The following is a 137,471-nucleotide window of genomic DNA, read 5'->3' on the forward strand; positions in this document are numbered from 1 at the left end:
CAAAAACAGATTCTTCAGTCTGTGATGTTTAAGTTGTTCATCTCCCATTAATCATATCAAAGATTTTTGAGACAAAATTTGTACTAGATTTAAATGGCATTTAATCCATTTATAACCTCAAGTAGGCGGCCTAGATTGTTAAGGTAAAGTCTATATATATCAGAAGGATAACTGATAACACTAAACTTAAGCTTGCCTTAAAAACGAACACCACCGATAAGACTTCAGATATACTCTAATGATGTTTTTCTTTCCCTAAAATAATTTGTCACACGCCTCTCATTTTCTTATTTTTCTAATTCTATATTTTATTTTATATAAATTCTTCTTGATCTCATACTCCAAATGGGCGAATGACGCTATTTCTTTCCCTAAAATAGCTTGTCACATGCCTCTCATTTTTTAAATTTTAAATTTTTTTCTATTTTATATGAATTTCTTCTTGGTCTCATTTCCCCCATCATTTTCTTTAACTACAATTTGAGCCATTTGACCCCACACGCTTGCAAATTCAATGCCTCGTGCCACCCACGTCTACCCATCGTCAACCTCACATGTCCTCACTCACCTCACACCATCTCACTCACTCACTCACCGTCAAAAAATCAACGGTGCAGATCAAACCACAAAGGCCATATTAATCCGGGACCACAAAATCCGCTGCCGTCACACCACGTCATCCTCACCCCTTGCGCCGTCGATTCTCAGGAACCCGCGCTCTGAGCCGTTCCTTTTTCTTTCCGCGTTTATTTTTGTCCTTCCAGCCGTTAGATCACCGCTTTGACTTGTTCCAAAACTTTGACATCACAATCGGGCCATGTCAACGGTGCGTGTACCATACGCGCTGACGCGAAATGAACAGCCTAATCGCCGCGGCCGCCCGACACGTGGGAGGCTGTGGAATCGGAAGTCCAAAGCACGTGCCGGTCACGAGGGATTCTGGCGCCGCGTGCTGGTGGTGGCTTTTGCTTTTTTATGAATAAAGTGGGGGAAGGTGGAGACAGGGACTAGAAGAAGGGAGACGTAGGGAATAGAAACCCCAAAAGAGGGAACAGATGCCTTTCTCCTTTATCAATGGGAATTTAAATTTGCCAATGCACAAAAACAGATGAATTGTTTCCTTAAGAGTGTTTTAAGTGAGTGATTATGAAAGCCTAATTCATTCTCAAAAAAAAAAAAAAAAAAAAAAAATGAAAGCCTAATTGTGTGTTTTGCTTAACTGGGGTTCGTTTGTGTGTTTAAAACTAGGTTCTTCCTTAAGTAGAAATAGACAAAGAACCGCCATTAGTTAAGGAAAAAACTTCCATTATCAAATTTCCATATTTAGAGGTGTATACCCCTTGATGGAATCTGACATGCAAGTGATCAAGTAGAGTGATTTTTTTTATTTCTTTCTAATTTTTAACATAATTTAAAGGGAAGAAAATATGAGTAAGATATTCAACTTTGTGAATCACAAGCTAAGGCAATATGATATCAATGCATTATTTAGTCACAAAATTGTATCATAAAAATAGTCACTCGTTTAGTAAGAGCATCTTTAATAGCTTCCTTATATCTCGTTTTTTCTCTATTTTAAGAAAAAATAGGCATTTTGTTTAATTTGCTCAAACAACTTTCCTTTACCTATCTCCATTTTAGAGAAAGTGAAGAGAGAGAAAATAAAAATTTCTATATTTACAGAATTACAGTAAACTCTCAAAATTTTAGGGGATAATTTTTTTACTATTTTCTCTCCTCTATGTTCAAATTATCTTTATTTACATAATTAATTACATGATTACATTCATGAGATTTAAAAAATATTACTATATTTAATCATGCATAGTAAATTACAGAGAATATAATGAGAAGCTGTTGGAATTGCTGAAAGAAATATATAGAGATTTTAACTTTTAAATCCACATAATAGAGATTTTATAAGGAAGTTGTTGGAGATACTCTAACATTTCGATTCTCATGACAAGTGATTATATTTGTTTTATATAATGATATAACTAAACGATTTTCAATTTACATTAAATGTTATCTTTATAAAATAAAAGCGTATTGAAATTGTTGATTATGCAATTATTGTATAATGTGAATAGAGAAGAATAATGAAAAATTGAAAGAATAACTCAAGCGAGAGAGAAGTTACTAATATATTTTCGACAATTACCTCGGGCCTTTAGAGACACTCCACGACTTGATCCTATATCAGGATTGAGCAGTTTTGAATCAAAGTACAAAACTTATGAATCTTCATTGATTTGTAAACTTTGCTCCAATTAATCCAACTTGCAATTGGAATTCAATCTAATTTTCCTTGACTTGATGGTATTGAATGATCCATATTTTAGAAACTTCAACCCAACAATATTGTGAATTTGTGATCTAACTCAAATTCAAACACAAATTGTAATGGAGTCAAGTATAACAGCAAGTATTGAAGAGTAAGAGAAAGTGCATTGGTTGTAAAGTCATGCATCAAATCATAACTCTGCCCAGGTTAATACCCATCAATTTTCTCAAAAAAAAAAAAAAAAAAAAGAAGAAGAAGAAGGAGAAGAAAACATAGATATTTGACTTGGAATTCTACTTGGATTGATTCAACTTGGAATTCTACTTGGATTGATTCAAGTATGTCATATGGTGATCCCTTGGTGGCTAGCTGGTTTGGTCCACTCAGTTTAAGAAGTCCAAAGTTTGTCTAAAATACATAAGTATTCAAAGTTTTCTTTTTATTTTTTATAATTTATAGCCAATTAAGAAAATAAAATCTGTCAATGATTGCTCATTCATAAATAAATTGATAGTCGTTTATTACAACAAAAAACAATCGTGCAAACCAAAAAATATTACGGTACACAAAACATTGAAACGCTGTCCGAAATCCCTCATTATCCATCAAAAAACAATAATAAAATGGATCAAAACTCATTAATTTAATTATTTATAATTCATTAAATCATCATCTCCCAAAAGGATTAAGTCCATCCTAATCCAAAAAAATCACCAAAAAGGTCATCAAAATCGGCCACAAATTCATCCCTTAAAAGTTTCTAATTGTCATTTGCCAACCTAACAAGAACGAGAATTAGGCACTAAAACTTTGTTACCTACCCACTAAAAAAATCTCCAGCAAAAAAGCATATTTTGACAGCAACCCCCCCCCTCATTTACTGGCTTCCACTTTTTCTCCAATTTCTTTTTCAAAAAAAAAAAAAAACAAACAAAAACCCCCTATTATCTCTACTTCTTTTTTTGTCGGTATAACTCACGAGCACCACTCCCTATAACACCGTGTGGAAGAACCACTTTTCGTTTAATTAATCAAAGCCCTCCTTTGACATTTCCCCAATAGTCAACCCCAAAACCAGAAACCACTCTAGTAAAGCATAGAGATGCCAAGCCCCTCTGTCTTTAACTCTTTATATAAATTCCTCCCCTCTCCTCATTACACCCCTATCACTCACCTCTCTCTCTCTCTCTCTCTCGATCTTTAACAAGTGAAAAAGTCAGCGCCTTCTTTTGTCTCTCTTTCTTTCTTTGTGTACAGTGATAGGCAAAAGAAGGAGCACAGAGAGCAGAGACAGTACAGATTCACAAGCCTTGTCTCTTCTTTATCAAATGGAAGACGATTGGGATCTCACCGCCGTGGTCAGAGGCTGCTCCACCGTCCCAACCACCACCACCACCACCACCACCAACAAGCCAACCAACGCTTTCATCACAGACCACTTCCACACAAGCCCTCTCCTGTCTTCATTTGGTCAACAGGGTTTTGTCTCCAACAACAACACTCAAACCTTCTCTGTTCTTCCTCTCCCTCCAGATCCCATTAAACCCACAAGTGCAATTGAGGAACTGCATGATCTTTACAAGCCATTCTTCCCCAAATCTCACCAAACCCCTTCTCTTCTTTCTCCACCCCCACAAATCACACCACAGCCCACTTTCTCTTCCCCTCAACCTCTCCACAGACACCAACAACATCAGCCTAAGCTTTCTGCTACTAATCCCCAGCGCTCCAAAAAGAGGTACATGATTGCAACTTTGCTCTTAGATCACTACTTTTGTTTGCATGAAGTAGATCACTACTTTTGTTTGCTTGCTTGATGAAGTTGGTTTATTTATGGTTTCTGAATCTTTTCCATTTCTTTTGCAGAAAGAACCAGCTTAAGAAGGTGTGCCAAGTACCAGCGGAGTCTTTGTCTTCTGATGTGTGGGCATGGCGTAAATACGGACAGAAACCCATCAAGGGCTCACCATATCCGAGGTGGGTTTTCATTTTCATTTACTAATTTTAAATCTTTCATGAAAAAAAAAAAGTTAAAAAAATTTCGGAGAATTTTGTAGTGGGTTTTTGGCTTTAATGGTTTTATGGCTTTTGAATCCTACAGAGGTTACTACAGATGCAGCAGCTCAAAGGGTTGTATGGCCCGGAAGCAAGTGGAGCGGAACAGATCCGACCCGGGAATGTTCATAGTCACCTACACGGCGGAGCACAACCACCCTGCACCGACTCACCGCAACTCGCTTGCTGGGTCCACGCGTCACAAGCCTGTCTCTTCTCCCCAGTCGGGTTCCGTCACGGGCGGTGACAATACCAAACCCAAGGGCTGCTCTCCGTCGCCGGCCACGTCGGCGGAGGAGGAGCTTGGTCGGAGCACAACAAGGATGGAAGCGAAAGAAGAAAAACAGAGTCCACTGGCGGATGAAGACGAAACAGAGTACTTTGGGGTGTGTGATACGATTGTGAGCGATGATTTCTTTGTGGGTTTGGAAGGTCTCGCCGGAGATTACTTTTCCGATCACTTTACGGTCAGCTTCGGCGGCCCATGGAGTTCTGGTAATGCTGCCACCGCCGCCAGTAGTATCTGATGCTCATAGAAAAGTCAGCTATTTGGACAAATTTTTTTTTTTTTTTTTTTTTTGGGTGTCTTTTTTGGGTTAGAGAGAGAAAGGGGTGTAACTATGGGTGGAATCTTTTGATTTAACAGTGGTTAATTATGAGGGTTATTAGTAGGGTAAAAAGGGGCTTCTAATTTTAGATGAAACATCTTTTCTTTAATTATTGGTTTATTTTTGGTTTGAGACTTTTGGAGTAAAGTTAATGGTAATGATTAACTACTACAAAGAATAGTGGAACTTTGTTCATCGCTCTTGCTGTTCATTTGTTCTCATGTGTATCTATTTTGTGATTAGCAAATTTTGTAATTGGTTGGTTAATATGATCCCAGTCCTTTTCTTTGACAAATATAATTAGATTTGAGCTATATTTAAACGAACTATCAACATCATCTTACTGTCCGTAGCTAGTTGGTGTCATTAGGGGGAAAGGACTTAGAGTTCCTTTGTGATTAATACACATAAATCAACTTAGAGTTAAGGGTGAATAGTTTTAACTCCAAGGTATGATTGTTATTACTCAAGTTACATTAAACTGCAATAGTAAAGTTTTGGATTCAACCAACATGTTGCAGCTTCTCATTTGAAACGGCTTCTTTAATCAATTGCCTATCCAATGAATGCATGGTAAAATAGTTGATGAGATAAATGTGCCGATTCTGTATTGTAATCAGTGTCGCAACCCTGCTTTTCAATGATCACTTACCCATGTTGCACAAAATGATATGATGATATGCAGAAGGGAATCTTGCTCCTTTACGGTGTTGCTAGGTAAAATCGGTGATGAAAAAGTTATCATGTTAGTTAGGAATATGATGACATGAGGGTTTCTAGAACTCAAACTTCTATCAACTTATAACAAAAGCACTGTTGAGCAAAAACGCCTCACATAAAAGCACTCTCAAAACAGTCACTGATTATGACACAAGATTTAAGAATATATAGATTTCACAAAACTACAAGATTTTAAAAAAGCTACCAGCAATGGAACATCGAAAAGTAGATTCAAACAAGGAAATAAACAAACTCATTCTCTGCATTTTGCTGTTCTGTTTCGTTGTAAAAAAAAAAAAAACAGATTTCCTACCGCAGTTTAGCATACGTGACGAGTACCTAATCTCCAAACCGGAAGGATGGAAGCAATCAACTAAGGACATGAAAATTGTTAGCATAGACTCGGATAAAGCACACTCATGTGAAGTCAGGGTTCTCCAATCACATACTCCAAACAAGCTAACATAATGGAAACCAAACATAACCGCAAGGCTTGAAGATTAGAATCATATATGCCTTTTTCTAACCATGAACAACTTAAATAATGTTAGCATTGCCTTCTGTCAGCACTGCGGAGTTGCCTTCTGTTGGCACTGCGGCTTTGCCTTCTGTCGGCGCTGTGGCGTTGCCTTCTGTTGGCGCAGCGGCGTTGCCTTCTGTCGCTTTGAAACCAGCGGCTTTGCCCTCTGTCACTTTGAAACCAGCGGCTTTCCCTTCTGAAACCAGCGGCTTTGCCTCTGTCGCTTTGAAACCAGTGGCTTTTCCCTCTGTTGCTTTGAAACCAGCCGTTTTGCCCTGTGTCTTTGAAACCGGATATCCTTGAACAAACTTTCTCAACCTCCGTATTTCACCAACACAAGAAAGCCATTCGGTAAGAATTTCCATCGTTATATAATCAGGATTACAGGCCTGTTCAACCATTCGATCCATAAATTGAAATGCCTTCTCTAATAAATTGTTCTGTCTAAGGCCTTTGAACAAGGCATTGAACGTTTGGGTATTAGGCCTCACCCCCTTATTCTTCATATCATCCATCAAATAAAGAGCTTGTTCCACATCATTCTTCTTACAGAGAGAATTTATTAAATCATTGTATATTACAGTATTCGGAGGTATCTTTGACTTAGAACCCATGTCTCTGAAGATTCTCATGGCTTTGTCAATATCGCCATCCAAGCAATGTGCATGAATCAATGTACCAAAAGTGACCACAGTGGGAACAATACCCTCATCCCTCATCCTGTCAAGTACTTTATGTGCACTTTGGAAGTCCCCAGCTTTGCTTAAGTAGGCAAGCAAGGTGTTGTATGTCACACTATCAGGCTTCACTCCAGACGCTTCCATTTCCTCAATCATCTCATGAATCTTATCAGGCTTATTTTTACTGGAGAACCCATTAATCATTACATTGTAGGAAACATTATCCATGGAGAACCCAGCCTCCTTCAACTTTGAGACAACAAAGCTGGCATCCTCCATCCTTCCGGCTAGGCTTAAACCAGAGATCAAGCAGTGATAAACTTTTGCATCTGTGGGACATTCAGCACTCAACATCTGATCAAACAACTCCATTGCCTTGCTAATATTGTTCACATTACAAAAGGAAGTGATTAAGATAGTGTAAGTAATGGCATTGCCTTTCAGACCATCCCTCTGCATCTCCTTGAAGAACTCAAGTGCAGTGTTGAGTCTCCCATGCCTGCACAAACCATCAAGCAAAGTATTGAGGGTGACCACATTTAGCGGTATCCCTTCCTCCTTCATTTTGTCAAAAAGCTCACGACCCCTCTCAATGTCCCCAACTTTGTTGAAACCATCAATCAAACAATTGTACGTAACAGTATTTGGAGCACAGCCATCTTGCGATTTCATCTTTCCCATCAAACGCAATCCCTCTTCTGGCCTTCCTGCTTTACAAAGTCCATCAATCAAAGTGTTATAGATAATCACATCCGGTTTAGCCGAAACCCCCTTTACTCCTCCACTCATCTTCTCAAACACCTCCAAGGCAGCATCTATTCTCCCAGACTTACATAAACGATTTATAAGAATACCAAAAGTTATAAGATTGGGCTTAATGCCTATCTCTTCCATCTTCACCATAAGCTCACTCATCCTCTTAAAATCATTACCTCTTCCCAAAGCTGTCAAAAGCGCATTGCAAGAAGCAGCTTCTACAGCACCACCCATCTTCATGACACCATCTAAAACCTCCCAAGCAAGACTAACCTTCCCATTCCTACACAAAACAGTCACCAATTTCGTAAGTATCGGGCTATTAGGAAACACACCATGCTTACCAAATTTCGACACCAAGTCCACAATTTCCTCCTCACTGACTCTCCTCCCTTTCTGCTCTTTCCTCAACAATGAGCCAATCACAATATCCCCGGTAAAGTCGTCAACCCGGAACTTTGCTTCTGGTTCAAGCATTTCGTCGAGCACCTTCAGTGCATCATCAACTCGCCCCATGTTCAGCAACGACCTAATCACCACATTGCGAATATGAGTGTTCTTCAACCCCGAATCGAGTTCATTAAACACCATGACAGCCTCGTCCTCCATGCCAGCAGTTCCCAGGGACCGAACAAGCAGAGCTGCGGCGTTTACATCAAGCGCCACATTCCGCTTCTTCGCCATCTCGTAAAGCTCAATGAGCTTCTTTTCCGATGTGGGTTGTTGCGATGTGAGCTCCAGAACGGCCTGGAATGCGGAGGAGAGCAAACCATTGGAGCCTGGAGGGGTGGTTGGTCCAACATTTTCGGAGATGTAATCAAAGAATTTGATGGCTTTGGACGGAGCGCCGAGGCGGCGAGTGATGTGGAAGACGGAGTGAGATGAAGGAGAGGTTGAGTTGGAGAAGAGGAGGGTGTGGAGTTGGTCGAAGTTCCAGTCTTTCTCATTGGGTTGGAGGAGTTGGAGCACTTGGGTTATGAAGGTGACGTCGTCTTGGGGTGGTTGGTTCGGATTGGGGCTGAGATTGGTGCAGAGGTGGTGGCGGAGGATTAAGACTGGGATTTTGGATTTTGGGGTTTGAGGTTTAAGAAGGTGGAGGAGGGGTTTTGAGTGTGATAGATTGTAGTTCATTTTGATTTGGGAGGGTTTGGTCGTTTTGTTTCTTTGCTCTATTTAGTCGCTCTCTAATTTCCATTAAAGGATAGTTGAGGCATCTTCCAAATGTGTTTCTCTTATTTCAGAAACTCGAATGTTTTTTTTGTTTTTTTTGAAAGGGGTTTGGAACCCGACCAAGCTGGCAGGCTCATCCTCATGCCTGACTTATTATATTAGAATTATTAGAATGCGTCGAGGGGGACGTAACACCTTGACCTCGAGCATCAATACAAAAGTCTTCGTAGAGTACATCCTGAATGTTTCTAGTTTGATACGTTTGTGTTGAACTGCCTCGTTTGTGGTACACAATTGCATGAAAAAGCTCATTTGTTCATGCGTGTTAACAAAACACTTGCAATCTCTTACCTGATAGATGTAATTTGTGAGTGATTGTAAGTTTATCTCGAGATTTTGTAGTCCAAAAAGAAACTTGGCAAAACCAGCCGTAAATGAGTTGTGAAAGTTTTCCTAGCCGAAGAAATGATATTGAAATGATTTTTGTCATATTTGAAGTGGAATGAGCTAGGATATGGTGAAACTAACCGGTTCTTGTCCTTGATTTGGAGTAGATTGAGCTTTGGATTCGCTGAACATGTTCAATTGTTTAGACAGCATATACATCTCCTCTTGGCAATGCAGCCTTTCTTGTCCAAAGAAGTGGGGAATCTGAAAAAGGAAATCCTGCACTCCGTACTCAGAGAGTAATCACATAGAGCTTGAAGAACAAATATTACAGAAGGGCGACTTGTATGGGCAAATCAGGAATGATTCTATGAGTGACTTCATATCTTAATAGCTGAAGAGCCTGAAGTTGCTTTCGAATTCTAAAAACAACTTTAAACAAGAACAACCTTTCTTTTACAACTCAAAAAGGAACCGAACTTCATTCATTGGATACCTAAACTGTTACAGAGAAATGTCAAAGGGAAAGGAATCTGGCATTCTGCTCCTTCAAACTATTCTAAGATAACCCTGATTATTGTGAAGACAAGGCAAGAGTCATTGGCATTTGACATTTTTGCATTGCGATCCTTTACTTCAAAATCCAACTTTTGACCAAATGGTTTTTTAATTTTTACCTACATAAGCCTTGCCTAAAAGATAAATAAGGCTGGATCATTGCCAGTTACTTTGATTTGTTTGAATTTATCTTCTCAGCTGCTTCAGCTGCCGCAGATGCAGCCTTGTCCAAACCCATTTTTTGTAACTCGCTTAAAAAGCCATCAACATCAGCAGGGTTAATCTTGTATGGGCTGTGGGCAGCGCCTGGGAATGTCCTACTAGTCACTTCTTCCTTGTAGTCTACAAGAGCTTTGTTGATGACATCTCCAACCTGTGCAAACTGCTTACAGAATTTAGGGGTAACCTGCGAAAGAGAAGATATTTCTTTGTTTAAACAAAATTCATGAGAGGAAATAGATTAATAAGGAGATTTGACTGTTGAATTAACCTTGGCATGATGTGGGTGCTGCATCATTCCAAGAAGATCATGGTAAACTAGCACCTGCATGATAAAAGGACATAAATTATGTAACTATGTATTGCCTATAAAAAAAAAAAAAAGAGAGAACTACGTCAATGAAGAACTGGCATGCCAAACAAAAAAGGAAAAAAAAAAAAAAAAGCAAAAATTCTAGACCAAACCCACAGGTTATCAAGGAGAAAAAATAAGTTGGAGCTTGATGCCTACAACCATTTGAATAAATTGTGACGAGTTTTTGGTTCGAGGCTTGTTACAAGCTTGAGGCTGAGGTCAGATTAGTAGCTTTGAGCCTACCTACCTGTCTACCTGAATCTCTACTATTTGCAGCCAGTTGCATCAGAATCAATATATGCCGACTAATGCATCAGAATCGATATGTGCCGACTAATGCATCAGAATCGATATGTGCCGACTAATGCATCAGAATCAATATGCGCTGACAGTGCAGTCTTAAAGAAGAATACAGTTCCTAAAGCCTATAAATGCCAAAAAGTTCTTTACCAAGCAAAAGCTGAAGTTGCAGTACGACATAGACATCAAACAAATTACTAACATATCTTATGAGACAAACTTTATCAAAAGGGATTACACACAAGAATATACAAAGCACATGCATCAACCATGATCAACATGGCTACATAAAGAACTGACCTGTCCACTGCAAAAAGGCCCTGCTCCAATGCCAATTGTAGGAATCTGAAGAGCAGACGTTGCTGCAGCCGCCACAAGTGGCGGTACACATTCCAAAACAACAGAAAAGCACCCAGCTTCTTGCAAAGCCAATGCTGTCTCCACAACCTGCACCGAAAATCCAATACAATCACAACAATGCAAAACACAAATAGACAAACAACTAACCAATATTCAAATTCCACAGACCTTTACAGCACTAGCAACATTCCTTCCTTGAGGCCTAAACCCCCCGAGAACACTAATCGCCTGTGGGGTAAGTCCCACATGCCCCATCACAGCAATTCCAGCCTCAACAATAGATTTTGCCGCAGTAATCCTCGAAGGTGCCCCTCCTTCCAATTTTATTGCATCCATTCCTCCTTCCTTCAAAATCCTCACCGCTGTATCGATAGCCTGCTCATAATCGAAACTGCAACATCACCAACCCATTGCTCACTTATACAAACCCAAACCCAAACCCAATCCACAACCACATTCTCATTACACCAATCCATAAAAGGGTTGCTATAAAAGTTCATAGCTTTGAAATAAAAGGAAACTCTCAAGCCCAAATTATAAACCTTTCACTACCAATAACAAGAATCAAAAACAGATTCTTTAAGAATCAAACAAAGAAAACAAAGAAAACCCAAATCCAATTATACCTGAATGGAGCTGGACTCGTAGAACCCAAAAGGCAAGTCCCCAACCAAAAGCGGGCGCTTGGCCCCACGCGCCACAGCGCGGCAGTGGACGAGCATCTCGTCAAGCGTTATAGGGAGGGTGGTGTCATAACCGTGCACGACCATCGCAGCCGAGTCGCCGACCAAGGCAATGTCAATTCCGGCGGAGTCGAGGTGGACCGCGGAGGGGTAGTCGTAGGCGGTGACCATGGTGATGGGGTCGCCCTTGTTGTGCTTCTGCTTGATTTGGGTGACGGTGACGCGGCGGTCCGGGCTCTGGGACTTTGGGCCGCCGTAGACGGTGTTCTCGGGGATGTTGCTCATGGAGCGGATGATTCCGGCACGGGAAAAGAGCGCGGCGCGTGAAACGGCGGCCATGAATGCCATGAGAGAGAGAGAGAGAGAGAGAGATTCAAGTTTGTTTGTGGGTTTGTTTATAATGATAATAAAGAAGGAGGCGGCGGGTGAGTTATGGCTGCGCCACCTAAAAGGAAGGAAACGCAAGTGGAATGAATGAGAGTGAGAGTGATGACTGATGACTGATCACTGATCAGAGAAGGTGGCTCTTGGTGTTATCTGCGCGCCACATACTGCCGCTGCGGTCTTTTGAGTTTTGACTCTCGTTTTTAAAATGGCAAATGCTAGCCTCCGTGTGTATGTTGGGACCAAGCCCACACCGAGCCCAATTACTACACAAAGCCCACTATTATCATCACCCCCAGACAACCAGCTGCATCAACTAGTACGGCAGTACATCGTCCCAGTTCATCCGGCCTGAGCTGCAACTGCAGCATTGCTCTTTGTCTTTTGCCAGAATGTAGCTGCATCCTTATCCCTTACATGTAGTGGCGGTCCTGTGCCACGTGTTTCCATTCTGTTGTAAGGGACACACCCATATATGTATGCTACAGCCTCACTTTGAGGCATCGATGAAATGAAATCAGTTTAATTCCCTTGTTTTCCCTTTTTATAATTATTGAGCTCACCATCTGGTATCAAAGCCACCGATGCGTGGCACACAAACCCAACAACCCTCTCCGGCCACAACCGGCGGAGCAATCCCACCACTACCCCAACCACCACCCTCTTCCACCATCTCCACAGACCACATAGCCACTTTCCAAGCTTCCGTGGACTTGCAACAATCCCAAAATGAAACTATCCAATCCCAACAGGAAGACCTTCACACCACCATCGAGCGAATTGCCCGAAGCCAAACTTTGATGCAACACCAATTTGCTGCTCTCCAAAACACTCTGCTCACCTCTTTGGCTCAGGGCCAATCCACAACCACGACTACAGCTGCCAGCACTACAGCTCCTGCACACCCCACCACATCCTTGGGCTACTTGACACCACCCTCACCCCCTCCACCGAACATCTCAGAACCTGCGTTCCCATCAACACCCTACACGGCTCACCTCTCTTTCGGGTCCTTCCCTCCCCTTCCACACTCTTCCCACCTCACTCCGTCCCAACCAACCTCAACCCCCTTCACACCCCATCCCCATATGAGCTCCGCACCCAACCCCCCCCAACTATACTCCACTATCACCTCTCCACTCCACCATACACTTGCTTCACAACCCCCTCCCAATTTCCACCATACACCACCAAACAACACCCGTTTCCACCAAACATTACCCAACGACCACAACTACTACCGGCCTCCGAAATTTGACTTACCTCGCTTCAATGGTGAAGACATAGTCCGTTGGCTCGCGATGGCTGAAAGATACATCCAGGCCAATGAAGTCCCTCTCCACAAGCGGGTCCAAACAGCAGCCATGCACCTCGGCCCCGACGCCTCTGTATGGATGAATGCATATGAACTCCGCCACCCCAACATCACTTGGGACGAGTTTATCTCTGCTCTGCTCACCCGTTTTGGCGCCGGCAGCAATTCGGATTTCAAGGGCATGTTGGCACACCTCCAACAATCCACCACAGTGGATGACTTCATCTTAGCCTTCACTAAACTCTCTTGCAGGGCTCCCGATTGGCCTGAAAGTGAGCTCATCCCGATTTTCATCGCCGGGCTAAAGCCGGAACTGAAGCATGATGTCAAGGCCATGAAACCCACCACCCTTGTTGAAGCTCAGAGCCTTGCTCAATGCTATGAGACCCGCAACAATGAGCTCAGGTACTCCCACCCATATCGTTCTCGGCCACACCACTTTACACCAACACCTAAACCCCATGCCAATTACCCCACCACCAGACCACTTGCTCTTCCGCCCAACCGCCAATTCCAACAACCGGCCCTCCTCGCCCCACCACAACGGCACACACCATTCCGCCATCTCTTCGTCCCTGAGCAACGGAGACGTGCCAAAGGCTTGTGTTTCAACTGTGATGAACAGTACTCCAAAACTCATGTGTGCAAGAAACCGTTTTTAGCCATCCTTGATTTCCATCAGCACCTTGAGGAGAACCCAGAGGACGAGCCTCCTACCTCTGACAATGAAGACACCTCCCCAGAGGAACAACCCATCTACCCACTTCACAAAATCACCCACACCAAGCTCAGCGAGATGATGCGTCTCAAAGGCACCATCGAAGATCTACCAATTGATATTTTCATTGACTGCGGGGCCACCATGAATTTCCTTAATCCCGCAGTCATCACCCAACTCGGCCTACCCATCGCCCAACCGGAGGCTCTTCAGTTCACGACAGCCTCGGGTCACACACTCCAACCATCCGGCATAGCCCACAATATCACGGTGTGTGTCCAAGATTATAGCTTCACAGACTCTTTCCTTCTCCTTCCAGTCGCCGGCTACGATCTCGTACTCGGTGCTCAATGGCTCGACACCTTGGGGTTCATCGGATGGCATTTCCTTGACAAAATCATGATCTTTGTGGTGAATGGCAAACGCCATGTTTTGCGGGTATAAACTCCAAACCCAGCAGCGCCGTTGAAGAAACTGACATCTTAGACCTCATCCCCTCGGAGCAGTTCGACGCTCCCACTCCTCTCTCTTCTTTGCTTCCTGATACACCACACCCAACCCATAAACCCCAAATTACCCTCCTTCTCCAACAATTTGGGCCTTTATTTGAACCCCCCTACGCTCTTCCACCCTCACGAGCCATTGACCACAAAATCCCCCTACAGCCCAATACCGGCCCCATTAACGTGAGACCATACCGTTATGCCCATTCCCAGAAAACCGAGCTTGAGGCCCAAGTGGCTGACATGTTGAAGCAAGGCTTCATTCGGGCCAGTTCCAGCCCCTTCTCCTCCCCGGTTTTACTCGTGCGTAAAAAAGAAGGTACTTGGCGATTTTGCGTCGATTATAGGGAATTGAATTCGGTAACCATCAAAGACCGTTTTCCAATTCCCGTAGTCGATGAACTTTTTGATGAGCTCCATGGATCATCCATATACTCCAAGTTGGACCTCCGCTCTGGCTACCATCAAATTCGCATGCACGAAGCCGACATACACAAAACGGCTTTCCGCACCCATGAAGGTCACTATGAATTTGTGGTAATGCCTTTCGGTCTCTCTAACGCACCATCTACATTCCAAGCACTTATGAATCATATTTTTCGTGATTTACTTCACAAATATGTTCTAGTGTTTTTTGACGATATCTTGGTGTATAGTAAGGACTTAGACTCTCATTTCTTACATCTCCGAGAAGTTCTACACATTTTACATGCCCACAGACTACATGTCAAGCTCTCAAAGTGCACCTTTGCACAATCAAGCATCATCTATTTGGGCCACATCATCTCAGCCCAAGGTGTATCCATGGACCCTGCCAAAGTCCAATGCATTGTGCAATGGCCCAAACCAAAGACCATCAAAGCCTTGCGCGGGTTTCTTGGCCTAGAGGGCTACTACAGATGCTTTGTGAAACATTATGGTCTACTTGCGAAGCCCCTCAATGACATGCTCAAACAAGGCAATTTCATTTGGACACCCATGGCCGAAACAACTTTCACAGACCTCAAGAACACAATCACCACTGCTCCTGTTCTTGCATTACCCAATTTCACGGACGAATTCTACATTGAGACAGATGCTAGTGGCCAAGGCATAGGAGCAGTACTCACACAAAACCGACACCCAATTGAATTCCTCAGCAAAACCCTGTCCCCACAGAACCAGTCCTTGTCGACGTATGAAAAAGAGATGCTTGCGGTGCTGCAAGCGGTCGAGAAGTGGAGACCATACCTCTTGGGTCATCACTTTACCATTCTCACTGATCACCAACCTCTACAGCACATGCTCAATCAACGGGTCAACACACCTGCACAACACAAATGGGTCTCAAAACTCTTGGGCTACGACTACACAGTACGATACCGGGTTGGCCACTCAAATACTGTACCTGATACCCTCTCTCGCCACCACGAATTCTGCAGCATACAAGGCTTTTCTTCCCCAGTTTTCGACAGCATCACCGCCATCCAATGTGCTTGTCGCTCGGACGTCGAAGCCAACAATATCATCGCCGCATTAGAGGCAGGTCAAGAGGTTAAGAAAGGCTTCAGTCTTCAGGATGGCAAACTGCTGTACAAAAACCGCATCTTCGTTCCACAACACTCCGAGTGGCGCTGCAAGCTTCTACATGAATTTCATTCCACCCTCACTACCGGCCATTCGGGTTTCCTCCGAACATTCAAACGCATCTCTCGTAGCTTTGCGTGGCCAGGAATGCGACGTGATGTCAAAACCTATGTAGCCTCTTGTGACCAGTGCCAACGCAACAACTACGAAGCCATCAACCCCCCGGGTTTGCTCCAACCGCTTCCGGTACCGGAGAACATATGGGTCGATATTGCCATGGATTTCATTGATGGTCTTCCACCATCCGAGGGCAAGACCTCCATTTTGGTCGTCGGGCAAGACCTCCATTTTGGTCGTCGTCGACCGACTCTCGAAATATGGTCACTTTATTGCGGTTACCCACCCCTACTCAGCGGCTCAAATTGCAGATGTGTTCACTAAGGAGGTTTTCCGACCTCACGGAATGCCGAAGTCGATTGTCAGTGACCGTGATCGAATCTTCATCTCCCACTTTTGGGAACACTTCTTCAAACTCCAAGGCACGAAGCTCTGCCGTAGCTCCGCATATCACCCCCAAACTGATGGGAAGTTCGAGGTACTCAACCGCACACTGGAACACTACCTTCGCTGTGAGTTTGGATTGGACTTGTTCGAATCACGCTATCATTCACTGTATAACTTAAGTTCTCCATATCTTACTTAGTCATATGAGTGTCAAATGTTTATTAACCTTGGAATTATCTATGTGATTAAGTGTTTAACGTGAAAGCCATGAGTTTGATATCTCTGAGACAACAGTTCGGAGCAGTAAAGTCATTTACTTGCTTTTTGTCAAGTCTTTGTTCAGTCTTGTTAGTTTTGATTTTGCTAAGGGACTAGCAAAAGCTAAGTGTGAGGCAATTTAATAGGAGCATAAAATGCGACGAATTTATAGTTTAATCCTTTACACTTTTGCTTAGTTATTTTGTTAAAAAGATCAAACTAACTTTGTTATTTTCTTAGGAGGTTTGTGGATCAACCATGGAAAAATAGGAGCTCAATTGTGGCAAGTTAAGGCTCAGATATATTATAGTGATGCAAAAGATGAAGAAAAACCATTTATGTGGTCAGAAACAATAAGGGAAGCTTGTGGAAAAATTTGTGCAAAACAGTTGCTGAGAAGCAGAAAATGAAAACTGGAATCTGCCTTATTTTCTTCTGTATTTGGACCCCATTTTGAAGATATTTTGAGGGCACCATGGCAGCAATTCTTGACTACATTTGAAAACCAGATATTTCACTATAATAAAGCCAAATCAAGTGGTCATAATAGTCAAGGATGAAGTCAGAAACGTTGCACAAAGCAGGCCTCCTGATCAGCTTTCCACCTTCAGTCTTATCTATGAAGCATATTGGAGCTGTCTTTTGGAGACTTTCTTGGAAAGTCTTTTGGAAGGTTATTGTTTGGACGTCAATAAATGATGCCATAGGGCATTATAGGCCTAAGAAACTTTCAGAAAGATAGCTACAAGGTCTGTGTACAAGCCCATAAATTTGACCAGAAGATAAGGAAAATCTGGAAATTTCTGACAGACCTTATCTTGAAGGCTTTTCAAGGCTGCTTTTGGGCAGCAAGTTAAGGGGATTTTTAGAAGAATTTTGCACACTCTTAAAGGTCAACATCAAGGCTGTTATCTTGCTGAAAATCACATTCAAAACTGAAATGAAACCTAGTTAAAAGAAGGGCTAAAAAGGCAATCCTAAGTGAGGCAGATAAGTGAGTCACCTTCCTTATCTCTTGACAGATTGTTTAGAGGCTTCATGGGGATCCTTTGCTGAGTTGTATACGTTTTATATGAGCTGTTAGCATGCTTTATATCAGCTGTAAAGGATCTACAAGTCAAAGAATTCAGCCTAAGAAGAGAAATTCAAATGGAACAAGTAAACAAACTTGATCTAATTGCAAGAGTACCCTTGAACTTGCAACTCCTATATAAAAGGGCCTCCTTCTACATTTTAAAGGGTGACCAACCACATACAGACCATATCACATAAAAAGAACCAGAGACACACCAAAGAAGAAGAAGAAGAAGAAGAAGAAGCAAGACTGCAAAATCACACCAGAAACGATCGATCACTGCTTCTCAAAGATCGATCGTTGATCGTATTTTTCTCAATTTTTGATTTTTGTTGTCTTCCTTTTTCATGAACTCCTTTGTGTTTTTGATTCCGATTATGTGTAACTAAATTTCCAGTAGCTAGGGAGCTGTTGAAGCCCCTACACATGATCCATAACATGCTTTGATTTTCGGTTTGTTTTCAATTAATAAAGTTGAGGTTTTGTTTACCAAAAAATATATATATATTTAGCTCAACAGCTCACTTAGGGTTAATTGAATTAGACTTAATCCTAGCATGCTTTATTAACCAAGTTACAATCCTATATCAAATTTTCATACAAGTATCACAATGTCGATTAACCACAGAATTCAATTAAGTCCTATTTCATATGTGAAAACCTTCAGCCATGAATTCAGAGACATGTTCATCCTCGACGTTAGGAGCATCCTAAGACTCAAAGAAAAATATGACTCGAAACATAATTTTTTTTTTTTAAATTTATTTATTTTTTTTTTTATTTGACTACAAAAACTAACTACTAAAAACACAATAAAGCAATAATCCTTCCCCCCCATACTTAATTCATGCATTGTCCTCAATGTATAAACAAATATAAAGCATGCAAAGCATAAATCAAGCATAGAAAAGAAAGTTAACGCAACGAAACCTTAAAACAACTTAAAATTCATGAAAATAAAAGAGAAGGAAGAGTTCAAGAAAGCAAACCTGCTTTTGATGGCTCCTCCACAGCTACGGTTTAAATGGGTTGCCTCCCATGCAGCGCTTAATGTTTAAAGTCTTTCAGCCTAGACTTGTACCAAGAATTTTACTTAATGGGAGGGGGTTCATGGAGGGGTACATCCTCCATTTCTTGCTCCACAAAGGACTCATAGTAAAGTTTGAGTCGATGACCATTGACTTTGAATTTCATTCCGGTCTTTTCACTTTGAATTTCCACTGCACCATGATGGAATACATTAGTAACAAAAAATGGACCAATCCAACGTGAACAAAGCTTACCAGGAAATAATTTAAGGCGGGAATGGAAAAGAAGGACTTTTTGTCCAACAACAAAAGTCTTCCTCATTATCATCTTGTCATGAAATGCCTTGGTCTTCTCCTTGTATATCTTAGCACTCTCATAAGCTTCATTGCGGATTTCCTCAAGCTCATTCAATTGAAGTTTTCTATGCAAGCCGGCAACGTCCAAGTCCATGTTAAATTTCTTTACTGCCCACCATGCTCGATGTTCCAACTCCACAGGTAAGTGGCATGGCTTGCCATAGACAATTCGGAAGGGTGACATGCCAATGGGAGTTTTGAAGGCAGTCCTATAAGCCCATAAGGCGTCATCTAATCTCAAGCTCCAATCCTTCCTATTTGGTGCCACAGTCTTCTCCAAGATTTGCTTGATTTCACGATTGGACACTTCCGCTTGCCCACTTGTTTGAGGATGATATGGTGTAGACACTTTGTGGGTAATATTGTACTTCCGAAGAAGAGCTTCAAAGGTCCTGTTGCAAAAATGCGATCCTCCATCCCTGATTATGGCTCGTGGGGTCCCAAACCTAGAAAAGATGTTAGCTTTAAGGAAATCTGAAACCACTTTAGCATCGTTAGTCCGAGTGGCTTTTGCCTCCACCCATTTAGACACATAATCAACTGCAAGTAGAAATGTAAAGAAAACCATATGAAGAAGGGAATGGACCCATGAAATCAATGCCCCAAATATCGAATATTTCAACACTTATAATTGGAGTTTGAGGCATTTGATCCCTTGGACCCAAGTTACCTGTACGTTGACATTTATCACATGTCTTGCAAAAGAGATAAGCATACTTGAATAGTGTAGGCCAATAGAATCCACATTCAAGGACTTTCAAAGCAGTTCTTTTCGCTCCAAAGTGTCCTCCACAAGCATAAGTATGACAAAAGGTTAGTATAGAATGAAATTCAGATTCATGGACACACCTTCTTACCAATTGATCGGCACAAAACTTCCATAAATATGGCTCATCCCAAACGTATTGCCTTGCGGTTTTGATCAACTTATCCTTTTGAGCTCGAGTGAATTTGTCTGGAATTAGCTTGGTGGCCTTGTAATTTACGATGTCTACGAACCATGGCTCCAAAGAAGAAGAAGAAAAATTCGGGTGCCCAGCGAGATCGTTCGTTTTTCCTTCTGATCCCAATTCTTGTACTTCAAACAATTGCTCATCCGGGAAGGTTTCCTTCAAAGGTAGTGCATCTTCTTCCTCCTTTGAACTATGCACAAGTCTACTCAAATGATCAGCCACCACATTCTCACATCCTTTCTTGTCTTTGATCTCCAAATCGAACTCTTGAAGGAGGAGAATCCATCTAATTAATCGAGGCTTTGCTTCCTTCTTTGTAAGTAGGTACCTAAGGGCTGCATGATCAGAGAAAACAATAACTTTAGTGCCCAAAAGATATGAACGAAATTTTTCTAAAGCAAAAACAACAGCTAATAATTCTTTTTCTGTGGTGGAGTAGTTGAGTTAGGCATCGTTGAGTGTCCTTGACGCATAGTAAATAACATGAGGGATCTTTTCAACCCTTTGCCCCAAAACTGCTCTTACGGCATAATCAGATGCATCACACATGAGCTCAAAAGGAAGATTCCAATCTGGTGGCATGATAATAGGGGCCTCGGTCAACATCTTCTTTAGTTTTTCAAATGCCTCCATGCACTCCTTATCGAAGACAAAAGGTACATCTTTTTGAAGTAGTCGACATAAAGGTCTTGTGATCTTTGAATGATCCTTGATGAAGCGTCGATAGAAACCTGCATGGCCAAGAAAAGACCGCACCTCCTTCACAGATGTGGGAGGTGGTAAAGAACGTACAAGATCTATCTTTGCTTTGTCTACTTCTATCCCTTTAGCAGATATAATATGACCCAAAACTATACCTTGTTGTACCATAAAATGACATTTTCCCCAGTTTAAAACAAGGTTAGTTTTTTGACATCTTTTAAGAACTAAAGATAGATTAAATATACAAGAATCAAAATAGTCACCGTAGAGAGAAAAATCGTCCATGAAGACCTCGATGATCTTTTCAACCATATCAGAAAATATGCTCATCATGCACCTTTGGAATGTTGCAGGGGCATTGCATAGGCCAAAATGCATCCTCCGGTAAGCGAATGTCCTAAAAGGACATGTGAAAGTTGTCTTTTCCTGATCTTTCGGATGAATGGCAATTTGATTGTAACCGGAGTATCCGTCCAAGAAACAATAATATGCATGACCTGCAAGTCTTTCCAACATTTGATCAATAAAAGGTAAAGGAAAATGGTCCTTACGTGTAGTAGTGTTGAGTTTGTGGTAATCAATGCAAACTCTCCAACCGGTTTGAACTCGGGTAGGAATCAACTCATTGTCTTCGTTCTTCACAACTGTGATGCCAGAACGTTTAGGTACAACTTGGACTGGACTCACCCATTGGCTATCAGAGATGGGATAAATGATGCCCACATCAAGGAGTTTAAGGACCTCCTTCTTTACTACCTCCATCATAGGTGGGTTGAGACGTCTTTGAGCCTCTCTTGATGGTTTGGTGCCTTCTTCTAAGAGAATTCGGTGCATACACGTGGAAGGGCTTATTCCTTTTATATCCACTATACTCCATGCAATTGCTGACTTGTGTTCCCTTAGAACTCTCACCAATTTCTCTTTCTCTTACCGGTGATCACACTCCTAGTCCTAGTCTTCTCAGAAGCCGACTTTCAGTGCCACCAAACCCTCTGTCAACATACTTCGGTCCAAGTCTCCTCGGGAGCCGATTGTAGTACCACGACCACAACGGTTATGGAACCAGCCAAGAAAGGGTAACGCCCTTGCAAACCAGCCAAGCTAAAGTCACGCTTTAGCAAGTTCTCTCTACTTCCCAGTGGTTCTCGCTCTGCTCGATCTACAACATCGAGTATCGATTGTGATTTTCAAGAAGATTAGCAAAAGTCCTCACCACGATGCATAAAGAATCCCACGACGAGGTTGGTGCTCTCCTCGTCTACAATTGCTTGAAAGAAGTCAGGTCAAGGGACACCCCCGACGATCGCACCCGAACGGTGCTGGCACGCCCGCGCAGAAAAGAGACTGTTGACCAGCTGCAACAAAATTGGAGCCAAACAGGTATTACGAATGAAGTTGGATTAAATTGGAAAAGAAATTGGAAGTTTGATTTAGGAGGATAAGATATTAGAATCGTATTTAATTGCCGAATCGTTATTCACGAATTATATTTATGTACAGGGCGACGTACTGAGCTATTGCTCGACGAAGGAACTCGTACGCGTGATCGCCTAAATAGTACAGTGAGTGGACTTTTGTTTTTAAGAATTGATGCATGCGTTGTTTCTTAAATTAATGCTTTATTTAATTATCATATTATTCTTTGAGCATATTATTTAGTTTCGGATATTATTTGGTTTTGAATATTTATTGGAATTTTGATTGGATTTTCAATCATGATTTTCGAACGTGAGTTTCTATGCTCGGATTTGAATTTATGATTGATATGGATATTCGACGAATTATTTCTGAGGTGGTTTTCGGAATTAAATATATTTCTATTCGTCGATTTGAGATTTCTGAAGGATTTTCAAAATGGAATTTCATTGGAGTTATATTTCTTATTTATTTATCGACTTTCAGTTTTGGCATTGGGAATGCCTGAATGATGATTTTGAGATTTTCTGGAATATTATCGGAAATGGGATTTCCTGAGGAAATTATAATTATTTATTATTTCTTGCCCATTTGTTTATGACTTCGAGACTATTTTGGCGTGCGGGGCCACGTCATTGGAAGATATCTTTTTCTCGTGAGATATTGGGGAAGCTTTATGGATTTACTGGTTTTCGATTGTTTTCCTCACCATACTCGGGTCGTTCGGATTGTGTCTCCTCCTCACTTACTTTGTGTTTGTGAGTGGCAGTCGAGGTGATTTATTCTCCTCCTCACGTGAGTGGTAGTCGAGGTTATTAGTTCTCCTCCTCACACAATCTATGTGTGAGTGGCAGTCAAGGGTAGGTAGAGCCTAAGGGGCTCCTTTACCCATATGGTGATTTCTTCTCCCCCATATCCTATTATTACTTGACTAGCGGGGCTAGTCCGATTTCTCTTAACCAGCGGGGCTGGTATGTTTTCACGAGATTTTTGAATTTAAAGAAATACGTTTTATAAACGTTGCATACATCAAGGCTTTTTAAATTTAACTATTTGGGAAAGTAATAAAGCTTTGCTTCATTTAAATTATTGTGATTAATTATTTTTGTCCACTCACACTAACGTATTTTTCAATTACTTTCCTCTGGGCCCTTCGGTTTCAAATGCCCAGTTTGCAGGCTAGATTAGTTGAGGTCGGGCGTACATGGCGCTAAGGCATAATTGTCACTGCTTCCGCATTGTAGGAGTTATTGATCCTTTACCCTCTTTACTTTTTATTCTGTGATACCTTTCATTTTGCTCTGATAATCGTGGAATTACGTTATTAAGTTGGGAATTGTGTAATGTGAATTGGAGAATGTTGTGTTATGGGGAGCAGGGTGGCTCCAGGAGAATAAGGATGGATGGTTTAGAAGTGTAAATGTTTTTCTACAGGTTTTGGGTAGTCCATTTTTAGGGGAAGTTCCGCCAAATTTTTGGTATAATTTCTTCTAAGGTGGGCCCCGCAGGGCCACTTCGGATTTCGGGGTGAAATCCGGGGCGGGTCCTGTCAGTGTGATAATTGAGAGAATCCAAGCTTCAACTGAAGGAAGGAAAAGGATGATCTACTTGTGATGGAGTTGGTGATTATTGCCCTAGCTTGAAGCTGAGGGAAGGAGATTTTGTGATGCCAAGGAAGAATTTCCCGCTTTTCGATGAGATTTGCCAGAACCCTCTGGCTCTTAAGGCTGAGATTCATGAGTGGACTGATGGGGAAGAGTTTGAGCACATTTTGTTGAACTTGATCAACACAATCGCCATTGAAGAGAATGATGCTGCTCGGTTCATTACAATGACTAACTGCAAGTTACAGACCATCTCTGTTTCTGGTCATGAGGCCTTCCCTAAAGCTCTCCCAGTTTAGAAGTAGTGGATTTGAATGGTCATTGTATTGTGTAATTTTGCTGGCAAAATGTTGTAGTAAGCTAAATGTTGCATATTCAGAGAAATATCCCTTGTTTTCTTGGTGAAGAAATTTTTGTGATTTCTAATTCATCAAGAAAATGTTGCAAAACCTAAGTCTTGATAAAAAAAAAAAAACAAAAAAACAATCCCCTCTTATTCTTTACAATCTATCTATCGTGAAACAAATGGTGTTACACATAGGTTGGCACACCTTGGTAGTGTTGATTATTTAGATGAGTATTGGTTAGATGAGATACCTGTGATTATCCAGGATGTGCTCTATAAGGATTCTTGTACTAGTACTGGAGGTTTAGGTATTATGTCCCCCTCACTGTATAATCATCCATTAAATAATAATAACGGGCATGGGACTGAGCCTCCCAGTTAGGCTGGGTTCCAAACCCCTTTTCAAAAAAAAAAAAAAAAACTAAGGAACTCAATTATAGCTAAGGTTACAGTTTCCTGAATTCCTACTTCTCTGAATAAACGCCAATCAGGGTTATCAGACATTCAGGCCAATATTAATATTAACAAAACCAAACTCACGAATCCAAATGCACCTATATCTCATTGTTTTTTTTCCTCTTTCTAATATATATATATATATATATATATATATATATATATATATATATATATATATATATATATATATATATATCTGGTGTTGTAAGATTTGTCCTGTAGCCTAGCATGGATGGAACCCCTATGTCTAGCCTCTAGCATTTGAGTCCAACCCTCACTAGTTTGTGGCCAGCAAGTTTAAGGAGCATTTGAGTTCGTGTGAATGTGTTACTAACTCACTAAAGTAACATCCCTCAGTGTGATTAATAACTTGTGTTTTACTGATTCACTAAAATAATTGATATGACTTGCTACCTCACCACAATTATTAAAAAGAAGAATATTTTCATGTTTGCCTTTTCTTTTTTATTATTTTTGTTGCACAATTATAAAATGAGCCGCCCGCAATTATAAAGCCACGTGTTTACGTAACAGAAAATCCCGCAACTCGCTCCTCAAAATGTTGGCAACTCACGCGCAACCCGCTTTGTTAAACTCGCTCCTCCTCCGCATTCCCTCTCTCTCTTTTCGCACACTTCCACTCATTCAAGTAACCAATCTTCGCTACTTCAGCCATCCACGGACCTCGGCGCGTAGATTCACAGCCATGTCCGTACATACCGCCACCTCCGGCGATTCGCCGAAAGACCACGTCGCCGGGGACTGGTTTTCCGTACCGGAACTCCGACTTCGCGACCACCGCTTCTTCGTGCCTCTAGACTACTCCGCCGCCGATCCTAAGGCTTCGTCTAAGATTTCAATCTTCGCTCGCGAAGTTGTTTCAGGTAAATCTAACTTCAATCGGGATCATCAGTGAAAACTAATCAGTGTAATTGTACTGTTTGATTGGTTTTGTAAGTGAACTGTGCAGTGCATTGAGCTTAATCGATGATATTAGCGTTTGAATTTCCATTGTTCTCTGCTTCTGTTTGGTTTAGAAATGTAGGAAAGGTAAAGAATCAAACTTTGAGTCAGAAGAGTTGCTGTAATCTTAGTACTGAAAATATGGAATTAACTTTTCTCAGTAACTTAAAAGTTAGTAAATTTTGGAGGAAAAAGTACAACTGTGAAGTAAATTTCTGCTGATGTATGTCAAGTGGATCTTATAGTTATGACTTGTGATCAACGAGGAGGAAGTAGCAATGTAATGGCAAGCAAGCTGCTTAGACCTTTGGATTGCCTATTTGCCTTGTATAGCAATATCGGTGGCTCTATAACTCCCCTAATGAACTGCAATTTGTGTTGTAGTTGGCAAAGAAGAGCAACCACTACCATACCTATTATTTCTACAAGGTGGACCTGGATTCGAAAGCCCGCGACCAACTGAAGCCAGTGGTTGGGTGCGTAAAGCCTGTGAAGAATATCGTGTCATATTGCTGGATCAGGTATGGTTGTTTAGGCATAACTTAAACTAACTGGCTTTCTTGAGGGGATGTGCAATGCCTTAATAGGCTTATTTGCTATTGCAGCGAGGAACGGGTTTGTCTACTCCTTTGACACCTTCATCAATGTTGCAACTGAAGTCTGATGTGAAGTTGGCTGATTACTTACAACATTTTCGAGCCAATAATATAGTAAATGATGCTGAGTTTATTCGAGTACGTTTAGTTCCTGATGCAGGACGTTGGACAATTTTGGGTCAGGTATAATTACTATTTCCTTTTGGTAATTTATGTGTGCTTGTAATCTGTCAACTACTGTGTGATGGTCCTTCCCCTTTGCAGTTACTTGTTATATGCACAAATACCTACTTTATCTATATATCATTGGAGAACATTCTTAAGATAGAATAATTCCTTAATGCTTTCAATATTATTCTCCTTGTACGTATTTGAAGCCGTTGCTCTCATGTTATGCTTTTTTGCTTCAAGAGAGTGCTTATGTGTTAAGTCATTCCTTATAGTTTGCTTGTGGTGGGCTGTAGCCTTCGGGACTTAACTAGGATTACAGTTAGTTCCTTTTCCTTTTGCAGAGTTATGGTGGTTTTTGTGGGGTAACCTACTTGAGTTTTGCACCGCAAGGACTAAAACAAGTCCTTTTAACTGGAGGTATCCCTCCAATAGGAAATGGATGCACTGCAGATATCGTGTACAGAGCATGCTTTGAACAGATTATACGTCAGAATGAGAAGTACTACAAAAGGTATCCTCAAGATACTGAGATTGTTCGTGAAGTTGTTAACTTTTTGTCAGAATCTGAGGGAGGTGGGGTGAGGATCCAGAACACATGATCTTGGTGCTGTTCATAATGCTGAGAGTTAACAAATAAAACTAATAGTTTAAATCAACAATCACCCACCTTTCTATTTTTGCAGGTGCCTCTTCCATCCGGGGGCATCCTAACCCCAAAGGGATTGCAAACACTTGGTCTTTCTGGCTTAGGATCCAGTACTGGTTTTGAGCGCTTACACTACATGTAAGGCTTTTTGGTCAAGAACCTAGATTTTTAAATGCTATAGTGATTTCATTGTTTAATTCAGTTATTTCTTTACTTCAACCCAGGTTTGAGAGGGTCTGGGATCCTGTACTAGTTCCAGGATCACTGAAGCAAATCAGTTATTACTTCTTGAATGCTGTAAGAAAATCTCTGCTTTTCATTCATTTTAAATCCAAGATTTCAAATATTTGTGGCATCAAACTCAAACCATTTCACCTATGCAGTTTGAGAAATGGTCATCTTTTGATACAAATCCACTTTATGCTCTAATGCACGAGTCCATATACTGTCAGGTAATTGCTTTATTGTCTTTCAATTACAGTACTAAATGTTCTTAATATGCCTTAAACTTCATTATCTTCCTTGGCCTTTAAAAAAAGAAAAAAATTAATTTGTATAGTTCTTCATATTTTGAAGGGTGCTCCATCACGGTGGTCTGCTCATAGAGTAAGGGCTGAAGATGAGGGCAAATTTGATGCAGTCCAGGCTGCAAAAGAAGGCCGTCCTGTATATTTCACAGGGGAGGTAGTCATAGGCTCGAATATTCTCTTTTCAAAATGACAGCAAGCGATAGTTTACATCCAGTTATATGAGTTTATCAAATGGATCTCTGCTGATCATAAATATAATTATGATTCTAGTTTTTCATGAAAGTAAATATACTTGCATGATGGCATAAATAGATACTTGGACCAATCTATGTGGTTGATGATGAATATTGTGTAACACGGTTGACCTATAGCTGTCTGGCAAATAGGACAAGTGTCTCATTGCAGATGATCTAGAGCCTAGCTTCCTGCATGTTGTTGCTTCTTGCTTTTGAATACGACCTTCTAAACACAATTTGCACTGTTGCTACGGCAGATGATCTTCCCATGGATGTTTGATGAGATTCATGCTCTAAGACAATTCAAAGGTGCTGCTAATGTGTTGGCTGAGAAAGAGGACTGGCCTCCATTATACGACATCACTGCACTAAATAATAACAAGGTGTGTTACCTTTATACAAAGCTAATCTTCTTGAATGACAACTGGCAATAACATTTGCAGATGGAGATCTAAACTCTCTTGCTTTCCGTTTTTATCCGGAAACAATGTGAATAATCAACAATTTCTTCCGTTAGTGAGTAAATTCTGTTTGTCAACATTGTCAGGTGCCTGTTGTGGCTGCTGTTTATTATGAAGATATGTATGTTAACTTCAAGCTGGTGATGGAGACAGCTTCACAGATAGCAGGGATTCGGTTGTGGATAACTAACGAATATATGCATTCTGGTCTACGAGATTCAGGGACCCAGGTTTTTGATCATTTGATGGGAATGCTAGATGGAAAGAGGCCTTTGTTCTGATTTCCATTGCAGTTGGTGCATTAGTTCGTTCTGGATTCGATTTTACATTCATTTTCTTTATACTTTAGTTTGGCGGGCTTGTGACTGGGCAGTCTGTTTCTTACAGTTCAAGTTGAGGCTTGTATATTGCGTTAAAAACTTTTTTCTAAACTAGTCATTCATTTAAGTAAATTCACTGTTGTATCAAATAAAGCTGCCCTTAATTATAGGTGCAAAGTATGAGGTTGTTTGAAACTTACGGTCGCCCTATCTTGAAATATAACATTCACATTTCACAATAGCGATCCCTGTTACAAATGGATTATTGATCATTCCACAAATGTGTTGGATCGGATGAAGAATGCATATGAATAGTCCTGTGTTAATGCCATGTAGTTTGCAGCAGTACTTGAGATTCAGTAAAAGAATTTTCTTTGGCAGCATGCACATATAATCTGTGCAGAAAAGGGAATGTGGACAAGAATTTAGTGGTTCTATTTCTGCCATTTTCATTTGCCACCTAACCTCAAAGATAAGAAGAAACAGAAGTGAACATAAGAAATAGATTTCTTCAAACGGTTTAGTGCAAACTTTTATATATACAACTGTCTTTGAATGCCACAGAAAGCCGGATTACAACTCATCCCTTAGAACTTACAAATGGAATTTCAATTGCCCTAATATAACCAAACTAGGACTAGATCAGTACCTAACAACATTTGCCACAAAGGGATGAGATAGAAGCTCTTCAGCTGTCCACCTTTCCGGAGTTTCCTTGGCTAGGCAAAACCCTAGAAACTCCCTAGCAAGACTCGAGATCGTATCAGGAATTTTAGGCTCCATTCCATCAACAACGTAGAGAGTATCACTCTCATGACCGTAGAAATGATTCCCGGGGCGCTCTCCAGCAAGCATTTCAAGAACAATACACCCCACAGCCCAAATATCACTGGCTTGTTCTTGCTCATTGTACAAGACAGTCTCCGGAGACAAGTACATGGGAGTGCCTCTCCACCTTTCTTGAACCTCCTCCTTCTTGGCCAACCCCAAGTCACCCACTTTGGCTACAAAGGTATAGGCACTATCATCATTTTCCACAAGCAAGATATTATCTGGTTTCAAATCACAGTGAACATACCCACTCTTGTGTATGTGTCGAACCCCTTCAAGAATGTCACCGGTGTACCGCCTCACATCGGATTCTGGCAACCCATGACCGATAATCTTTATCAACCTCGCAAGGCTTCCCCATGCAACTTCCAAGGCCAAGTTATAGACCTCTTCCCCGTCATCAATCCATGTCACCTCTTCACCATAGTGCTCAATGATGAAGAGGCAAGAACCACCCTTGTTATTCAACTCCCTAAACACCTTGAGCTCGTATCGAATGGAATCTGAATCCTTGATCATTGCGGATTTCATGGCCATGGCCACGGGCATGTGGTCGATCTTGATATAGGGTCTCTTGGAAAATGCAACGAACACGGAGCCGAAGCCTCCTTCTCCGATCTTCTTTTCTCTTATCCACTTGTAACGTACCTGAACCAAAACTCACTTCCGCGTTCCGCCTTCCTCTTCATATCGCCATTTGCAGGAAAGGGCGGATGACTCATTTATGGATTGTCGGACTAAGATTCTATATAATAGCCAGGAATAGGGAAGTCGGTGGTGTTTGGAAGTCCTTATTCCTATAGGAAATGGATATAGGAGAAATGAGGAAACTTCGTTATCAACAAATAAGTTCTAGCTGGAAAATGGCTGTTGGATGTGCGTGGATGCCATGCTATCCCAATCAGAAAGGAAAAATAGAAATTGACAAAATATATGAATGAAAACGTGTATTATTCGGTTACTCGGACATGTTTATCCTAGCATAGTCTAATACTCTAACCCTACTAATCATATCAATGCACCCTAGTTACTGCTGATGACTGATGACCAATCAAATAAAATTACAAAATCTTCATTGGTTAATATTTGTAAAACAGTTGATAACAATGAAAAATAAAATGAGATGGGAATGGAAAAATATATCAAAAAGAAAATAATATTTGAAATGATGCGCCAAGATCAGAGCATAGATCTCTCTAATCGTGCCTAATGTATCAATGCTCATACAATTATAGTACCAAGTGATGTGATGCACTAACAAATTGCCCTAATAATTCTTGTCAATCTAAGGAAATGGCAATGACCGTTTTCAAAAAGAAAATGGCAATGACATGCATAATAATCACGTGGTTTCAAATTAATATGAACAATTATGTACGACGAACAATCAAACTCGTATTCTATTATGGGTTTCTAAGGTTTTATCGAGTTAAAGTATTAACTTTCCGGTGAAATGATTGACTTCCAAGTTAAAAGGTTGACTATTAAATTTTCACCACCAAGATCTAAATAATGAGTTCCTGAGAATTTTACATTATGTACCGCTAGGGTGTAATTTATGATAAAAAAAGAAGAGATGAGCACGACAACTCACAAACATCACAATAGAGTGATACTAGACCTACTAAGTACGATTCATCACAAGATGATCAGCCAAAAGATCTACAATTACGAAAATGAAAAAAAAAAAAAAAAAAAAGGATAATTGAGTTGGACATCTAAAAACGACAAAAGACTATTGAGGTTTGCATGGTTTTACACGCTGGGAGCTACATAGGGGCACCTATGGAATGCAATGGCATGTCAAAACATGTTTAACTTTATTGACACTATTTTTTTATTGAATCTTGTACCATAAGCTCATCAGCATAAGTAGATTTTAGAACTTTTTCAATAGGTGGATCACGGAAACCTCGAACAATTTTTTTTGTTTTAATATGAATCTTATTGTTTTTTAACTTTGAGAATTGGAAAAAAAAAATCGTCATGATTTGTGAGTTTCATTAGTTTGACTGTTTGAGAGGTGCTTAAAAATCATTATTTAATGGTGCAAAAATTTTAGTGAGAATAAATACATGTAATTTTGGCAAAAAAATCGTGTGCTATATAGTCCACAATTTTTTGTATAAATCATTGTCTTGGAGAACTTTTTATTTTTTATTCTTGAGAAAGTTAGAGGATCTAGTTTTCACAAGGTTGGGGCATGAAGTTTAGTTAGTTTGTAGTTTTAAACTTTTTTTTCACCTTAATAATAAATAAACAAATTAGTTTGTAATATTGTAAATTACTAATTGGAGCCTCGATCAGTAACAAGTTAAAAAAATTAGAGCATTAGGATGACAAAGCTAGTATGATCTCATGTAAATGATGTACCATGGAGCTGTTTGTACCCACATTTGCATGTCCACTCAGACATAGCTAATGTGCAAATAGTCATTGAGTGACTTCAAATTTTAATAAGCCGCTCAAGAAACGAATGGCCCGATGACTAAACATGTCGGCCGATGAGTAATTGGATAATACATTTGGTCCAAGTCGAGTTAGACAAAGCTAGGCCTTTAATTAGTTATCGGCCGGCCCGTACGTAGTCATCAATTCAAAAAGAGATTTATTGTCTAAAAGTCCATCGGTCGATTGCTCAAATCACTTAAGTCAGTTTCCAACTTGGACTCAGCAACTAGGAAAGAAAGCAGCCGATTGATAGAGAAGGCCGATAAATGATAAAGATGAAATTTGATCAAGTTCATGTTTCAGTCGAATTGAAGTTCGTTAGCCGATAAGGAGAGTTCAATCCAAGATAGTCTACTTCAAGGTTAATTACAGCCATTGATGACGACCATCAGAGCCGATCAGGATAGAGTCCAGCGTCAAGTCAGCCGACGATAAGTATTGGAGCCAAATCAAGATAGAGTCAATGGGCCAAGAGGAGGCCGAATTGCACTCAACTTCAAAGAGTCAAGAGATCAGTTCAAGTCACAGAGCAGCCAATATAAATAGAAGCATCGACAGAAGACATCACACACACAACTCCAGAAACTCAAGCCATCAAGCTTTTCTCTTTCGTTTTACCTTTTGCTTAGGTAGAATTTCCGTATGTTCCTTAGTTAGTTTGCTCTGCTAGTTACAAGTTCAGTTACTTTACTTTCTTTGTAGCCTAGTATCGATTTTGAATTATTTCTTTTGTTTCTTTCAAACAATAGTTTATAATTTTCAGCCGTTCCAGATTTTAGTTTTGTTGTTATTATATTTTATTTGCTCCTTATTGTCTTTATGCTTTATTTGTTTGATCATGTTATTTACTGTTCGTAGTCGCATAGTAGCTATCAATCTTGAAGATTTCATTCGTTATGAGTTCACTTTTACTGTTACTTGTTATTACTTGGATCCAATTGACTTAAGCCATGTGACCAGACAATTCATATTCACTCACACTCTCACAACCACACCCAATTCACCCTACCTTCAGCCATCAAGTCCTTGATCCAAAGGCAGCGAACTATCGGCCGAGAATCAGTTCCTTCCTCGGCCAACAATTGCTTGATAAGTCAATACTACATCTACAATTGCACACTTGGCCTTCTGGCCGTGTGCTGGCACGCCCCGCAAACTATTCATCGAGAAGGACATTTGTTCCTTGATCTCTCGGCTATCTTGGCCGAGGTGATTTTTAGAGGCAACAGGAGCATCAATAAATCTGGTGCACTGTAGAATTTTCGGTGATTAACAGCAAAAATTGATTTTTGTTTTGTATTTTGTTTCTGTTTGCTTGTTTGTGAGGATAATCTTGAAGATGAAGCTAATATACAAGACATGCTACGTACTGTACTCTTCGGTATGCTATACTCCACATTTTTCATTATTAATTAAATTTAGTGAATCTAACTATAGAAAATTTAAGTATATTACATTCCGAAATACCATATATTTTACCATTAAAATTATATTGCATTGACAAGAATGGTATTGAAATCAGTTGAGAATAATACCAATTCTTTTCATTAATTAGGATCGGTTGTGGCCGTTGTGCTAAAATGAAGTGATCGACTTACAAATCTAAGACGTTTCCCTCCCTGAGCGGGTCTCTTTAGGTCGGTAAACGATATCTAATCAAACTAAAGTTTGTAACCAGTAATTGGGAACATGTGTTATAATTAAACTAAATTCCCAACATATAAAATTGCATAAACACCTGTCCCAACCTATATATATATATATATATATAGAGAGAGAGAGAGAGAGAGAGAGAGAGAGAGAGAGATTAATTGTAGTTTTGGGGGTTGGAAGGTGGCTAATAATCTTGAAGACTTGAATATGGCTGATGTTTGTTTCTATGTATGATCGATTTTAGCAATACTAGATCCCTATCTTGTATTCTTGTAGTGCCCTAGGGTAAAGGCCAAAGCCAACTACATCTCAACTACTTCTGTTCAACTGCCCTTTCAGTTCAGAAAAGGAGAATAGAAGACGTGCCTTACCATACATATCGTTATCATCTATGCATGCAAATGCATGCTGTCTGTCTCTCTATCTCTCTCTGATCTCTCTCTCTCTCTCTCTCTCTCTGAAAGTGGGTAAGTCCAACTTCTTCTCACCTTCCACCACCTTAATCTACTTGTTAATTGAAAGCTTTATATATAATCCATTATCCAACATTCTCACTTCTCGATATGCTCTTCTCTCATCATTCTTACTACATTTAAGCATACCTTCCAATTATGGAAGGAGGTCAAGAACATATGAATCCACCTCCAACCTCATCATCAACACCGCCGCTATCATTACCGTTAATCTTGCCGCCGCAAAACCCTTCCTACCAGCTCTTCACACCCTCAGGATTGAACCCTCCTCCTCTTCCTCTTCTACAGCCTCATGATCATCAATCCCTTAACCCTCTAGACATTGACTGGATCAGCCTTCTCTCTGGTCAAGTAGGTCATCATGGGCTAGTCAGTCATGATCAGATTAGTAACTATAGGGCTGTGACGGGTATGGTGGATCTCAGTACAGCCTCTGGCTCCGCTGGTGAGAATACTATTGAAGGTGATGATGATTCGGAACAAAAGGGTTGTAAGAAGAGGAAAGTTGGTGGTTATAAGATGAGGAAAGCGACTCGGCCTAGGTTTGCATTTCAGACTCGGAGCGCTGATGATATTCTTGATGATGGCTACCGTTGGAGAAAATATGGACAGAAAGCCGTCAAGAACAGCTTATATCCCAGGTAATTAATTCTTTAAGTTTTTCTATCAAATACTTATGGCTATAGTTTTCTCTTGAAAAGAAATAAAAGAGAAACAAAAGTACATGAAAATATCATCTAGACTCTAGACTTTGAATAGTTGAATTAGGTAACTAAGCTAGCTAAATTTTAGTAAGTAAAACTGTTAGAGACAGGAAAGATATTGCATAATAATATATATTGTTGCTCAACTCTTTTACATTCTGAAAGAAATGGAATCCAGTTAGATACTTTACTTATTGTTCACAAAACAAAAAAGTTAGAAACATTACTTTAATGAAATATGATAGTTTTCTTCTAGCAAAACATAATTGATCTTCTACTTGTTCAAACAAGCAAGTTGAATACATAATATGTACGTATAGGGAATCTGAAATCCGAAATGGTTAAATATTTACAAGACGAAACAACCATTAAATTAGGCCTAGTAAATCTTATGAAATAGTATATCCAAAAACTCACATCAACTCATAGGGTATATATTGTGACAATTTGAAGCCAAATGTTTAAAACTTTAGTAAGTTGTGTGATCGATCTGTCTTTTTTCGTTGCGTTGAGCATAAAACATATATCATATATAGTCGATCTGATTCTTTCTTTGACATCAAACACGGTCTTATGTAGGAGTTACTATCGCTGCACGCATCACACATGTAATGTGAAAAAGCAGATTCAGAGGCTATCAAAAGACACAAGCATCGTGGTGACAACATATGAAGGAACTCACAATCATCCCTGTGAGAAACTGATGGAAACCCTAACTCCTCTCTTGAGGCAAATGCAATTCCTCTCTAGGTTCTAGTTAAATGTGTATATAGCTCCCTAAGGTTTGCTATATGAACATAATACGTACTGTGATTATGACTTTCTCTTTAACTGTTATAACACGTTGTAACCCCCTCACCAACCAAGATCAAATTTCCAACCTCCTTTCATCTCATTTGTGGCACCAACAAAAGTATACGGCTCTTTACTTTTAAGTTTTATGATATTCAAATGTATGATAGTTCTAAAACTCTCTAATTAACTCACGTCTCTTTTATTTGATGTTGCACTAAAACGGAAAAGAAGATCCCTATGAATTTGTAATTTATAGTGTTCTCTAACCCAAATTCAAAACGCAAGTTTACCTACACATGCATGTTAAAATAATAATTACTATACCAAATTATGAGTGTTCGTAACGATGGCATAAACATTCTTCTCATCGTCTCTATATGGGTGATTCGATTCAGACTTTCAGATTTGCTATATGGACCTCCACTAATTTTTGTAAAAATTTAATTCCTAATTTACCCCTATTGAAAACTAAATAACAAAAAAAATATAGAAAAACACAACCAATTCTGTCTCCATCTTCTTTTCCCTCACACTTTCTCTCACCTGGGTTTCTTATTAGCTATCAAATTATTGGTATGTCTATTGTTATATATTCATAAGCAACACCCAATTGTTAGAATTTAATTATTGATTAGTAATTTGATATATATGTGACTGATAACTCTTCCCCTGCGTTTGCACCGTTCTTGAAAGTTTCAGTCCTAAGAACCAAGCTTCTTATTGAGGTCTATGATCTAGTCCAAGTTTTTCTCTTTATCTCTGCCACCATTCAAATTCGAGGAATTCCCTTCATTTAGACAATTAGTCATTAATCCATTGCAATTGAGTTTTGAAAAAAAATCATATTCCCATTGAACTTCATACCCAAAGCATGAATTAAATATCTAAACTTGGATTCTTGGAATATATTACTATATGTCCTTCCTCCAAACGATTAAACAATAGGCTATAAGGATGTAGCTAAGGCAGCAGATGTAATCGCAGGATATAGCCAGAACCAGAGAAGTGGTGTGGAGGTCGACAAGAATAAAATATATAAAAAAAGTGACCAAACTGGAAGATTAAGGGAGAAATATTGAAGAAGATGTCCAAATAGTAAATGGAGAGGTCTAACTAGAATCACCCTCTCTATATATATTATAAAATAAAATAAAAAAATTGTTTTTGCACCCACAAAAATAGCCATATTCATCACACAAGTATGAAACATAAGATAAATGATCAACAAATGTGTCGAACAAGTTCTTTGAAATATATATATATATATATATAATTTTGTTCTTTAATAAATGAGACGCAAGGCCAATGAGGGTTGGCAAGATTGGAAGGCTTGAGTTTGAGTGGAACCCCACCCAAACTCAAGCCCCAACGATTTAAAAAGTACGTCTTTATTGGTAGGCAAGTGAGTTAACACTTCTGCAGCCACCATCGGAGAACTCGGTGGGGCTCATGGGTCCATCAATTTGCTGACCAACATAAGGGAGAAACATCAGTCTAGAAGGGGCCATCCACAAATGGTTGCGGGTTCTTCAAGTGGGGAAACCTTGGGACCAGCAGGATCTGTTCAATCTCATAATCTGCCTGCGGTCAACTGCTGTATTTGAAGTTAGGCTCTTACATCGCTGACTTTGGTGGTGGTTCAACAAAGCCTTAGTTGGGGAGCAGCCTCTCCCTAAATTTTTTGCCACAAAAATAGTAGTAATAATAATAATAATAGGAAGAAGAGGATAGACTTTGCCAACTATAACACTCAAATCCTTAGTTGGGGAGCAGTCTAGAATTGGAGATGCAGGATGAGGGCTCATCATTTACTTCCATTATTGCTTACATTTTGTTAGGTCGCAAAGATCACTTTCTCTGAGGATTCATTTTACTATTTGCTTCGGAGGATGGTTGATCTTTGTTTGAAATAAAGGTGTGTTATTTTCCTTAAAAGGTGGGTGTACTCGGGGTCACCGGCGGATCTAAGTAGTAGCTTGGGTGGGCTGGAGCCCGTCCGAGATTTTCAGGCTTAAAAAAAAAAATTAGATGTATACTTTAATTTATGTTTAATTGATGTGGGTTTAAATGTTTAATTGATGTGGGTAAGTGGGTTTAATTGATTTCAAAACTTATTAAGGTCGATCAGTGGGTCTTCTTTCTGTTGTGCAATTGTTGTGGGTTTAATTGATTTCAATACTGATCATTTTATCAATTGTTGTGCTATCTCAGTATCTCGGCCAGGAGCTTGGCCTCATTCGAATGCCGAGTAATCAGTTCAAGTTTATAGAGTTAACTTTGCAGATTGGGCTTGAGTTTATTTGCTAGCTATTTCGTCCTATCCATGGCTTTATATTCAAAACAAACTTTTGGGTTGAAATTTTTTTTATGATGTATATTTTTTGTTTATATGTATGTTTGTTCAACGAAGCCCACACGAACTCTCAAATTATCGAAGTCAAACTCCTCTCTGGCTCTCCCATTCTCTCTGTCCATCACAAATTCTCATTCTTCTTGTTCTTCTTCTTCACAAAAATGCCTAAATTACGGACTACATTCAATCTTTGAACACTTGAACTCTCAGGTTCTCATCTCCCCACTCTTGCATTCGCGCACCTGTGCATAATTGTACTAAAAAAAATATGTAGCCCTCCCTATTTTTGAATCCTAGATCCGCCACTGCTCGGGGTGGCCTGGGGCTTGTTCTTGTTATAGAATAGGTGTTTAGGGTTCTCTAAGGAACGATTCTTTCTATCGACCTCATAGAGGTGTTTCGTTTTGTACTGCTTGCTGAATATATATAATGGGCTGACCTCTTTTCATCAAAAAAAAAAAAAAAAAAACTATAACACTCAAATGATTTTCCGTATTAAACTTCATATGAAGATTGGTTAGTAAATAAAACAAAGGATCACAAAATACCACCTTCGATTCACAAACGTGAAAGACCATCTGTCAAATAATTTTGCATTGAATACCAAACGTTAACCATCATTACTAGGTGTGTCAACTTTAGTTTCGTATATTCTTTTTATGACGTTTATCTATAGGGATTTTTTTTTTTTTAGTAAATAATTAGCTAGCCATTAGTAGACATTCGAATCTTACATTTCCTTAAAATTAAACAAAACCATAATGCCAACCGCCAACGGTGTTTGCAAATGTACTCCTATGTTTACGAGATAAGTTAAAAATAATAATGTCAAAATGTCAATTAAATAATAAAATCGTAAATTTTTTTTTTGAAAAGGAATAAAATTGTAATATTAAAAAAAAATCGTAATATTAAAAAAGAGGAAATTGGTTGGTGGAGCGTACGTACATGGAAAGGCTTCATTTGACCTAAAATACAGCCATATCACTCATCATCACTCTCCACCCTTGAGATATGGAAAGAGATCCCATCTCAACCCTAAATAGACAATTCAAAAGCGTCAAAATGATTCCTTAAAAGCCATATATACACACAATCCCGGCCAAAATTTAACAACTAGCTAATTCTCATCGCTAGAGAGCTCTCTATCTCTTGGTTATTTGGTTTGTGCTTTGAAAATGTTGAAGTCGACGGAGGATGTGGAGAAGGAGGTTAATAAGGAGGAGGACAAAACGGAGAGGTCGCTGATGAAAATGGTTAAGTCGACGGAGGAGGTTAAGGAGGAGGCGGATGAGGGTAAGAGGGACAGGTCTTTGATGGGAATGTTTAAATCGAAGGAGGAGGCCAAGAAGGAGGTTGAGGAGGAGGCGAAGGAGGTTAAAACGGAGGAGTCGTTGATAGACAAGGCGAAGAACTATGTGGCAGAGAAGATAGCAAATGTGCCAACGCCAGAGGCAAGTCTGGTCGATGTTGATTTCAAGAAGGTGAGCTTTGATTCTGCCGATTACCTTGCCAAGGTTAACATCAAAAATCCCTATTCACATTCCATCCCCATCTGTGAGATCGATTACACCCTCAAAAGCATTGGCAGGTAATTCATTACTTCATTCAACTCCCTAATGTAATTATTTCCCACATCGATCTGGTTTTGGTTTTGAAGATATATGTAGCATGTGCTGCCATGCTATCATGGTTAGATCTAAAAGGGTTGGTACATCTCTTGCCTTTGATTAGCATATCATTAGCGATACTAGAGAGAAAATGTAAACTTCAAATTTCGGGTATGAGGAGAAATGTTCATCTCCCGCTAGAGCTATATATATGCCCTACGATCCAGTCTTTGTTATTTTGCATAATCCCCATGTCATTTTTCTAGTGTAGACATTTTTTTGAAATGGACATAGCTTGCGTGCCAAACCGAAGTCTAGGCTTTCATGTTTAGGTTGCGGATGAGCGTGTCTTGGATTCTCTACAATACTTGTCCATGTATTTATCTAGATTGTTTTATAATGTAATTATTTCATTCTTAAAAAAAAAAGGGAGAGACCAAAAAACCAAAGTCTAGGGTTTGATTTTTAAGTCAAGGCTTTCAAGAGAAAAACATAGGTCATGTGATTTGGTGAGTCAAATGTGTTGTGTTATATAACACGGCAACTTGTCCAAGAGTTGTTTTTTTTTATTTTTTGAAGGGTGTACAAGAGTTGTTTAGACTTCACGGTCTCCGTTCTAATTGTATAGATGCCCCACTTTATCGATTTGTAGTCGGGCAGTCGGCTTCATTTGTTTGCTGATTAGTTGGTAATGTTTCTTTATATTAATAAATGTGTTCATTATAAATTTGAACTATGTTATCAGAATTAGTTACAGTGATATCTTTTTGGTATCTTCATATATATGTTCATTTTCACATTAGACTTTCAAAGTCTTAAACTGTATATAAAAACCCTCAAATTGGCATGAAATTTCATTCTGTACATTCAAAATCAAATCCTTCAAGCCACGTACAAACATAATGAAGAGATTTTTATCATTTTTTCTTATCTTGGAGGAGAATTAGGGATGCGAACTTGGAACTTCATTCAACGTTGAAGATGACGCCAATAGTTAGTCGATACTGAAAAATGATTTCTAGAATCTAGAATTTCCATCCTAAAATTCGTTGATGTTGTTTCTGATCAATTGCTGTGCAGTGTGATCGCTTCCGGGAGAATTCCAGACCCTGGATCGATAAAGGCAAGCGGTGATACTCAGGTGGATGTACCAGTGAAGGTGCCACACAGTATAATAATGACTTTGGTTAAGGACATCGCTACAGATTGGGACATTGACTATGAGTTGGAACTGGGTCTCATCATTGACCTTCCTGTAATTGGGAACATTACCATACCACTATCCAGGAAAGGTGAGATCAAGCTTCCCACCTTAAAGGAGTTAGTATTTGGAGCAAAGGAGGAGGAGAAGGATTCAAAAGAAAAAGACAACGATTCAAAAGAAAAAGATAAGGATTCAGATAAATAGACTGGTGAGGACTGATCGGTAAAGGAAGTGCTAAAGTCGAACTCTTCGATCTTATGAATGAATCAATGATCGAGTAACTTAAAAATTTTTTATTGTAGGCCAAGAAACCTGATTTCTGGTTTTATAATAATTTCGAAGAAATTGTTATATGTGAACTGTTCATTTTCTTTGACATTCAAGAAAGCAATTTATATGTAGGTTGTACTTTTCCGCCTTATCATTTTTCTCCAGAATTACTTTCTTATTGAATCTTAATTCGTACTTGGTAAAGTAATTAACTAGTCTCTATTAGCCATGTAATCACTCCATAATTTGATTTGTCAATTTCTCTAATTAACTTATAAATTTGGTGCTAATCAGTCTAAACATGTGCCTTATGTGTAACTTTTGTACCATCCTTATTGCTAACATCTTAGTCCATCCTAGTATAGGGTCAAAGAACTCTTAATCCGTTTTTTCCTTTGCCTCCGAGGCTCGGAAAGTGTCCAAAAATGTGTCAATGACTCCATGTTATAACATTTCTGGTCGAAAATTGGCGTGCTTTGAAAATCAAAACTAATTTTGGGCAATTTTCATCACCCAATGTGGGGACTAGATAGTTTCATTAAGGAGCCCAAGATCCAGAATTAACAGTGTCTTTGCATTTTCAATTTCTTTATTTTCCTCAACTTAAAAAAAAGAAATAAGAAAAGAAAGGGAAACAACTCTCCCTACAACCAGGTTGTTTTTCCCAATATATTTAATTGGGCTAAATACTGTTTAGTCCCTGAACTTTTGCTGAAAAAACACTTCAGTCCCTCTCCTTTTAATTTGACACGTTTACTCCTTATTCTTTCAGTTTTACACCCAATAGATCCATTCCGTTACACTCCATTAAATTGTGCCGTTAACTTCCTATTTTAAGGATAAAATTACTATCATAGCCCTGACTTTCTCTTTCTTTAATTTTTTTAATTGTTTTTATTCTTCTCTTTAATTTTTTTAATTATTTTTATTCTTCTCTTTTATTTTTTCTTTCTTTAATTTTTTAATTGTTTTATTCTTCTCTTTTATTTTTTTCTTCGGATTCATACCAATAAAATTACTATTTTTTTTAATTGTTTTTATTCTTCTCTTTAATTTTTTAATTATTTTTATTCTTCTCTTTTGAGGATAAAAATTAGTATTATAGTCCCTCCCATGTTTCTTCTGTTATGACTAATTTTATTGGGTGTTTGGGTGAGCCGGAGAAGAGATTAATTTGTTGCTTGACGCCAATAAAATTAGTCATAACTTTAATACGACTTTTATTAATTTTTTAAATTATTTTTAATCTTCTCTTTTATTTTTTCTTCTGATTCGCATCAATAAAATTACTAATTTTTTTTAGTTGTTTTTATTCTTCTCTTTTATTGGTGCCAATCAAAAGAAAAAATTAAAGAGAAGAATAAAAACAATTAAAAAATTTGTAATTTATTGGTGCTCAGAAGAAAAAATAAAAGAGAAGAATATAAAAAATTAAAAAAATTAATAAAAGTCATATTAAAAGTTATGACTAATTTTATTGGCCTCAAGCAGCAAATTAATTTCTTCTGCGGCTCACCCAAACACCCCATAAAATTAGTCATAATAGAAGAAACAAGGAGTAAACGTGTCAAATTAAAGAGAATAATAAAAACAATTAAAAAAATTAAAGAGAAGAATAAAAACAATTACAAAAATTTAAAGAGAAGAATAAAAACAATTAAAAAAAATTAAAGAAAAGATAAAATAGTAATTTTATTGGTATGAATTAGAAGGAAAAAAAAAAGAATAAAAACAATTAAAAAATTAAAGAAAGAAAAAATAAAAGAGAATAATAAAAACAATTAAAAAAATTAAAGAAAGAGAAAGTCAGGGCTATGATAGTAATTTTATCCTTAAAATAGGAAGTTAACGGCACAATTTAACGGAATGTAACGGAATGGACCTATTGGGTGTAAAACTGAAAAAACAAGGAGTAAACTTTTTTTTTTTTTTGATCAAATAAGAACTTCATTAATAATGAACTGCTTACAACGAGTTTTAGGCAACATCTCTAACCCAGAAATGGCCTCTAGACTTCACACTGGAACTCTATAGTGACTGACTCTAAACTGCCACTACAACTGTATGACAAAGACAAAAGCGCAGGAGCAGTGAATCCTTAACATCTCGTCCAGCCAGTAATAACTCTAAAGCTAGACAACTCACTTGTGTCGACACTAAACTCACCAACCAGAGTCCTCCTGACCAGCATTTGATCGACCAAGCCAACACTCGTTGTGACCTGAACTCAACCAAAGGGATTACCGGACATTCAGACCTGGGACTAAAAAACCAACACCATCACCTCCCTATTGTCAACACCATCCATCCACCACTGCTCCAAAACGCCATCGCCTCCGACCCGATCCCAGACAGGAAGAACCCACTAGAAGGCCAAGGATGATTGTCTATGCCAGACTTTTTCGCCACCTCTACTGACCCAACTCCAGAACAGGAACGACCCCCAAGACTGCGAAAGAGAAGAAAGTCTCTGCCACACTTGTAGTAGTGTCTTCTTATTACCAACAATAAAATAAAACCAAACCCTAAAACCAAACTCTAAAACTCTAGGAACACCGGCCCACCAACAAGGGCCCAACAACAAAACCCAGCCCAACTGCATCTCCGTCTCCCCTACTCCGATCACCGGCCATTTCGCCTGCTCTCCATCTTCCCTGTTTGCGCCAACAAGCACCACCCACCATCAGGTCGCCATTCCTGATCGAACACCAGGACAGATCAAACAGAACCAATCCGGATCTGACTGAACCGAGCAGATCGGAATCGTGCTGCCATTACCACAACACCACCCACCATCATGTCGCTATCCCTGCCACGCCCTGGAGATGCGCTGCCCCTGCACCACAACTCTGTCCCCAGATCAGATCGAATAGACCCCATCCAGATCAGATAGAATTGAACAGATCCAGACCACACCGCCACGAGCACGGTACCACCCAGCAATCTCCAACCTTGCGCCACCAAGCCAATCCGCCGACCAAGTCAGCAAAGGACAAACCACACTCCGGCTGCCGCCTCGATCTCCCCTTCCTCACCTCACGAAACGTCACCGCAATCTCCCCTATTCGAACAAGATGCCGACCGAGGAAACCGGCTCTTACTCCAGACCCACACGGGCCGACAAAGACCCGTCCGACGTCGGCAAAAGGCTCGCCGCCGGACAGGAAGGAATTACGCAGAGTTGCTCACAGAGAGAATTAGGGTTTTCCTCTTTCGCTCCAACAAGGAGAAAACTTGTCAAATTAAAAGGCGAGGGACTGAAGTGTTTTTTCAGCAAAAGTTCAGGGATTAAACAGTATTTAGCCCTATTTAATTCTTTTCCATTTTTTTCTTTTAATGAAATAGAGTTTACTTGTGGCCTTGTGGGTGGTGCTCGTTGGAAAACCTGTTATCGGTTTTTTTTTTTTTTTTTTTTTTTTTTTTTTTTTTTTTTTTCAGACTATAAAATCTTTTTTAAACGTGGTGATAGAAACTCATAAAATTTCAACATTGTGTAATAGTAGTAAGGGTTTTCTTATAGAAAACTTTTGTCCTTCAAAACCGGCTTTGTTTTTTATCTTTTATGCCCAATGTGGGGGAGAATTTAGAGTACCGGCGTGCACTTGCACAAACACAAATGGATGGTTAGAGTACATAAAATACACTTTATGGTTGTTAAAAAAAAACGTTGATTATAAATATCAAGGGTTGAGATCATCTTATAAGTGTTGGGTCACTTGCACCGTCGATGCATAAATGGTGTTAGAGTTGATTTAGGAACTCAAGTAGATATACCAATAATCGGGAATAAATGAAATTGTCGTTGAGTTTTCACTTTCTCTATTTTTTCTAAATATACAAAATTAAGAAAATAAAAAGAAAACAAGAAGTGAACGATTCCTAGGGGTGTAAATGAGCCGAGCCGGAGCGAATACTAGGGTGATCATGTTCGGCTCATTTGTTTTTTATCGAGCTCGAGCCGGGCTAAAGCTTGAATTTTTTTTTCCATGCTTAAGCTCGGCTTGGCTTGAATATTTTTCTTAAGCTCGAGCTAGGCTCGGCTCGGCTTGATTTATTGGACAAGATCAAGCTTAAATAAGGCTCGGCTGGGTTCATTTGACTTTAAATTTAAAAATTAAAAAAGGAAGAAAGAAAATTTAAAATAATAATCCAAAATTTGACGTCTAACCATCACATAAATCCCTTTTGACTTTATTTTAATATATTTTACTTAAAATCTCATATTCTCTTCCAATTGAAAAGGAATGTAATAAAAAGAAATAAAGATTTGAGATCAGAAAAATTATATTTTTATTATGCTATAAATTTTCATGAGTCGAGTTTTAACAAACGTCGAGCTTTAACAAACTCGAGCTACTCATGAGCTAGACGAGCCGAATATATCCTTGTTCAAGCTCGGCTCGTTTTTTTGTCGAGCCTAATATTGAGCTCATACTCGGCTCATTTATCTTACGAACACGAGCCGAACGAGCTAAAATCGAGCCGAATAAGAGCTATATCGAGCCTATTTACAGCCCTAACGATTCCAAACAACCTGGTTATGGGAAGAAGTTGTTCGAGTATTTTTCTTTTCTCTTTTAAAGAAATAAAAAAGTACTAATTTTGTTTTGAGAAGTTTTAAATACACACCCCTAATCACTTAATACACACTCCTTACTCAATACACCTACCATTTAATTTCTCATTCTAACATTTTACTAAATACACAACCCAAATTACCTAAAATATCCTTAAACTTAAAAACCATAAAATACACTATTATTTAACATTTGATTAGTATATATAATTGACCATATTAATTACTTGTGTTAGTTATTGGGAAATCCATAAGGATTCATTATTGTTTCCTTCAAAGTTCAAATAGATGCTTAGAAACAGGTTTTGTATTATTTGAGTTCTCATCCACCAAACACCCTATTGATCAAGTATAAAATTTTGAGTCGAACATTCAACCAAAACTGTATCAGTAGTTTCTCCACAATGGTGGAACTACGAAGTTGTCATTGGATGGTCAAACACATTAAAAATTACAAAGTTTTATATATGTGATGTTTTATATTAGATAATGTTGTAGGGAATCAGAAATGGAGAGGAATTTGCTGTGTATTCTCATTGATAATAGGGGCCTCTTTATATAGAGGATTACAATGCATAGAATCTCAATCATACAAGGAAAGTAATCTTACATCGAATAGGAATCTAGATCCTTCTAATTTAACCCTATTACCACTAGGTCAAGTAACCTAGAGTTTGGGCCAAACACAAATTAGGGTTTACTTGAACACTCCCCCCTTGTGTTGCCCAAACGCGGTGCTTCTCTAGTTGCCTCGTTAAAAACTTTGCCGAGTAACAAAAACCCAGTGGGACAAAAATAACCTCGGTCGAGGGGGAAAAAGAGCACAACACACCCTTCACGTTTCGAGACCATACATGTAGACATCTCCCCCTGATGTCTGCATCTCCCCCTGATGACTGCATCTCCCCCTGATGACTACGGTCATGGGAGTTCGGATAACTTCCGCAAACATCGTTTCTCGAAAGTGGAATTTAGGCAATGACTTAGTGAGCAAGTCTGCCATACTAACCTCAGATTGAACCTAGTTCACTTTGATCTTGAGGAGAGTCTGTTGTTGCTGATTATCCTTGGTGTTGTCGCTTTTGATGTAGCCTTTGCTTCAAACCAAGCAGCATTATCTTATATGCTCGTAGGCTCATCTGTGGTAGACTTCAAACCACAATTGTTCGAACATGCGTAACTATGGATCCAATCCATATACATTCACGAATCACTTCGTGAAGAGTAATAATCTCTACATTGTTCGAAGATATAGCGACTAGGGTCTGCTATGTAGACCTCCAAGATATCACGGTCTTTACCCATGGTGAACACTTAACCAGTTTGGGAATGACCTTTGTGTGGGTCAGAGACATACCCAACATCAGCAAAACCTTCCAAAACACATGTCGTTGTGGGATGGGGATAGAGGACGCAGGCCAGTGTTGGCGATGTTCCTGGTGTGTGATGGGTCTGAATCCATCATCTCTCTGTAGGGATAAAGCATGCCCATATCAGTCGTACATCTAGTATCGAAAGATATCTTTTACACCAATCCAATGGCGTCGCATTGGCGCAGAGCTATACCTTAGCTAACAAGTTCATGGCAAATGAGATGTCCGGTCTTGTGCATTGAACTAAGTACAATAATGCGCCTATTGTACTAAGTAAGGCACTCCTGCCTCTAGCACATCTTCGTCATCATCCTTTGGACGAAGAGGATCCTTTTCAGAATCAAGACTACGGACGATCATGGGGGTGCTTGAAGGTTTGACCTTGTCAAAATGCCTAAGCATCTATCAACACAATGCTCAAGTTCCAAACCGAGACATAATCGTGTTCTCCCAAAATCCTTCATCTCAAACTCGGATTTCTAGTGTTCAGCGATTTCCCTTAACTCTTTAAGGGCTTCTAATGAAGATCATGTCCAACATGAACCGCGATAGAATCCGAAACTTGTTATGGAAAACGCGTGGGCATATCCCTTCCCAATCAAGTAGTCATCTTAGTGAGCGTTTTAACCTCTTTGTAAAACGCGCCCCGTGGTCTAGAGCCACTTGACTTGGGTAAATGAAGTTCACCATGAACCTTCATGTACATTCCGTATCTAGATCCCCATAGAGATACGTAGTGACCACATTTGTAAGCTGCATGTTCAGTTATTCGGAAACTACCAAACTGACAAGGTAGTGGAGTGTAGTGACATCCATTACGAGAGAGTATGTCTCATCGTAGTCGATTCCAGGGCGTTTTGTGAGAACCCTTGCGCCATAAGGCGAGATTGCCATCTCTTTTTCTCATCACGCTTTCTAACGAAGACCCATTAGTCAATAGGTTTTATGTCAGGAGGTGTTGGCATTACTGGCTCGAAAACCTTCCTCTTCGTTGGAGAATCCATCTTAACCTGGATCGCATCTTTCCATTTAGGCCAAATCTCTCTACGTTGGCATTTACTCATCAACGGAGCGTGGTTCGATATCATCTGACTCAACAAACTCATGCGCATGTGCAACTACATCATCATTATGGTGGAGTTTCTATCCCACGTCTCATGTACACTAGTGTAAGTTTCATAGAGCTCTATATTCTCAGGAATAGGTTCTAACGTTGAGGCGTCCCCCAAAGATAACCATAACCCGGAAGATACTCATGAGACAGATTTTGAGTGTCGATGATCAAAGGATTGGAGTGTGCCAAAGTATCCTTCGAAACCCACGGGCCTCCCATGCATCCTAGCTGGGGCCATGGCCTGTAACGCCAGAGTGCCACTTTCTATGGCGTTGGCGCCATGCCTACCTCTGTGTAGGGTGGCGCTACGTCCTCTCGTAAGGACGTCCATCCTTGCAGGCATGTTTGCAGCATATTTGTGTAATCTCGTCACTTTAACAGGGATCGAGATGAGACATAGTGGGGACAGACTACGACAATTCCTATCGTTCCTGTTGAACATTCGTGTTCTTATCTCCCCCTAACGACGGGAAGACTGTCTCATCAAAGTGACATCCGCAAATCTAGCGGTAAGGAGATCACCTAGCAAGGGCATTAAGTGGAGGACGATTGTTGGAGTCTCAAATCCAACTGAGTTGCCCATTTGTCTGTAAGGACCCATCATAGAGCGTTGTGGCTGCGCAATTGGCACATAAATGGCTCACTCAAATACGCGTAAGTACGATACTTGTACCCAGTCACTAGCTGTAACGCAGAGGTACATTGAGTGGCGGTGGGTCGTAGATGAATTAGCATTGCTGCATGCGATATTGCATCACCCCAAGCGGATAAGGAGATTGGGGCGCATTTCCAATGTCCTGACTACCATCGTAGTCGTTTCTGCGAGACCATTTGGGTGTATACATGAGAATATGATGTCCAACATCAGTCCCATTGCAATATCCATCGAAAGTCTTCGATGTAAACTCTCTAGCATCGTCAAGTCCAAGTGACGGAATAGGATGATCCGGGGAGTGAGCCCATTGTCATATGATATTTGCTAGGAGTGTAGCATAAGCAGCATTACAGTTGGACAATGGCACAACACGGGACCAGCGTGTTTGCATATCAACCAACATCATGAGATATTTAAACGTTCATATCCTATCCTTTGCATAGGACTGTCTCAGTCCTAATTTTCCTAAGGAAATGGCTTTGTAAAATGAGCGAGAGGCCTTAGAAGCAACCAATGAGGGTTTTGGTTGGGCCTGAGCGTTAGAAACGCATTTTGAAGCAAAGTTTGTGACTACATCACCCATCATGGTGTCAAGACCATGGGAAGTGGCATCCATTGCATTATAACCATGGGGATTGACATCCATGGCGTCATAGCCATGGGTGACGCCTTCTATGGCGTTGTCAAGGGGGACAGTGGCGGCCCTAGGCTGGCTGTAGACGGTGGCGGTGCCAAAAACAATGGCGGCGGCGGTCACACTTAGTCCGAGAATCAACTTTTGATTCATGCTTCGTTTCGCTCGAGAGAAAGGATGTCCATGTGAAGTCTTTAGTAGACGGATCATCATATCATGACTAGGATGACCTATCCTGTCGTGACAAAGCCAATATGTGTCTAAATCCAAGAGATCATCTCTCATGACTTTATTGGATTAATAGCTCGAATAGTGACATAGAGTCTACTAAAGAGACACATAAAGATCTCTAAGATGCGCCTTTATACGCAATCATTAGAGGTATTGCAAAGGAACTCATTTTTGTTCTCCTCTTGCATTTCTGCATGGAATCCGTTGGCTATTCATAGGGTGTGATTTGCCCTAGGAGCGTAGAGAGTTTTGTGAGAATAATCAAGGTGCCATCTGGCAAGGGGAACTTGGGCTATTCCATGTCCTTGAATTAATACTGATGGCCCAGCCATCGTAGTCACAAAGTAACATGCTCATGAATCAAAATGGAGTCGTAATGAAGAGAACTCGAAATTTTATTCATAAGCCAATGGAGTACATCATTGTCTCTTAACCATTAGGAGAATCTAATCCAAATGCTAGCTAATGCAAAACAATGGTAGTCGTCTAACTTCTTTCGGTAATTCCAACGCAAATGTGACAAGATGAGTAGAGAGATGTCGGTGGAGCAAAGCTCGCTTAATTACCACTTATCTCAAAACCTTCTTAGACATCACATTTACATTGAGTACGCCTACTTTGAAGAAAGACTAAACCATAGGCATCTACTATAAAAATAATATGGCAATTGCCTATTACATCTCTTGGAAAAATAAAGACTTAAACAGAATCGGCGATCTATTGATCCCAGCCAGATTTGTAGTCTTCAACCCTTCACTCTAGATCATCGATCATCTTGATCTTCTTGTTCCACATAGTGAGCTTCTCTTACTTCACAATATGCTTTGTAGGACGTGACAAGTTCTTCACGAGCTCTACAAATGTGTGCCCAATGATCAGACACTCCACATCGAGAACATACATCTCTTTGCTCGAACTCCATTGATTGAGGCGCTTTAAAAGCGTCATTTAGATGGCTCTTAGTGTTGGTGGCGCCACCAACATGGCCAGAGGCGTTGCCTCCCTCTCTCTTTCCACGTTTACCTCTTCGGTTCCGTGTTCGCCTATTTTGGCGGTTACCTTCCCAAGTAGAGTGATTATATGGATCAGAATGTCCAGAAGTATACCTAAGATTAGGGTTTCGCTCTTAGCGCCCTCTCTTAGAGGTGCGACTATAATTGGATTCCGGAATATGCTTTGTTTCCACGGATCTCGAATTATAGTTCTTCACAAGGATATTGTCATGCTTTTCAGCGACATTCATAGCTCTAATGAGCTCATGAAACCTTGTGATCCGTCCTGCAGCAACATCGATTCAATAGTTCTTAGCAACCATCAATGCAGAGACGGGGAAGGTAGAAAGAGTCTTCTCAATCAACATCGCATCTGTGATCTCTTTACCACAGAATTCCATTAAGGATTTAATGCGAAGTGCTTCCGAGTTGCAGTCAAGAACTGACTTGAAATCACAGAAGCGGAGGCTATGCCATCTCACTCCTAGGTCAGGAAGCAATGAGTCACGGACGTTGCCAAATCTTTCTTCGAGTGAGACCCACAGTCTTCTGGGGTCTTCTTCATTCATACACTCGTACTGGAGCGAATCATCCATATGACGAGTCATTAGGATGATGGCTTTCTCCTTATTTGCCTCTAAGGCTGCTCTATTTGCTTCCAAAGCTTGAGCTTGCTCAACAGTTAGCACGTCCTGGTTAGGCTCGAGAATCATATCCAGGATTCCATCAGCCTTGAGATGCTGGCGGACATCACGAACCCACCTGTGATATCCAGAGCCAGTTGTTCCCAATGGAGCAAAGTCCAATTTGTTCAGGTTACTCATCCTGAAAGAGAACAAGAAATTAGGGTTAGTTTCGGAGCGGAAAAAGCTACCACGAAAACATATAAAATTCCTGAGCGTAATCGCTTCCAAGAAATTAGGAATTTCCGAGCATAGTCGCTTCCAAGAAATTCGATTCCAAGAGGGGTTGAATTAGATCGAAACAATGATGTTTGCGGTCGATTTTTTATCTCAACAAACTCTAAGTTTGGAGAACTCTACAAGCTCTAAGCTTGGAGTGAGCACGAACCCCCACAGTTCGGCTTAATTTGGTCTCCCCTATAATGAAGAAAGGGGGGTAGAAGAAGGGATGTTGCAAGTCCCCGAGAAAAGAAGAGAAAAAGGAGAAAAACTCAAAAACAGGAACTTTAATCTCAAAGACTTACTTGTTGATTCAGGGCTTGAGAACACGCGCATGTTGGAAAACAGGCTGCGGGGATAGGCTGCTGGTGCTGCAGGGCCGCGGGGGCAGCAGATACAGTGCGCGCAGGTGGGAGCAGCAAACGCAGGGGCTTGTAGGAGCTGCTGGGGCAGCGGGTGAGCGTAGGGCTGCGGGGGCAGCAAGCGAGCTTAGGGTTGCTGTGGTCGCGCGGTCGCGGGCGAGTCACGGGAATGCGGAGTCGCGGGGGTCGTTGCAGATATGCTGCGGGGATGCCGCGAGGCCGCTGCGGAGATGTCGCGGGGCAGCGAGGATGCTGCGGGGCTGTCGCGGGGCCGCGAGGAAACTACAGAGATGCAACGGGGCTGCGAGGACGCTGCGGAGATGCCGCGAGGACGCTGCGGAGATGCCGCGAGGATGCTGCGGAGATGCCGCGAGGTCGCTGGTGAGTCGCGGTCGCAAGGGCAGGCGAGTGCGCGCGAAGGTGGAAGGCAAGCAGGGCTTGCGGGTGCTACAGGGGCAGCGAGGCTAACCTGGTAGGGTTAGCGTTGAGTTACGACGCGGGGGCTGCGGGGGCAGTAGTAGCGCAGGCAAGGCTAATCCGTTGGAGCTTGATCAATTTCTGGGGTTTTGGTTTCTAAAGCTAGGGTTAGGGCTCGTGCTGATAACGTGTTGTAGGGAATCAGAAATTGAGAGGAATTTGCTGTGTATTCTCATTGATAATAGGGGCCTCTTTATATAGAGGATTACAATGCATAGAATCTCAATCATACAAGGAAAGTAATCTTACATTAAATAGGAATCTAGATCCTTCTAATTTAACCCTATTACCACTAGGTCAAGTAACCTAGAGTTTGGGCCAAACACAAATTAGGGTTTACTTGAACAGATAATAAATTGTCTAATCATCACTTTTAGATATAAAAAAAAATGAACTAAAAAATGGGAGTAAAGCGATATGTTTTAAAAACATTTAATGCTATTGATTTCAAAAATTTAGAATCTCACCCCATTTAATTACAATTCATTTAAGAAAAAATTAAATTAGATGGTTTCTAACTTTGTTCTTGTTTTAAATGAGGATGCCATGTATAGAAATTCATTGTGTTTATAATTATAGAATAATATAAGGAACATATGATTATTATTATTATTTTTCTTTTAATACATAAATGTCTATTTTGGTCATTTAACCTACCTATAAAATCTTATTTGAAATATAAAATAATAGGGATGTGTATTAAGTAGTTTGGGGTGTGTATTTAAAATTTTTCTTTTGTTTTCTATCAAAATAACTTTATTCCGTTAAACTGCAATTACAACATGACCGTAATCACAGCACCTAACAAGGGTCAAGGGATTACAACCATAAGGACGACCAACAATAAGACTAAAACTAATTATCCTCACTCGAAAGAGGGAAGACTGACATGTCAAAGGATTTAACGATACAACCAAAATAAGGCAACTGACCGAGCCATATTGACCAAAAACAACAATAACTGGGATATGCCACAATAGTGAATTATTGGGTGGGCCATCCCTTACATCAATACAAGCTACTACTAAGATGCATGGTTTTAAAACCACGTGGTGTGGTGTGTTGGTCGAATGGCCTAGTCTGGAACCCCCAGGTCTAGCGTTCGAATCCCAGCTCCATCCCGTGGCCAGCAGATTTGAGGGACCCTTTGGGTTCGTGCGTCTGCGGTGCAGTGGATTAGTCTGGCTTTGCCAGGCTTTCGCCGCAATGTCGGTGCAGGTGTCCTGGCGCTGGGATACCACTGCATGGGTGTGTGAGTAACTAACAACTAACCCGATCAAAAAAAAAAAAAAAAAAAAAAAGATGCATGGTTTTAAAACGGCAATGAACTGGGTCCTGTTGACAACATACCAAGTACCTACATTCAGACACCTGTTGAACTTCAAGACAACAACCTTGACTCGAAAGAACATGGACTTATTTGAAATCTGCGCACGTATCCAAAAATTAAGCATAACTGCAAAAAGACCAACAAACAAAAACTAAAAACAACACAGCAAAATTAGAGAAAATAGCCCAAGCATAGGGCTTTGGAGCAGTAGACCACAACCTAACACTTCTTGCAGTTGGGAGAATAGTGGGCCCCACAACTGCGGCCGCATTGGCGCCGATTCACCAACTTCACGAGACCAAACCTTTTTTTTTTATCAGGTAGTTAGCTGTTAGTAACTCACACACCTATGTAGTCGTATCCCAGCGCCAGGACACCTTCACCGACATTGCGGCGAAAGCCAGGCAAAGCCAGACTAATCCACTGCACCGCAGACGCACGAATCCAAAGGATCCCTCAAATCTGCTGGCCACGGGATGGAGCTGGGATTCAAACGCTAGACCTGGGGGTTCCAGACTAGGCCGTTCGACCAACACACTACACCACGTGGTTCACGAGACCAAACCTTGATCAACCCAGTCACCACTTTGAGTAGTCGCCCTCACCTCGCATCGCCAACAACACTTTCCTAGAAGGTTTGACAAGTCGCCCAGTACCCTGTGACCACGATCCGATCAGAACACTGTCTCCCACCACTAACTCTCTATCCGCAACCACCATCACATCATGTTCAGCAAGAAATTCATGCAACCATAGAATGACACCAATGGTAATCGCACCTCTCCACCGCCGATCAATCCTCCAATCATCCTCAGTCGCCTATCCTGCATGCCTCCACCCAATCTGTTGATGAAAGCAAAAAAAAACTCAATACGAATTGGATCCCTGCACCATCAACCTGAAACCTATGGCCCAAGCATAACTTTGTCAACATAAATTGCTTATAGAGTAAGCTCGTCCGACAATGACCCCATTACTATCTTTTGTTGGTAGAAAAATATAAGATTAATTTTATTTTAAATATAAGATCTTTTTTGGCACCGGGTCAAAGTGGTTAGAGAAAATTTTCAACTAATGTCACTTGTCTCATAAATTGGAGTTTCAATACTGACTTTCTTTCGATAATTCAACATTTAACATCTAACGTGGTGACTATAGTCCATTCAGAAATCAATATGTAAAAACAATGTACAGTAAAAAAATGTCAATGTTTTTGCATTCTGAATTCCCCTATGTTTCCCAATAATAAAAATAAGAGAGAATTCTGTTAGCCGGAAAACTTATTCAGCAATGTAACTTTCCGGTGCTCCATTTTCGGAGTAGTTGGTTTCCTTAGGTCTATAAGATCTTTCTTAGCCAAAGGCATTAATATCCTCCACACGCCACCGCACCCCAGAAGAATAGTGGATAGTGGATACCCATCGGATGGGGAGCCTGTGTCGACATGAGGGCAAGGACCCAGTCTGGGGTCTCCCATAGATGCTAGACCATGACTCATGTAACGTTAACGATAAGAAGGAAAAAGGCATTTCCAAATCTTAGCCCCGACTTCTAACACCTCTCTATCTTCTTTAATTTTTGGTCGGCCGGATTTACAGATCTCTAAACACGGAGCCACCACGAGCGGACACGTACACTGTCACGCGTCTTCGCCGCAACCTCATCGACACGTGTCAGAAACCCACATCTTCCACTACTGCCCTCTCCACCTGTGTGTATATATATTCCCCGATCACAACTCAAATCCCCAAACCACTCCATCTATCCTGCTTAAATCTATCTCCTCTTCCATCTCTCACTTTTGTAACTTCAGTGCTTAAGAAAATGGCTCAGTTCTTTGACAAGGCCAAGAACTTCGTGACAGACAAAATGGCCAACGTAGAAAAGCCGGAGGCAGATCTCACAGATGTTGACTTCAGGAAGGCGAGCTTCGATTCCGTGGAGTACATCGGTAAGGTCCATGTCAAAAACCCCTATGATCACTCCATCCCCATCTGCCAGATCTCCTACACCCTCAAATGTGTTGGCAGGTACTAATTTTGTCACTTTTTCTTTCCTAATGTTCATGTTCAAAATCGGGTTTGATTGCTTGGCGTGGAAGAAAACCTGGGTTTGATTGGATATGATTGTTTTTGATTCAGGGAGATTATATCTGGGACAGTTCCGGACCCCGGATCACTTAAGGCAAGTGATGTTACCCTTCTGGAGGTACCAGTTAAGGTGCCACATAGTGTGTTGATGACATTGGTGAAGGATGTTGGGGCAGATTGGGACATTGATTATGAGTTGATATTGGGTCTCACCATTGACCTTCCTGTGATTGGGAACTTCACCATACCTTTGTCAAAGAAGGGAGAGATCAAGCTTCCCAGCCTCACCAGCCTCTTTGCTTGAGCTCACAAGTTTCGAGCTTTTTCTATCTTTGTATGTTGAGCTTCATATCAAGATTATGTTTTAGTCGAAAAGATATGCTTGGCTGTAATACCCCTACTGGTTCTGACTCGTGACTCTGTTCAGCTGATCACAGTTAACACTTTGTGGGTTAATATATTGAAGTTATAACTACAAAGATGAAATCTTGAAAATAAATTTACCAAGTTATAGAGATGAAGAATATGGTTTACGAATTTGTGTGTTTATCACCATGACTAACTTGTGGGGTGCATCGTCCCATTCGTGATTAGTACAATTTTTTTTATTTTTTTTCACCATTACAATAATCACCTTGTTGTATCTAACAGTACTACTATGAAGAACATTATAATGAGGCAAATGGTAGATTATGAACTTTGAAGTACGAAAACTTTTGTTGTAATAAGTCTTAAAGTACGAAACTTTAGTTGTGAGAAGTCTAAAGTATGAAACTTCTCTTGCAATGAGTCTGGTACTTTTTATTCTTCAAGAGGGTTAATACTTGATAGTCAGAGCAGAGCAAAACGACGGACATGTACCAAAACAGGAACCAATAGGATATTAGACGGGAAGGCAATGAGGAATATAATTGCCCTATTAAACAAGGAAACTTCCACAAATTGCTTCCATCGGAATGTTTAAATCAGGGACTGTAAAAAGGAGAGTTGCAAGGAAAGCATCATTTCTAACCCAATTAGTGCTTCCTAACATATATATCACCTAAACTCTTTATCCATAGGAGCATAACAACCAAACTCAAAATCAATTTCAACAAATGTCTCTGTTTTTGTCTTCAACAGCGAGCATTTTAAGCTCTCTGTATTTGAAAGTGTCGGAGTTATTGGGCAATGCCAAGAACTATATTGTGAACAAGGCCAGGGGTTATGTTTTGGCGAGGTTGGTTGAGATGCAGAGGAGGTCTGCGCTTATTGTAGACCTTCAACTTGAGGATATAAGCTTCGACTCCATAGATCTCCTTTTCAAGATCTCTGTGTACAACTCATTTCAGTTTTCTCTGCCTGTCAGTCAAGCCTCCTTCAAAATGAAAATCGGTGGCAGGTTTGATCAATGTCTTGTTTTTGAAACAAATTCTTGCATACCATCATATGATCAGATTGTTTGACCTTTTTTTCTTCGATCTTGCACTTGTAAGACATTCAGATGTTGTATACATGTTGTAGTAAGAATTTAGAGAAATTCTATTGCTTCGGATTTTCCATCCTCATCTACTTTTTTTTTTTTTCCTACTTTAAGAAAAACATGGAAACATCTGATGCTTCGGAGGATGGTAGAAGCTTTGCGAATTCCATTATTTCTGGACACTCATGTAGAGTGACTGCAAATGTCCTCTCCCTCCACATTTTAATATTGAATTGCTAGACCGTCTTTATTTTCTATATCTTTTATTTGTTCTCTTTTGAAAATAATCGGTAGCGCATATTGAATAGGTTATCAGAGTGGAAATTTGTACCATGAATTACGTTGATTTTGGCCAAAATTTTTGGTCCAGACATCAAATTCCCAAACCTTAAAGTAACAATTTAGCTTTAAGAGCAATGGTTAGCTTCACAGTTTAGTAAAGTAAAATTCTATTCTAACATGGATTGTTTCTCCGTTATGTGCAGTGAACCTTTATTAGGGAAATTGAAGGAGCCTGTGTACATAAAGGCAGGAGCAGATTCTATATTGCTTTTGTCAGCGAAGGTGCCATTTAGTACGCTTATAAATTTGGCAAATGACATTTCTGTAGATGCAGACATTGACTACCGCATCGATTTCCAACTCACAATTCACCTTCCTATCATCGGCAACATCTCTTTACCACTTCCTTGCCAACAAGGCGAGACCAAGATCTCCGATTTGTTTAGCAATTTGATGGATCAAATCATGATGAGTTGGTGATGCCTTGGAGCAGAAACAATAAAATACTACAATAAGATGCGAATGAAGCTAGGTGCTTAATCGGATGAACTGATAAAGCTGTATTTTGACGTATATTTATGGTTCGTGGACATAGCTCCTGAACTCTGGGATGTCCAATTCATCTTTATGTGAAAATTCAAACTCTTACTGATGTTTTCCTAATGAGTATATAATGAAATTCTGATCACTTATAAATTTAAGAGTGAGAATACTTATAAATTTAAGAGTGAGAACTCGACCTCAAAAGTATTACTTTCCACGTACAATTGGATTAGTGGTGCATATCTAGTTCTCTTTTGGATTCACCGTTGATGAGTCGTTTCACTTTTCCTTTTCAGTAAAAGGAAATGCAAGTTGTGGTCACAAAATTGAAATACAAACTTGAAGGTGACAGAGTTTGTAAGATTGATGGGATGAGTACCCCCATCGATTGCCAATATGTACAAGGACTACAATATTTTCATTCTTCTGACTCCTTTTGGATTGTTCCCAATCTAGGGGAAGCATCTGTATGGTATAGACGAAATATGGCTGGCTTCTAGTACAGATCTACCTGTTTTATAAAAAATGTTTAGCCTCATCAGATCATATGGGGATGTAGCTCAGATGGTAGAGCGCTCGCTTAGCATGCGAGAGGTACGGGGATCGATACCCCGCATCTCCAATCTCTTTTTTTTTTTTTTTCCCTTCGTTTTGGACAATGTCAAACTCTGCTTCTCTGTTTTAACTTTTATAGCTCTCTCCAGGCCACCTGCTCCTCATTCTGCCTTGAAAAATGATAAACGTCATAATCTGCACCAGTTAATTTCCTTGTGGTGGTTGTTAAGCCATTAAGAAGAATTTTCCAATGACTAACATGACAATCTTTGAAATATATTTCGAATGCATGGTTGAATAAACTAAGCCAGATGAGTTAATACCCTGTAAGACTTCTAATGGCTACTGTCAAAGTCAATACCCAGCAAACAAATCCATCATTCTTGTTATTCAACGAAGTACCAAACCCGGAGCAAGACATATAAACCTGTATGTTTTCATAACAGAACTTTCAAAGTCATGTACACGTTGTTCACTAAATTCTTTTCAAGCCCTTTTACTTTTGGCTCCAAAAAATTAGAGCAACAGAGAATATAGCACCCTCTTCCTCCATCTTCAGCCTCTCAAGAACTTAAACATGGCGGAGAAGAAAGATCATCATCAACATTTAAATCAACTGAATGGCTCCAGGAGAGAACTAGAAGCAGAAGAAGAAGAATTCCAGATTCTTTCTCCAAAGGCTATTACTAGAGGGAGAAGAAGGCTCAAGTACTGTGGGATTGGAATTGCAGTTGTTCTGCTCCAAGTTGTTGTTCTAGGTGTGCTTTGCCTCACTCTCTTTCGCTTTAAGGATCCGAACATCAAGTTGGATTCAGCCACTGTGGAGAATCTGAGCGTGGGCTTGACGTCTACACCCTCCACCATCAACATGACTGTGAATCAAGTAATTCTGGTGAAGAATCAGAACTGGGGAGGGTTGAAGTATGATGAGAGTGCTGTTGTTTTTTCCTATGGGGATGTTACAGTTGGTCAAGGCACAATTTCTAAAGGTTCTATTAAGATGAGGAAGAGCAAGAAGGTGACAGTTGTGGCGGAGGTAAAGATTGATGGGATAGGCAGTGAGATTAACTCAGGGGTTTTGGGATTGAAGAGCTATACAAAGATTAGTGGGAAGGTCAATATGGTGGGGGTGGTGAAGAAAAGAAGAAGTGGGGAGATGGATTGCAGCTTGAGTATTAGCCAAACCACCCAGAGAATTCAGGACTTCAATTGCCACTGAATGATATTCTGAGTTCAAATTGAAGCCTCACCAGCTTGTTGCTTTCTTCTTTTTGGTCTGAATTTTTTCTACCCTTTAATTTAGTGCTGTTTTATTTGTATGCCTTATATTTTTTGTAAATATGTTTCTGATTGTCTTATAGTTACTTAGTGATCTTAAAAATAGATGAATGAAATTTAGCATCTGATTAGCTTCTTCATCCTAAACCCTGTTCCTTTTTGCTTAATTTTCCCATGTAGAGGATTATCTCTGCAAAAAAAAATTTCAACTTTCTGTTCTCCTCCAATAAAGTCAAGGAGGGCGTTCCTGGGTTTAGTCAAGGATGAAAAATTCAAAGAACATATAGTAGGTCAAGTAGAAGCTTCTTTGAAAACATTGGGATAACTAGGATAATATATATAAACTGATGCTTGCTGGTTTACATTTCTAGTTTCCCCAACTGGGTCAAACCACTCAAACATTTCAAATTGGATCTGAAATCTGTATAACTTAACAAACAAAATCTTGCATAAACAATATTTCTGCAAGCTAATATTAGTTATTAATGTTCATTTCTGTTTGTTATTCTTGGAAAGTCAATGGAAAGTTGGTAACCTACATATTAAGTTGAGCAAAACATAATAAAGTATCAATTTCCAAGCAGAATTAGCAGTTTAGCACCACTCAACAAACTTGATATACCCATTTGTCTCAGACTTACCAGTCTCTCCCTTTACTGGGTTTTGGTGAAAAACTGAAAACTGAAAACTGAAAACTGAAAACTGAAAACTGAAAACTGAAAACTAATTGCATAGGTTACAGCTCTAAACAGGCCTAAAATGGTTATAATGAGGCAGATTTGGTTTTGATATGGTATTGGCAAATGATGACAAGCCCAAGAGGTAGGAACATGGGTAGGGCTCGATAAGATTGCTACGCACTTACGTATTGTTTAGCACACACGCATTCTTTTTTCTAAAAACATTTTCAGCGAGATATTACACCTCTGTCAAGACAGCTGTTAAGCTTGTGTTAAAAAACTAAAAAGGGATACACTGGTTCCGACAAAAATTTGTCGCAAAAGCCTCCAACATCACACATGCAATGCTCACAAATTTGAAATTTGACAAGTTTTTACCAGCAATGTATTCGTCGCCAAAATTGCGTCCATTTTTATTTTTTTTATTTTTTGTGTGGAAGGATCTGCGCCGGCCCTGAGGGCTGGCCAGTGAGGCGGCCGTCTCTGGCCACTGATTACCGGAGGCCTCTAATTTAAATAATTGCCTCAACTATATATATAATATTTGTGATAATACAGCGTATATTCGCAACTGGCATAGCGGAAAAGTGGCCTTGACATATGGAAATGCGCTTAACCTTCCTATGTTTGAAGCTTCAAAGCGCAATTCCTAGCCCGTTTGTTTTTCTTTCTTTTATCTTTCTCCTTGTCTTTCTTTTCTTATTTTATTTTCTGCTTTTTTTCTTCCTCTCCTTTCTTCACTTTCTTTAATTCTTCTTTCTAGATACCAGGTTTTATATTTTTTTCTTTTGAGAATATACCAGGTTTTATAGTTAAACATATACATATATAAGAATAATAAAGCACTAAAAAAAAATGCCCAAAAGCACTCAAAAGAATAAAAAATTGTTTAATTGCTAAAATGTGAAATTCAGATGAGGCCACATTTTTTTTTTTTTTTGCCTCAAGCCTCTACAATCTCAGGACCAGCCCTGGGAAGGATCTTATATTCTTATAGATGAATCATTCTTTGACAAATGTTCATAAAATGAAAATAATTTCTTAAATTTTTCCTGGATGCAATTTCCGACATAAACATCATAAAAGCATAATTCCAAAGAGTTAAATCCATCTTCCATTTCTACCTTCTAACACCGTAAAGTGATGACAAGTGACGGAAATACATTAACCATTTTAAAGATCATAATCATGCATAGTAGCAGTGGCAGATTCAGAAATTTTTATAGATTAGAAAAGACTAAAACTACGAAACTTACTCAAACAAGTGAAAGAAAAATTTAAACAAATTTTTTCTTTTCTGATATATTTTCATCATAAGCTAATCAAGTAATATAAGATTATAACATTTATGGGTCATTAAAGGTATCATTTATTTATTCAAAAAAAAAAAAAAAAGGTATCATTTATTAACTTTTTTTCTTTTTCATGAGTCATAATTGAATGTTGTCCTTTTTAAATATTCATTAGTATAGAAAATTAACATTGATTGCAGCAAATTTCGTAAACTGCTTCTCCTTCATCAGATTAGCCCTTTTTTTTTTTGGGTTTTTTGCACCAACAGTGTCTGGAGACTTGGGTGACTGACAATATGATACCCGAACTTACAAAGTTATCAAAGTAGTACCTGGACTCGTTTTTTCTTATCAACGTTGTACTTATGTCAGTTTTCCGTCACGGCGCCGTCAATCCTGACTATGTGTGCCGCACGTGAGTTGCAAATTGAGGGCAAAAAGTCTTTTTCACTTCATCAAACCTTAAATGAATAAATTCAAAATTAAAAATAAAAATTATATAAATTATTATATTGAAAATAAATCTATTAACCAAAAATCCCAATTCAATACATTCTCTATTCTCAACAAAAAAAAAAATCCAATTCATTCTAAGAAAAACTATACATTTTATCCATGAACCACTAAACCTCCAGCAAAACCCTTCTTCCTCTTTGGAACACGGACAATGCTCTCAGTGCCCACAAATGGCGATTTCAGCTAATACCTCTCAAATTCCTCACAACCAACACCTTCCAAATCCTCAATTCCCCAAAACCCACAAGCTCGAAACCTTAAGCTTCTCCACCTTAAGTTCCAAAGTCCCCATATTTCTTCCAGAAAAACCCAAGAAATAACTGTCTGCAGCTCCTCCGTCACCGCCACCAACACCCAGAACCCCAACTCCGACCTAACCGAGCTTTGCCGTCATGGGAACCTCGAGAAAGCTTTGAAGCTCGTGGACTCCATGCAGGAGGTTCAAATTAAGGTGGAAGAAGATGCTTATGTTGCTTTGGTTGGGCTATGCAAGTGGAAGTGAACACATGAGGATGGAGCTCGTGCGTACAGGTATATATTGAATTTGATGACCCTTTTGAGCGTTAGGCTTGGTAATGCGTTGTTGAGCATGCTTGTGAGGTTTGGCAATTTGGTTTATGCTTGGTGATGGGATTTGTGATGGCTATTGGATCGGACACCACTATCGGATTCTTTCCCAGATCAAAATCAATTCCAACCCAGATCGCGCCACCACTAACACTCCAGATCGGACACCACCGAGATCGGGTCAACCCCTGCTGCCGGTTCGAATCTAACCACGCCGCTACGCCACGCCACCACCACCGAGAGGCGGAAGGCTATATAAGTATCAAGAGGATGATGAATAAGAGAGAGAAAATTTAAGGAATTGAGGGCAAATCAGACTTTTTTGACTCATTTAATGAGTCACTTGTGTCGCACATGGTTAAATTGACGGCACCGTGATGGAAAATGACAGTAGGTATGACGTTGATAAGAAAAAACGAGTTCAGATACTACTTTGATAACTTTGTAAGTTCGGGTATCATATTGTCAGTCACCCAAATCTCCAGACACTGTTGGTGCAAAAAACCCTTTTTTTTTCTTGGAAGTTTTCTGCATGCAACTACCTTCTCGAACATAATCATATACCCTATAGTTTCAGATATCGAGATTTGGCATCTGCCAAAGCTCAAGCCTCCTAAATCCACCCCTGATCATACATACACTTAATATAGAAGATTGTAACTTGTATCTTGGGTAGACTTCATAACTAAATAAATACTATTCATCCCAAACAAACAAAAACTAACTCCGTATTTAAAAAAAAAAATTAATTAATTAACACTCTATTTACCTAAACACGCGATCGTGATACACAATCACTACATCTTAGCGAACAGGCAACTTAGAATTAATATACCCAACGTGTCTCTTAAATTGTTAAAATATGATGGGTTTTTGTCCATTTACCCCATTTCTAGGGATTTTTTTCCCACTTACCCCATTAAGTTTTTTTAATTCTCTCTTACCCAATACACTCTAAGGGAGTCTTCCCTAATACCCCATTAAGATTTTTTTTTTGTTTTAAATTTTTTTTTTAATACCATTTTACCCCTCACCCTTTTGTTACTTAGAGAGAGAGAGAGAAAATGGAAGAGAGAGAAACCATAGGCGACTTCGCCGGAGCCCGTCACCGGCCGCCGGAATCCGGTCACCGGCCGGCCGCCGGATTCCGGTCATAGGTTGCCGGACATGTTTATTACCCCAATAAACGTCTATTGCTCCCCAATGGAGGGGCAATAGAGGTTTATTGCCCCCAATAGATGTATATTGGCCCCCAATAGATGTCTATTGCCTCCAATAGTCTATTGCCCCCAATAGATGCCTATTGCCCCTCAATAGACGTCTACTGCCCCCCAATAGACGTGACGTCTATTGTCCCCCAATACACCTGTATTGCCCTCCAATAGACGTCTATTGCCCCCCAATACAACTTTCGATCGCCGGAATGAAAACTAATTTTTCTACATTAAACAAATAAAACTTCCATTAAAGAAAAAAAACGAAGAGATTACATCAATTCAAAACGTCTATTGCCCTCTAATAGACGTTTACTGCCCCCCAATAGACCTTTTACGAGCCTCTATTGCCCCAATAGAACTTTTTTTTTTCTTTCATTTTGGGCTTTTGACCCATTTTACCGCAAAAAAAGTGCTATGGCTCCATCTTCCATAGTATTCCCAGAAAGCCACATATCCATCTTCCTTGCTTTTCAACTTATTATAAACAACAATATCAATACAGCGAGAAAAACACAAAGTTGTTGTTATTTGTATAAGCAACAATTGCTTGATAGACCTGCATCGAGACATAGATTCACATATGTAGACAATATCCAACAAAATTTATAAAACAAGTTTCGTAAATAACCAAAGGAGGATAATTCATGCAATTATGCAGTTCTGATGCAGAACCATCTGCAATTTTCTAAATACAAAGCAAAATTCCATTCTTGACTGCATCAATAGTACGCAACGGAAGCAATTTTAGTGTGCAATCACAAACGAACTTCTCTTACCACAAAACACGGAGCAATATTGCTTCATTTGCCCATAATCGCAATGAATCCCAATTTTGGGATTGAGGCGAACTCTGATGACACATACCCAGCAAGAACCAATTTTGACCGTTGTAAGATAATGGGCAATTCGTTCTTGTTTCGTTTTTGTTATCAAATAGGTTGGATATATGGGCTTTCCTCTGCCACCGGTATAGCAGATCAACGTTTTCCTCTGCCACCGCCCTGTGTCGAGCACCGGAGGTCGAGCTCGAGCGCCAAATCTCGCCGGAGATGAACTCCGGTTTTGATTTCGCTGGAGAGGCGGTTACCGGCGACATTGAGAATCTGTAGACCTTGGCCGGAAAGTCCTTCCAGAGGCCGAGCATCATCGACGGAGCTTGGGAGTTCTTCTTCGAGTAGCAACGATGCTTGGAATCGGAGATGGTGAACCACAACTCTCCGAGCTCACAATTCCGGCGGACCATCAAACTCGCCGAGTTTCTGTTTCTACCGTCGATGAATCTTCCGGCGCCGTCTTTCTGAGCCGAGAGAGAAAGAGATCGGAGAGAGAGCAGATCGGAGAAAGAGAGAAAGAGAGAGAGCAGATCGTGTGGAGAGAGAGAGAGAGGGCAGATCGTGAAGAGAGAGTGGCAAATGTAATTAATTAATTACTTTAAGGGCAAAATAGTCATTTTACTTCAAATAGGGTAAGTGGGAATAAAAATCTCTTGCTGGGGTAAGTGGGATAACTTTGGCTCATTTTGGGGCTTTTGGTCAAGGACCCAGATATGATACATGTGTACACGGTGGAAGTACTATAGTAGGGAAATTTGGCAACTTCTTTTGAGTTTAAGTCTTCCACTTTCTGGGGAATTCATATCAAGATCGGTTTTATTTAGAGTTATTATTGATTGGTATGCATACTTGACCACTTAATTTTAATCACATGTGGTGCACTAGAACTCGTCTAGTACTTATCTATAATTCATTATGATGCCTTGAATTTGTAGTTATGCTGGTAGATGTCACAAAATGTTTAACTAAATCTTTGTCAAAATCAGAGTGCCGGGAAAAGAAAGGCTTCTTCCACATTTCTTATTAATATGGTAGATATAAGTAGCTAAGAAGTTGGTGGTGAACACACTTGGGAATAAACATTAAGAAAAGTCATAGTCTTGTATTTTATTTTTTTATTTGAGATGATAATAGTCAATGGCAAGATATAATGATCATATGGAATTTTGTGTTGTTATTCTCGTTAGGGCCATACCAATACAACATCACTACCATACCTGAGAATTTGACAACGATTAAAATCTGACATCTTTTCCCAATAAAATCAATCCATTTCGCAATTTATATCTAAAATTAATTTTTTTTTTTCTAATGATACATGATTAATTCACAGCTGATTGTTCTCACAACACAGCAGCAGCAGTTTTTTTTTAGGATTAAATACTTGTTACTCCTCAAACTTTTCCCTGAAAAACAGTTTAGTCCCTCGCCTTTTAAATTAAACTAGATAGTTCTTATACTCTCTAATTCTCATATAACAAGTCCAAAATGATCCGAAAGGACTATTATGCCCCTCATTTTCTATTTTTATTATTATTTTTATTTTTTTCTCTATTTTTTTAATTTTTCTCCCCTTTTTTTATACTCTCTCTCTCTCTCCCTCCCTCTCTCCCTCTCTCCTGGCCGCACGGTCTCTCTCTCTCCCTCGACCTCTCTTCTTCTTCTCTTCCTCTGCCATCACCGGAGACCACCACTTCCGGCCACCATCCATTCTCCAATCCTAAGCTTCATATCCTACTCCTTCCTCCTAATCCTATCCGAAAGGAACCGAAAGGCCTCCCCTACAAGCTTGAAGGACTCGTCAGAGCCCAAATGGGGGTTCTTATCAGGGTGGAGAAGAAAAGCGAGATGTGGGCAATTTCTGCTCAATTAGCTTATTGTATTTGGTCTTAATGGTGTTGATGTGGGCAAAGGGCTCTACCTGGAGGATCTTGTACCAGTTGGGAGGATTTGGGGCGGCGTTCTTGTGGGCGGTGCGGAGGATTTCGAAGGCGGTGACCATTGAGGAGACGCCGTCCAGGTTCGGGCTCAGGCGAGCGCGGGAGCATCGGAGCCTTGGACCGATCAAACTCGAAGCCTTGGACGCTTTTTTTTTGGCCGGGTCCCTTTTCTTTGGGCCGGGTTTTTTTTTCTTTTTTTCCTTCCTCTTCTTCACGTCTTCTTCCTCCTTCTGCTCTTCTTCACTTCTGGTTTGCAGAACTGCAAAAGAGTAGCTGACGCAGGTGCTGGGATCCGGCGGTGCTGGGATCCGGAGGTGCTGCGATATGGATGTGCTGCGATTCGGAGGTGCTGGGATCCGGTGGTGGAGGCCAAGCGCTGGGTTGTGCGCGGGTGAGGCCGGTTCGGCTGGGCAGCGATGGGCTAGGCTGTGCGGAGGAGCAGCGAGGTGGTCTGCCGGTGTTGCGCTGCTGCAAGGCGCTGGGATGCAGGGTACTTGCTGGGCTGTGCGGGCTTCGGGGGGGGGGGGGGGAAGAGAGAGAACCAGAAAAAAAAAATAGAAAAAAAGAGAGAAAATTAAAAAGAGGGAGAGAAAATTAGAGAGAGAGAATTAAAAAGAGGGAGAGAAAATAAAAAAAAAGAAGAGAAAAATAATTAAAAAAAAGAGGAAATGAGGGTATAATAGTCATTTTGGACCTGTTGTGGACCTGTTGTGTGAGAATTAGAGAGTATAAGGATTATCTAGTTTAATTTAAAAGGCGAGGGACTAAACTGTTTTTCAGGGAAAAGTTTGAGGAGTAACAAGTATTTAATCCTTTTTTTTAAATCACAGCAATCCCAAACTAGCCATAAATCTCTCCACCTTAAATCGGTTGCAGTTTTTGTGTGCCATATAATTTTAAAGTGATATATCATAATACCAAATACCAAATGGTTTCCGTGGATTTTGGACCTGCATGTAAATGAAGAGCTAAATCCATCTTTGGTATCTTGTCAAAAAAAACACATAATAATATCAGGTCAGACAATCAAATAGTATCTGTTCATGTATCAGTGTATCACACTTCTATGTGAACATTAATCATGTTTAATATAGTGTAAAAGGTCAACTTTCGCAGCTTGAAAATTACGGGTAGGCAAAACCCACATAATTTCTTATTGTCAACATTTGTAGAAAGTAAGACTAAACCGCATCACACACTCCCACTCACAACTCAACCTTATAAGACACCAGGCATCCTAGCCTCATTCTCCCTCATCAACAACCTCTAGCCACCATGGTGGAGAAGGAGCAGGCAAGACCGCTAGCCCCGGCCGGCTACCGACCCAGCAGCGACGACAATGAAGCTGCCCTCCAAATAAAAAGAGCTCGACAAAAGAAGTTCATAAACTGCTGCGGGTGCATAACAGCCATAGTGCTAATCCAAGCCGTAGTTATCATAATCCTAGCTTTCACCGTGTTCCGAGTCAAGGAGCCGAAAATCAACATGAACAAAGTCACAGTCACAAAGCTCGAGCTGGTCAATGGCACCACCCCCAAGCCGGGCACCAACATCTCGTTAACGGCTGATGTTTCGGTGAAGAATCCAAACGTGGCTTCGTTCAAGTACAGCAACACCACCACCACGCTGTATTATCACGGCACGGTGGTGGGGGAGGCTAGAGGTCCGCCTGGACGATCTAAGGCCCGACGGACCACGAGGATGAACATCACGGTGGATATTATCACCGACATGCTGATTACCAACCCGAACCTGAAGGCGGACGTGGATTCGGGGCTGTTGACGATGAGCAGCTATTCCAGGATTCCGGGAAGGGTGAACATGTTGAATATAGTGAAGAAGCATGTCATTGTGAAGATGAACTGTACTATGACGGTTAATATTTCTAGCCAGGCGATTCAAGAACAAAAGTGCAAGAGGAAGGTTAATCTATAGGTGGGTTTCGATCCTTTGTACTTTGTTTATTGAAATTGATCGATTACATCATAGCATATGTAGCAATGATCTATGATTATACGTAAGATCGTCGTTAGTCGAGTTTATTTCTATCATAAAAATGATCGATTTTTACTTCCCTTGTATTCGATCTGTATATACCAAACCAATCTCAATGAACGTAGCTCTTCTAGTTTCACAGTGATTTTTTTTTTTTAATAAGGAAAAAAAAAAAAAACCAAACGAGGAAGCTAGAATCATATCTTTAGGGCACCCGCCGTTCAAGTTATCAAATAAGATTACATTAGACACAAAATGAGGTAAAATTCGTGTCCACGAACAGCTTGAGGAAATCTTGTGTCCCAAGTTTGTCAACCGATTTGCCGCAAAATTAGTTTATCTAAATATGTGTTTGAAATTGATGTCTTCAAATGATGAGCTAAGAAACTCGATATCTGCTATAATATATTTGATTTTTTCAGGGGATAGAGTAGGTGTCATTGATGCAATTGATGAGAATCTTGGAGTCACCTTGTTCTTGAATCTTGTTAAAGTCATCATCTAGTTTCACAATGATTCTCATCAATTAAAGCAACTACGACATATTCATCACCGGAAACTCATAGATGGATCGGAAAATTCATAAATTTATTCACAGAAGCAAGCTCCAAAATGAATTTTTGTTTGTTCTCGATTTTTTGAAGCATTTTATCAAGCAGCTTGCATTACACTCCTAATTAACTTGCAAAACTGAATTTTTTTACCAATTTAACTTTTATATATTAAAAATCTATGAAATATAATTAATTAATAAGGATAATATGGTAAGTTGTAAAATAAATAAATAAAAATAGAAAATGTGATAGTTGTGTGGAAAGTTTTTCCACTACCTTTAACTTATCTTCACACACATAGTGAGTGAGCCCTGCTAGTTTATTATTATGTAATATTTTTTGTTGTGATTTAGCTTCAATATCGAATCACTTCGAATCTAATAACTTGCCTGTATTATGGATGGCCAGTTCATACAAGTCAATGCTTGCTCTTTATAAATGAAATGATGATCTATGTGTGACGACTTGTTATGTAAGCCATATATACAAATATTATTGCCAACGTGCTTCATTTGATTTGGCGCTGCCAAATCTTACCTTATTAGATCAAAGAAGATACGTTGACCAAATTAACATTATCATAAAGAACTATTCAAAGAACGAAAAATACTAGTACTGTTATGCATCTTATTCAGTCCTAATTAACATGTTGAAGGTGAAGTTTGACAACTACGTTTATACCCGATGGGTTTCGATTGCTTTTATGAGGGTATCATTATATTGTCTGTTGGGTTAGTTTCAACTTTCAACCAGAAAGGTTCGACTATAAATGCATAAACTTCGTGTGTGTATATGTAATACGTTTGATCTCAAGAATTGGATCCATTGTCTTATGTATATGCGACTCGCTCGATCTGAAATCTTAAGAAACTCAACGATATTGCAGAAGAAAAGAGTGTACGTATGGTTATGATGGATTGATGGTTGCTTCCTCCAATGATTGTCCTTAACTTAAGCTAATAACTTGGTTAAAATTCAGTCACTATTTATTATGAATCTTAACTTCTCTTTATCTGTAATTACAATTTCAATATTTTTCATATATAAATATTTTCTATAGGCGTGTGGGCTATTTAGAAATTTTGTGTAGTGGAAGATCATGATCGAATTGATACTTTCAATCAATGTAGCTCATAACTGACCACACAAGCTTAATAGTTTGTAGCTCTCGAAGAAGAGGTCCGCCCTCGCAACCTAAACCAAGGCAAGCGAAAACTCACCAATACCATTTTGAATATCCCGCCTAAACCTAGCAACCGCAAATTAAGTCTGACGCAAGCAGAATGTGACGGTTCTATTCAGCTTCGAATCTTTAATTCGACGCACTAATTTTGCGAATTCAATTATGAAAGCACTTTATAGTCGTCCTCAACAGAAATCCCCGATTAACTTGCCAAATCACATTTGGAAAACTAGTCCAAGCTATTCATGCAGTTAAGTTCTTTCCATTACAAGATTCTCCAAACCCTAATAGGCCAAAGACTAGCATAAACCCGGGTAAAGATGCCAAGAACCCAAACACAAACCCTTGGACCCCAAAAACTCCACAAACAAACAGACACCCAAAAAAACTGCCCAAAAAGAAGAAGAAAAAACTAGTTGTCAACACCACTCACCACTCCCAAATTTAATGCAATCCCCTCTGTGAGTATTAAATGCAGCAGCTGGAAGCAGCCAACAACTTTCTCAATCTCACCCCCAAAAAAATCCCAATGGCTAAAACCCCTTCATCCCTCCACCACCACCTCCTCCTCCTCCTCCTCCTCCTCCAATGTCCCCCCCTCCCTCCTCCCCCTCCTCAAATTACCTCACTACCCTCGGCCTCGGCTACGCCATAGCCATCGCCCTTGGCTTTCTCGTCCTTCTCTCCACCCTCCTCCTCGCCTCCTACATCTGCTGCCGCGTCTCCCGCCACCACCGCTCCCGGCCCCAGCCCCAAACCCAAAACCCCAACTTCTCCGAGGGCGTCATCCTCCCCAGAATCATCTTCGTCGCCGAGGACGACATCGAGAACCAAGAAAACGACGATGAGAACTCCGTCGTCGGCCTCCACCAGAACGTCATCAACTCCTACCCCAAGTTCCCCTTCTCCAAGGAAATCGGCGGCGGCGATGCCTCCACGTGCTCCATCTGCCTCTGCGACTACCGCGAATTCGAGATGCTGAGGATGATGCCCGAGTGCCGCCACCACTTCCACCTATTGTGTCTCGACGCGTGGCTCAAGCTCAACGGCTCCTGCCCCGTCTGCCGGAACTCGCCGCTGCCGACTCCGCTGTCGACGCCGCTGCAGGAGGTGGTGCCGCTTAGCCAGCACGCCGCCGAGCGGAGATGGAGGAGGTGATTGATTGATTGGTTTTGGTTTCTGGGTTTTTCTGGGTTTTTGATTTTCAGTTCTGGGTCTTTGTTCTAGTTGTGTTAGCTTTGTTGGGTTTGGAGTGGGTTGTAAATTTTTAGGGGTGAGGATTGAAGAGTTTCTCAAGGAGAGTTTTTGTTTGTTGTATAATAGTTTTTACCTTCATTTTGTGATGGTAAAGCTTTTGGGTTTCTTACACTCCAAGCTTTAACCATCCTTAAGTGTACCAATTCTAATTATTTTTTTCATTTTAGGACTTTGATTTCACTCTAAGGATTCATCTTTAGTTGAAATGAAGAAGCTTTAGCTTTGTGTTGGTCTTTCTTGCTTGTTCCTTGTGAAAATTCCTAGTTCTGGTCTACAAGTTGATATAACAGTGATCTGCAACTGGGTTTTGGGAACAGTCCCCTGAATTTTGAGCAAGAGTTTTCTGGATCTTGTTTTGACCTTGCTTCTGCTTCTGCTTCTGCTTCTGATGAGATATAATTTAATTATTCTGCAACATCAACTAGCTGCCAAACTTTATATATTTACAAGCTGTGTTCCTGCTTCCATTTTCTGTAAAGGGAAGACTTTCGAAAGACAAAGTCAATCAAAGCACTGAGAGTAGCAGTGAAGTGAAGCACGTGCTTTTTCAGTGTTGCCGTTAATCCTCTATAAATGTCTCTGATTCACACTACAACATAAGAATGAACGACCAGAAGTCTAATCAAGGACCATGAAATAGAACTGTTGCAACTGTATCTTCCATTGACTAATTCATCCCCTGTTATTACTATTATTATTATTATTTTTCTTTCTCAATTGTGAAGAAAGTTGTGTAAAGAAGTGATTATGAAGGAAGCTCTAGTTGCTTGGATTTGAATTTGCCTCCCACTTTTGCTCCAGTGGTGGCATAGGAAAAAGGGTTTTAAGCTATCGGAAGCATTATAAATTCAGTACTCTGATCCCCAGATAAATCGATTACTGTTATTAATTTTTGGTTGAGTGCTCAGGAAATCCGCCCAATTATCTCTTCGATCAGATAAAACAAATGGAGCCTTTGGACTGATCTCAAAGGTACCAATCTCCACGCCTCTGACGTTTTTAAATAGATCAATGCCAGGCAATAGCTTCAAGCTTCAGTTAAACTATTAAAATAAGCTGTTACCCTTTTGATTTCTGTATCTGATTTCAGATTTGAGTTGTTGAAAATCAATGTTCTTTTTTAAGATAGCTTTTCAGCTTTACATGTCATTGAGATAGATATGAGGAAACCAAGTGTTATGAAGTTGGGAACATGGAGAGGAGTTCAGAGGTCAATTTTTATATTGGGTAGTTTTGCTCTTCTCATCTCAATTGTGACCTTATCATCCAAATTCTACTCTCTCAAATCATTTCATGTTACTGATACCTTCTGCAATTATGTAAATACTGATAGTCAAAGCAGGATTGACAATCATGTAAAAGTCACTCTCGAAACTGTGATTCAGAAACTCCAACAGGAACTTAACATGTTCAGAGATTCAACAACAGATTCGTCGTCATCTGCGCATTTGTTAAAGCACAGTACGTTTCTTGCTGATATTTTGGGGCTGATCGAGTCGGTGCACGAATCTCTGGTGCAGAATGACGAGACGACTCAGAAGTTAAGCAATGATGTCAAAGACATCCATCCTCTGCTAAAACCGAAGCAGCACTCTGATGAGCCTGCGGAGTATTTTCTAATAGAAGAGATTCGGAAGTATGTCAAGATCAAGCCGAACAGATTGGGAAAGCAGAATTTCATGGGAGCTAATGGGACTTTCACTAGCATTGGCCATGCTTGCTTTGCTATGAAGACAGAACTTGAAGAATACATGAACTACGACATTGGCGATATCTGCAATGACGATTGGAAGCTAGCTCAGAAGCTCATGGTTCATGGATGCGATCCACTTCCGAGGAGGAGGTGCTTCGCTCTAGCCCCGAAGATATATAGCAAGCCATTCCCAATCCATGAGTCCATGTGGAAGCTCCCAGACAATAGAAATGTCCGGTGGAGTCAGTATCGGTGCAAGAACTTTACTTGCCTTGCAAGTAATTCCGCTCCCAAGGGTTTCTTCAAATGTGCAGATTGCTTCAATCTGTCACACCACGAAATGCCTAGATGGATGCAACAAGTAAGTCTAGACTCAAAATTGAATCTGACTGCAGATTTTCTTATCCCTGAAGTGCTACAAATCAAGCTGGGAGAGATCAGAATCGGACTGGATTTTAGTGTAGGGACTGGGACTTTTGCAGCTAGGATGAGGGAGTTCAATGTCACCATTGTCTCGGCAACTATCAATCTTGGGGCACCTTTTAATGAAATGATAGCTCTTCGTGGACTCGTCCCTCTTTACTTGACAATCAATCAACGGCTGCCATTCTTCGACAACACTCTGGATTTGATTCACACCACAAGATTTCTGGATGGCTGGATTGATTTTGTGCTGCTAGACTTTGTCTTGTATGATTGGGATAGAGTTCTGAGGCCTGGGGGTTTGCTGTGGATTGATAGCTTCTTCTGTGTGAAGGAAGATTTGAATGCTTATTTGGAGTCCCTTAAGATGCTGAGGTACAAGAAGCACAAATGGGTTGTTGTTCCAAAGATTGATAAAGATGATGATAGAGAGGTTTTCTTTTCTGCTGTTCTAGAAAAGCCGCCCAGACCATTCCGGTAAACACATATTGGTCAGCTTATGCCACCATGTTTTCTACAATATAGCTTATAGTTTCGAATATTATGTCATTTCAGTCAGAATTTACAAGGGAAATTTTTTTTCCCCTCCTTGTGAATGCAATAAGGATTATATAGGGACAGAGAACCCCCATTCCCACCAGAAAGTAGAGGAGTTGGCCCCAAGCCAATTTGGATTGTTGGAGGGACTTGTTTGTTAGTTTCAGGGTGTCCCCCCTGCATATTTGGTCCACTAATAATTTTAAGGTGAAGAAAAAGACACTGAAATTGGGGTATATTGTGTAGCAGTACATAATCATGAAGCTGTAAATGTTTTGCTGTGAATTTGAATCCACACTGAAGAAATATGAATTTGAAATAAACTGTTTGTGTTTTACAGCAAAGAACTGGACTATATTTCACAGGGGTGAGGAACTAAATTTCACTTTTCTAGCTTCAGCAAAATGGTCAAGCATTTGTTTGTACTTTGTAGGAGATCCATGGACGTCACCTTCATATATATGCCACTATGCCCGTTTCAGAGTGGACCTCCATTGTTTTTGCACTTTGAAACACATCCTCTTTAGTGTAGTTCGATAACGAGAGCTCTTGGTTGTTAAGTTTCTCTTCAAGGTTCATATAGCACACACCAATTAAGAATAAACAACAACTGTTTATTCGTGAGTTTGAACAATTTTTCATCTCATCCAAATAAGGGTGGTTCTAGTTGGACCTCCAAATTTGCTATTTGGACCTCTTATACTTAGTTCACCTCTAATTTACTTTTTTGAATACTTGAAAGATAACTTAATTTTACCAAAATGGCATTAACATGAGATACAACAATCTGTTACTCTACTTTTTATCTCTATCTTCAACCACAAAAAGAAGAATGAATCAAAATCACATGATATAACTCTCTTATGAGTAAGTCTCTCCTCCACCAAAATTAATCAAAGGGTTGGTTCTCAATCTTGATATGTTGTTGGAATCCCTTTGAATTTTGCTAAAAGAAGGATAACTATATCATAATATTCAATTATTTCTTAAACTACATATTCAAATCAGATTGTTTTGTATTTACTTTTGTATTAAATGATGGGCCATATATAGAAATTATTATTTTTACTTAATTGTTTTTGGTAAATTATAAAACTATATATGCAATATAAGGAAATTTCAGGAAAAAAAAACAAACAAAAAAAACAAGTTAATTGAATGTTATATTTGGTTGGAGGAGGTAAGAATAATATTTATTTATTTTTTTTCATTTTTCTCTCTTTATTCTTACTAGCCTTCCTGCACGCGCTATGCGCGTGCGGAAGGGCCGCGCTCGCGCGTGCACATTTTGTTTTTCAAAAACACATTTTGCATGAATGCATTGTCCGTCCTCTCTTACTATACGTGTCAAAGTTAGTTTGGGAGTGCAATATAATTTTCATGTTGCACATTACGTACCTAACTCTTTCATATGCAAATATTTGCAATATAATATTCATGTTGCACATTACCTAACTCTTTCATATGCAGATATTATACTTTGCATGCTTCTTTTTCTTCCACTCTTTCAAAATCGGCTCACTGAGATAAGTTGTGTACATTTTTACTGATTGTCCCATCTGCCAACCAGATGAAAACATGGAAACACGTTTCCTAAAGCCTGAGTCTGTTTGGAACCTTTTCTTTTGTTGAGGGCGCCTATTTCGTACATTTCCTACAAATAAAAAGAATTACACAAAATCGAAGGTTATAATAAATTTAGAAAAAAAAATGCAATCAAATATGTATGTTTACAATCTTATTTATGCATCCTTTCAAAAAAAAAAAAAAAAATATTATTTATCAATTGATAAAGAAGTACCTGGAGCTTGTTCAGTTCTGTTGCTTGGGCTAGTTTCCACCATTGGTCGCTTTCCTTGAGCTATTGCACGTCATCATGCCAAATATGCTTGTCGTTGTGAAGAACTCATCGACTCTCGCCATTGTCGATGCCGAGCACGTGTCCGCTCCATTTGGTCCATGAGTCGTTGGGGTTTGTTTCTATAAAAATATTACATCTCTTTAGCGTTTTTCCTCAAAATTTTTTTTGTATAATAAATTTTTCCAATCTATACATGGCAACGGATTGTATTTAAGAGTTACTATTTTTTTTTTTTTTTTTTTTTTTTTGCTGTTACCTATCATTCTAGAAAGGTACATAACGGAAAAATAAACATCTATTTCTTACGGGTAAGAAAAGAGATTTAATAGTTAAAAAAAAATACAATAACAGAAGACTAAAATTCCTGAATCCTTCCCATCAATGGGTAGCAAGACTTTTTTACTTTCCTTTTGCCTTGTTTCTACTTGTGTTTATCGAGGGGAGATAAAACCTTAAATATAAAGAGTTAAAATGATTGAGCATTAGTGAAAGAATACACCTCAAAGACACTCTTCCTTGTTGTTCTACATACTCTTTTAAATGAAACAAAATAGTCATCAGCTTTGACTAATAGAGACATATATCACTGCACCCAATGCATTACTTTTAGTCCAAGTAAATTAGTATCACTAAGTTTTTTTTTTCTTTTTTTTTTTTCTACGGGAATAAACAGGAAAGATTCAAACTTGTGTCGATCTAAGTTTGAAAGACAATCGTAAAAGGCAGAGATAGTGCTTTTGTATTCATTTGCTTGGTGTCAGATTCACATAACAGTGTCCAAATATCGTACATTCGCCTCAATAGAGCAATCCTAATATGGTAATCATATTACACTTTCAGACAGCAAACAAAAATGAATGGGGCAATCACTTGCATAAAAACCCGAGGCATTGGCTGAGTTATTATAGGGCTCTTCTTCTTCTATGATTGAACTAATTTTCCCAATGGTACAGGAATCTGAATCCCATTCCCATCAAAACTCTATCTCTAAACTCCAACAGTCTCCTTCGCCTTCACTTACCTTCTTTTCAGTGTTTTTTTTTTCAGTCACTGCTTACTGCCAAAAAAAAAAAGAGTTCAAGATGAATGACATAGAATCCATACATATGTCAGACACTATCTCACTTTTGTTTAACTAAAGCATGAAGTACAAAACCCACCCACACATATATGACAGTCATATATGAAAGCATGATTCAAAGCAAGTGGAAAAGATGTAGTATATGACACTCTTGTTTACTGCTTATATTTTAGTTCCTAATTTGGCATAAACAATTTACTGCTTATATCTTAATATTGAACCTGCAAACTTGTCTTCGTGATATTAGTTATATTCGACTATTGTTTCAGTCCTTTCGTATTGGTGTCTGCTAATATTAATTAGTGCATCTTTGTCAGAGGCCCTCACAGCTGCCATAGTTTATACTTGGTCATCTTAATATACCCATACTCATTATGGCCCTCAATATGAAAGATGTACAGAGAACTACATCTTAAGCACAATTAAACAAAAAACCAATAAACTTACCTGGTTTGAACCCATAAAATTGCATTTCAGACCTGAATCTAACCAAAAGAAAAGGAGAGAAAAAAAAGGAGATTGTTAACTACTTTTTAGAAATTGCAATAATAGGATTCAATGAGGTCCATATAAGTTCCTCCAAACCAAAACAAACTTGAATACAGAGATACATGATTATAACATGTACATGGAATTCGAAATAGAGCCTTACTTAGGCATGAACATTTGCTTGCTAGGTGCAGTGCTATACCTGCTCTTTCAATCACAATCTTGCAAAACACATGAACTGCCTAGTAGATGAGAGGGAAAAAAAAAGAAGGTGAAATTGGGGTACTTGCTTCCCACCGAGGTGGGTACCAATTGATTAGTTGCAGAACAAAAGGAAAACAGGACATCCAAACATATTCACCCTGGACAACATATATACCTCAAAGGCTCAAACATTACTGATTAAAGAACTACAGATAAAGTACTTAAAACCAAGATATCACTTTAGCTTAAGTGAAACCCAGATAAAAGAAAAAGGAAAAGAACAAACAGACATTTGAGAACACTAATAAGCAAAATTTCAAGAGAAGTGAAACAAAATTTCAAGAGAATTCATGAAAGAGAAGTGAAACAAAATTTCAATTGATACATTGAAAAATAAAGCTACATTAAAAAGAGTAAATTTGAATGCTTGAATATTTACTTTTCTAATCTGCAGTTCAATCTTGAGTAGTGTATGATCAAATAACAATTAACTTATATCAATCATGAAGGAGAGAAAGGACCTTTTGTCAGTACATAAGTACCCATAAGACCTACAAAGTACAAACACTCAAGAAAATAAAATTGGCTGAAATTGCTTACCAAACGAATCGCTGAATAGAACCAAGCCTCTTGAAGCAAACCTACAATTCGATCTATCTGCACTCTGCAGGAAGAAGAGAATGAGCAAGACACACCAAGTATGGCCATATCTTTTTAGGGTCAAAAGTATCATAGTACTTCTGAATGCAAAAAAAATAATAATAATAAGGCAAGGAAAAAATAATAGAGGGAAGCAATATCAACACCAACCCGTTTATGTACTGCATGCTATATAAGATTTTTAACGGAGGTTTTCTTTACCTGACAACGCAAAGAGCTCTAGTTTCACCAAATATCAATCATCATTATCATCATCATTACTATAGAAGCAACGCAAGACATAATGGTATGTGTCCGTAAATATATTTATCAAACAACAGAGGGAAATAAAGAAAGAAAGCAAGGAAATCCCACACGTTGCAGTACCCAATGAACGAATATCAAACAAATATGAAACAAAATCAAATGCAACACAAAAGTGAGAGTCTGAAATGCACAAATTTCATTGAGGGCCATAATGATATTCGAAAACATGAAGAACAGATTGGATATATTAATAGAGGTGAGACAGAGACATTACCAATGGCTGATCACTCCTTAAAATCAAATTTTCATTAAAACTGAACGCGGTGTTAATCACTCCTGGCTGTTTGAAACAAAAGAAGAAGAAAAATAGAGCATCAAATACGTCTCAATAAAAACAAATGAAAAGAGTAGTTAAAACCCAGAAATGATCTTAAGCTAAATGAAACTTAGATAATAGATTTAGGCATACCTTTGGTCTGAAGAAGTGCGCCACTTCTTGCATCAATGCCAGTATCGTCGTCGCTGTGTACATGCCAGAAAACCATTAACCCCAAGAAAACCAAAACCCCAAAAATTATACACGACCCATTGAAATTTTTTCCCTCTACTCAAGAACATAACATAATAGGCCGTCCCCGCCATCAAACTTAACCAAGAAAACCAAAACCCCAAAAATTATACACACACCCATCAAAACCCGAAAAGTGCATATGAAAATCGAAATCTGAAAATTATCCAATGACAATTATCAAGTCTGACCTCAAGTGAATCTGCAAACTTGTCAGCCGACTTGATAAATCTCCTCCCGTTTGATTTTGTTCATCTCCTCTTTCTGTATGAACCGTAAATTGAGTGAGGGGTGAGTACCGATCAACTCTTACGTCGTCTGAATCTTCGTTTGTGTTAAGATCGTGTGCCCGGCAGTTCTCTCTTGTCTGCAGATCGTGTGCGACAGCGTGCAATTCGTTTTTCCTTTTCTTTTCTCTGCCGCACAGTTGTGTAGTTCCGTATTTATATTTTCTTTCATTTTATTAGTCTTTTACAGTAATAGCCCTCTTTGATATCTTTTATTTCACTGAACTTTGTATCTGTGGTGGACAATTTGGGGACTTTGAAAAATTGGTGAAGCCTTTGACACCAAAACCACGCCTGGATTTATAGTAGTAGAGATTTGTCTTTTCATATAACTTGACAAAGTCTATTAATAATTGAAAAAAGTTGGAGATCCAAATATCAAATGGCAGCAAAAAAAAAAACTACCATCTTCAGCTTGCAAACTCGGGCTTGGCCTCCGCCGAAACTAATGTGATTAGATCAAATAATATTGAATGGTTTGAGTTAGATTCTTAGCGTAAATTATTCTTTAAAGTAAACTTGAAACATTGAGGCTCCGACCAATAAGCGATAAACCGGAAAGAAACAGTTGAATCATGCCTGATCAAAATAACTGCTTCTTTTTCTAAACAAATTAAAAGCTGCATTATAAAGGTATGTATCATTCAGAAAAGTAAATTGATGGGGTGGTTATCATTCTAGGGTAGGTTTTGACATTACTGACAGTGACTCTCAAGTTGTCACAGTCGTTGCACATTTCTCTCAGCCCGATCAAAATCTGACGTATTCTGGCAGGCCAATCTTTAGTTTTGGTCTGGGCTACACCATCAAGATTCTAAAGGTTCATAAACAACTGTTAAAAAAAAAAACAGAGTTTAAAACTCTTGTAAAGTTTACATAATTGCCAAAACCCCATCTCGTTCATCATCTTTTGAAAGAAAAATTGGTAAATATTACTTTGAAGATCAAGGTATATACCTTCAAATTCTTTTCAGTTCTTTTGGTGCAATGAATGGTGGCTGAGTGAGCTTTCACTCTGGAGCCTAAAGCAATTTGGGTATGGCCTCTCTCCAAGGGATGCTTTTCTCAAGCTTGGGTTCAAACCAGAGACTTCCTATTATCAGGAGAAGCCCTGCAACGTCCGCCCCACTTACAGCTTAGCATGCTTTAATTAGACCAATCCCATTGAATAAATTCTTTTCAGTTCTTCATAATACCATATACATGAAACTATTATAATTAAAATTTATGTATCGTGACTTTTAGCTTTAGTGATAATATATCGAAATTATGATAGAAAGTCATTTTCCTTACAAACAAACTCTTGAATTTAATCAACTATTTTAATGCTAATTTATATTTAATCTTAAAATTTCTTATGAAGAACAATACGACGACAACAAACAGACCCTAATTATGTGTGAGATTGGTTTGTGCTGTGGTGTTTTTTTTTTTTTTAAATGAAAAAATATATATGTTAGAACATGAAGAGAAAGGGAGAGTTTGACGACATGAGAGAAATTAATTTAATTTCCTGCTTCTATCTTGGACAACATATGTTGATTCGTGCTATATTTTTAACTGTATATATTCACGATGTACTAGATTCATTCTTCTTTTTAACTGCAGAACATTCACGACAAGAATTCGAGTCTCAAATTTTATATCCTAAATATTAGGAGGTGTAGATTTTTTCTCTTCCGTAGAAATTTGTCCCAAAGATGGAAAAAAAAAAATTATAAAATCAAAAAAGGCCTAGCAACAAAAAGTTTTACCGTCCATGATAACAAATGTGGGAAGCACAAAGCACCCAGCTGGATCAGCCATCACCTCCTCCCCCTAACGTGGAGCCCACTAATAACGTGGAGCCCACCCAAAACGTAAAGTCACAAAGACCGTCCAAACCACTCATGTCTCCATGCCTCCCCGCCACGTGGTTCGAACCAGGTCGGTCACCTTCCCAATCTTCCCAATCTTTTCAAAATTTTCCGACCCACTTCCTCCGGACCCGAACCCCAGCCTCGATACACCCGAACCAAACGGACGGCCCAGATCTGATCTCGTTTCCCGCACCATTATATATCCCCCGCTCTTATCCCACTCCCAAAACCCTACTGCTATTATTTTTTCGGTTCAAGAAAGTTCGTGAAATTCTTTCAACCTTTTTCAAAGTTTTCGGATCGGATCGGAGACCATGGCCGAGCACAGTGAGAGCGCCGATGCTAAGGTGGAGCAGACGATGATGGAGAAGATCAGCGAGAAGATCCACGATCATCACGACTCTTCGTCGTCGTCGTCTTCGGATTCCGACACCGAGAAGCCGGCGCCGGCCACGGAGGAGTCGGCGGCCAAGGAGAAGGTGTTCCGTCTCTTCGGAAGGGAGCGTCCTGTTCATCATGTCTTTGGCGGTGGAAAGCGTAAGTTTTTTATTTCTACTATATCTCTGTGTAGTTGGTTTTTTTTACTGTTAGACTTGTTTACTGGAAGTGCTTGGTTATAGTTTCAGTAAGTTAGGGTTTTTGGAGAGTGGATTTTTTTTTTGGTGGTTTTTGAAGTTTTTGTAGGTTGATCTATGATTAGGTTGGTGCGATCTATTTTTTTTTTTTTTTTAATTTTTTATTTGAAGCTTGGTTTGAGTACACTGAATAGTATGAAATAGTTTGAATCGGTTAGTGTTTGTGTATTAGTAGATAAATTATGAAAATAGTTCCGATCGGCTAGGATCCGATCCGTTGATCGATTAGTTACTGGTTTACTGAAGGTTTGGATCTTCGATGATTTTCGGCAACTATTAGCTACAGGAATGAAGCATAGAACTTGAGAGTTTAGGGATTAACGTGTCTTTGGATTATTGAATATTGCAGCTGCTGATGTGTTCTTGTGGAGGAACAAGAAAATTTCGGCTGGGGTTCTTGGAGGAGCTACTGCTGTTTATGTCCTTTTTGAGTTGCTTCAATACCACTTGCTTACACTTGTCTGCCACATTCTGGTTGGTACCCTAGCAATCTTGTTTCTGTGGTCCAATGCCCATACTATTATCCACAAGTAAGATTCTGATACTGTTTTTTTTTTTTTTTTTGGGGTTCCATTTCATACTTCAATGCGATTCTGTTATGTTTCTTTTATATGGATACTTCATTTTTGTAGGACTCCACCACGTATCCCAGAGGTTTGTCTTCCTGAGGAGCCATTCCTGCAGGTTGCTTCTGAGCTGAGACATCAAATCAACTGGACTTTTGCACAACTTCATAACATTGCATCTGGAAGGGAGTTGAAGAAATTCCTCATTGTATGTGTATATTGATCTCTGCAACTCTTTAGTGCTGCTTTATATGCTTCCATTATGCATTCCTTGTCTCATGATTTGTTAGCGTTTATAGTTAATTTCTAATGTGGTAAATACTATAACTTATACTTGGAAGGTCCTAATGTGTGGAAGATTATATTATAATGATTCCCAATGTGGAAGATTATTTTTGAGCTATCTTTACTGTTGTCTTTATCTGTTTGTAGTAATAATGTACTATGAATTTCAGGTTATTGCTGGCTTGTGGGTTCTTTCCATTGTTGGGAGTTGGTGCAATTTCTTGACCTTGTTTTACATAAGTAAGTATTCTGACATACTCTGTGTGCATGCTATATGTCTATGTATAATGCCTTCTTTATATTGGTGTTGAGTTCTGATAATTTTTGTTTTGGTAAACAGCTTTTGTTTTGCTGCACACCGTGCCTGTTCTGTATGAGAAGTATGAACACAAGGTTGACCCACTTGCAGAGAAGGCAACAGTTGAGATCAAAAAGCAGTATGGAGTGTTTGATGCCAAGGTTTTGACAAAGGTTCGCGAAACTGTGCTGAAAAACAAGAGATCTTAGAAAGTGTGGCGTTCTGTTGTGCCCTAAAAGCTCTAGGTTTAGTGGTTGAGCTTCCCATTATGTTCAAGTGTTTGGCTTTGTTGGTTGACTATATGTGGTTTTAGTTTTGAGAATTAGGCTTTATGTTTATACATTATCATGGGAAGCTTTTTCAAACATCACCTTAGCTAATACGTTTATTCTGACAACTATGTTATTCAACCGTGCCTTGTACATGAGTTGTCTTAATACTCCAACTATGGTGTATGTTATTTCATGCTTGTTCTACTTTGATTGTGAGCATGATGTTTTGGTGCTTCATTTATGAAATTTCTACAGTCACTCCTAGACTGAAATCTTAAAGTATATGTGATATGTTGCTCTTGTTTAAAGTCTTTTTCCCTGACACACGTTCAATTCCTGAGGTCTGGCATGCTATGCAAGTTTGTTACATGCATATTTTGCCCAGTGTCCAAAGTAGTTCATGTTCACTTTTTGACTACACTTTAATTACAATGTGAACAAGCCACCACTGGCTTAGAAGAAGTCTGGTGGGGAGCCTTGTATTTCTCCTTTGCAAATTCGAGCCTACAATGAAAAATGTCGTGTTCGTTTGCTCCAGGAGGAAAGTGTCCAGATGAAGTCCCATTAATAGCGATATTGTAACCACCGAATTATCTCTTTATCAAGCACAACGCAAATCTGACATTCAACTGGCAATTTAAAAATCAAAATTGCCAATAAATACAGTTTTGAGCAAACTTCTGTATATATTGCATAGTTTTTACAGTTCCTTGTATGATTGTTGCACATTGATTGACATCTGTTCTCCATTTTCCAGTTAAATTGTCAACTTAATTAGACAATTACAACTTGGCGAAAGGATTGCGCAGTTATGTAACTGCACGAAATCATTTGTGTAAAAGAATTGATTGAACAAGATTGCACGGCTACAAAATCAAACAATGATCTATACCCTTGATTAATTACACAATGCAACAAACTTTTAGTATCTTGGAAGCTGTCTTGAGGCATAAGGATTGTTCTCGGACGATGTGAGAGGAACAGTGGAAAATTCAGAATCAAAATGTTCTGGCTGCCGAAAATTATTCTGGAAAGGTGGAAGATTTGAGTTCTGGATTGGAGATAAATTTGTCCTCGAGAAGTCAGCTGTAGAACCAGTGGTGGATGGCTTTTGGTCAGGTTCCAATGGATTTCTTTTATATGTATCTTCCTGAGACCGGCCCGAATCATCTGCAGACTCCCTTCTCCCTCTTTCTTCAGTTTCTTTGAGAAGAAAATCAACCCACAAATCTGCGAAGGACTGAACTTGGAAGAGAACAAGTTAATGGAACAGATTCGAGGGGAAGATGCTAATAACTAGAGGATAATAAGTCAACAATTGAAAGGAAAAGGAATATACATGGTTCTCAGATGCCGCATTTGCAGATCCTCCAGCTGAACTGCCTCCCAAAATGCCGCCAACAAGGCGGCCAGGCAGGCCTAAAACACCACGAACAACACCTTTGCCACCTTGAGCAATGCCTATTCTCTGCTTGTCTTCATCAGTGAATCCCAGCATACGAGTCATAAGATCCAAAACCTGGCCACATAAGCACAATAATCTACATAAGCCCTATCATACTAAAACTTAAGTGACAAGAGGCAGGGGAAGGGGGGCGGGGGAGGGGGAACATTTGTCGATCAGAATTACTAAACCAAACTTAACAAAAAGGGATGAACATTGTTTTTGTAGCTCCCGATACAATACCTCTTTACTGTGGTTTCTCTGAAAGTATGTTACCAGTAACTTGATCACAATGCGCCTGTAAATAATACCAATCATCATTAAGCTTGGACTCTTGATAAAAACAGCTTTACAATGAATCAAGTATTGTAAATAAAACAACAATCCTGTCCTACAATACAAAAAAGGACCAAATAAAAGAATAAAAACCCCATGCTCAAAGAACACAAGCCATAACTGTAATTTGAGGGCAGACGAACCTGTCAACAAGAAAGTCTGAATCTATTGACATTCTATTAAGCCTGGTCATACTCTGCTCAACAGCTCGCCGTAGTTTTGCATTATCTTCCTCAAGTTTATTCACTCTGCTTTTCCAATCCAGTACTATCTTTTCAGCTTGTGAAAGCTTGGACACAATTTCTTCCTTTTCGGCCTTTGATACCTCGGCCTGATGATCTGCATCCTAGTACCAGCACATAACTTGTAAATTGTATGTTTATGGAATTCAAGCAGTCAATTGACAAAACATATTAACATGGCTTGAATTTTAATGAAATTAAAACATTGTATTTCCAATGAACTTATATTCGATAATTGCTGCAACTCTATACGAATTACAAAATCAAACAAAGACGGTTTGCACAATCATAATTAAGTGGTCAGAAACCAGTGTAAAAGATTGTAAGTGTCATGAATAAGGCAAGAAGCAAATCCATGGTAAACAAAATCGTATTTGACATAAAAGGGAACATGAGAATCATACTTTCAAGAGACGAGAAAGCCTAGCTGATTCCTCTCTTGCCCTAGCCAAATCTCCTTCCAAATGTTCCTATTCAAAGAATCAAACTCGCATATTAAATTAGTAGTCTGACTCATACTCCTAAACAAGCAGGCAGACAAAATTTACATGTAGTTACCTTCGCTTCAATTTCTGCATAGTATTGACCAAGAGCAGTTTGAAGATTCAACAGTTCAACATTTTTGGCATCTATTGTGCTCATACAACTTGCAAGTCTTTTATTCAGATCATCAATAAGTTCCTTTGATTTCTGAAGTTCATTGTTGTTGATCATCTTGACATCCTCCTGACTTGCAATTGCCTTCTTCAGAGCTTTCTCCAAATGTAATATTTGAGCTCTTAGATGTTCATTAGCTTGTCGAAGTTCTTCAATGATTTTGCTGTCTTCATCCATTTTCTCTGATTCCTCAGATTCCTAGATAACATAGCCAAAAAGATATTTCATGATAAATCTTTACCGGATGTTTGAAACATGCAAGACATGGTAACTTCAGATATTCCAATTCCAGCCGAAAATAACCCTCGTAAACAAAGAAAACAAGGGAAAGAAAAGAAGCTCCGAATACAGAGCAAGAGATTTATTTGTAGACAGTAAATAAAAACACACTCGTACACAGAGATATGAGGGAAAAGGCAAGAAGATCAAAAGTTGAACATTATATTAAAGCTTTGGTAAAATAATATGGACTATGGAGTGTCAAGACCGAATTATTGTTCTCTGACAATGGTTCACTTTTTACAGCCCTTTGGCCCTCTAAACACAAAGTGGTCAATGAAATTATCATTATTAACCTGGTCCTCTTGCATTAAAAACTCATTTAGGCGAAGAAAGTAAATAAAATAAAAATACATTGTCCTATGATAAATATGCGTTTCATGGTCTTTTCGAAACACAATCTTCAATCAGAGTATCAATATAAGAGTCAATAAAGTACAAAGATGGATGAAAATTGATTTAGTAGTCAAAGTTTCATGTAATATGTCATGTACCCAATGCAAAATAATGAATATTTGAAACAAATGTACCTTTTCTAATAAATGCTGTTTGAGGCGTTTCAATTCTTGCAAGGCTTTGTCCCTTTCCTGGCGTGCTACCTTCAAATCACTATCAAATTTTCGCAAAGATAGCTCCATTTCTTCCTTCCCAGGAAAACTTTCTGATGCATCTAAGGGTTTTTTATCAGTTGAGGTCCTGCTCGTTCTCAAAGCTGCCTCAAGTTCATTCTTCTCCATCTATACAATGACATAAGTTGGAATTATATAAGGGAGGAATAAGTAGCAAAACAAATTTTTAACAATAATTCATGACATGTTACAAATAAGTGTGACAGTAGCAACCTTAAGACTATTGTTTTCCTTCTCCAGGGTTGCGATCAATCTTTTAAAGTTCTCTGCATTTACATCCTCCCGCCTATTCAATTCCATTTGGAATCGACTTATCTCAGAAGTTTTGTCATTCAATTCATTGTGTATTTTGCTAATCTCAATGGAGGTCTGCCAAAAGAAAAAAGAGCACATACCAAAAAGCATGGGTCAGAGAACCATAAACACAAACTACACGTACATTATACTCACACACACACACACACACCCACACACACCCACATACATATGTCGTAAATCATGATATTATAAAGCAACGGGGCAGCATGAAAATCTGCACTAGTATTGCCATCCAGAGTACATAGCATTCTATAATCAACTACATGCCAATAATAAACTCACTTTTTCTCTATCCAACTTCATAAATTTGAGCTCTTCCTGGATGGTCCCATTCAATTTCTGCTCCTCTGAGAACAAATGAAGAATAAGGAAATTAGAAAAATTTCAAAACTGACGGTTGAAAAGTCACTTCCGAATCTTCAGTTTCCAGCAGTGTACCTTGTAATTTTTGCTGTACATTTTCCAACTGGTTGTGTTCTTTTTCTAGTTCCATCCGCAATTGCTTCATCTCAAGTCCTAGTAAATCTGCAAGCTCCTAGAAGGCATTCATACATCTGTCGTCAAGTTCTTTCATCACTAAAAGAAACCAAGAATACTACAGGAGACTAAGGTTTTCTTGGGAAAGAAAAAAAAGGTTGATTCTTATAGACCATAAAATTTTGTTTGGATGACAATTATAGCAGAATCACAACTAGAAAAATTCTCCTAAATCTACTAAACCTACAATGTAGGAAAGTGAAAATATATATATATATAAAGCTTTTAAAAGCTAAAAGATAAAACAGAAAACAATGTGCATTACCCTTTCATTCCCCTGCATGTCTGAAAGATGCGCAATCCCATTGCTTATCCCATTCCCATCCTGTGTATAGACAATACCATTCTGTTTCTGGTGTCCAGAATAGCTGGTTTTTGCTTGACCTGTCGATCTTTGCTGTCGGTTGGGTGACTGATTACTACTTCCCTGAACAATCCAAGCTTACTTAGCTCAAGCATTGTCTCTCATTGATTAAAAAAAAAAAAAACAATAAAGAAAGAAGCTAAAATGGTACATGCTCACTTAGTTGATGCAGAATCAAGACATGCTAAAAAAAAAAAAAACAATTAAGCAGCAATTAAAGGAAATTTTATTATCTTTACTACTTTAACAAAAAAGATGCAAGAGCAAGGGATTCTATTATGACATTGCCAGATAGCTAAAATGAATGTTAATAGCGGCAAGCTTGCAGCACATATTGAGTGGAATTGATGTCAACTGATGCAACTAAACTTCATATATAAACCACTACCTTGTGCAAGTTGGTCCCATTTGCTGCCGCTTTGTAATTTTCAATTCTAGAGGCATTTAGAGATGCAGTAGTTGTGTCCAGATTTTGTTTCAATGAGCCATTTTCTTTATTCAATCTAGAAATTTGATCCTGTCAAATGCCAAAAGCCATGTATGGCAATTTAGTATCAAAAATGGCACGGGTGTAGAATTTAAAAATCCAATTACTTAAGTGAACAAGTCAAACAAAGAAATGAATTGGACACTATAAGTTGATAGAAGAGCAAACAGGTACCTCCTTTTCCTTTAACAAAGCTGCATAGTTTTTTGATAATGCTTTAATTTCTGCCTCAGATTCCTGAAGTCTCTTAATCTCAGCTCGGTATTGTTCAATCTAAAAGGACATAATAATACACAATAAAAATATTACTCATAAAATATTCCGTCAAATAAGATAAACAAAACAGCAGCAGCAAGAAGACACAAACCATAACAAAGAACAAAAGACAACAGCAATGACCAGCAACCCATCAAGACAATAGTCAAATGCATACACAAGTCGGATTTTCCACAGGTACAGACGTCAAATTAACAAGGACATACAGGCAACAGACTGCTGCCTCATATTTAAAAACTATCTATCGTCCCAAGCAGCATCACATATAAACTACTACTAGATTATATCCATACTGATAGTCATGCTTTTAGATCTTGTAGCTGATACACACATCGCATACCAACTTTCCAAAACCTAACTTCCTAGAAGTTAAAACTGCTGCTGGTAGTAAGATAAAACACTAACCAGAACTTGCTCCAGCTCACCGATTATTCATCTTACTGTTATTCTAAGTAACTGATAGACTGCTCCTAATTTCGACAAAATTTAAACCTAAAAAGAAGACTCAATTGCACTACAACTACAAATTAAAGCAAATGAGCACCAGCATTCGATACGCATATCCCTCATGAGCCCAGTAAATGCCAGTTCCTATGTAAATTCTATTACTTTCAACCTAAACTTCTAACTAATATGATTCCGATAACGAAAAATAAACCACATTTAGCAAATCTACCTCCAGTTCAAAGTTTCAACTTCTCAGCCACAAGCAGGTTCCAAATGATTCAAAGGCTCACTAACATTAATAATCAAATTCTCAGCAATCTACATAATTTCTTAACTCTACAAAGCATTACCAGCTACTCAATCCAAAACGCATGAACAACACCGACAAAATTCTCACACCAAAAAAAATCCGAAAACCGAAGAGAGAGCTTAGTAAAAATCAATGCCAAACCTCAGGACTAACACCGGAGCCACCGACGCCATTCGACACCGGCGAGCGCGACGACGGCGACTTGGAATGCGCGAAGCTGTGGGAGTTTCTCCGATCAGAAATGGACGAACCTTGGCCGCCTCCTCCATTGGTTGAGGCGTAGATCTCAAACTCCTCTTCGTCGCTGTCGTCGTGCACGTCCTGCGCGATCTTGTTGAGATTCTCTTTGAGGTTGGCAATCGTCCCCCACATCATTCACAAATACGAGCGAGAGAGTGTTTTGCGAAGAATTTGGGGTCGGAAAATAGGGGGCAAATCGGAGACGGTGATCGGAGCGGCGTCGGCGGATGGAGAAGGGTGGAGTGGGGGATTGGAATTGAAATTCGGTAGATCTGAGAGGGAAGGAGACAGGGGAAGAAGAAGAGGGGACGGAGGTGGTGGTGGAATTTTAGTAAATTAAATATAATAAATAAATAAAACTTGGAATTTAAAAAATAAATAAATAAATTGGTTCTAGAGGACACGTTATGGGACCAATGGCATTATATTGATATACTCACAAGTCACATTGTCACCAATAAATTTGTACGTTTCATCATGGAAAAAACATAAACTTGTACCTTTTCCTTATAATACAAAGCAAAGGTGAAGATAATGCAGGGAATTGGGGAAAAGGGTAAGAAATTTTTGAGGAATGGTCAAGATGAGAGGGTAAACTGAACAGTCAAGTTTTGTGAAGTTTCTATTTAGAGATTGTTTTGATGAAAAATATAAGTAAATTTGAATGATGTAGATATTTGGTTATTATTTCTATATTTGTTTTTGTTTTTCGTGAGCGCGTGCAGAACTTGAAGGTAAATGCAAGATTTATGAGTAGTGAATGGTCGTAACTCGTAACTTATAACGTAAAATTTTGTTTTTGTTATATGAGTGTACGTGTTTTTAAATGTAATTTATCTTTGATCAATGTAAGAAAAATATCATAATTTTTTTTCTTTTTTTGGTCTGAAGAAAAAGATCATAATGACATCTTATATTTGCTCTTAGTTTGTCATTATTATTATTTTCTTTTTCTTTTTCCTGTCTGAGCTGATAAGGTTGTCATGGATAATACTTCTTTTGAGAAATTTCTCACAATATATATGCACTCATATTGTTAACATGAAATAAACCCCAGTATATATGCGCTCATATTATTATTTACTTTTAGTATGCTATGGCTCTCTGCCAGTAATAATTACCTATCACTTTTGGTTAGGGTGAAGTGGGTTTTGTCCCGGTATGCACATTCTGTGTGCCTTGTCTGGCCTAGCGAGGCGGCGAGCTATTTGCTTGATCAAATGGACGCAACCTCCTAGTGGCAGGATGAAATTGAGTATCGCCGAATTTATTTCAATGCGGCAACATAGTGGGAAAGCTGTGCTATTTGTAATGATGCTTCTTCGTAATAGAGTTATCTTTCTGGTATGTCACCGCTATGTCAAAGCAAATAGAGTAGCCATTTGTGCACTCTTTGCTAATTGGTGCTTGTTAGAATACATAGGTTTTGTGGAGAATCCTGGTATTATTTCAGGATGTTCTCTTTATGCTTATTGTAATTTGGGATTCAGGCTCTACGTCCCCCCCTTGTATTCTGCAATTTCATTAATCAAGGCTTGAGGGCAGCCGCACCAGCCCCATTTCAAAAAAAAAAAAAAAAAAAAAAAAACCCCAATAAAAAACTTATGGTATATGTGTTTATAAGGTAAATAATAATAAGAATAGATTAGACTGCATCCTTTATTTTAGCTATGTTATCATGGTGAATATTATGGTGAGAACATGCCACAAATCCATAAAACTCATTACTTTGCATGAGATATTGGGAAAAACTAGTTAATACATTGTTGCCATCATTTTCCGTTACAATTCATTAACAATGGCAAATGAAAAACCAACAGTAACAAATAAGGGTCTATTTTAGTACTAAGATGAAATATCTATCTCAATTACATCAGAAACAATAAGAACTTTTTAATAAAAGGATCAAAAACAATACTAAATTACTAAGTTAAATCTAATGTTGTGTGTTACATACACTAAAATGTATGAACAATCTTGGTCTTGCATTTGATGTAATAAGGAACTTGGTTTTTCGTCCATGTACATTAATCTATTGGTACAATTTATGATTTACATTTCATAAATTCATAAAATCAAGCTAGCTTTTGCTTCTTAATTGTTGATGTGGCATATATGATGATGAACAAGTAGCCTGTGGGTACTAATGGATTCAAAAATCTGGATTTATATATGGAACATGCAGTGGGTCGAATCACAACTTTAAGTCTAAAGGCCAGGGATTTACAGAGTCGAGTGGATGATAATGACCGTCTAAACTATTTGGGTGTAGCTCAAAATTGGACGGTTATACAATGTAATTGAGTTTTGACCAATCACCAATCTAAGAAAAAAGAAAATTAGAAATTACACGATCTTATTTCAATGACCAACGTGAGAAGTTTCACACAATATATGCACACATACTGTCATCATAATCCGAACAACAATGAGAAAAATGTGGTGTATGCAGTCTTTTAAGGAAAGGATAGAACAGATAATATGGATTGTATCTTTGTTGGTTTAAGGGTCCAGTAGGGTAGAGTCTGTAGGGGAAAAAATCAAGTAGCTCATTCTCCAAGACTTCTACTCAATATATACTACTCAATATATATCCAAGCTGATTATGATATTCTTTTTTATATATTCTTTTACTCAAATCATTATAAACACATTTGCAAGGTTTCCGGCCATTTTCCCATATGGGATTCACATTCTCAACATTTTTTTTTTCATGAAAAATTTCAGACAATATATACACGCATATTGTTAACGTGAAATTGAACAAACAATGAAAAAAAAGACATTCGTGTTTTAAAGGGTTAGTAGCGATAATATGGATATTGCATCCTTTATTTTGATCACATCAGACAGAAAGTGAATGTAATTGTCCTCATAGGAATTTCTGATGAGATATTAGAAGAAACTAATTAGTTCTAAACTAAAAATTTAGTCTAGTTGTATATTCTATATGCCATATTTTTACATAGTATTGTTGCCGATTATTTTTCTACATCCTCGGAGCTCTTAGGGTTTTCAGAAAAAAGTTTGGTGAAGTAACTTTCTTCTTGGCGGCGCTTGTCTTGTGGTACCCCAACGCTCGTGAGAGTCAACGGCTTCACCAATGCTTGGAGGCTGCTACCAGACAGGTGTGTGGTGGGTTGGTGGTGGAGGACGCGATGCGGCTTGGATTTATGGCCGACCTATGTTTTGGGTGGTAGCGGTTGTGCTAGCCATGGTCTTGGTGTTTCATGCCGGATCAGGAGGCGGGATTGGTAATCTCCTGTATCAAATCTGGGCGGCGATGGTTATGGTTGGCGGGGTGTAGCTTTGCATGTGGATTTTGGGAGGTGGTTCGTTTGCGGAGGTTTGGGTGGTAGCAGTTTTGTTGCTTCTCAGGTTTGATGGAGTGCATTGGTACCGGCGCAAATCCGGCAATGAATGATCTTGGTAGTATGGTGATAGTTTGTCTCGACAGATGTGTGGGTTCCGGTGGTATATATTTGTCTTTTAGACCTGATTTTTTGGTTTAGTTTTTTGGGTTAATCTAATAAGTCCCTACTCTTTCGAGCTAGGGTTTTGGAGTCTTGGTATGGTAGTGTGTCGTGTCATTTCCAGAGATTTAATTTACCTTCTTGTGGTCAAAGTAATAAAGATAAACTCCTACACGCGGTCTGGTGGTTTTGGGTCATGGTATGTGTGCCAAGAAGAGGAGTTTTAAAATTTTTATGCACATGCAAATACCAACAATAAAAACATATACACTAAAACAAAACTTGGTTGTTTGTCTTTCACAAGGCGAAGAATAATAATTTCTTCATTCAGTTTGCTTGGTAACATATTTTGAATCTCTAAATTTTGCTGCGGGAAAGTAGATAACATATATGTAAACTGTTTTACAAGATTACGAGTGTGTGTGTTCTTCAAAAGATTTTGGGACAGGAAAATTCGAAAATTGTGGGAAGTCACAGACGTTGATCAGAGAACGTTGCCGGAATGAGAAGTTGGACTGGGAATAGAAAAGAAAATTTGGTAGATCTGTGAGAAACAGAGGATCAGTACAAAAAGTAAATAAAACTTGTAAAATAAAAAAAAAGTTGTTTTATGGGGTTAGAGCACTCGTTCGGTGGATAGAAATCAAGAATGCAGGCAACAGAGAATGGATCGATATTAAACTTAATTAACGAGTAGCTACTGATAATTCGATCTGATGGTTCCCTTCGTCCATTTATATTTCATCGAAAGCGTGTGGGCACTACTACTGATTCTGATGGTGTTTGATGGAGGTTATGGAAGAGATAGTAGATACTCTAGATTCACAACTTAAAAGGTGTGCTCCTGGTATAGGGTGAACTTTGTGGTCATGTCGACACTAGTTTGATAATATATATCAAAGCAATTGTATGTGTATAAATGGTCAAATTATCGTGAACAGATAAGAAAATCCAGGAAATGCTTTAACTACGTACTAAGCAAGGAATTGGTACTCGATCACCTTCCTCCTGGTCTTATATAGAGGCTTCTCATCATGAGAGTCTCATGTTCTTCTCACCTGCAAGCAGTAATAGCTGGTCCTGGATGCTACTGAATGTGATCAGTTAAGCAGACTAAGAAAAGGCCGTTATTCTAATGAGGCGATCTGCAAAACTTTGAACGATTTTGAACTTAAATCCTAGATGATAGTAGTGATAAAATTCAATAGGTTACAGCATCTTAAGCCCCACTATTTTGTGCTCAGCAGTTGTGTGGCCTTTACTTTCGTTATTCTAGCATATATCACTGCTTTGATCAGCAGTTGTGATGCCATCCCAAGCAGCATCCATGTCAGGTGCCACGATTGCTTGATGCTTCTCTTCCTTAACTGTGGCTCGTACTCTATCAAGAAATTTTCTCCTTCTGGAAGAAAATTAGTGGCTCGAATAGCTGCATAAAAATGAAGACAGCCACAACTTGGACTCAGTCGGAACGTGGGATGAAAATTACCAGCGCTGAATAAAATCATCACATCACCTTCATGAGAAACTTCACACAATACAGCAGTGAAAAAACGTTTGTGTGTCATTTTAAAGGATCAGAATTAATAATGGACAGTATAGATTGCATACTTATTTTGGTTTTGCTCGGAAAACTAGGTCTTTAGAGACAAATATTGTAACTTTATTTTATGAGATGTCAGAAGAAACTAAATAATTCTAAACTAGAATGTCAGGTTTATGTTACCTTCAACATGCAGCCTTCTCTTGCCACTATTTCTCCTTCCCAACCCATTGAAAATAGCATATCGAACTTTAGTTTTAGCAAATCAAACTCAAATTCTATGAGAACATGCCTTAAGTGGTTAGAAATGATTTTTTTTATTACAATTAAAAAAAAAATTATATTACAACGTTCACTATGTTCCATGGCTTTTTCACAACTGATTAATATAGAAGGAAAAGTCACTAGATTATTCTAGTACTGTTGTCGTGCCAGCCAATGACTCAAACGATTAAGTGAGTTAGATATGGTCCTATGGACCATAATTCATAAACAATGACTTAGAATAGAGATCAATGAGTTACCTCCTCATTATGTAGATAATGCTTTGTAATATTGTAAAATGAGAGCTTGAGTCGCAATACTATAATCCTTGGAATTCAAGTAAAATTTAGAATTAAATTCACTATTTTTTGTGGGCTAGGCTGTTTTAAGAAAGGTGAGAATGAAGTAGCTCAACCCTCTAACATGATTGTATCCAAGTTAACTGTAAAAAGTAGAAAACTTAATTAGAGGCAATAACCTCTTACGTACAGAAACTTGGTTTAAAAAGATGAACTAGTTGACAGAGGGAGATAAATGATTCCAAACTTCTTTGGCCTGAACATCAATCCCCAAATAGCTAGCGGTCTGCTAGGAAATTTTCCTCCCAAAGACTATAAGTAGCAATGGAGACGCTTCGGATCAGATTGGCCAAGTAAATGATACCTTCGAACAAAACCTTAATAAGCCAGGGGACAACTGTTAGGCCTATAATATTGTCAATCCAGTGCAATGCTTCACAAAGAGAAGCAGCCTCTGCAACTAGGCAGACGCAAAACCTAATTGTTTAGTACCAGCTACAAGTGGATGAAAATGCTGATCTCGAACTACAAAACCAGCCGCAGAAGAACCATTCGGATCATCAAAATTGAGTTCGGTATGAGGAGGATAAAGAAGCTCCCACTTGAATAGTTTTATCATTTCTCGCAAGTGAAATGGGGGTTAACACTCCCCGGTATAAATTGCCAAACATAGCAGCAAGCAACCGCAAGGACTTGGTGGAAACTAGAATGTTGCTAATTGTGCATTGTATGCCAAAGCTGTCAACACAGAACTAAAATTTTACCAAAATCAATACGCCAAGTTTGACTACCATGAGTTCTGAATGAACTAGCCGGTCAAGAAAAGATCTACACGTCCAGTGTAAAGGACTTATTTCCACACTGCCAATTAGTCTTAGCAAAAGGGTACATAAGGGGCCAACAGTTTCTTCAAAAGAGTTAAAAAATGGACAATCAGCATATAAAATATACAATCGAATGCATAATGCTGCACTCTTAAAGATTAAAGCATTACAAGTTAAAACGTTAAGTTTTACCATCCATATATGAACCAAGGCAATATTAAAGAAAATGGGAAGTTTCGAGCATGGAAAATAAAATTCCTTCAAAAATTGTGATTTACAAAGTCTTGCCAGAGTCACCTGTTAGTAGATGGTGATATGTCTGTTAACAATCCAGTAAAAACTATACAAGCTACTCCTAACAGACCAAAAACAGAAAACCAAGTCGAGTGTCTGCTATTTAAGTAGTCTCAGTAGGCAACCTTTCACCATTTTTTCAGCAAAATTTGCCTGAATCAGCAGTCCAATCATTTAGGTTGCAGAAGGTAGGAGGCCCAGATATCATCTGCAGGAGGTGGAGGTTGCACCCAGTGTCCTGGTATCCGGCTGCACCGTACATAGCAGAAGCATAAAGTTATGTGTCATTTATCCGAATTAAGCAAGTTATTAGCTATCTTAATTGCTGATGTAGAACATCATAACAACAACAGGAAAAGCCTCTGGGAAGCCTTTTGCCCTAATATGTATCCGGCTGCACCATACATAGCAGAAGCATAAAGTTACGTGTCATTTATCAGAATTAAGCAAGTTATTAGCTATCTTAATTGCTGATGTAGAACATCATAACAACAGGTAAAGCCTCTGGGAAGCCTTTTGCCCTAATATGGTTCTGATGGTGTATGGTGGAACAGGTAAATTGAGAACATAAGTGTAAAGACCAGGCACTATTTGTTATTGGAGGTAAAAATTGTAGTCATGTCAACACTGGTTTGATGGCATCAAAGTAATGTGGTAAAAATGGTAACATTAAAGTGGACAAATAGGAAAATCAGAATGGCTTCAACTAATAAGAAATGAATTGGTACTCACCTTCCTCCTGGTCTTATATAGGCATCCCATGTTCTTCTCACCTGCAAGCAATAAGTCGTGATTATGATTCAAGACCAGAACAGACGAGATGCTAGTAAATGTGAATAGTTAAAGACTTAAGAAAGCCTTTATCTGAAGGGGGTAATCTACAAACTTGGAAGTATTCCATATAAATTTACCTCAATAAGGGTGCCCATATCAGTATTGCTGCCATGATAATAGTGATAAAATTCCATAGGTAAATTTGCCACAGCATCATAAGCTCCACTGTAACCCTCTCCCTGTAGAACTTGTTTTCCAGATTCCTTGTTAGTGACTGCAGTAGAGTTGCCTTCATTAGTGCTTGGAATTGTCGGGCCTTTACTTTCCTTACTCTCGCCTTTAGCACTGCTTTGATTAATAGAGTCAGGTCTGAAATTCTCGGTTGTTTTCCTCGATTGCTCAGCAGTTGCAATGGCATCCCTAGCAGCATCCATGTCAGCTGCCAAGATTGCTTGATGCTCCTCCTCCTCAACTGCAGCTCGTACTCTTTCAAGAAATTTATCATCCTCTTCTGGGAGAAAATGGCCTGCATAAAGACAAAAACAACCACAAGTTAGACTTAGCAGGATGATGAGGAGGACTAAAGTCTAAAATATTTGGCTGTAGCTGAACATAGAGACAGAAGAAGAGGTACATAAACACCATATCACTACACTCATCAACAATCTAAACAGCTTGAAAGATGTCGTGCCAAGAGGCAGTCTAAGACGATGATACATGATAACAGGATTTTATTGCTAACATAGACATGACAGCACAAACAAGATAGCAGCCTATAAAAATCCAAAAGAGAACAAACCTTGTTTCTTCATTTTTTCAATCCTGATGGAGCGCAACTCTTGCAATTTCTCAACAATCAATACTGTCTCAAGCTGAAATATGAACATGGAACTCAATTGTCTGCTTGACATTTTTTAACGTTAAAAACGAAACACAACACAGCATGTTGGCTAAAACTCTTACCTCGGATTCTAGTCTCTTTCTCTCTTCCTTTGCTTTAAGGCTTGCAATTTTCTTCATGTCTTCCATCTGCAATCGCATATGCCATGCTTACATTACTAAGAAAAAGACACAAACAACATAGCAGCTTAAGAGAAACACTTCAATACCTTGCGTTTGGCAATATCCTTTGCAATTTCCCTAGCTCTCCATTCATCAGCTTCATCAAACCCTTCACGTTCCTTCATTTCACCATACCAAAAGCAAAATAAACAAACCAAGATAACCACTTAAACATCCCAACTTAATGTAAAGAGGGGAGAGACCAAACCAACCCACCTTTGCAATCATCTCCGCAATGCGCTTCCTCTTTCTTTTCCTCCACCGTTTATTCCTCTTGGACTTGCATATCTTATTGGATAATTGGACAGCCGCAGATTTTTCCTCCCAGGGACACATTTCGTGCGTGATCACTCTAAACGGTTCAAGCTCAACTAGTAGTTTAGCCATTAAAGAGTTTGCAGCTTCCACTGATTGCAACACTTGGGCCTCCAAATCAATCTTCCTATCTTTCAAAAACTCAGAAAACCCACTGACAGAAGCATCATCAGACCCCTTACCATCTCTGATCAACATCAGCATCTCAAGCTCTTTCTGCCTATAAATCCAACCACAATGTTAATGAAGTTTCCAGAGAACTTCAAATTGGAATTCAACAGTTCAGAAACTCACATTGCTTTTGCAAGACCAAGAGTGTCCTGCAAATTCTTCAGCTGATCACGCACATTTGCGGTCTCCCAGAAAGTGCTCGTGACCGGAGGGTTGGGGGGCACCATAGGAGCGTTGGGAGGCATCATTGGAGGGTTAGGCGGCAACATTCGAGGCCATGGAGGTGGAGGTGCCATAGGTTGGTATGGATTTGGATTCATGGCTACCAAACTGTGAGTTGCGAATACAAATTCCATTCTTCTATTTATCTGCAAAGTGAAAATAGCATATGATTTGCATCCCAAACACGAATTGGCATTCAAAGTTCCAGGTCAGCTTATGCGAAATTGTTACATCACACAAACTTCCTGGAATGAGAAATCAATAAAACAATGCTTTTGGGGTCCAGTTCAACCATGCAGAAATCAAAATATTACCTGCAATAACTTTCCACCAGCAGCAAATGATCGCAAACCAATGGTATCCTACAAAAAGGAACCAAAACTTCAATATCATCAAAGCAGATCATAAGGAACATGTCTGAAAAATAGGCAACATTTTGAATCCAAAAGAAAAAAACTGAGTTCTTGCATACTAACCTTGCTTCTGATTACAATGAGGAACTGAGCTGCAGGATCTCTTTTGATTACATTTGACATGGTATCTAGGAACCAACCACCACCTTTAACTCTTTGCCTTGCGACATGAAGACCGGGGATATCTCTTGCATATAGAGCTACAACATAGCCATCCCTTAACAGTTCACCAGGCTTTCCACTCAGCCTCTTTCTGGATTTTAGAAGCTGGTCGGAAGGCGACTCTTGCATTAAATCTATAGGTGTTTTCCTACTTCTTGAGTCTTCAGGGGAAGCAAACCGAGAACTGGAACTAAACGCTTGATCTGTGCCACTCATAGTCGTATCTTCCTCCCGCTGCGAGGTACTTTCTTTTGCTAGTGAAGGTTCATCTGATTTCTTCTGGGATTTCTGATGTGTGTGCCTCTTTTTGGCTTTCTTACCTCATCTACTTCGTCTTCCATCAGACCGAGTAGTTGAATTTTGAGACAAACCCAAACCTTGCTGGCTAGGAGACTTGGATTGATTGGTTTCTTTATTCAGGGAGCTTTCTGGACTTGCATGACTAACATCAGTTAATTGCTGAACAAGGGTTAGCTGTAAGGGATTTTCTTGCTCCAGTTTATCAGAGGGTTCATTTTCATCACCTATTTCACTTTCCTCCTCATCCTCATCAGATACAACATTTTTTGGAACAACCCCATCAAAGAAGAATGTCTGCAATACGGATATTGCTTTCTCCCTTATCTCCAGCCATACTTCTTCGCTATAATCTGCACTGTGCGGAAGTATCAATACATTGAGCATCTCCTTTACCTGAATTTAACCAATGACAATATATATCTTAGGAACACCCTGGTATATAACTTGATACTCCACACTTCTATCATTCAGATATGGGTAGCCACTTTACAGTAAGGAAGAAAAAAAAAGTAGCATCACAAATCACACACACACATCCATAAAAGGTATTCCTTCCCATCCCCTCCCCGTTTCAATGGGCATATGCCCATAAGTTGTCACGTGTCAACAACACCACCAAACCCAATAATTAGGCAACAGGGCAACATCATCAAGGACACATTGTTGATAAGAATGGTAAACTTTAAAGTTAGGCAACAGGGCAAGGTTAGAATGAAAACCATGCAAAAGCTCAAGGGATTGGAGAAACTTAAACATAAGTTGAGACATGCATATAGGATTATTAATGCATGGATTCAAACAATTATCATAGTGTGAAAACAGAACATGATTTAGAGATTTGGTAAAGGGTATAGAGAACGTGATAATCATGTCTGTCTCTCTGCTCCTTTGGCAGAAGAAAAAAAATCTGTGATCAGAAATGAGACAGCAATACACTCACTCACTCACTTGATAAGAAATTTTTTTCTTTTTGCTAACTAGAAAGGCCTGACCTTTTTACAAGACAAGAAACAGGAGACAATTCCTTCAATGGAGCAAAACAGGTACTATAAAGGGAGACTGAAAAGCATACTCAATCAGTCAACTACAAGTACTTGCCAACAAATTGACACAACCTACGGTAACAAGCCCATAACCCATAACTAGTTAACATACCCATGCTTCCATCCATTGCGGCCCTTCAGCACCATCCAAAGCACACCCAGCTAAAGTTCCATAAATCAAAAGCTGTTTCACAAAACAATCATCCAACAGCTGACTGCTACCCGTGTTTACAAGAAATGCTCCTGCACAAGAGGACCCATAATTATTCTATGCTAAAAACAAAACAAAACAAAAAACCAAAAAAGAAGAAGAAAGAACCAAATATGTTCCTTAAACAAGGACCAAGATGGAAGATAAATGTACCAGGCTTTACGTGCTGTAAACATTCAGCATTGAGAATCTGAATTGTTTCATTTGTCAGAGCACAATGAAGCGAAATGAGGTCACTCGCAGCAAGTAAGTCATTTAGAGTATCCATCTTTTGGGCAGCAGAAGGAAAGCCATAAGACCTACTCACTTTTCCGTTCACCTAATTGAATGTGTTTAAACAGAAACATCAATACATGCAAGATGCAAAAGAGGTTTGAAACCAGGAAATGCATCAAGGCAATCTTTCAATCACCATCAACATAACTGGAAAAAACTCATTTGTAGCCTATTTAGATCAATATGAAATGAATTCACTAAGCTCAAACATATTGCTTAATAAAGATATCAACAAACCTCTAGCATTGCATTCAAAACTTCAGAACAAACTTACAACCACAATGACTTACAGCTTGAACTAAGCTAACTCGAAACTCAAAGAAGTAAATTTGATGGAATCGGTACCTCTACATCAAAATACAGCACACTGATATCTTGAAGGCCAAGCTCCTAGTAGCCAGAGACCTGGCCGCTGCAGATCTACCAATAATCCCCAAAACCAAGCCCGGGCATCGCCTCATCCCACGGCAAAGCGGCTGAACCGAACCAAGCCACCCGGAAGCCGAAAGCGTTTGGCGCGAGAGCAAGTGCGTCCTCCTCAGCAACCCTAGAAACAGCGCCATAACCATATCGGCGATCTCCTCGGCGCGGGAGGAGACGAAGGAAACAAGGCCCAGGCTTAATCGAACTGTCAATTAATCGATCACATACCATATTTCCTCAGGTCACAAGAGCCCACAATTACTTGAGACATGTCCAGATACGCCCAGGGGCGTAGCTAGGATTCTAAAATGGGGTGGGCAAAATGTATTGTGGCAATTTTTTTGGGCGAAGCCCAAAAAAAATTTTTGATGTCTCTGTAGCCAAACCTGCATAATATCAATGAATCTCATCAACCTATTCCCAATTATCAACAATTCAACATCAACCCATTCCCAATTATCGACATCAACCCACCCATTCCCAATTCCCAATTACGACCTCAGTCACCTCACCCTAAACACCAAACATGACGAATTCACAATTCAAACATCATCAAGACAACAACCCATTCCCACCATTAGCAATGACAATCAATTATCAAACATTCAACAAGACAACAACCCATTCCCGCTACAGCAATGACAATCAATCAACCGAAAATCCAAAACATTCCCAAATCCCAATTATCAACCCGTCATCAACAACCCATCAGCAATGATAAATTGTTAATCATTAATCAATCAACAAAAATCCAATACCTAGCCACCTGAGATCTGGAACTCTTGAAGGCTGGAAGGGGGAAGCAAATGGGGACAGCGCCACAGTGCCACAGCCCACGGGGGAGAACCACTGAAGTTGAGCCTAAGAGTCGACCTACATCATCTGGGATTGATGGAATTTGCGCAATGGAGCCGTGGAGGTGGGCAGGTGAGCGGTGGCGGAGGAGGTGGCTCAGGCGTGGAGCGGACCGAGCGGTGGAGGTGGCAAGAGCGGACTGCCGGAACTAGCTACACTCAAGGGGGAAGCAAATGGGGACAGCACCACAGCCACGGGGAAGAAATCGGAGAAGGAGAGAGCTGAGAGTTGACCTACAATCTTCAGTATTTTTTTTTTTTTTTTATTGGGCTATACCCATACTTAATCGATTTTGGGCCAAATTTTCCCTTGGGCTGTAGCCCAAGTAGCCCTTGTCTTGGCTACGCCCCTGGATACGCCTGCTCGCTCTGTCAGCATCTTGTCCAAGCCTGCTCGTTCTCTCCTCCAGCAACTTCTTCCGCCTCTCCTCCTGCAAGTCTCTCTGTTCAGTTCCTGTTATGATAAGAGAAGGTACATGTTTGATAAGAGACAAGGGCTACGCCCCTGGATACGCCTGCTCGCTCTGTCAGCACCTTGTCCAAGCCTGCTCGTTCTCTCCTCCAGCAACTTCTTCCGCCTCTCCTCCTGCAAGTCTCTCTGTTCAGTTCCTGTTATGATAAGAGAAGGTACATGTTTGATAAGAGACAAGGGCTACGCCCCTGGATACGCCTGCTCGCTCTGTCAGCACCTTGTCCAAGCCTGCTCGTTCTCTCCTCCAGCAACTTCTTCCGCCTCTCCTCCTGCAAGTCTCTCTGTTCAGTTCCTGTTATGATAAGAGAAGGTACATGTTTGATAAGAGACAAGGGCTACGCCCCTGGATACGCCTGCTCGCTCTGTCAGCACCTTGTCCAAGCCTGCTCGTTCTCTCCTCCAGCAACTTCTTCCGCCTCTCCTCCTGCAAGTCTCTCTGTTCAGTTCCTGTTATGATAAGAGAAGGTACATGTTTGATAAGAGACAAGGGCTACGCCCCTGGATACGCCTGCTCGCTCTGTCAGCACCTTGTCCAAGCCTGCTCGTTCTCTCCTCCAGCAACTTCTTCCGCCTCTCCTCCTGCAAGTCTCTCTGTTCAGTTCCTGTTATGATAAGAGAAGGTACATGTTTGATAAGAGACAAGGGCTACGCCCCTGGATACGCCTGCTCGCTCTGTCAGCACCTTGTCCAAGCCTGCTCGTTCTCTCCTCCAGCAACTTCTTCCGCCTCTCCTCCTGCAAGTCTCTCTGTTCAGTTCCTGTTATGATAAGAGAAGGTACATGTTTGATAAGAGACAAGGGCTACGCCCCTGGATACGCCTGCTCGCTCTGTCAGCACCTTGTCCAAGCCTGCTCGTTCTCTCCTCCAGCAACTTCTTCCGCCTCTCCTCCTGCAAGTCTCTCTGTTCAGTTCCTGTTATGATAAGAGAAGGTACATGTTTGATAAGAGACAAGGGCTACGCCCCTGGATACGCCTGCTCGCTCTGTCAGCACCTTGTCCAAGCCTGCTCGTTCTCTCCTCCAGCAACTTCTTCCGCCTCTCCTCCTGCAAGTCTCTCTGTTCAGTTCCTGTTATGATAAGAGAAGGTACATGTTTGATTTTGTGGAAATCCTCCCCGTCTTCCCCAAGCCTACTACAGAATTCACTTGACATGTACTTGACAGTCAACTCCTTGAGGGTAGCAACGTATTGAAGCCCATCTGGAACTGCCCTCAATTGCTCGCAGAAATCAATGCACAATCTGCGGAGACGAGGCATGGCTCCTTCCTCCACCCTCCACTCTTTCAATTCTGGCAACCTACCGAGGGAAAGAAATTCAAGATTGGGAAATCCTCCATTGCTGCAAACCAGTGTGTTTGAAGGAAGGCTGGAGAAAACTTCAAATTGAAGGTAAAGCACTCTCAAGTGTGGCAGCTTCTCAAGTATTTCTATCAGGTCCCCCTTCAGTTGAGTAGAAGACAGCTTTATCTTGATCAGGTTTGGAAAGGAGACGAGGTTCTCCGGTAACTCCTTGATTGAGGGCCCCACCAGTCGCAGCTTGTATATAAAACGAAACCCCGATAGATCCATTAATGAATCATGACCATACAGTTTCAGAGATAGAGAACGAAGATGGTGGAATGTGGGACTACTACTTCTCGATCTCAAGAATTCCTCCAGTTTTTTCCAGTGTTCTGACCCTACCCCATCCCTGATGGATAGTTTCCGAAGACTGTATAATTCAACAAGGGCATTAAAATCACAGTTTCCACATTTAACATTGACTAACGTCTGCAAGTTGCAAGCTGTAGCCAATGAGAGCTCCCCACGTAGCTTGTAATAATACCGGGGTAGATATAAATGCCTCAATTGTTCCATCTTCTTAAACACATTTGGGATGTTCATGAATTTCCCTTTAGTATAACAACGTAAATCTAAAGTCTGCAAACACACCAAGTTAGCTACAGATGATGGCAAGTTTTCTACTGCACTTTTCTTTACACTTAAAAACCGCAAGTGGACCAGATTTCCAATTGTGCTCGGTAACTCTTCGAGTCCATACATACCTTCAAACTTCAAGACTCTAAGTAATTTGAAGTCATTGAATACAGACCGGATGACTTTTTTATTCCAGATTCGATGAAAGTTGTGTGGGCCGAAGTATAAGAGTGACCTCAGGGGAGCACCTCTTGTGGTGGGAACTAATTGATCAACTGTTTTGTTCACATACATTGCCACTCTTCGAACTCTACCGACTTGTGTTGTGTTGTTTCTCGTCCCTGTATGAAAATTGACAACATGTAAAAAGTTCTCCCCTTCGGCTTTTAACAAGCACAAGTCTCGCATAAGATCATGAAGACGACAAGTTTTAATTTTCCCAGATAAACCAATGTCCACAACTTGGACCATACACCTTTCCACCAATTCACTCAAGCAACTATATGATACATCTTCCATCATTTCTGTTGACTTCGTGGATATAAAACCTTCTGCCATCCATAACCAAGTCAGTCTTTTCACCGGTATCTCATAATCTTCAGGAAAATTTGCCAAGTACAAAAAGCATAGCTTTAAGCGATATGGTAAGTTGTCATAACTGAGTTCCAAGACCCATGAAGCACCTCCATGTTTTTGACCTTTGTATTCTGGTTCAAGGTCTGTGCCTCTCCTTATATATACATTAACATTCTTATGCACAGTTTCCCACTCATCAATTGTGTCTTTTCTAGCTAGTAGTCCTGCGAGCACGATAATAGCTAATGGCAAACCTGCACAATGTTGAAGCATATTCTTTCCCAGTTCTTCCTTCTTTGAATAAATTTGAGAGTCTGAATCTGAAAAATAAAGTAAAATGGACAGCAAAGTAAAGTCAATTTTGCATCCTTGTTCAGTGTCAATCGTGTCATAAACTTAAGTATATATAGAATTGTAGTTTCATGACAAATAAAATTAAAGTTTTTAGGAATAGGATTAGCCCAAGCAGCTAGTGAGAAAGTTTTGAAAATTGCATTAGGACAGGCTTGATCGATAGGTCTGTCCTGAGATTTTCTAATCGCCATCCAACAATTAATTCATATATATTGAATGCATGTGACGGTAACACTTGGAAAATAGTAACATTCCAGCTGAGAACAAACTATGGAAAGAAGAAGAAATTGCAATGACAAGTGGAATGCTATAGTTTCTAATATTAGACTCGAAGGATAAACATAAAGAGTAAAGATGAAAGAGTTTATGAGAATATACTTGTATCATCCATTTCAAAGAATGCTATCTTCCGAAACAAATTCCAGCTTTCATCTGCACTTAGCGCCCGAGATTCGTAGAGTAAGCTATTTCCCCTTGCAAGTGAAGCTACTTCTCTGTTGCGAGTGGTCAATAATATGCGGCTCTCAGTTTCCTCATCCACTGAAAATCCACCATTAAAAGAGTTCCATGCATCAAGAGTCCAAATATCATCCAGCACCACCAAACATTTTCTGTGTCGTTGGAAATTGCACAACCTCTCTGCTATTTCATCATTACTCAGATTTGCAATTCCTTGTCTTTGCTCATCGGACACACCGCTAAGTTTAATAAAAATTTCTTTCATAACTGTTGTACCGTCACATTGTTGAGATATACACACCCAAGCAAAACAATCAAAATGAGACTTGACTTTCTTATGATTGTAAATTTGTTTTGCTAGAGTGGTCTTTCCCGAGCCGCCCATGCCCCAAATAGAAACCACTTGAGGGCCTTTTTCTTCCACCAAATTTGTAGCTAACATCTCTGTGTCGTCCCCTAACCCAACAACGTGGTGCTCAATAACATGAGGATAGGTTAGCCTGCGTTCTCGCTGCCTCATTGAAGTAGCAGCACCTTCATTCCCCCTTTCTTGCTTTATGTCATAGCTTTGCATATCCGATCTGAGCTTAGAAAGCTTGGTCGTAATGCTCTCGATTTCCAATCCGATCTTGTAACGATCCACTCCTTTGCACAAGAAACAAGCAAACCTTTTGAGAACTACCTTCACACTTGCTTCCCTCTTGAAAGCTACTTTCAAGACAAAAGATTCAATGGCATCCTCCAAATCATAAGCAGCTTCTCTAATAATATTAACCCATAAGCGTACCACTTCTTCATTTTCTTGTCGTGCATCTGCATCTTTCAGGAAGCCTTGCATCAAGAGTAGCTCGGTTTGTGCAAGCTCAACTTTATCGCCGACTCCATTGAAGAACATTGCTTGCTGAATCATCAAGCTTCCGAGCGGCCTGAGCCCATGGATCACCATTGAAACGACAGCTTCAGCCATGTTGGAGAAGTCTGCTAATCTGCAGCTTTTTCTTTTTTTTGTTTTCTGGATTGATTAATATGAATGATTGATCAGGTCTCTCTTAGGGTGTATATATGAAATGCTTTTAACCAAGTCTCTTTTCTCAGCATTTTCCTCACAAGTATACGCACAAGTCATGAGAGAAAAGGATAGGTCGGCGTGACCACAAGTTATGGAAGTTTTTAAGCGCGTGGAAAGCTTTTAAGCCTTATGAATGGTGAAGCTTCAGCTTATCTTCCACAAAAGTCCCGAACTAGACTTCCTTGTGATGCAACGTGTGGAGCAAGTTAGAATAAATTTTCATAACTTGTGATCACACCCACCTAACCTTTTTTCCCATGACTTGTGCGTAGACTTGTGAGGAAAATGCTGAGGAAAGACTTGATTAAAAGCATTTCATATATACACCCTAAAGGAGAAAGCTGCATATTAGCTTACAAGCTGCATATTAGCTTACTTCCTCGCTGAACCTGTCGTTTCATATTAATTTAGAAATGAAGGCACGTTTACTTACTTAGAATGTAAATGAAAATAGAGGGAATGGTTTCAAGATAAAAGTATTCATGCGTTTACTAACATATAAATAAATCGGAATTGGTGTAGATCTCACCTCTTTGTCAAGAATCAATTTCTGAATACTCAAGAAATTGATTACGAATGGGGAAAATAGGTTTAGAAATCAAAGTCTATAATCAAGACCGATTCCTTTCTTCTCTCATTCAAATTGTCTCTGATTCATGATTTTTTTTATTTCAAGTAAGTAAACGTGTCATGAAATTATTCTAAAAAAAAAAAAAAACAAAAACAAAACGTGTCATGAAATTGGAATTAGCGTCCTTTTAAGGATTATGTACCCCAATCCGAGTGTGGATGGGAACATATTTCAGATTAAGTTTGACGTCGTGATCGTGTTGTGGACTCATTACAAAACACCGTTAATCGAGTGATAACATTGATATGCCTTAGGAAGCTATGTTCTGGCTCATTGGTCTGACGTTTGTACAAGTAAATTGTTAGTGGCTCATTTTTATCATTCTCATGAACTTATTTGAAAAAAAAAAAAACATACAAAAAATCTGACTTTTCTGATTCAAATCACTAATTTAAAGATTCTCCAATAAAAAAAAGGGTAATTTAAAAGAACAATCCCACCTAATCCCGTGTCATTAGACTTAAGAGTGATCGTGTTTGATGCTCTACCGAAAAACTTTGGACAACTTCTAGTTGTGTTCAATGTTCATCTTTTTAAAATTCAGGTAGTGAAGAAGGAAAACAGAAAAATACAAATACCACCATAACATTACAATATGTCTAGCTTTTAAAACCAAATATTTGCCCAAGAAAAGTGAAGGCGGAAAGCTCTTCACGAGTTCACCACGCGGTGGTGAACTCAACCACTGACAGGAATGTGTTAAGTCCCCGATAAAACCAACAGTCAAATGAAACTTCCTTTACTGGTAAGTTACATATCTCCAATGGAATGTCGCATGTAAATTACACAAATACAATCACTTGGAGGCTGAATAACTCAACTTCGAACACAAATATAATGATAAAAACAGACAAAACCATAGAAAGGAAATGGAGGCAATAAAAAATAAACAAAAGGAACACTTTACAACTTTCAAGCAGATTCAAATTGATACAAACCTCCATGGAGGGAAAAATAAAATCGGAACAAGAATGTTAAGCTTACTCTCATGTTCCAGTCCTAATCAAGCCAGCGTGTTACCCCATCTTCTTCGCCTACAGTGGCCAGTATCTCGATGCTTACATCCAAAACAGCCTACAGGTTTATAAATCCAAAAGGTGAGGTTAGAAATTGGAAGAAAATACTAAAATTTTAACAAAGTCCCATGTAACAGTATAATGTTAAATCTCAAGTAGAAGCAGCAAATCATAATTTGCTCATTACAAAGTTGCCCTAAGAAAGACATCACAACTTGTGCACACTTGCGGCTAGTTAAGATGCAAATTTCAGCATGGTGTGGAAATCTGCTCCGTGGTTTGTTAACCACCTAACATATTTTAAAGAAGCACAAAGTGCCTGCGTTTGGAATTCCTATACACCAGTGATCTATCTTTATTGACATGTCTAAAGTTTTGGGGAGGACTTACTGTGCATCTGTACTGCAGGGAAAGAACATGGAAGCATATGCAACAAAGTAAAGGTACATACCAGTGGATTTCTACAGTTAACCAGCCTACACTCCCAGAGAACCTTCCAACATCCAACTCTCCCAAACATCAAAACTGTGACTTGCGAATACAAATTCCATTCTTCTATTTATCTGCAAAGTGAAAATAGCATATGATTTGCATCCCAAACACGAATCAGCATTTAAAGTTTCGGGTCAGCTATGCAAAATTGTTACATCACACAAACTTCCTGGAATGAGAAATCAATAAAACACTGCTTTTGGGGTCCAGTTCAACCATGCAGAAATCAAAATATTACCGGCAATAACTTTCCACCAGCAGCAAAAGATCGCAAACCAATGGTATCCTACAACAAGGAACCAAAACTTCAATATCACCAAAGCAGATCATAAGGAACATGTCTGATCACTCTAGCCACAATAATTTGAAAAATAGGCAACATTTTGAATCCAAAAGAAAAGAACTGAGTCCTTGCATACTAACCTTGCTTCTGATTACAATAATGAACTGAGCTGCAGGATCTCTTTTCGTTACATTTGACATGGTATCTAGGAACCAACCACCACCTTTAACTCTTTGCCTTGCGACATGAAGACCGGGGATATCTCTTGCATATAGAGCTACAACATAGCCATCCTTTAACAGTTCACCAGGCTTTCCACTCAGCCTCTTTCTAGATTTTAGAAGCTGGTCGGAAGACGACTCTTGCATTGATTCTATAGGTGTTTTCCTACTTCTTGAGTCTTCAGGGGAAGCAAACCGAGAACTGGAACTTAACGCTTGATCTGTACCACTCATAGTCGTATCTTCCTCCCGCTGCGAGGTACTTTCTTTTGCTAGTGAAGGTTCATCTGATTTCTTCTGGGATTTCTGATGTGTGCGCCTCTTTTTGGCTTTCTTACCTCATCTACTTCGTCTTCCATCAGACCGAGTAGTTGAATTTTGAGACAAACCCGAACCTTGCTGGCTAGGAGACTCCTTGGATTGATTGGTTTCTTTATTCAGGGAGCTTTCAGGACTTGCATGACTAACATCAGTTAATTGCTGAATGAGGGTTAGCTGTAAGGGATTTTCTTGCTCCAGTTTATCAGTGTTCATTTCCATCACCTATTTCACTATCCTCCTCGTCCTCATCTGATACAACATTTTTTGGAACAACCCCATCAAAGAAGAATGTCTGCAATACGGATATTGCTTTCTCCCTTATCTCCAGCCATACTTCTTCGCTATAATCTGCACTGTTCGGAAGTATTAACACATTGGGCATCTCCTTTTCCTGAATTTAACCAATGACAATATAAGTCTTAGGAACACCCTGGTATATCACTTTATACTCCACACTTCTATCATTCAGATATGGGTAGCCACTTTACAGTAAGGAAGAAAAAAAAATAGCATCACAAATCACATAAACACAACCATAAAAGGTATTCCTTCCCATCCCCTCCGTTTCAATGGGCATATGCCCATAAGTTGTCACATGTCAACAACACCACCAAACCCAATAATTAGGCAACAGGGCAACATCATCAAGGACACATTGTTGATAAGAATGATAAACTTAAAGTTAGGCAACAGGGCAAGGTTAGAATGAAAACCATGCAAAAGCTCAAGGGATTGGAGAAACTTAAATATAAGTTCAGACATGCATATATGATTATTAATGCATGGATTCAAACAATTATCATAGTGTGAAAACAGAACATGATTTAGAGATTTGGTAAAGGGTATAGAGAATGCGATAAACATGTCTCGTCTCTCTGCTCCTTTGGCAGAAGAAAAAATCTGTAATCAGAAATGAGACAGCAATACACTCACTCACTCACTTGATAAGAAAGTCCTGCCCTTTTTTCTTTTTGCTAACTAGAAAGTCCTGACCTTTTTACAAGACAAGAAACAGGAGACAATTCCTTCAATGGAGCAAAACAAGTACTATAAAGGGAGACTGAAAAGCATACTCAATCAGTCAACTACAAGTACTTGCCAAGAAATTGACACAACCTACGGTAACAAGCCCATAACCCATAACTAGTTAACATACCCATGCTTCCATCCATTGCGGCCCTTCAGCACCATCCAAAGCACACCCAGCTAAAGTTCCATCAATCAAAAGCTGTTTCACAAAATAATCATCCAACAGCTACCCGTGTTTACAAGAAATGCTCCTGCACAAGAGGACCCATAATTATTCTATGCTAAAAACAAAACAAAAAAGAAGAAGAAAGAACCAAATATGTTCCTTAAACAAGGACCAAGATGGAAGATAAATATACCAGCCTTTATGTGCTGTAAACATTCAGCATTCAGCATTCAGAACTACCGATAATCCCCAAAACCAAGCCCCGGCACCGCTCCTTGTAGTAAGATAAAACACTAACCAGAACTCGCTCCAGCTCAAGGCTTAGTAGACTCAACCGATTATTCATCCTACTGTTATTCTAAGTAACTGATAGACTGCTCCTAATTTCGACAAAATTTAAACCTAAAAAGAAGACTCGATTGCACTAGAACTACAAATTAAAGCAAATGAGCACCAGCATTCGATACGCACATCCCTCTAGAGTCCAGTAAATGCCAGTTCCTATGTAAATTCTGTTACTTTCAACCTAAACTTCTAACTAATACGATTCCGATAACGAAAAATAAACCACAAACTTCTAACTTGTACCTTTTCCTTATCTTTGCTATGTAAGGTGAAGATAATGCAGGGAATTGGGGAAAAGGGTAAGAAATTTGTGAGGACTGGCTAAGATGAGAAGGTAATTTGAACAGTCAAGTTTTGTGAAGTTTCTATTTAGTGATTGTTTTGATGAAAAAATATAAGTAAATTCGAATGATGTAGATATTTGGTTATTATTTTTATGTTTGTTTTTGTTTTTCATGAGAGTGTGCAGAACTTAAAAGTAAATGCAAGATTTATGAGTAGTGAATGGTCATAACTCGTAACTTATAACGTAAAATTTTGTTTTTGTTATATGAGTATACATGTTTTTAAATGTAATTTATCTTTGATCAATGTAAGAAAAATATCATAAAACTCCAAGCGGCCTCCCTTGCTGCACCAAAAATCCTAGCCCAACGCCGACCTCCTTATGTCGCTGTTCTCCATCTTTTTCCGATCCTTGCCTCACCATTTTCGGATCTCTCCATGTCGAATATTGATTCTGTCACCAAAAGCTTTGCCACCTCACTTGCTATTGCTACAAATGAGGTTGTGGACATCTCCTCCATGTTAGATGGAGGAGCACAGCAAAACTCCCAGTCATATCTTCTGGCAAGTCCTCTAACACCAAAGCCAACAAATGTTGTCGACTTGAGAAGGCATTTTCGTCGAATCTAGGTGCTAAACAAGGGATTTAGCGTTCAGCAGCGCGCACCTGATCGATTTCTTTTCTCCTTTGATATTCGAGGAGATAGAAACAAGGTATTAATGTGTGGCCCGTGGAGTTTCAATCGTGCTTTGGTTGCTATACAACCAATGAAGTATCATCTCTGCAATCTGTAGAGATGGAGGAGTTATTTTTTTGGGTGCGCATCACAGATATGTCGCCGACATATGAGCAGAGGAACACTATTGCCAACGTTGCTTCTGTTGCGGGTAAATTCCTTGACCTGGATCAAAAGATGTTTGATGCAACTTGAGAAATTAGGGTTAGGGTTTCACATGCAATTTTGAAACCTTTTTTCATGCAAAAAATCCTAAAATTTTTCAAAGGGGTTGAGCAAGAGGTTCACTTCTTCTTTGAGAATCTCGTGGGCAAATGCAAGACATGCCTTTGTTTGTATAATAAGGGGGATGCATGTAAGGTTGAAGCTTCAGCGCCGGCAGGCATACCTGCTCCACCACTGGCGGAAGAAGGCTTGAGCTCAATGGTCCCTTTTTAGGGTTTCAGGGAAAGTAATTCAAGGATGGAATGTTTCACTTCCAGAGTCTTACCACCTCCATTCTTCTGCCTGTTGGAAGATCTCTATTTGGAGGACCTGAGACAAGAAAGGTACGCAATCCTGTTGTAATTCGTAGTGCAGAAAAAAGACAAGCTAATGAAAACAATGAGTTAGCTTTGGTACCTGTGGACATCGAGCAGCAAGCTAAGAGAGACCGGCCCTTTCCTTATCCAAAAAAGCTACAATTTTTTATGTCTGATTTACTGGAAGGCAAGACAAGTCCTGTTGCACCCTCCAAGAAGGTAAAAATGCCTGAATTCCCTACTAAATTCAGTGCAAAATCTCTGGGTTTAGTGGAGACACCAGGTGGTATGTTGGTCCTGTAGAGGTAATGATGCCCAAACATGTGCAAGTAGAGATCCTGGTGGAAGAAAGAAGAGAGGAAGACCTTTGGGAGCCAAAAATAAAAATCCCCCTAAAGCAAAGAAAGTTTTTGCTAAAGATCGATGTCCTTAGAGTTTTGTGGTCAGGTAAGCCTCCTAGCCCTAGCTTAAAGGGCAAGAAGAAGATATAGGTTTTTTCTTTTATGGCATGTACAACCTATAAACTATGTAAATGTCTGGCATAGTTATAGATTCACTTTAAATAAGTGAGCTATAAGTTCAAATATAGTTGGTCTATCTTATGTCCCACTGTGGCTCTTCCACGAAGCCTTGTTATGTGTCAGTGGGTGAGTATGTAATGGTCTTGTTGACATGCGCTATTATCAATGAAATTTCATTAGTTAAAAAAAAATTATATAAGAAAAATATCATAATTTTAATTTTTTTTTGTCTGAAGAAAAAGATCATAATGACATGTTATATTTGCTCATTAGTTTGTCATTATTATTTTTTTTTTTATGGGTCTGAGCTGATAAGGTTGTCATGGATAATACTTCTTTTGAGAAATTTCTCACAATATATATGCGCTCATATTGTTAACATGACATAAACCCCAATGAAAAACTTATAGGATATGTGTTTATAAGGTAAATAATAAGAAGGAATAGTTATATAGACTGCATAGTTAAAATGTTATCATGGTGAATATTATAGTGAGAACATGCCACAAATCCATAAATCTCATTACTTTGCATGAGATATTGGGAAAAACTAGTTAATACATTGTTGCCAATCATTTTCCCTTACAATTCATTAAAGATGGCAAATTAAAAACCAACTGTAGAAATAAGGTTCTATTTTAACACAAGACTCAGATGAAAAATCAAGTATCTCAATTACATCGATCAACATTGATACCAGAACCTTTTATATAAGTATTCAACAAAGACCAAGTTCAATCTAACATTGTGTGTCACATACATTTGATATACATCCTTGGTCTTGCATTTAATGCAAATCATGTAATAAGTACATGCATATACATTAGCATATTGCATGTACATTAGCATATTAATATAGTACATTTTATGATATACATTTCATTTGAACCATACATCATTTTGTATTACTTTGTACCTTAGCTGCATCATTTTGTGAAATAAAATCAATTTAAACTAACTTTATTATCTAGTTAATTCATAATAATCAAGCTAGTTTTTGCTTTCTAATTGGTGACGATCAACCAGTAAGCCTGTGGGCACTAATGGATTAAAAAATTCGGATCCATATTTGTGAAATGTGGGTGAATTATTCACAACACGGGTGGGTTTTGTTTAGGGCCCCTTTGTTTATTGATCAACAGGCCAGGTAACAGGCATTATTTGTTCTTGATCGGCTAAAACAGGTGTGCTAGCAGCTGCTGGTGAATTTGGTGGTCATGTTGATACTGGTTCGCGGTAGCAAGGCGATTGTGGTATAACTGGTCAAATTAGAGAGTAGATACGTTAACAAACAAGCAAGTATTTCCTAGTTAAGCAGACCAAGAAGAGCCTTTATTTGAAAGGGGGTTAATCTATCAAACTTAACAAGCCTGATGTACGTATTGCTGCCATGATAGTAGTGATAATAAGATTTAGTTAGTAATTAAGTTTGACGGAGCATAACAAGCATCACTATTAGCGCTTGGTGTTGTCTCTCATGGCCTTTACTTTCCTTATTACTGTCGCCTTTATCACTGCTTTGATCAATGGAGTCGGGACTGAAATTCTCGGTATGTTTTCCCTCGGTTGCTCAGCAGTTGCATGCTTAATGGCATTTTTAGCAGCATCCATATATGTCAACTCTCATGATTGCTTGATGCTCCTCTCTTCACAACTGGAGCTCTTCCTCTTTTGATATGATCTACTTTATTTTTCCATTACATCAATGGTGATCAAATGATCTAACTAATCCTAAGTTCCTAACCATACTCGTTACCCTCCCTCACTATTTACATTTACTTTATTATCTACTAAATTCATAAAATCAAGCTAGCTTTTGCTTCTTAATTGGTGATGTAGCATATATGATGATAAACAAGTAGCCTGTGGGCACTAATGGATTCAAAAATCTGGATTTATATTTGGAACATGTAGTGGATCGAATCACAAGAACTTTAAGAGTCGAATTCAGATGGATGATAATGACTGTCTAAACTATTTGGCTGTAGCTCAAAGTTGGACGGTTATACAATGTAATTGAGTTTTGACCAATCACCAATCTAAGAAAAAAGAAAATTAGAAATTACACGATCTTATTTCAATCACCTTTGTGAGAAGTTTCACACAATATATGCACACATACTGTCATCATGAAACCGAACAACAATGAGAAAAATGTGGTGTTTGCAGTCTTTAAGGGAAAGGGTTGAACAGATACTATGGATTGTATCTTTGTTGGTTTACTTGATAACATATTTTGATTATTCTTGTCCACCGAAGAGAAAGAGCGATGGTTTGTAATTAACATTTTCTTTAGATACACATCAATGAGAAGATGGTAATTTTCCTATGATATTAGAAGAAATTAAATAATTCCAAACTAAACGGTGATTTGCATAATTGAGATTTGAGGATTGGTTGGGATTTTGATGAATTATATATTACACTAGATTGCATACAAAAATTGCATACGAGATAGTATATGGCGCACCAAATTAAGCTTTATGGATAAGGAGAAGGAAGTGTCCAGTAGAGTAGAGTCTAGAGAGGAAAAAATAAATTAGTAGCTCATTCTCTAAGACTTTCACTCAATATATATGTATCCAAGCTGATTACATTTTTCTTTTTCCTATAGAAGAAACTAAAATTATAAGAAAACCGTATAACGTTACCTTGGCCTGATCAATATAAAAGGATGAACCAGTTGAAACTTGAAAGAGGGAGAAAATGATTCCAACCTTCTTCAATCTGCACATCATTCCCAAAGTTTTGGAAAGCATCTACTAAGAATTTTTCTCTCCAAAAATGTTATTCGTTGTTTCTATATTTGTTTTTTTTCTTGTGTGAGCACCTGAAAAATTTGAAGGGCAAAATTGTAACAAAATTTTGTTAATTATTTTTTTTTTATCAAATAAACAATGGGTGCGGCTATTGTCACCCTACCATTTTCTTTGTTAACCCTACTTGCTCATTACACCCAACATTTTAATTTTAATTATTAGATTTACTTATTTAACCCATTTCTCTTTCCAAGAATATCCTTATATGACATATCCAATTAAAAAATAAATATTTTTAGGAAAAATCTCTCATTTAATTTATACTCATAAAAAAAATTAAAATTTATTAAAGTTTCCTAATAAAATCATAATCTGATTTACTCCTATTTTTTTAATTTTTTCTTTCAATTTCAATGTTTTCTATTTCAATCTATGTAAAAATATTAGTAAATTTACAACTATGATCACTGAAGAAGAGATTGATTTTTTTTTTCTTCATGTTTTAAATTTTTACTTTCGGTGTTCACAAAGAATATTGCAAAGATTTTGATGAAGTTAATGGTTTTGTGAATTGAATAACGAATTAACGATGAGGAGGCAACAAAAAGACAAAAAAATAGTAATAAATTCAAATTTGGGTGGAGAAGATAAAGATTAATGTTATCCAATAAGAAATTAAGTAGTCTTTGTATTTAATTAATTACTTATATATTTATTTTTTCTTACATATTTGGATTTTAGAAAATTAGTGTACTTATTAGTAATTTTGCACTTGGATAATATAGTATTTCAATAATTCAAATGTTTGTAGGATGAACTAAGAAAATGGTATGGTGGCAATAGCCGCACCCACAAACAATTCATATACAATAACTAGTGTATGACCTACCACTTATAAAGATGAGACTTGTTTGAACCCAAAATGAGCATTTTGGCCTGACAAGGCGTGTCTTGGAGAAATTGAGTCAATATCAGTGGCTCAAGCTATATATTGTCGACAAGTTCGAGATATATTATTTAGAGGCTAAATAAAGCCTACCTGCAGAATTATGAAAGATTATGCGAGCTGCAAGAAAAGGAAATGATGGAAGCATGGAAATGAAAAGTCAACTTTAGCACATTTTCCTACTTCGACTAGGAGAAACCGAGCTAAACAAGGAAGAAGGGGCGGCAGACTAACCAAATGAAATCCAAATGAGCTAAAACTTTCCAGATTCATTCTAGACATCCCAAGGATCATTTCTTATGAATAGTGCAAGAGCTAGTTTGGAGCGGAAAACCTTCAAACAATCAGTCCAATCTTCTGAAAGACAAAACTGGAAAACCGGACCTGTAAGGAGTCCAGCAGCGTTTCCGGCCCAACCACATGGAAGTAAGCTCTGAAATTTTGTCAGAATGATCTACGTACACTCATGGTGGATCATTTGATATGAAGAAGTCGAAGGCCCATTCTGAATTCTTGGTGGAGATATAATTGAAGGAATAAAGGAGCCGAAAGTGACTCAAAATTAGGGCTGGGCACGGGCCGGGCCCAAAAAAAATTTGCAAAAACCGGCCCGGGCCCGAAGTAATCGGGTCGGGCCCCAAAAGTCATGTAACCAACTTTAGGACCGAGTTGGGCCCAGACCGAATTAAAACGGGCCGGTCCCTCGGTTTTTTTCAAGCCCGAGAGACAGCAGGAGACCTGTCTTTCTTTCATTCTTTCTGGGAAAAATTTTAAACTTCTTCCATATCCAAATCTTATTCTATCATTCTATGCATCCAGACCCAACTCCGTGAGGTTGGTTTCAATGGCCGCACTGGCTTCTTGACTTTCTTCTCTGCCCTCTTTCTCTTGTTCACTTCGGTTGGAGGCTGCTGTTCTTCTTTCTCTTTAGATGTTGGCACAATTTCTTTCCCCATCCTCGAATCATCAGTGGCCATAGTCAGCTGCTGACAGAGATTTGGAGAAATCGGTAGTTAATAATCACAATTTGGATTAACACTAGCAATATGCATATAAACCACAAATGGAAGATCCAGACAGAGATACCTGGCCAGACCCACCTTTCCCCAAGAAAGTGACCAACTTTGTTGACTTGTGAGAATCCTCAGACGAAGACGAAACCGCCAAGGTCACAGCTTTGGTTCCTGATGATGGTGTTCTTGTCGTGTGTGCTAGGTTTGGTGTTCTGGAATCGGGAGAGAGTTGTTCGTCGCAATTCTGGAATCGGGTATCTTTTTGCTTGGGTTTGATCGGATCGGGACTGGGGTGAGAGAGAGAGAGAGCTTGGGTTTGATCGGATCGGGACTGGGGAGTGAGAGAGAGAGAGAGCTTGGGTTTGATCGGATCGGGACTGGGGAGTGAGAGAGAGAGAGCTTGGGTTTGATCGGATCAGGACTGGGGAGTGAGAGAGAGAGCTTGGCTGCGACTGAGTTGTGAGATACTGAGATAGGCTAGGGTTTGATTGAAATATCTACTTGGGTTCATAATCCCCTGCTGCAACTCTATGGTAAGCTTGATTTGGGACGAGTAATATGCAGACATATGTCGCTATAATCATGATATCGGGCCTTCGGGCTTTTTTTTTTTCTCACATTCTCAGGCCCGGGCCCGGACCGTTTAATAATGGTATCGGGCCGGGCTTTCAATAACTTTCAAATTTTTTTAAAAAGCCCGAACCGTCCGGTTCGGTCCCGGGCCGGTCCGGGTCGGGTTTCGGTTTTCCGGTCTATTTGCCCAGCCCTACTCAAAATCACTCCAAAACTCATCATTTTCATCTCCATTTATTGCTCCATTATCTCCATTTAGTGCTCCACCTCCACCTCCATCTCCATTAGTGCTCCATTATCTCCATTAGTGCTCCATTATCATGATTTGTTTAAGGCCAACCACTTTGGCATGGTAGCCTATATATAGAGGCTAAAATGAAACAACACAACACACAATTCATCAACAACAATCTCTAAGATTATCCAAGCCTCTCCAGAGCAACCCCTCTCCTTCTCTTACCGGTGATCACACTCCAGTCCCAGAATCCTCAGGAGCCGACTGTCAATGCCACCAAACCTTCTATCAACGTGCTTCGGTCCTAGTCTCCTCAGGAGCCGACTGTAGTACCGCGACCACAACGGTTACGGAACCAGCCAAGCAAGGGTGACGCCCTCGCAAACCAGCCAAGCTAAAGTCAAGCTTTAGCAAGTTCTCCCCACTTCTCAGTGATTTTCGCTCTGCTCGATCTACGACGTCGAGTATCGATTGTGATTTTGAAGAAGCTCAGCAAAAGTCCTCGCCACGAGGCACAAAGAATCCCACGACGAGGTTGGTGCTCTCCTCGTCCACAATCGCTTGAAAGAAGTCAGGTCAAGGGACACCCCCGACGACCGCACCCGAACGGTGCTGGCACGCCCACGCAAGAAAAGAGACTGTTGACCAACTCAAGAAAAACTGGAGCCAAACAAGACTTATGCCACTAGACCAAATGGTACTAGCCTTTGTTAATTGTTTTTGAGCAAAACTCCTCTTTTTTGTACACATATACCACCAAGGCGTTAGCATGAAATTGAAGAACAATAAAAACATATAAAACAAAAATTAGTTGTTTATTTTCAAAAGGCAAAGAAAATTTGGTTTGCTTGATAACAAATTTTGAATCTTTAATTATTGCTGTGGGAAAGTTGATAATATATATATGTCAACTGTAAGATAAATTTCTATACGAGTGTATGTGTTCAAAAGAATTTGAGACCGGATTATTGAGGGAAGTCGTAGACGTTGATCGGAGAGCGTTGCCGGAATGAGAAGTTGAATTGAGAATAGAAAATAAAATTTGGTAGATCTGTGTTATTGATGTTGTTAATGGAGTAGTGATCCCACCTTGGAGGCTGCTCAAATTGATTGACGACATTAGAACTATTGCAACTTCCTTTTCTCAAATTTCCTTTAACCATATCTATAGGAAAGCAAACTTTGTATCTAGGGGGAATAGGGGTAATGGCTTGTTTCAAGTCACTAGATCTTGTACCTTCCTTATAATTGTAGCTGTTGTACAAAGCAAAGGTGGACAGAAATCCAAAATGCAGGCAACAGAGAACGGATATGAAACTTAACGAGTAGCTACTAATAGTTCTGATGGTTCCTTCGTCGTCCATGCCATTTATATTTTCATCGAAAGCCTGTGGGCACTACTACTGAATCTGATGGTGTTTGATGGAGGTCATGGAAGAGGTAGTAGATACTAGATTCACAACTTAAAAGGTGTGCTCCTAGTAGGGTGAACTTTGTGGTCATGTCGACACTGGTTTGATGATATCTTAGCAATTGTATGTGTATAAATGGTCCAAGTTATAGAGAACACATAAGAAAATCCAGGAAATGCTTTAACTACTAAGCAAGGAATTGGTACTTGATCACCTTCTTCGTGGTCTTAGAGGCTTCTCATGTTTTTCTCACCTGCAAGCAATAATAGCTGGTCCTGGATGCTACTGATCGAATGTGATCAGTTAAGCAGGCTAAGAAAAAAAGCCGTTATTCGAAGGTGGCAATTTTCAGAATTTTGAACGATTTTGGACTTAAATCCTTGATGATAGTAGTGATAAAATTCACTAGGTTACAGCATCATAAGCCGCACTATTTTGTGCTTGGAGTTGTGTGGCCTTTACTTTCGTTATTCTAGCCTCTATCACTGCTTTGATCAACAGAGTCGGGTTTGAAGTTCTCGGCTTTGCTTTGCTCGATTGATCAGCAGTTGTGATGGCATACCTAGCAGCATCGATGTTGGCATCCCAAGGTGCCACGACTGCTTGTTGCTTCTCTTCCTCACCTGTGGCTCGTACTCTATCAAGAACTTCTCTCAGTGGCCTACATGGCTGCATAAAAATGAAAACAGCCACAACTTGGACTCAATGGGAACGTGGGATGAAGATTACCAGCGCTGAATAAAATCACCACCACCTTTCCATGAATAAAAATCATCACATCACCTTCATGAGAAACTTCACACAATAGAGCAATGAAAAAATGTTTGTGTCTGTCATTTTAAAGGGTCAGTACTAATAATGGATGATATAGATTGCATATTTACTTTTTTTTTTTGATCGGGTAGTTAACAGTTAGTAACTCACACACCCATGCAGTGGTATCCCAGCGCCAGGACACCTGCACCGACATTGCGGCGAAAGCCAGGCAAAGTCAGACTAATCCACTGCACCGCAGACGCACGAACCCAAAGGGTCCCTCAAATCTGCTGGCCACGGGATGAAGCTGGGATTCGAACGCTAGACCTGGGGGTTCCAGACTAGGCCGTTCGACCAACACACCACACCACGTGGTTATATTTACTTTGGTTTTGCTCAGAAAAACTAGATCTTTTATAGACAAATATTGTAATATTTTTATGAGATGTTAGAAGAAACTAAAAAATTCCAAACTAGAATGTAATGCTGGTGTTACCTTTAACAACCCACATTCTCTTGCCAATATTTTCCCCTCCCAACCCATAGAAAATAGTTTTTTGAACTTTAATTTTAGCAAACCAAATCCAAATTAATTGAGAACATGCATGCCTTAAGTGGTTAGAAATGATTTTTTTAATTACAGTTAAAAAGGATTTTATATTACAACGGATACTATGTACGTTGCATGATTTTTTCACTATTAGTTAATAGAGAAAGAAAAAGGGTGATTCTAGTTAGACCTCCAAATTTGATATTTGGACCTCCAACTTTTTTCAATTATTAATATACTTTGTCAAGTTATATGAAAAGACAAATAAGGACAAATAGAGAAAACTGAAAAAAAAAAAAAGGGAAATGATGGAAAAGATCACTTTAGAGAGTGAAATGATAAAAAGGTCATCTAGTTTCCCACTTGATAAAAATGTCCATTATGAATTGGTAGTAATATTAATTTAGTCCTTATGAATAATAAGATGATGTTAAAAAAGGTTAGTTTTAAATTTTTTTGATTACGATTCTGCCCTTAAACCTGTTCAAAATCTCAGAGCTCAAATCTTCTCTCTCGCGTTACCCAAGCTCCGGTCCAACAACCAGTACGGTGAAGACAGTGATGACGAGGCCATGCCATAGAACGCCAAGGCCGGGGAGGAGAAGAAGTCGAAGTCGAAGAAACCGAAGAAGCCAAAGGTTACCATGGCTGAGGCAGCGGCGAAGATCGAAGTGAACGATCTCTTGGCGGAACTGATCCAACTTCCGGTGAATTGTGTTGGTTATAATCTGACATTTCTTTTCCGGATGCGGTTTTCTGATTTAGTTTGATATTATTTTGATTTAGATTTGAATTTTAACTTGAATCAATATGACTATTTCCAATTGCAATTTTGAGGAAGATATATGGGTGATGAAGTTCGCGGACTTTTTCGACCAGGCATTATCTGCAGTGACTTCCGCCCAGTTTCCATGGGTCAAGATGTTCAAGGAGCCAACTGTGGTGAAGATTGCCAATGTGACTTTTCGAAATTTCTATGAGAATTATGCTTTTACTTTTGTATCCGAAATCTTGTTCTTCGTGCATGGCTGATGATCTAGCTTTTTAGTTTGGCTGGTGTAATAGTTAAAAGGAATTATATCTGTCTTTAGGTTATATTTGATGTTTTTGTGAATCATTGTGCTGTATACTGATTCATATTGGTCTTAATTCTATTATCTATAGATAGTGACATTCATAAATTTTGTGGAAGAACATCATTCTAAATGCTGTTTAATCTCTTTGGTTATTCTAGTGTAATACAGAGATTATGTTGTTTTAGGCTATACAATCATGAATGATCTATTTTTTGCTGCCTTCTATTTGGATAAATACTACCTTCTCCCAGGTCCTCTCTTATCTCTCTTGGATATTCAACCACATAAATTTAATCACCGTTTTAGGTCATTGGACTTGATGTTGGTATTCTTGGAAAGTGTTCTTTTGTATGCAGTTAGTTGGTAAAATTATATTGTATAAATCCACGTTTCAGATCCATTGAGGCTTTCGTTTTGTGGAACTAAACTTCCCATGCAACATTTGCATTTTTTGGACTGTTTCTAGTGATCATGTCATGGTCTCATGTTGTATCCGTTGAATGTTAGATAATTTTATCTTTGTGGGTGCCTAGTCAACTCTGATGACATGTTGTGAAATCCCAAATTGCAGTATTTACTGTTGTAGCGATGGTATTGCAAAGAAAACCTGATGTCTTGATCATTATATTGCCGACATTGAGGGAAACTTCAAAGTATCAAGGACAAGATAACCTTCCAGTAATTGTATGGATGATAGTTCAAGTAAGTGGAATTTCACACAGGTTTGATAGATCTTTCTTCATGGTTAAAATACTATCATAGGTCTGCTTCTGTTATCATAGATCTCATGTTAGATTCAAATATGTCTTGTATAGGCTAGTGAAGGAGACCTGGCTTTGGCGTTGTATGCATCGACACACAACGTACGTATTGCCTCTAGTTTGTGGCAAAAGTAGTAATCCACAGTCCTGTGATCTTGTTCTGCAGCTAGTTGAGAGGTATTAAACATCTCTAATCTCTATATTATTTCGTAACTCTTTGCATTCCTTAAACTCTGAAATTGTTTATTTGATTGCAGAATTTTATCTATGCCAAAGGCTCGTACCATTTTAGTAAATGGTGTTGTGAGGAAGGGGGAGCATTTGGTGCCACCTTCTGCATTGGATATACTTATAGGAGTTATTTTTCCTGCACCTTCAGCTAGAGTAAAGGTAATTACTGAAAGGAGAATTCATTGTCTATGAACTTTGAACTATTTATAAAGTTAGTTATTTACCTGTTTTCAACTTCAATATAATGTTATGTACATGCTACTGAAAGATTCGGGGCTGTATATCCGATCCTAAAGGACGTGGCTCTTGCTGGCTCACAAGGAAGCAAAGCGATGAAACAAGTTTCAAGGAAATATTGAGTTTTGCTGTTAAGGCTGCCGGAGAAGCAAGTATGCAACTTGATCTGCCTTTACTTGCACTATGAGACAAGAACTTCTCAATTCCCTCCAATCTTCACCAGATGCCACGGTAGCCCCACCTCCGAAGCCTCAGGTTGAAAGAAACAATGTAGTTATATCTAGTCAAGACAATGATGGAGTCAAACAATACTTTGGTATATCAAGTGCACTTTTATAGATGGAATAAAGATGCCTAAAAGGCCTAAAGTTTACTCCATGATATATAAAGTTGTTGAGCAATATTGTAGCTGTAATGATGTACTTTCAGTTGCATTTGACATAATAATTGCTTTGCCAATAACTTCACTGGCCAGTAACTTGGTTAGTGACAGAGTCAATGACTTAACTAGTGACCTAAATTGGTGTGTATAATCACATGTCACTAACTAAGTAACTGACCATGTCACTAACGAAATAACTGTCAGTAGCGAAGTCACAAGTTGATAGTCAAGTCACTGTTAATCACATGTCACTAACTAAGTAACTGGCCATGTCACTGACCAAGTAACTGTCAGTAGCCAAGTCACAAATTAATAGCCAAGTCACTGTTAATCACATATCACTAACTAAGTAACTGACCATGTCACTGACCAAGTAACTGTCAGTAGCCAAGTCACAAGTTAATAGCCAAGTCACTGTTAATCACATGTCATTAACTAAGTAACTGACCATGTCACTGACCAAGTAACTGTCAGTAGCCAAGTCACAAGTTGATAACCAAGTCACTGTTAATCACATATCACTAACTAAGTAACTGACCATGTCACATTACATGTCACTGACAATGTCACTAGTCAAGTTACAAGTTGATAGCCAAGTCACTGTTAATCACATCTCACTAACTAAGTAACTGACCATGTCACACTACATGTCACTGACAGTCACAAGTTAATAGCCAAGTCACTGTTAATCACATGTCACTAACTAAGTAACTGACCATGTCACTGACCAAGTAACTGTCAGTAGCCAAGTCATAAGTTGATAGTCAAGTCACTGTTAATCACATGTCACTAACTAAGTAACTGACCATGTCACTGACCAAGTAACTGTCAGTAGCCAAGTAACAAGTTGATAGCCAAGTCACTGTTAATCACATGTCACTAACTAAGTAACTGACCATGTCACATTACATGTCACTGACCATGCCTTGAACAAGTTTCCCCTTGATTGAATCCCTCCTTGAACTCATTTCTCATTGAAAGATCGATCCCACCGTAACCGAATCTCTCCTTGAACTAATCCTTCCTTAAGGGAATCTGCTGCAACCTAATCTCTCCTTGAGCTAATTCTTCCTTGAGGGAATCCGCCCTAACCTAATCTCTCCTTGAGCTAATCCTTCCTTGAGGGAATCCGCCCTAGCCGAATCTCTCTTTGAGCTAATATCTCCTTGAGGGATTCCGTTGTAACCGAATCCCTCCTCGAGCTAATTCCTTCTTGAGGGATTCCGCCATAACCGAATTCCTCCTTGAGAGGTTTTCTCCATAACCAAATCTCTCTCGGCGGGATATTTCTTCCTTAGCTAGATATTTCTTCTCTTGATGAGATACTCGTCCTTGCTCCTTCCCGGATCACATGTCACTAACTAAGTAACTGACCATGTCACTACCCAAGTAACTGTCAGTAGCCAAGTCACAAGTAAAATGATGGCACACAAAGATGCTAAAATCAGGAATTCATTATCAAGCTTAGGCAAGCTTCTTGACTAAGATTGTTTAATGCCATTGACTGTGAATTTATATTTGTTTATTATTTGGTTCTGCATATGATTTTGCAAGCTTGGTTTTTCAATGGATGATAATGTATGAGTATTGCCATGATCTTTAATAGGTTGCTCCTGTTCTGTGTAAGAAAGAAGCCGAATTCGGCTTTTATATAACCATTCATTGTTTGAGAGAATGAAGCTTTGATCTATAATTGAAATATTTCATTGTTTACATTTGAAAATGTATAATTCTGGTGCTTCTTCTATTTGATCTTGATTGCTGCAAAGAACTCTGTCAAACTTTGATCCACAAAGCTCGAGTCTTTAGGGTGACATTCTTTCCAATGTGCATTTGAAGAGATGATTTTTCCTTAGCTTCACGGCGAAGTAAAAATGAATAATTGGGTTTAACTTGTTAATATATATTAGAGTACATTTTAAGCAAGGCTGAATGTGCTGTTACCACTAGAAACTTGAATATAGTACAAATGCAAGATGTATGTCATGTTCTAAAATACTGAAAGTTTGTCTGTAATGCTCCTTTATTTTTGATAATTGTCTCAAACAGTATGAGATATTTTGTAAATGTGATTCTACTTATAATCCGTAAGAGTGAAATTACTCCTTTGTGATGCGAAAAGTAGATTTAGTCTTCTGTGCTGTTGTATATTGCAGTTGAACAGCTATCACCCAGTTAGCACACCATGGAATGCTATTTGTCCCCATTGGGTATACTTTTGGAGCTGGCATGTTCAAGATGGACTCACTACGAGGGGGTTCTCCATATGGTGCTGGTGTTTTTGCTGGCGATGGCTCAGACGAACACATCTCACATTTTGGAGCAGATCTAGCTCATCCCATGCTACCTAAAAAGATGAACTTTTCTTTAATCTTTGACAAGACAATAGTAAATTATATAGTCTACTAACAGTGGAGGCATAGTTCATATCAGGCATGAGTATATAACTATGATCCACTCTTCAGAATTACAAAGCTAAAAAGCATATAAAATCGAACACGACCACAATGTATTTTCATATGCTAGGCTAACAACATAGCAATAATTTTCGGAAGCAGAACGCTGCGAGCGGACTAAAATTATAATGTGATGATGCTGAACACACCAGGATGAGCTGTTCATTCATTAATAATCAAAATCAGTAATACCAAAAAGCATCAAGGAAAAGAAGATTAAAGCAGCTGAAACATTAATCATCATCTTGATTATCATAGGCATGAGAACACTAATATACATCATCATCATCATCATCATCCAGTCCACACCTCCACCAATACCCACCACCAGTTTCTGATTGCATCAGAGTTGATATTTATATGCATCCATAAACATAAAATCTAAAGGCTATAAACTAATAAGGAATCAACTCAGAAGAGTAATGATAATTATCCAGAATAAAGTCAAAATAGAGCTCTCGAAATCAAACTACCTCTAAAGGGGAATCCCCAATGCAGGCTTAACGCCTGTTACAGAACACCCCATTATCAAGCCATGCTGGCGAACACCATGGTACCATTTTGGGCCAAGTCTTTTCAGTTGGACATCTTAGATTCTTCGGATGCTTCGAGTCGCGGTGCCTCGACGTTACGTCCAACGCCGTTATCTTGGAGTGAGGGCACTCGTACTTGGCGTGTCCGCCTTTTTCCTACTCGGTCCGGTCAGCGATTCCGACCTTCCCGCTTCGGCGATTTGTCGTAGACGCGTCGATCTTCTCCTGGATCTCCATCACCACATGCTTCTTCAGCTTCGCCTTCCCCGTCATCGTTGCTCGGCATTCCGGTCAGACCACCGGTGAGTCGCCGGCGCCTATGGAGGTCGGAGAGGAAGATCCAAGCTTGAGTTTGGGTTTTCGGATCCTCGAGACGCTCCAACATTGATCTCAGAGTAGAGTAGATCCCAACGACGCGTTGTTCTTCGCCTTTCACACTCTCTCGAGGTCTGTGTATGTGTGGAGGAGGAGGAGGAGAGAGAGAGAGAGAGAGAGAGAGAGGAGGAGGAGGAGGAGCAGTTGATGAGGGTTGAGACGGGCTTGAGGGAGAGAGATAGCTGCCGATGGCAGTTTTCGTAAATATTGTTAGTTTTAGTGTTAGATAGTTAATGCGTGACCTTAATTATCATGGGGACATTTGTCATACCTAGATTATAATAAGACACTTTAAAATGACCTTTTTTATCATTATCCCAAAAAAAAAATACTCTTCTTAAATTACCTCCCTAAATATAACATTCAATTAAATTGATTTTTTATTTTTTATTTTTCCGGAATTTCCTTATATTGACATATAGTTTTAAAATGGGACAATGATAAAAGAGGTCATTTTAAAGTACTTTATGATAATCCAGACACCACAAATGTCCCTCTGATAATTAAGGTCACCTATTAACAACCTACCACTAAAGTTAAACTTAATTACAAAAACTGCCACTGCTGGCTCTCGCTCCCTCCCTTCCGTTAATATGTTATCCGTTCAGATTCAACCCTTTACCAAAATCTCTCTCTCTCCACAAACCCTTACCATCCCAACCTCCTTGACCGCGACTCCTTAAGACCTTCCTCGACTTCTCCGACTCGCCGCCCTTCACCATCGATCTCTCCTTCGAGTGGATCCTCGACTCCGTGACTCCGACACCGATCAGATCAAGCTCATTGATCGCACCCTGCAGTTGGGATCGGTGCTCCTCGAGGCCGGTAAGAGCTCGGCGAGACGACAAGCCTCCAAGCACAACTCCATCTCCTGGGCTCTCCCTCTCGACCTCACCATCAAGGTAAGCCCATGTTTAATTGTTGAAGTAAAATTTGAACTGTAATTGTTGCCGGAAACTGGTTTGATCGTGTTAGTTTTTGGGCATTCCGATTCTTTTGTTTTGAAGTTGCACTTTGCCATTTTCAGTAGCACTGGGTTGCACATAATCAGATGGTTTATGTCAGTCACTGAGTTAATTTTAGTCCTACCTTTTAAAAAAAGAATTGGTGAGACTTTTGATTGGGAGCGTTGAGACCGATATATAATGCGTACATGTCAAATTGAATAAATATTGATATTGCAGGGATGTGATGGGTCAGTTTTGCTTGATGGATCAGCGAGTGGTCCAAGTGAGCAGGAGGCACCTCCAAACCTGAGTTTGAGGGCCACGGCCTTCGAAATCATCAATGACCTCCGTGAGCTAGCTCATAGCAAATGTGGGAGGGTTTGTTTCTTGTGCTGATATAGCTGCTCTTGCTGCTAGGGATTCTGTTTTCCTGGTAAGTAATTATTTTTTCCTCTTGCCAATTATATTGTTATATATATGTATATCACTTTATACATCCATCTAATGTAGAAATGAGCTAAAGACATAGTTGATATCTGATTTTTGACCAATTATTGAGATAGGTACTCAATAAAGGCAGAAATTTTTGCAGTTTTTTGAAATATTTACTGTATGTCAATTGGATACAGAAATCTATTTACATTTATGATTGCCTTTTGGACTTGCATTAGCTATTGATCACCAAGTAGGATCATCTAGGCTAGAAGATATTTAAGTAATATGAAGATAAAGAAACCAACTCCTCTCTCACAAAAAATGCCTCATGCAGATCCATTGGCTCTTCGATTCCAATCCCTCCAATCTCCCAAATTTAGTAAAGGCTCCGACTCTCTCAATCTCTTCAAAATATTAATCCAATCTCGATCCACTTCTAATTTTTGTTTTCTTCTAGACTCATTGGCTTTGGCATGAAAACTCATAAAGAATGTTTCAAAGTTTCCAAGTTCTTGAACTACTGAATTGTTAAACTGTTGCTGATTTGAAATTTTTATAATTATGTTATTTGATGTTTCATGCCTTTTTCATAGTTGGAATGTGATATTTAATAGATTATATTGCATTGACATTCTATTGAATTGGCTTTGTGTTTGATCTTATACACCGTAATGCAGTTTTTGTCAAGTGGTTTTGTTGTGATGCTTTTTCATTATGATGGTAACGTTGATGAGTGGAAGCAATTTCAATGGAATGATCTTGTCATTTATGTGTCTGTAGTCAATCAAACAAAATGGTACACAGGACTTATCTTCATGCCTTCAATCATTTCATTTGTATTAGAAGTTGGCTTATTTTAGATGCATTTCTGAGTGATAGCTTTCTTGATGCCTAGGTGGTTCGCAAAGCGTTTCTTACATCCTGATATAGTTGATCAATACAGTCGCATTCTTCTACGGGATGAGGACCTTGGAGTTGACAATTTCAATCCTCAACGGTACTGTAGCTGCATTTCCAATAAGCAAAGTTAGGATGCTTGCTTGCATTTGAACTACTGTAAAACTCTGTTGCTCAAACTCTATATTGTTCTTCTTCTACAACACTTCTAGGTATGTGTCCATTGTTCGAAAGGAAGGGCTTGAAATATCACAACCGGCACTTGATTTTTCCAAGACAGAGGTGAACTACATGGAGAAACTTTCGAAAGAGGAGGGGATTCAGAAGAAACTCAGCAAGGATATTTTGCAATATAAAGCTCATATAATCAAGATATTTGCGGAACATAGGCACAATTGGATCTCTGCAGATTTAGAGTTTTAGAAATTTGCCTAGGGCTTAGGATGCAAGTCACTGGTGAATTGTAAACTCCAGTTTATTAAATAAATTAGCTTTTTGTATCTTTTTATGATGTCACTGTTATGTTTTTTCCTTAATAAAACATTATTTTTATAGATCTTTTACAACACATTCTAATTTTCGGCATCTTTTGAATTCAACAAGTCAATGTCACTGACCATGTCCAAGGTTGATCACAAGTCAGTAGACAAGTCACTGAACATGTCATTGGCAATTGCATATCACTTGTCAAGTTATTGTTATATTCATGTCACTGGTCATGTCACATTGCATTTCACTGTAATATAAGTCACTGACCAAGTCACTGGCCAAGTCACATTGCATCATTGACCATGTCACTGTTATATACTTGTCACTGACCAAGTTACTGGCCAAGTCATATTGCATATATTCATAGTAATCTCCTCAAGGGAAATCTGGATGAGGAGATATCCCCTCAAGACCAATATGAGTGAGGAGTAATCTCCTCAAAGAAAATCTGGATGATGAGATATCCCCTTAAGGAAAATTTGGGTGAGGAGTAAAATAATTCCCTAAAGGCTAATCTGTGTGAGAAGAAATCCTCTCAAGGCTAATATGGGTGAGGAGTAATCTCCTCAAGGGAAATCTGGGTGAGGAGATATCCCCTTAAGGAAAATTTGGGTGAGGAGTAAAATAATTCCCTAAAGGCTAATCTGTGTGAGAAGAAATCCTCTCAAGGCTAATATGGGTGAGGAGTAATCTCCTCAAGGGAAATCTGGGTGAGGAGATATCTCCTTAAAGAAAATTTAGGTGAAGAGTAAAGTAATTCCCTAAAGGCTAATCTGTGTGAGAATAAATCATCTCAAAGCTAATATGGGTGAGGAGTAATCTCCTCAAGGGAAATCTAGGTGAGGAGATATCCTCTTAAAGAAAATTTGGGTGAGGAGTAAAGTAATTCCCTAAAGACAAATATGTGTGAGAAGAAATCCTCTGAAGGCTAATATGGGTGTGAGAAGAAATCACCTCAAAACCAATATGAGTGAGGAATAATCCTCTCGAGGTGAATCTAGGTAACTGCCAAAGTCACTGTTAATCTCAAGTAACTGACCATGTCACTGTCAATCACCGAACAAGTCACTATCCATGTCACTGACCCAAGTCACACTGCATGTCACTTACATATTTTGGAATTTTCAAGTCACTGTCTGGGTAACTATTAACCTCAAGTAACTAACTAAGTCACTGATCATGTAACTGCCAATGTCACTGTCAATCAAGTTACCGGCCATGTCATTGTCAATCAACGAACAAGTCACTGTCAATAACATGTCACTTGTCAAGTCATTATTATATCCATATCACTGACCCAAGTCACACTGCATGTCACTTACATATTTTGGAATTTTCAAGTCACTGTCTGGGTAACTATTAACCTCAAGTAGCTAACTAAGTCACTGATCATGTAACTGACCATGTCACTGTTAATCTCAAGTAACAGACCATGTCACTGTCAATCACCGAACAAGTCACTTGTCAAGTCATTATTATATCCATGTCACTGACCCAAGTCACACTGCATGTCACTTACATATTTTGGAATTTTCAAGTCACTGTCCGGGTAACTATTAACCTCAAGTAGCTAACTAAGTCACTGATCATGTAACTGACCATGTCACTGTTAATCTCAAGTAACTGACCATGTCACTGTTAATCACCGAACAAGTCACTTGTCAAGTCATTATTATATCCATGTCACTGACCCAAGTCACATTGCATGTCACTTACATATTTTGGAATTTTCAAGTCACTGTTTGGGTAACTATTAACCTCAAGTAACTAACTAAGTCACTGATCATGTAACTGACCATGTCACTGTTAATCTCAAGTAACTGACCATGTCACTGTCAATCAAGTTACCGGCCATGTCACTATGTTACCGGCCATGTCATAGTGACATGGTCAGTGATCAAAACTAACACAATTTTTTGTGTCCTCCAATAAATCAAAATTGTATAACATAAACATAAGTAACAACAGTTCCAAAACAACTACAAAATGGCACCAACAAGATTCCCAATAATCCACTTTAAAATGGCACCAACAAGATTCTCAATAATCAGCTTTAAACGTGTATGTTACAATTCTAAATTACAAACTGTCAACAGATTACTTCTCCAGAAACACAGACGAATAAAAAAAAACAACAATATTGCATGACACTATACAAAGCTATCTCAGGGGGAAATGTGAAATATCTAATGAAGTTATCATCTTCCAAATGCTATTACATGTTTCATAGGCAGTCATCTTCTCTGCATCAAATTCAAAGTTTTGTACCGCTTTCGTATCTATATCCACAACATCTGTAATTTATGGCTTAAGGAGAACAAGTTCATTGCAATACTAAAAACCCATCAGATTTACTAAGAATTATTGCACAGTAGAAAAGTGAATAAACGTATGAATGATTTATTGAATACAAATATTATATGCATGTGATAACTACTAAGTAAGATGTTGCAACAGTAGGATACAGCCAGATTCTTGACTGATCATCCAGGTTTGGTATAATATTTGTAACAGAAGCATACATGGAAAGCTTCCTCCTGCATATAAGAGAACCCAACAGTTCATTGATGGAAATATAGACATGATTTGTCAGTCTGGCAGTCAGTACCTAAAATTTAAATTGGCTTGGGAATTCAATGCCAGAGAAATGCTTATGTCTCTACAAATGTACCCCTGATAATATATTACTACTTTTTTTTGTAAATGTTATTTTTGTTGTTTATCACCAAATATTATGATTCTTATTACCACAAAAAAGATGTTGTAGACCTGTTCAGGCCCTAGGTATGAAAGAATCTAGTAAACCACTATGTCATGAATAAATGCACACAGCCATGATAGATTACGTACTTGTTGAATTTGAATTAGCACCATCCACTCTTTTAGCAGCACTACCAGGTTCAACTAGGCTACAAGTAGATGCAAAGTCACTTGACCTCTCCTGAGACACATCAGATGAAACATCTGGCGTATATGGCAAAAGGATTCAGCTCAGATTTGCTATCTGTATAAATTGAGAACAAAAGATCAAAGTGTTCTGCTCAAATGAAATTAGTTCATTGTTAACAATCCTAACGACTTTCCTTTGGGAATAAAGGTAAACCAGCTATCAGACCCAAGCTAAACTATATCCATGGACCTATTGCACCAGCCATTCTACTAACTTCTTGATTCTAGTTCTTAATTTGCACGTATATCACTACGTAACAAAAGCTGCTAACAAGTGAAGAATAAGAAAAGTAATGTTTGATAAATCATCTTTGACTTTATTTAACAGCAAAACAAAATTAAAAGAACAACAAAGTAAACAAAACCTAGCTATAAGAAAATGATGACCTTCTAGCACTACACGAGCATTATTCCCTGAAGCTAGAAAATTAAACCGGCCATAATAATTTTAACTGATTCAAGAGCATGCAGCTAGTATTTGCTCTAGTTAGTATTGTTATTAGAAGATCCTTCCGGGTGATACATAGCTAAGTGTAGATTGTTGTTAACCTCTGTGAAGCACCATTAGCTGCACCATATCACCGACCTGAAAATTCTCAACTTGCACCATCCTTGACCAGCCGCTTGTTAGACCATACCTGAGGTTTTGATACCTTACAAGGGTAAAAAAAGTATTAGGATGCCGAGGTGATAGGAACCACAATGGAATGGCTTGGTTCGAAGAAAAATTAATATCTACGTTGCATAAGAATTGGGGTAGAAAGTGAATACGTGGAGGGTTGGGAGAAAGTGAATATGTTCAAATTATCGGCCATAACGGCATTATTTCACATGTTCTGCTCAAATGAAATTAGTTCATTGTTAACAATCCTAACGACTTTCCTTTGAGAATAAAGGTAAACCAGCTATCAGACCAAGCTAAACTATATCCATGGACCTATTGCACCAGCCATACATAACATAATCAACGTCGGGAGTCTCAATTTGCAGAAGTATGTTACATATGCAGTAAAATGAACACATGACTAGCAAATATAGTTGTTACCTTCAAGAATCAACATGAGGATTCTGAAGCAAATATGTAGCATTATGCAGCACAGCACTAGCTTCCTCATTCAAAGCATCAATCGCGCGCAACTCTCTGATCTCATCCTGCCATTTCTCCATTTCCTCCTTGTGAATCCTACACAAAAAATTTCAGTCAGGCATAAACACAAACACCTTCCGGTCACTATTGAGATACATTTTCTTGTTCCTTTTGAAACTCACAGATTCAATCTACAATCACAGTCACAACTATTTCTCACAAGCAGCTCATCAAACACCTTATCTACACAAAAATCTATGCCTAATTCAACGAACCTCTCTTTGGAGTTTTTGCCGGAGCTCATTGAAGGAAGCTAATTCGGCCTGAAATTCATGCAACCTCCAGCCATATTCTTCATCAGATTGCTTATGTTTCTGTATCCAAACACTTAAATTGATACGATCGAGCAAAAAAAAAAAAATTCAATCGAAAAAAATGCTTAAAGTGAATTTCAGAGCAAAACCTGAACAAGGAGTGACGAGACGTCGAGGACGAACACATTATAGAGCTAGGCGCAGCGATAGTCGACGACGTTCTCGTCAGCCGTTGTTTCGAGATTGTGCCGATTAACTCTTCTTTCCTTCGTTTTATCGGCAGAGAAAGCTTCGATCTATTCCTCTGATCTCGACCGTATAGGCAATGCCTGCAACAGCGAATTCGACGCCCCCGGTTCCCGATCGGGCTCGGGTTCGAGCGCGGAAGAAGGCAAAGGACAAATGACTGTCGTCGAAATTCTCATTGTCGGAGGACGAGGCTTCCAGGTCGATAGGCACAGTGGAGGAGATTCTCTCCCCGGACTCGAAGAAGCGATCATCGTCTTCTTCGTTGTGGAGGTCGTCCCAGTTCCTAGTCCTATTCCGCTCCATGGTCATCTTGTTGCATTTAGGGTTTCAAATTTGTGGGCGATCGGGCTCTACTGTAATGGGAATCAGAAACATGTAGTAGGCTTTAAGGGTAGAATCGGAATCAAAAAAATTAAAAACTGACCTTTTTTAACATCAACTTATTATTCATAAGGACTAAATTAATATTACTAATAATTTACAATGGACCTTTTTATCAAGTGGAAAACTAGATGACATTTTTATCATTTTACTCTCTAAAGTGACCTTTTCTTTCATTTCCCTTTTTAAAATTTACCTAAAATAATTAAGTAAAAACAATAATTTCTATACATGGCCCATCATTTAATACAAAAATAAATTCAAAACAATCTGATTTGGAATTTCCTTAAACTAAATTCATTGAGTATTATGATATAGTTATTACTCGATCTTCCAACCCAAAACCCTTGAAATTCCTTCTTTTATCAAATTCAAAAGGATTCCAGCAACATATCAAGATCGAGAACCTCTGATTAATTTTGGTGGAAGAGAAACCTACTCATAAGAGAGCAATATCATGTGATTTTGATTTATTCTTCTTCTCATGTTGAAGATAGAGATAAAAAGTGGAGTAACATATTGTTGTATCTTATATTCAAGGGTGTTTTGGTAAAAATAAG

The 137,471-nt window shown here is 39.1% G+C and overlaps 20 protein-coding genes, 1 long non-coding RNA gene, 1 other non-coding gene and 1 pseudogene across 52 annotated transcripts; 14 read left to right on the top strand and 9 right to left on the bottom strand.

Annotated features, from left to right (window-relative positions):
* The first annotated feature begins 3,441 nt into the window (after positions 1–3,441).
* LOC133718009 (WRKY transcription factor 22) lies at positions 3,442–5,142 on the top strand. The gene is made up of 3 exons (XM_062144794.1): positions 3,442–4,022; positions 4,151–4,261; positions 4,386–5,142. The coding sequence occupies exons 1-3, from the start codon at positions 3,613–3,615 to the stop codon at positions 4,864–4,866; spliced, it is 1,002 nt and encodes a 333-aa protein (XP_062000778.1). The 5' UTR covers positions 3,442–3,612; the 3' UTR covers positions 4,867–5,142.
* Positions 5,143–6,204: 1,062 nt separating this feature from the next.
* LOC133716735 (pentatricopeptide repeat-containing protein At3g61520, mitochondrial-like) lies at positions 6,205–8,832 on the bottom strand. Its single transcript, XM_062143404.1, has one exon. It carries the CDS (start codon positions 8,752–8,754, stop codon positions 6,205–6,207), a length of 2,550 nt encoding a protein of 849 aa, XP_061999388.1. The 5' UTR covers positions 8,755–8,832.
* A 735-nt stretch (positions 8,833–9,567) lies between these two features.
* LOC133718234 (3-methyl-2-oxobutanoate hydroxymethyltransferase 2, mitochondrial-like) lies at positions 9,568–13,045 on the bottom strand. The gene is made up of 5 exons (XM_062145054.1): positions 11,599–13,045; positions 11,141–11,347; positions 10,913–11,059; positions 10,229–10,282; positions 9,568–10,144 (listed from the first exon to the last, which is right to left on the bottom strand). Exons 1-5 carry the CDS (start codon positions 12,001–12,003, stop codon positions 9,905–9,907), a joined length of 1,053 nt encoding a protein of 350 aa, XP_062001038.1. The 5' UTR covers positions 12,004–13,045; the 3' UTR covers positions 9,568–9,904.
* A 12,333-nt stretch (positions 13,046–25,378) lies between these two features.
* On the top strand, positions 25,379–29,061 carry LOC133715029 (uncharacterized). The gene is made up of 10 exons (XM_062141335.1): positions 25,379–25,727; positions 26,191–26,327; positions 26,412–26,585; positions 26,915–27,151; positions 27,257–27,357; positions 27,444–27,516; positions 27,603–27,671; positions 27,796–27,903; positions 28,243–28,368; positions 28,533–29,061. Exons 1-10 carry the CDS (start codon positions 25,403–25,405, stop codon positions 28,725–28,727), a joined length of 1,545 nt encoding a protein of 514 aa, XP_061997319.1. The 5' UTR covers positions 25,379–25,402; the 3' UTR covers positions 28,728–29,061.
* A 209-nt stretch (positions 29,062–29,270) lies between these two features.
* On the bottom strand, positions 29,271–30,285 carry LOC133714304 (mitogen-activated protein kinase kinase kinase 20-like). The gene has a single exon (XM_062140400.1). It carries the CDS (start codon positions 30,144–30,146, stop codon positions 29,409–29,411), a length of 738 nt encoding a protein of 245 aa, XP_061996384.1. The 5' UTR covers positions 30,147–30,285; the 3' UTR covers positions 29,271–29,408.
* A 3,938-nt stretch (positions 30,286–34,223) lies between these two features.
* On the top strand, positions 34,224–35,820 carry LOC133717740 (probable WRKY transcription factor 24). The gene is made up of 2 exons (XM_062144459.1): positions 34,224–34,815; positions 35,458–35,820. Exons 1-2 carry the CDS (start codon positions 34,313–34,315, stop codon positions 35,633–35,635), a joined length of 681 nt encoding a protein of 226 aa, XP_062000443.1. The 5' UTR covers positions 34,224–34,312; the 3' UTR covers positions 35,636–35,820.
* Positions 35,821–39,114: 3,294 nt separating this feature from the next.
* LOC133717547 (desiccation protectant protein Lea14 homolog) lies at positions 39,115–41,293 on the top strand. Its single transcript, XM_062144266.1, has 2 exons — positions 39,115–39,617; positions 40,717–41,293. The coding sequence occupies exons 1-2, from the start codon at positions 39,205–39,207 to the stop codon at positions 41,042–41,044; spliced, it is 741 nt and encodes a 246-aa protein (XP_062000250.1). The 5' UTR covers positions 39,115–39,204; the 3' UTR covers positions 41,045–41,293.
* Positions 41,294–55,495: 14,202 nt separating this feature from the next.
* Positions 55,496–56,383, top strand: LOC133718074 (desiccation protectant protein Lea14 homolog). Its single transcript, XM_062144878.1, has 2 exons — positions 55,496–55,786; positions 55,898–56,383. Exons 1-2 carry the CDS (start codon positions 55,581–55,583, stop codon positions 56,148–56,150), a joined length of 459 nt encoding a protein of 152 aa, XP_062000862.1. The 5' UTR covers positions 55,496–55,580; the 3' UTR covers positions 56,151–56,383.
* Positions 56,384–56,453: 70 nt separating this feature from the next.
* LOC133718073 (desiccation protectant protein Lea14 homolog) lies at positions 56,454–58,441 on the top strand. The gene is made up of 3 exons (XM_062144877.1): positions 56,454–56,582; positions 56,614–57,227; positions 57,794–58,441. Exons 2-3 carry the CDS (start codon positions 56,944–56,946, stop codon positions 58,068–58,070), a joined length of 561 nt encoding a protein of 186 aa, XP_062000861.1. The 5' UTR covers positions 56,454–56,582; positions 56,614–56,943; the 3' UTR covers positions 58,071–58,441.
* A 241-nt stretch (positions 58,442–58,682) lies between these two features.
* Positions 58,683–58,755, top strand: TRNAA-AGC (transfer RNA alanine (anticodon AGC)). Its single transcript has one exon. It is a non-coding gene; the product is annotated as a tRNA-Ala (tRNA).
* A 510-nt stretch (positions 58,756–59,265) lies between these two features.
* LOC133716736 (uncharacterized) lies at positions 59,266–59,907 on the top strand. The gene has a single exon (XM_062143405.1). The coding sequence runs from the start codon at positions 59,266–59,268 to the stop codon at positions 59,905–59,907; it is 642 nt and encodes a 213-aa protein (XP_061999389.1).
* An 8,292-nt stretch (positions 59,908–68,199) lies between these two features.
* LOC133715801 (uncharacterized) lies at positions 68,200–69,145 on the top strand. The gene has a single exon (XM_062142454.1). The coding sequence runs from the start codon at positions 68,287–68,289 to the stop codon at positions 68,944–68,946; it is 660 nt and encodes a 219-aa protein (XP_061998438.1). The 5' UTR covers positions 68,200–68,286; the 3' UTR covers positions 68,947–69,145.
* Positions 69,146–71,146: 2,001 nt separating this feature from the next.
* Positions 71,147–72,233, top strand: LOC133718403 (RING-H2 finger protein ATL67-like). Its single transcript, XM_062145242.1, has one exon. It carries the CDS (start codon positions 71,332–71,334, stop codon positions 71,899–71,901), a length of 570 nt encoding a protein of 189 aa, XP_062001226.1. The 5' UTR covers positions 71,147–71,331; the 3' UTR covers positions 71,902–72,233.
* Positions 72,234–72,380: 147 nt separating this feature from the next.
* LOC133718402 (probable methyltransferase At1g29790) lies at positions 72,381–74,887 on the top strand. Its single transcript, XM_062145241.1, has one exon. The coding sequence runs from the start codon at positions 73,161–73,163 to the stop codon at positions 74,595–74,597; it is 1,437 nt and encodes a 478-aa protein (XP_062001225.1). The 5' UTR covers positions 72,381–73,160; the 3' UTR covers positions 74,598–74,887.
* A 2,343-nt stretch (positions 74,888–77,230) lies between these two features.
* LOC133717093 (uncharacterized) lies at positions 77,231–80,170 on the bottom strand. Of its 21 annotated transcripts, none has more exons than XR_009849402.1 (7): positions 79,954–80,170; positions 79,664–79,716; positions 79,469–79,534; positions 78,889–78,945; positions 78,248–78,322; positions 78,043–78,080; positions 77,231–77,571 (listed from the first exon to the last, which is right to left on the bottom strand). XR_009849402.1 is itself a non-coding variant. In XM_062143745.1 (7 exons), exons 2-7 carry the CDS (start codon positions 79,694–79,696, stop codon positions 77,569–77,571), a joined length of 231 nt encoding a protein of 76 aa, XP_061999729.1. In that variant the 5' UTR covers positions 79,697–79,716; positions 79,954–80,170; the 3' UTR covers positions 77,231–77,568. The 21 variants fall into 21 exon arrangements, 16 of the variants coding, with proteins under 16 accessions (XP_061999729.1, XP_061999727.1, XP_061999724.1 ...); XR_009849400.1 differs by having other exon boundaries at positions 78,043–78,074; positions 78,287–78,326; positions 78,889–78,952; XR_009849399.1 differs by having other exon boundaries at positions 78,287–78,326; positions 78,889–78,952.
* A 1,952-nt stretch (positions 80,171–82,122) lies between these two features.
* On the top strand, positions 82,123–84,168 carry LOC133717092 (reticulon-like protein B5). The gene is made up of 5 exons (XM_062143728.1): positions 82,123–82,445; positions 82,893–83,073; positions 83,176–83,317; positions 83,565–83,634; positions 83,735–84,168. Exons 1-5 carry the CDS (start codon positions 82,223–82,225, stop codon positions 83,899–83,901), a joined length of 783 nt encoding a protein of 260 aa, XP_061999712.1. The 5' UTR covers positions 82,123–82,222; the 3' UTR covers positions 83,902–84,168.
* Positions 84,169–84,629: 461 nt separating this feature from the next.
* On the bottom strand, positions 84,630–90,856 carry LOC133717091 (golgin candidate 4). Of its 2 annotated transcripts, none has more exons than XM_062143726.1 (14): positions 90,432–90,856; positions 89,432–89,530; positions 89,156–89,287; positions 88,672–88,833; positions 88,308–88,404; positions 88,152–88,216; positions 87,765–87,920; positions 87,453–87,659; positions 86,545–86,841; positions 86,391–86,456; positions 85,888–86,090; positions 85,652–85,706; positions 85,304–85,483; positions 84,630–85,204 (listed from the first exon to the last, which is right to left on the bottom strand). In XM_062143726.1, exons 1-14 carry the CDS (start codon positions 90,663–90,665, stop codon positions 84,887–84,889), a joined length of 2,271 nt encoding a protein of 756 aa, XP_061999710.1. In that variant the 5' UTR covers positions 90,666–90,856; the 3' UTR covers positions 84,630–84,886. The 2 variants fall into 2 exon arrangements, with proteins under 2 accessions (XP_061999710.1, XP_061999711.1); XM_062143727.1 differs by having other exon boundaries at positions 89,159–89,287; positions 90,432–90,855.
* Positions 90,857–97,174: 6,318 nt separating this feature from the next.
* LOC133713402 (U11/U12 small nuclear ribonucleoprotein 59 kDa protein-like) lies at positions 97,175–108,366 on the bottom strand. Of its 5 annotated transcripts, XM_062139409.1 has the most exons (14): positions 103,358–104,839; positions 102,522–102,985; positions 102,054–102,219; positions 101,802–101,932; positions 100,248–101,039; positions 100,086–100,133; positions 99,673–99,917; positions 99,280–99,598; positions 99,111–99,182; positions 98,965–99,030; positions 98,801–98,873; positions 98,139–98,527; positions 97,960–98,000; positions 97,175–97,476 (listed from the first exon to the last, which is right to left on the bottom strand). In XM_062139409.1, exons 5-14 carry the CDS (start codon positions 100,560–100,562, stop codon positions 97,398–97,400), a joined length of 1,647 nt encoding a protein of 548 aa, XP_061995393.1. In that variant the 5' UTR covers positions 100,563–101,039; positions 101,802–101,932; positions 102,054–102,219; positions 102,522–102,985; positions 103,358–104,839; the 3' UTR covers positions 97,175–97,397. The 5 variants fall into 5 exon arrangements, 1 of the variants encoding a protein (XP_061995393.1); XR_009848003.1 differs by lacking the exons at positions 97,175–97,476; positions 97,960–98,000; positions 98,139–98,527; ... (4 more) ...; positions 99,673–99,917; positions 100,086–100,133 and adding an exon at positions 107,151–108,366 and having other exon boundaries at positions 100,609–101,039; positions 103,358–106,732; XR_009848001.1 differs by lacking the exons at positions 97,175–97,476; positions 97,960–98,000; positions 98,139–98,527; ... (4 more) ...; positions 99,673–99,917; positions 100,086–100,133 and adding an exon at positions 107,151–108,364 and having other exon boundaries at positions 100,609–101,039; positions 103,366–106,738.
* LOC133716737 (C-terminal binding protein AN-like) lies at positions 100,668–102,739 on the bottom strand. The gene is made up of 5 exons (XM_062143406.1): positions 102,538–102,739; positions 102,414–102,433; positions 102,054–102,219; positions 101,802–101,932; positions 100,668–101,039 (listed from the first exon to the last, which is right to left on the bottom strand). The coding sequence occupies exons 1-5, from the start codon at positions 102,737–102,739 to the stop codon at positions 100,668–100,670; spliced, it is 891 nt and encodes a 296-aa protein (XP_061999390.1).
* Positions 108,367–109,642: 1,276 nt separating the features above from the next.
* LOC133715400 (C-terminal binding protein AN-like) lies at positions 109,643–113,150 on the bottom strand (annotated as a pseudogene).
* Positions 113,151–123,421: 10,271 nt separating this feature from the next.
* On the top strand, positions 123,422–125,069 carry LOC133714170 (uncharacterized). Its single transcript, XR_009848483.1, has 3 exons — positions 123,422–124,069; positions 124,760–124,890; positions 125,004–125,069. It is a non-coding gene; the product is annotated as an uncharacterized LOC133714170 (long non-coding RNA).
* Positions 125,070–129,600: 4,531 nt separating this feature from the next.
* On the top strand, positions 129,601–131,996 carry LOC133717257 (uncharacterized). Of its 3 annotated transcripts, none has more exons than XR_009849489.1 (5): positions 129,601–130,065; positions 130,348–130,543; positions 131,223–131,341; positions 131,441–131,542; positions 131,655–131,996. XR_009849489.1 is itself a non-coding variant. In XM_062143941.1 (5 exons), the coding sequence occupies exons 3-5, from the start codon at positions 131,217–131,219 to the stop codon at positions 131,863–131,865; spliced, it is 438 nt and encodes a 145-aa protein (XP_061999925.1). In that variant the 5' UTR covers positions 129,601–130,065; positions 130,348–130,543; positions 130,880–131,216; the 3' UTR covers positions 131,866–131,996. The 3 variants fall into 3 exon arrangements, 1 of the variants encoding a protein (XP_061999925.1); XM_062143941.1 differs by having other exon boundaries at positions 130,880–131,341; XR_009849490.1 differs by lacking the exon at positions 131,223–131,341.
* A 1,942-nt stretch (positions 131,997–133,938) lies between these two features.
* Positions 133,939–137,034, bottom strand: LOC133717676 (uncharacterized). 4 transcript variants are annotated; one of them, XR_009849876.1, is made up of 7 exons: positions 136,431–137,033; positions 136,243–136,341; positions 135,926–136,063; positions 135,467–135,533; positions 134,782–134,895; positions 134,397–134,468; positions 133,939–134,225 (listed from the first exon to the last, which is right to left on the bottom strand). XR_009849876.1 is itself a non-coding variant. In XM_062144386.1 (7 exons), exons 4-7 carry the CDS (start codon positions 135,488–135,490, stop codon positions 134,092–134,094), a joined length of 381 nt encoding a protein of 126 aa, XP_062000370.1. In that variant the 5' UTR covers positions 135,491–135,533; positions 135,926–136,063; positions 136,243–136,341; positions 136,431–137,033; the 3' UTR covers positions 133,939–134,091. The 4 variants fall into 4 exon arrangements, 2 of the variants coding, with proteins under 2 accessions (XP_062000370.1, XP_062000369.1); XR_009849875.1 differs by having other exon boundaries at positions 134,782–134,935; positions 135,430–135,533; XM_062144386.1 differs by having other exon boundaries at positions 135,430–135,533.
* Positions 137,035–137,471: the final 437 nt, after the last annotated feature.

Source organism: Rosa rugosa, chromosome 6, assembly GCF_958449725.1.
Source record: "Rosa rugosa chromosome 6, drRosRugo1.1, whole genome shotgun sequence".
Classification (NCBI taxonomy): domain Eukaryota; kingdom Viridiplantae; phylum Streptophyta; class Magnoliopsida; order Rosales; family Rosaceae; genus Rosa; species Rosa rugosa.

Bases quoted from the DNA above. Each gene is read 5' to 3' on its own strand.
- LOC133718009 (XM_062144794.1), top strand. From the start codon at position 3,613: ATGGAAGACGATTGGGATCTCACCGCCGTGGTCAGAGGCTGCTCCACC. The intron at 4,023-4,150 runs GTACATGATTGC...TTTCTTTTGCAG, and splicing joins CCCCAGCGCTCCAAAAAGAG to AAAGAACCAGCTTAAGAAGG. The intron at 4,262-4,385 runs GTGGGTTTTCAT...TGAATCCTACAG, and splicing joins AAGGGCTCACCATATCCGAG to AGGTTACTACAGATGCAGCA.
- LOC133716735 (XM_062143404.1), bottom strand. From the start codon at position 8,754: ATGAACTACAATCTATCACACTCAAAACCCCTCCTCCACCTTCTTAAA.
- LOC133718234 (XM_062145054.1), bottom strand. From the start codon at position 12,003: ATGGCATTCATGGCCGCCGTTTCACGCGCCGCGCTCTTTTCCCGTGCC. The intron at 11,348-11,598 runs GTATAATTGGAT...GATTATGAGCAG, and splicing joins ACGAGTCCAGCTCCATTCAG to GCTATCGATACAGCGGTGAG. The intron at 10,283-10,912 runs GTCAGTTCTTTA...TTTATCATGCAG, and splicing joins GGCCTTTTTGCAGTGGACAG to GTGCTAGTTTACCATGATCT.
- LOC133715029 (XM_062141335.1), top strand. From the start codon at position 25,403: ATGTTGGCAACTCACGCGCAACCCGCTTTGTTAAACTCGCTCCTCCTC. The intron at 27,152-27,256 runs GTGAGGATCCAG...CTATTTTTGCAG, and splicing joins CAGAATCTGAGGGAGGTGGG to GTGCCTCTTCCATCCGGGGG. The intron at 27,672-27,795 runs GTAATTGCTTTA...CATATTTTGAAG, and splicing joins ACGAGTCCATATACTGTCAG to GGTGCTCCATCACGGTGGTC.
- LOC133714304 (XM_062140400.1), bottom strand. From the start codon at position 30,146: ATGCCCGTGGCCATGGCCATGAAATCCGCAATGATCAAGGATTCAGAT.
- LOC133717740 (XM_062144459.1), top strand. From the start codon at position 34,313: ATGGAAGGAGGTCAAGAACATATGAATCCACCTCCAACCTCATCATCA. The intron at 34,816-35,457 runs GTAATTAATTCT...GGTCTTATGTAG, and splicing joins AAGAACAGCTTATATCCCAG to GAGTTACTATCGCTGCACGC.
- LOC133717547 (XM_062144266.1), top strand. From the start codon at position 39,205: ATGTTGAAGTCGACGGAGGATGTGGAGAAGGAGGTTAATAAGGAGGAG. The intron at 39,618-40,716 runs GTAATTCATTAC...ATTGCTGTGCAG, and splicing joins ACCCTCAAAAGCATTGGCAG to TGTGATCGCTTCCGGGAGAA.
- LOC133718074 (XM_062144878.1), top strand. From the start codon at position 55,581: ATGGCTCAGTTCTTTGACAAGGCCAAGAACTTCGTGACAGACAAAATG. The intron at 55,787-55,897 runs GTACTAATTTTG...TTTTTGATTCAG, and splicing joins ACCCTCAAATGTGTTGGCAG to GGAGATTATATCTGGGACAG.
- LOC133718073 (XM_062144877.1), top strand. From the start codon at position 56,944: ATGTCTCTGTTTTTGTCTTCAACAGCGAGCATTTTAAGCTCTCTGTAT. The intron at 57,228-57,793 runs GTTTGATCAATG...CGTTATGTGCAG, and splicing joins AAAATGAAAATCGGTGGCAG to TGAACCTTTATTAGGGAAAT.
- LOC133716736 (XM_062143405.1), top strand. From the start codon at position 59,266: ATGGCGGAGAAGAAAGATCATCATCAACATTTAAATCAACTGAATGGC.
- LOC133715801 (XM_062142454.1), top strand. From the start codon at position 68,287: ATGGTGGAGAAGGAGCAGGCAAGACCGCTAGCCCCGGCCGGCTACCGA.
- LOC133718403 (XM_062145242.1), top strand. From the start codon at position 71,332: ATGTCCCCCCCTCCCTCCTCCCCCTCCTCAAATTACCTCACTACCCTC.
- LOC133718402 (XM_062145241.1), top strand. From the start codon at position 73,161: ATGAGGAAACCAAGTGTTATGAAGTTGGGAACATGGAGAGGAGTTCAG.
- LOC133717093 (XM_062143729.1), bottom strand. From the start codon at position 79,696: ATGCAAGAAGTGGCGCACTTCTTCAGACCAAAG. The intron at 78,953-79,468 runs GTAATGTCTCTG...TTCTTCCTGCAG, and splicing joins TAAGGAGTGATCAGCCATTG to AGTGCAGATAGATCGAATTG. The intron at 78,323-78,888 runs GTAAGCAATTTC...TCTACTAGGCAG, and splicing joins TCTATTCAGCGATTCGTTTG to TTCATGTGTTTTGCAAGATT.
- LOC133717092 (XM_062143728.1), top strand. From the start codon at position 82,223: ATGGCCGAGCACAGTGAGAGCGCCGATGCTAAGGTGGAGCAGACGATG. The intron at 82,446-82,892 runs GTAAGTTTTTTA...TGAATATTGCAG, and splicing joins TGTCTTTGGCGGTGGAAAGC to CTGCTGATGTGTTCTTGTGG. The intron at 83,318-83,564 runs GTATGTGTATAT...TATGAATTTCAG, and splicing joins AGTTGAAGAAATTCCTCATT to GTTATTGCTGGCTTGTGGGT.
- LOC133717091 (XM_062143726.1), bottom strand. From the start codon at position 90,665: ATGATGTGGGGGACGATTGCCAACCTCAAAGAGAATCTCAACAAGATC. The intron at 86,842-87,452 runs GTACATTTGTTT...TATGTTATCTAG, and splicing joins AACAGCATTTATTAGAAAAG to GAATCTGAGGAATCAGAGAA. The intron at 86,091-86,390 runs GTATGATTCTCA...TGCTGGTACTAG, and splicing joins GGCTTTCTCGTCTCTTGAAA to GATGCAGATCATCAGGCCGA.
- LOC133713402 (XM_062139409.1), bottom strand. From the start codon at position 100,562: ATGAGTGGCACAGATCAAGCGTTTAGTTCCAGTTCTCGGTTTGCTTCC. The intron at 99,031-99,110 runs GTATTGAAGTGT...ATGCGATTGCAG, and splicing joins AGGATATTGCCAAACGCAAG to ATGGAAGACATGAAGAAAAT. The intron at 97,477-97,959 runs GTGAGTACCAAT...TGTACGGTGCAG, and splicing joins TATATAAGACCAGGAGGAAG to CCGGATACCAGGACACTGGG.
- LOC133716737 (XM_062143406.1), bottom strand. From the start codon at position 102,739: ATGGCGCTGTTTCTAGGGTTGCTGAGGAGGACGCACTTGCTCTCGCGC. The intron at 102,434-102,537 runs GTATTTTGATGT...TTTGTTCTGAAG, and splicing joins CTTCAAGATATCAGTGTGCT to TTTTGAATGCAATGCTAGAG. The intron at 101,933-102,053 runs GTACATTTATCT...CCTCTTGTGCAG, and splicing joins TTTACAGCACGTAAAGCCTG to GAGCATTTCTTGTAAACACG.
- LOC133717257 (XM_062143941.1), top strand. From the start codon at position 131,217: ATGCAGTTTTTGTCAAGTGGTTTTGTTGTGATGCTTTTTCATTATGAT. The intron at 131,342-131,440 runs GTACACAGGACT...CTTGATGCCTAG, and splicing joins GTAGTCAATCAAACAAAATG to GTGGTTCGCAAAGCGTTTCT. The intron at 131,543-131,654 runs GTACTGTAGCTG...CAACACTTCTAG, and splicing joins GACAATTTCAATCCTCAACG to GTATGTGTCCATTGTTCGAA.
- LOC133717676 (XM_062144385.1), bottom strand. From the start codon at position 135,995: ATGAGGAAGCTAGTGCTGTGCTGCATAATGCTACATATTTGCTTCAGA. The intron at 134,896-135,925 runs GTAACAACTATA...CATATACGCCAG, and splicing joins CCTCATGTTGATTCTTGAAG to ATGTTTCATCTGATGTGTCT. The intron at 134,226-134,396 runs GTATCCTACTGT...CATAAATTACAG, and splicing joins GATCAGTCAAGAATCTGGCT to ATGTTGTGGATATAGATACG.